This window comes from Patagioenas fasciata, chromosome 8 (assembly GCF_037038585.1).
Source record: "Patagioenas fasciata isolate bPatFas1 chromosome 8, bPatFas1.hap1, whole genome shotgun sequence".
Lineage (NCBI taxonomy): Eukaryota > Metazoa > Chordata > Aves > Columbiformes > Columbidae > Patagioenas > Patagioenas fasciata.
In genome coordinates this window covers 21,150,155-21,263,949 of record NC_092527.1, presented here as the reverse complement: position 1 = coordinate 21,263,949, position 113,795 = coordinate 21,150,155, and the positions used below count along the sequence as shown (strand labels likewise).

The 113,795-nt window shown below is 39.8% G+C and overlaps 3 protein-coding genes across 15 annotated transcripts; 2 read left to right on the top strand and 1 right to left on the bottom strand.

Moving 5' to 3' along the window:
- The first annotated feature begins 38,582 nt into the window (after nucleotides 1–38,582).
- EIF3F (eukaryotic translation initiation factor 3 subunit F) lies at nucleotides 38,583–43,369 on the top strand. Its single transcript, XM_065843684.1, has 8 exons — nucleotides 38,583–38,894; nucleotides 38,988–39,058; nucleotides 39,229–39,308; nucleotides 40,406–40,543; nucleotides 41,577–41,668; nucleotides 41,846–41,982; nucleotides 42,120–42,233; nucleotides 42,954–43,369. The coding sequence occupies exons 1-8, from the start codon at nucleotides 38,612–38,614 to the stop codon at nucleotides 43,029–43,031; spliced, it is 993 nt and encodes a 330-aa protein (XP_065699756.1). The 5' UTR covers nucleotides 38,583–38,611; the 3' UTR covers nucleotides 43,032–43,369.
- Nucleotides 43,370–49,361: 5,992 nt separating this feature from the next.
- Nucleotides 49,362–65,373, top strand: ANXA7 (annexin A7). 3 transcript variants are annotated; one of them, XM_065843380.2, is made up of 13 exons: nucleotides 49,362–49,513; nucleotides 52,831–52,888; nucleotides 56,514–56,730; nucleotides 57,002–57,109; nucleotides 58,230–58,270; nucleotides 58,654–58,756; nucleotides 59,028–59,122; nucleotides 59,833–59,946; nucleotides 61,257–61,427; nucleotides 62,885–63,055; nucleotides 63,164–63,239; nucleotides 64,424–64,536; nucleotides 65,021–65,373. In XM_065843380.2, the coding sequence occupies exons 2-13, from the start codon at nucleotides 52,832–52,834 to the stop codon at nucleotides 65,141–65,143; spliced, it is 1,389 nt and encodes a 462-aa protein (XP_065699452.1). In that variant the 5' UTR covers nucleotides 49,362–49,513; nucleotide 52,831; the 3' UTR covers nucleotides 65,144–65,373. The 3 variants fall into 3 exon arrangements, with proteins under 3 accessions (XP_065699452.1, XP_065699451.1, XP_071667981.1); XM_065843379.2 differs by having other exon boundaries at nucleotides 58,227–58,270; XM_071811880.1 differs by lacking the exon at nucleotides 49,362–49,513 and adding an exon at nucleotides 52,088–52,154 and having other exon boundaries at nucleotides 58,227–58,270.
- Nucleotides 62,170–113,595, bottom strand: PPP3CB (protein phosphatase 3 catalytic subunit beta). 11 transcript variants are annotated; one of them, XR_011740292.1, is made up of 16 exons: nucleotides 113,107–113,595; nucleotides 99,360–99,560; nucleotides 97,050–97,174; nucleotides 93,686–93,797; nucleotides 92,727–92,872; nucleotides 87,247–87,386; nucleotides 87,075–87,152; nucleotides 86,882–86,976; nucleotides 85,247–85,372; nucleotides 83,138–83,215; nucleotides 81,623–81,649; nucleotides 78,544–78,628; nucleotides 77,613–77,710; nucleotides 68,253–68,311; nucleotides 67,604–67,676; nucleotides 62,170–62,545 (listed from the first exon to the last, which is right to left on the bottom strand). XR_011740292.1 is itself a non-coding variant. In XM_071811882.1 (15 exons), exons 1-14 carry the CDS (start codon nucleotides 113,174–113,176, stop codon nucleotides 68,301–68,303), a joined length of 1,392 nt encoding a protein of 463 aa, XP_071667983.1. In that variant the 5' UTR covers nucleotides 113,177–113,595; the 3' UTR covers nucleotides 62,170–67,676; nucleotides 68,253–68,300. The 11 variants fall into 11 exon arrangements, 9 of the variants coding, with proteins under 9 accessions (XP_071667983.1, XP_065699443.1, XP_071667984.1 ...); XM_071811882.1 differs by having other exon boundaries at nucleotides 62,170–67,676; XM_065843371.2 differs by lacking the exons at nucleotides 62,170–62,545; nucleotides 67,604–67,676; nucleotides 68,253–68,311 and adding exons at nucleotides 68,850–70,540; nucleotides 72,179–72,208.
- Between the last annotated feature and the right edge of the window lie 200 nt (nucleotides 113,596–113,795).

The window sequence follows — 113,795 nt, the reverse complement described above, 5'->3', positions numbered from 1 at the left end:
CTATTAGAGAGCAGTGTAGGGGAAAGGGACCTGGGGATCCTGGTGGACAACAGGATGATCATGAGCCAGCACTGTGCCCTTGTGGCCAGGAAGGCTAATGGCATCCTTGGGTGTATTACAAGGGGGGTGGTCAGTAGATCGAGAGAGGTCCTCCTTCCCCTCTACTCCGCCCTGGTGAGACCCCATCTAGAATATTGTGTTCAGTTCTGGGCCCCTCAGTTCAAGAAGGACAGGGAACTGCTGGAGAGGGTCCAGCGTAGGGCAACAAAGATGATTAAGGGAGTGGAGCATCTCCCTTATGAAGAAAGGCTGAGGGAGCTGGGGCTCTTTAGTTTGGAGAAGAGGAGACTGAGGGGTGACCTTATTAATGTTTATAAATATATAAAGGGTGAGTGCCATGAGGATGGAGTCAGGCTCTTCTCAGTGGCAAACAATGATAGGACAAGGGGCAATGGGATCAAGCTGGAACACAAGAGGTTCCACTTAAATTTGAGAAAGAACTTCTTCTCAGTGAGGGTAACAGAGCACTGGAACAGGCTACCCAGGGAGGTTGTGGAGTCTCCTTCCCTGGAGACATTCAAAGCCCGCCTGGACACATTCCTGTGCGACCTCACCTAGGCGTTCCTGCTCCAGCAGGGGGATTGGACTAGATGATCTTTTGAGGTCCCTTCCAATCCCAAACATACTGTGATACTGTGATACTGTGATACTGTGAAAGGTGATTCACCTCAGTCCACCCACCATCGTGTATTGTATTTCCCTGTCGTCACTGGCTTGCAGTCTGGTTTTAGGCAAGTCCCTTTGCCCCATGCACATTTCTCTTCCGTAATTCACAGGACAAAAGATGGGATGAAGATTACTGCCCTAAAGATCTTCAAGTGGACCACGCCTGGCACAGCATCTCTCAAATGAAGCCACCAGAAACATTGTGCAAAGCCAGCACAGTTTCAAGCACCTGCTAGTGCTGTTGTCAGGACTTCATCTACCATGGACTCGCTGTAGCCACATGCGCTGTCACAGCAAAAGTCTGTTTGGAAACCTCTGATCTAACACGTGTTGATCTGCATTACAAAGTATTTCATAGCAAAAGCTTATAGGAATTAAATACCAGAAAATGTGTAGGCATCACATTGCAGTTTAATAGCACAATAATTATGTGCTTGCACTGAGTTTTTTTCCAAGCAAACTATCAGGAAACATGCTTAAGTAACTACTGTTCAAGGAACAAGATGACCTCCAGCAGGAAAGGGAACTGCTGCAGTGCTGGCTGGGACAGATGCCACAGTATTGTATTTTATTAAAAGGAATTGTAATTTGTTGATAATTTTTATCCACGTGATCTGTATTCAAACATTCATTAAAATGTTAGTTGTTCAAAACACACAATAAAATTGCAACACTTAGCACATCCCATTTCTGTTGCTCTGATCAGTCTTCTAGAATCTGCAGACTTGTTAAAATGTTTTCCAACATACATAATTATTCTATTTTCATTACAGTTGTTGTTAACATACTATCAAGCCTCTGCTAAACATTTAGAAGTCCAAAGATCTGTACCCAAAGAGCAAGGATGTTGGGGTACTGCTAGAGGCTTCTCATTTCTAACAACCCAAACTGACCTCTTGAAAAGACAGCAACTGCCTCTGTGTTTAGTTTCTGCCACTAATCTCTAATTCTTTGTGAAGCAGACCCAGTCAATATTATTTATTTTTAATAAAGAAGAGATCACTGCAATTCATGGAAGGAGAGACTAAGGTGAAATACCCACGTAGCCCACATGGAATGCTACTTAGTTCACTGTTAGGAATAAGACGGTCACACAGGATGTAGCAAAGGCGATATATTAAGCTATTGAAAGAGACTGTTTACAGTTAGAATAACGGTTTCAGGAAGAGGTATAGTATCATACAGTGCTCAATACTCAGGAGGATAAATCTTTTCTGGGGAACAGTAGAGCATTACTGTCAGAGATGATACTACTTACAAGGCCTAGAAACCTCATGGTTGTGGATTAGCTGTGCTAAGTAGAGAGAACTGCAAGCCACGTATACAGTGCTTAATGGGGTGCACAAGAACTATGCACCAAAATCCATGAGAGGGGACCATCAAAAAAGGTATTCTAAGAACACTTCTCATAAATTAGCTGCTCTATATCTAGTATTATCTTTAACAGCCCCATTTATGTTACAGCTGCCTTATGCCTGACACTGCGCTGAGCAGGCTTAAAACTTAGTGAAGCCACTCAGCAGGGGATTTCTTCTGTGAGAGGGAATCCTTTTGTCACATAAGACAATTGCAGCTGTTCCTTCCTCAGCTCCTGCTATAGGAAATGCAGCTGGCAAAGTTCACAAGGCCTGGACAGCAACAATTCCTTTGCTCCCACCTTCTGGAATAACAAGGTCAGCAACCATCCATGTCACTTTAGAGCAAGGTGCAAAATTTTGCTGAGAGAAGTTTAGCACAGTTCGCCACAAAACTTGGAAACTACTGTTGCTCTCTGCACCCCTAATCTTATCCCCAACACTATTCTTCCTATTTGCATTCAGCACTTAATTACATTTGAGAAAGCAGTCTCACAGGATGCAAGTCTTTCAGGGAGCTGATGTTTCCAATTAATTCAGAACCTCACTAGATAACATCTGTTCACTGTTACAGTGGCTGGCACAGAGCTCTAAGCTCGACTACCATTTCAAATGCATATGCCAAGATCTTGGAAGACCCATTTCAAACCCTGTAGACAAGCATTTGTAGATATGCCTGTACAAAGAGGAGCCCTGTTAATTTAGGCTGGATGACATTCAAAACAAAAAGGCTTGCACATTTCTATTAATTAGTCAAAGTGATAGGCGGAGGATTTTGGTAATGCTTTTAAAGATGCATTTACAGCAATAGGGAACACACTACAGTCTTTTGTACTCCTCATATCCTACCCATCACTCCAATATGAATATTCAACATCTGCCCTTAACCAAGACAGGTTGTGGGACATTGCTCAATTTGAATTTTCTTAGTTCTCTTGACTTGCATCCAACTGCTTAGGAAGTACTGGAGTAGTCAGACACCAATTTAACTTGAGAAGAAAGTGCTTAAGTCTCATTAAAGTCAACAGATCTAAACACCTGGGCTGTTGCAGCTTTGCCTATCAGCATTCATTCAAGGAACTGTACAAGCGATGCTTTAGGCACAGCAGAGTTCCTGGTGGAACATTCTAGTCATGCTGCTGGAGCACACTGCTGGAAGTCTAGCAAAATTATACTTCTCAAACAGCTAAATTAGATTATTTTGAACTCCAAGCCTCTGCAAATTATGGTTGCTGTTATCCTTCTATCTAGCTTAGAGAGCTCTCTTAAGTAGCAATTTTGCCTCTACTTTCTTCTCTTACATTGCCTGCAATGCAGAAAAAGCCCTGTGCAGGATTCTGCCAAGAGCGCAAGCAAAACACTAAACAGGAAAATCTCCATAAGGCAAGAAAACTCAAGCATTTGAGTTTTTTAAAAGTCTTTTCAGCTAAGGTGTGGATTAGCTCTTCTTTGACTTAATCAGCCTTTCCATGGTGGCTATGACAGCCACACTCCAGCAGATTTAAAACAACACATGGAGAAAAGAGAGCAAAGTCACTTGTAAAGGAACTCCACTAGTGTCTGATATTATTCTAGGTGTGAATTAGCATAAGTAGTTTATCCGCAAGCAATTTCAATTTTCAGACTGCTGTGCCAAAGAATACTTTGCCAAAAGCAGAAAACTGATTGCCAAATCTTATCTTGTAGTTAAGCACAGTGCCGCATCTTGAAAACCCATTTTGGGAGAAAGGCTGGGCTTGGAGGTGATAAACAGGATAGGAGAGTTCAATGCTATGTGGCCGCTCCCCAGTTCCTCCCAAAAATAAACTACTACACCCCTTAAAACAAAACCTTGACCATGCAAGACATTAAAGCCCTCAGCTCAAGCACTCTTTGTACACAGCAGGAGGAGATGTTATCAGGAGAAGGGCTAGCCAACAGAAACAACTGCTAAAGCAAAATCCTTTTGTGACTGGTCCATTGTTTCTGAACACCCAGCAAGAATCAAAGGGTCTCCCTTACTGGAATGGAACAACCCTGTTTAACAGCAAGAAGCTTTGCAAATATCATTAGCTACTATTCAAAACAGCAAGACTGTGAAAAAACACAATGTGAGAGCTTACATATGCTTTATCACTTCACTGCCATTACATCTCCCTAGGCACAACCACTGTCCCAAACAATAAAAGGGAAGGAGGTTTCTGTCTAGTGAATGGAACAGGATATTCTAAGGCAGGACCTGCTGGAACCTGTGCAAGCTGCTGTAAAATGCAGAGCAGGAACCTGCAGCCTGACTGAAGTTCTGGCTGCACTGCTGTACCAGGGAGCAAGGACGCACAATGATATTTATCGTGCCTTGCACAGGAAGGCTTTTGGAATAACACTGCCTCTTTATGCATCTGGGCACAGACAGCCTCTGGCCTATGCAGGTGCATTAATACAGTGTCCAAAGCCATCCATGCCATTTGGGGATGACTATTTCCTCACTGGGGCCCCAGACACTCACAAGTGTCAGATTTGGTGACTAGTCTTTGGCACATCATCCAGAGAACAACCCTCATCCAAAGCATATGAAAAATGTCACACAGAGGACAAGCAAGAATTATGTTGTTATAGCAGATAGAGCCAGAGAAGGAAGATATATAAAACAGGAAAAGAAGCTAGTAGGAGAATGTAAGAAGATACAAGATAGAGCAGTCCCACCCAACGATGTGCTGCCAATAATTTAAAATAACAGTTCCCAGAAGCATCTCTCTGTCATGTGATGGATCCCACACAGCAGGAGTGGCTGTGCTGCACTGGGTGGGTTGAGGAATCTGTTTGCTCTTCTCTTGTTTTCCTCATTTAAACAACGTTTTCATAAATACAACCAAGGGGGGGTGGCTCCAACTGAGCAGACAGGCTTCTAAGTAAATTGTTGGAAGTGTTTGTTCTCTGCTCCTGAAAGCTGTACTGAGCCTACTCAATAGCTGTACACAGAGCTGGCAGGTACAAACCAAAGCAGTGCAGAAGGCTTTGTGCAGGGAATGAAATTGATCCTTCCCCCTTTCAAAAGACCTGCTCTTCCAAAACAAGAACATGCATTTTAAAAGTAATGTAGCTTTACTCACCCAAATTGTCCTCATGAACCTGAAACAAGGATGAATGAGTAATAACCAGAAAATGCAATTTGGCATAAGAAATCACTTTCCTCTTCAACAAGGGCTGGTTCCCTAAATTCCAGTGACTGACCTCTCAACACACAATTGTCCCAAACCTTACAGACTGACACAGATTTAGCAAGTGTGATAAGTATGCCTTAGATTCTTGCCCTATAATCCCCCTCCTTCTGGGCACTCACACGTTTCCTGACCAGTTTTTGGGTCCTCAGAAACAGAAAATATGCAAAAAGCTCAGCAGTGCAGCAAGGCTCACCCCGTTTAGGTGATGCTGTGTGGGAGGAACTTGCTCTTTCAGTCCTCTTCCCCCACACACCTATAGGTGATGCTTAATTATAACCAACACATATTCTTGTTGCAGGGATTGCTTTGTGTATTTCAGTCATCTAATTCTAAAAATGCCCAATCTTATTTTAGTCTCAGACCAGGTTCCCAAAAATCAGAGCTAGATAGCTCATTTTTTGCTTGGTAAGGAGACAAATGTATCTACCTTACATATTTCTGTCTTTTCATACTTAAAAGCCAGGTGTTAAATTGAGAGTCCTATCAGTGCTGAGAGACTGAGGTATTACAAAGCCACTTACACTGAGGCCACTCATGATTTGTGCGCCATATGATTAGCCAGAATCAGTCTCTAGGGTTAAGCTTGCAGATACTAGTTTGCCAGACAGAAATAGAAAGTGATCTAATCAAGTATTTTGCTATTTAATATATAGCCTAATTAAGACATAATATATTCAGGAAGTAACATAAGGTCCATGCCCAGTAAGAGATTTCTTGTAATATGAGAAAATCACTTCTGTATAGTTTTAGAGTGATTAATGAGAGGAAACTAGCATTAGAAAAATAAATAAGAACCAGAAACATGCGGGAATGTAGGCAAAGAAATAGAGAGGCCCATCAGCATATAAAAGCGGCACTGTGATCTGGGCTGAAAATAGTTCCCTAAGTAAATTTATCATCTTGGTACATTAATAGATCCATATGCATGGCATTTGGAAAATGGCACACAGTGCTGAAGATGCTGAAAGTACTGGCAAGGGAAACGGCCCATGTTACCATCAGGTATTTAAAAGGGCCAGAGTATTCACTCTACGTTGAAACAAAGGTAATCTTGTTTCAGAGAAGGCAAGACAAAAATGGATTTGTGCCCTGTGCAGGACTGCTATTCATTGCAGGCAAAACACAGTGACTGCAAGCAAAGTCCTTACTTCCAGTAGCTTAAATGTAATCTCCAGTTCTAACAGGATGAGCTTGTCCAAAGGGTCTGAGTTAAGGTAAGAGGCAGAATCCATTGCTTGAGAAGGCTAAAAGTCAGCTCAGCATCTTTATCAGAGCGTTCAGCCTGCTCCCACTGGAGCCAGAGAAAGGAAACCTATCTCTATAACATACCATATCCTTTCCATAATGTGTGTCTGAACCCGACTACAGTGCAGCCTGAGGCAGGCGCTGAGTTTGCCTTGCCCAGACAGCTTCCCCCATGTGAGGACTCCCAACATGCCATAACATTCCTCATTTTAGCACTCTGACCCCTTTGGTCTGTGCTTTGGTTACAAACCACTATTGACAGTTTGCAGCCAAGACTCCCAGTGTGTATGTAAGTCACAGAAGAACACTAAGCAGTCTCCAAATGTGTGCTAAGTTCCTGTACTTCAAACTGCAGAACATCTGTATCTGCAGAAGGCCACAAGCTAGGCAGCTATGGACAGACCATCAAGCTGAACGAGAAGACTAATGCACAGTTTCCCATGGCTTAGCATCAACTTAGGCAAACAAAAATTACCAGAGCCAAGCCATAATACTACTTTGGCATACTATGACCCAAGATTCAGTCTTTTAGGGATTGACCTTCCCCCACCCCCTTAATGCCAATAGTGACACTTTTTTCCAGGGGGTTGGTGTTCCATGACTGCCGCACAGAATACCATGCACTCCCTGTTAAGATGGGAGAAGACAATAAATCAACCATTCAAAAACCTTGTAGTGAGAGCCAGTCTTGATATAAGGACATCAAAATACATAAGGTCCATTGCATTCTAGGCACATGTTTGCAATTGTTTGTTTATCCACAATATTTGCAGTTTACATATAATTTCTAGCTGAAATTTGGTGACTTCCACTTGCCACAACTATCTGTCTGTGCTTTAGTCTGAGCTACCTAGATTGTTTTTCCTTTGTGAGATATTTCACTCTGCCAACTTCAGCTAAAACCATGAACCCCAAGCATATTTCATTATTCAAATTGCATCAAATTTGTGCCTAATTTAGAAAATTTCAGTGTCTTACTGAGAAAGCCATATTCAGCTCATTATATTTTTAATAGCAGTTACTAGTAACCCCAACGGATATCTGAAGAGCAATTTTTTATTATTATTTTTTTTTTTTTAATCAGGAGATAAATTCAGCTGCTTGAGCAAGATAGAATCTAAATTCTGGCCTATTTCAGAGACTCCACCTCCATAATTCCCCCTGCAGGATGTGGAATGGCTACAGATATGATAAATTCAGTGCCTGATAACAGCATTATATTAGAAAACATTACTGACTGCATATCTCCATGCACAGAGTAGTGTTATAGTTGTGCCTTTTTTTATTTAATACAGGGACCTTGCCTAGTCATCACTTGCCTTTCAAACTTTCTCCTTAAGCTTTTGCATCCTCAGTTGTGTCTTCATCAGATCAGTAATTGGTTTTCAGTTGGTTTACACTTTCAAAAAATTAAACTAGTCACCATGGACAGCTTAGAAGCTTCACCTCAAGTGTAATTTAACACAATTACGCATGACTTGCCAGGTCTCAATAACTCAGCAAAGGCAAAATGTTAAAGACAATTTTCTTCTTGAGGAATAATCATGGCTTGCTAGACAAAAGGCACCTGATGATCTAAGGTGTTTTGTATTCAGGATTTTACTCTTGAATAATTTTTCAGTGTTTCAAATGCTCAGAAACACATTTAACAGGCAAAGGAATTGCCACTTGAAACATTAAAAAAAGACAAGAATGAAGTTTTCATTCACTGCGCGAATTCGACAGGACAGCAGTGGAACATTCACATCAATAGCGCTGACTTAACATCTTTTGCAAATAGAAGGTAAAATTAAAAATGGCCATAATTTTACCCTTATCCCAGATAACAATACAATGGTTACTAGCACTGAGCCAGTCTGAGTGGCATATTTTAGATAATGAGCCCATTCTCAATGTTATCAGCATCTCAGTGTTACCTCATATTAGAAGTTCAGGAATGAGTAAGCTCATTAATGTAGTCATGTATTTTTGAAATATGCATTCTAAGTGTTCCGTGAGTCTAGTAAGCCTTAAGCAAGTAATCCTTGTAGAGAACATTCTGAGTGTTCTTTTGTGCATCAAAGTTACTAGGCAACATTCATATCATCTTACACAGTTGGCCATACTTGTGCAAGATCACTGAAAGAAGGTCAACACTGCAAAACCATAGGCAGAGCTAGATCTAGACACTTTGATGATGCCCGAGCAACGCGGTAATGTGACTGTAAAGGTGTTATGTCACCAACGGTTTGTGTGCATTAGGTAGTACTATAGGAAGCATTTGGACTTCTCAGCCTCCCACATAATTTCTTCTGGTAAATTTACACCTACCTGTACAAAAAAGACTGATTTTTCAAAGGCTGTCTCTTGTGAAATCATGTTTGCATCTGCAGTTAAGTACAATATGACCCTCTTTTTAGGCTTCTTATTCATAGCTGCAGAGAGGTTCTAGCAAATGAGATTCAGGGAATTTCAATGAAGCAGGTAAGAAAGATTTTTTTTCCCAGAACTTTTGCATCACTCTTGGGCACAGACATTTTATGACCAGGTAAAGACAGACATCTGTGCTCCTTCACATTCAGCTTTAGAGAATGTAAGGTCAATTCTTAAAGTTAGGGAGCAACATCATATGACAAAGTAGCAGCAAATATGTAATATTACTGTTAAAAGGTGCTTTATGTGAAAAGTATGGAGAGGACCAGAAGAGTTTAATTATAAATTAAAGTAAGTATAGAGGATGCAACAACCACAGCAGATCCACACCCCCTTACAGCTGCAACATTTGTCTTCAACCTCATGTTACACACTGTGTTCAGTTACAGCATTTGAAACATTTTCTTACCCAAGTCTCAGCATGAGATTATAGTTTCACTATTGCATAAATGACCCTGATGAATTCAGTGGAACCATTCCTGAAAAGTGGTTAACTGCCCTGGGAAAGATAATAGAGTATAAATCTATTTGCAAACATTGTTTTTAGATTTTTTAGTGTGCTCTTCTATGAAGTCATGGTTCTAATAAATTTTGCAAAACAGGCAAAACTTGATGTAAATAATTATTCATGACAACAGAAATCTTCAACAAACATTTACTGTACTTTTTTGTAGAAAAACATTTGACCAGACTTTGAATTTAGAAGTGTGCTCCTTTTATTGATTATTTAAACTCTTAATAGCATGAGTTGACAGTTTGATGCCAGCCAGCTTGGGGCTGTTTTATATCAATCACCAATCATGCATGTTCATTCCCCTATCCTATATGGTATTGATTTGTGACTCACTGCATGACTCAGATGACAGTGACTATACAAAATCAGGCACAAGTATGCATGCAAGTACTTTTTGCAAAGATTTTAGTTTTCCCTTTCTAGGAACATTCTTGTAAGCAAATGTTTGCATGGATAAATACTAATAGAAAAACAGTAAAGAAAGTTCAAGGGTTGTTGGGGGTGGGGTGGAGGTGGTGGTTGTTTGTTGGGGGGGCAGGATTTGCAGGTGTTTGCCAGCCTTTATTCTTGCAAACAAAAAACCAGTTGTGGCATTTTCCTATTTCTGTCATGCATGTGCTTATATCCTACATCAACAAAACTATTACAATATGCAGAAATGCAAGCTGGAAGTCAGATGGGCTGTCAGAGCCTCAGCTGGCAATCACTGTGGCTCATTTGACTCAGCTGAGGGGTAATTAACACCAACTGAGGACCCAACCCTTCACATGCTGTCAGAAGGGGAGGGCCATGGAAATGATTCCCACAGAGTCAGGTTATGTCCACATTTCCTGCCATTCTTTATCTATAGTTTTCCCTTGGTCTAGCTCATAATTTTATGAAATGTCACTCCAATTATATTTGTTTTTACAGTTATGTAATTCCCCACACCCTCCCCCACTGCTGACTCCACTACTGCTAAAAATTCAAGTATAAATAAACTCTAGAAACAATTCTCTAGCTTTTAGTCACTAGAGGAATTATATTTCTTTCTATTGCATGGTAACTAGCTGGGCTGCCAATTGAACAGTTAAAAAAGACACACACACACACACACAAAAAAGACCAACGCTGACCACCACACACCAAGAGAAACCCAACTGCAGGCAAATAAAGGGTTTATTCCTGTCCTGTTGATACAGCCGCATTGTGCCACAACAGAAACTGTTCCAGACTTGCTAACTCCAGTAGCATAAGTGCTCAATGTTATTGCTATGCATCTTATCAGATCCATGAAAATAGCAAGATGCTATATGCTAAAAGGGTATTTACCACAACAGTTTCATACACTAAGAAGTCCATGTCCCACTCCTGCAAACTGCACGTCTTGGCGCATTTCCATAAGGAATCAAAGACTCAACTGCCTCAATTGTTTATATAACAGAACCCATTTATTTTCTGGATTCATGTCCTAGGTGAAACTATGGCCTCAAAAGAGACTGATGCATCTGTCCATCATATCCATTAACTACAGTTTTTATTTTTTAAAAAAATCATTATTATTTTACAAAGTTTTTATTAAAGGCTCTTGCTATAATTGCTTTCACTTCATGAGTCTTCAGGATTTCAGCCCCTTTAAAAAGGCAAATAATTTTCCAAATCTTCTGACCTAGCCAGCTAACCTTTTTAATCCATCAACTTCAGAGAAATAAGGGAAACAAGATTACAGGATGAAGATTAGAATTCCACATGGTATTCAGAAGTGCCACAGAACTAAATTCTAGATTGAAGAAAACTGGCAGTTACTTTATGCCAAATTCATTGCTAACATAAACAGATGCAATTCCCAAACTTATGCCAAGTTGCAGCCACTTATTCTGAGAACGTGACCATTTCCATTTCGGTTATTCCTCCCTCCCTCTGCCCCCCAGTCTCTTCTTTATTTTGGCACATAGCCCAAGACTGTATGCACCAGTTCCGTTTTTATAATACTCCAGTCTCAGTTTCCAGTAAGAGGTAAGAACAGCCAAAATGCACATCACAGAGCCCTTATAAATAGTTAAAATCAAAACAATCCTAAACGAAGAACAGATTGAAAACGGCAATGAGAAGCCAGATCTTACAACTTGTAAAAATGCTGAAAATGGAGGAATCAGACTTAGTTTGACGGAGGAATTGGGGTGCACAAAACAGTACAGTACCAAATATGATTTTGCGTTGATTAATAGCAATGAGTTCCGCTATGTATAATGTTTGGTCAAGCACAAAGCACTGAGTACTTTTAAATACATGTTAAACAGCAGGCTAAAGGTTAAAGAGGGAATCAGTTAGCTGTTGCTACATAGAGACCTTGTTAATCCACAGATGCCTCATCTAGATGCCTAGGTATCTAAAGGTTTAAAGTGTAAGCAAACCAACAGCTCAACAACGTAGGCTTTTCTGCAAATCTAATAGGGACTTTAAAAGCTATCTGGATTAGCCAGGCCTAGCTGTCTAGTCATCATTTAAAGATTTTGCTCTGTCTTTTCATGCCAAGTCTCAGGTTTCTCCACAACAAAACTGCTGAAAATAGCAACTTTGAACACAGTTATGGTTAAGGATATTTGTTGCTTGTCATCAAGCCCACTGAAAGGCTGGATCAAAACTCCTGTATTATATCCCTTCACTTGCAGTTGAACAAGGATTTGACATTCTCTCTTGCAAGTCACTTCAAAGTCATTTTATTTGTGTATCTTAGCAGCTCAATAAAATCTTTATTTCAAGTGACTTTAGCACAAGAAATATTGGACTAACAGCACTGAAGGACAAAAGACCTGGCTACAGAGAGCACATGCCACAGGAGAGTGGCAGAACAGCCTTTCCTCCCCCTAACCATGATCCAGCTGGTGGATATAAATGTGGACTCTATATAAATGCGGACTTCAGCAACACATACCTCTGCATACTATAAGGGTAGTCTCTCTCAAAAGCTATAGATGTCTCATTTGCAGATGCACTGAGCTGAAAAAACCCAGCGGTGAGAGCAATGAGAAGACACCAAGACTTAAAATACTGTCCTAGAAATGTAAGGTACACATGCTGCCATCCACCATTTAAATCAGCTAATTGTTACTGCACAGAGAGAGACTCTCTTAATAGATCCCATTCAGGAACTGAGTTGTGGAAGCTGGTGAATTTAGCTATATCTAGCATTTAAAAATGAACGGTATATATAGGAGTATAAATAGGTATATGCACTTCCTTGAAGTTGGCCTGTGACTATCAAAGTCAATTGGATGCAAATACTAAATACATAAATGCAGCCTGTTATTCCCTACATAATACCTGCAACATCAGAACTAAGGAGTGATCACTTGTATGGAGTGATCCCTAGCAGCTAGAACAACCAGAGCAGCTGCGGAGTTAACCATAAACGACCCATTTCTAGTGTTAATGCAGGTTCGGAGGAGAAAAAAAAATATCACATAGCTGTTGTTACAGCTAATATTACATAAAAAGGCTGAGAGCTAACAAAATATCACGGGCTGTGTTCTTCAGCAAGTTTGAGTTCCAATTTCATAAAAAGTTTCTGTTGCAACTGAATTATTAATCAGCGTGGTTTATATTCCAATTTGTGCTACAGATCATGTTTAATAAGTCTCATAAGCTACCAATTTGTGTTTAATTGAATCCTTGTTTAGGGGTACAAAGTGCCATTTGTTGAGTTGCATGGATTACATGGAGTTTGTGTCCTCACGCGCTGCTGCTTTTAATTACAAAGATGAAACCCCAATATTTTAAACAGAACTTTAGTAATGCATTAAAGCACAATTTAAAGGAAGCAAACAGGTTCAGTATTTGTGATACTGAGTCCCCATTTTTACTTTCCCCACTTGTTTCTTCTTGCACAGGCATCAGGGGCCAGAGCTTGTCTGCACCTCACAACCACCTGCTGAAGCCCCAGCTCACTGCCCGCAGTGCCACTGGTTCCAGCAGCATGGGACAGAGGCTGGAACAGCAAAGGATGTGTCAAGGTCAGTCATCAGCAGTTGTTCTAGTATGAGCATGTTTCTCTAAATATAAAAGGTGCCTCATCTTTTTTAAGGTGTATTTTACAGCAAGTGTATTTCCTTCAAAGAATTATATTTATTTTTCTCTGTTCAAATGTCTTTACCGGCTTCCAACTGGGAAGTATTTTAAAATATTAAAGCTCACTATTTATAACATTCCAAAATATTGTAATCAATTTCATAACACTGCTTAAATTAAAAGTGAAGTTAATTTGAAGCTCAGTCTTGAAAAAACAATATTTAGCTGTTTTGAATATTTAGCACTCTTAAAATTAGAACTCGTCACATTTTTCCAATAATTAGTATTTGTAGCATAATTATAGCTTGCCTGTCATTTTAGGAATCCTTACGCAGTTCAGCTGCAACTATCCAATATACAAGAATGTTTCTAACCAGTAGAAAATGCTTAAAATCCCTTTAGCTACAGACTTTAAGAGATCCCCATAGGTGGGGGAGGGAAACAGAAGAATGAAGACAACACACACACATGATTTCCAGAGATTCAAAGCCTGCCAAATGAAGTATAATTTGAGATCACAGCCAAGTGCCTTCAGAGAGTACCAGCATTCAGAAGTTATTAAGGATATTAAGCATTTGGTACTTTCATCTTTCCAAAACTTCCACAGAACCTGCTTCTCTGAACATCCTCAAAGTCTGACTCTCAGCTCAGCTCAACTTTGGAGGAAGCAATTTCATTTTCCAGTTCTATCACTTAGCCCTGAACCTTCTCCTCAGGCCACTTGTTATCAGCATGGTACCACTAAGTCCGCCAGAGGTAAAGTTTTCCTCTGTGACCACCTCTGGACCCAGACAGGATTTTGAGAAAGCCTCCACCCAGAAACCCTGGCTCAGTCAAATGAGTTATTGCAAAACCATGCCCCCAACAAGCCCCATTGTGGACATACTGTCAGCTGAAAGATTTAAGCATATCAGTGTCTACCTGGTCATTAAAGAGCCTTTTCAGAAGTTTGTACACAATATGCCATTTGGTTGTCTGGGTCACAAGAACAAAACATTATTTTACCCTGACCTGTAATTTCAATGGCAAAGACTCAAATATATCTATGATTTATAACCCCCTCACAATTTCTATTATTTAAGTGTAGTTTTCAGACACCATAAGAGGAATACTTGAACTTAGTATAGTTAAGATCAAACATAAGGCTTTTTCAGGCAGAAATCCACACTCAGAAGAGAGTATGTTCAGAACTATATTTCTTAGTGTTTCTACTGCAGAGTTCAAGCCTCTGAACAGCTAAGTCATTCTTTTAGCATATGAATAAGAGATTTTCCCTTAAAATACGAGGCTTTTAATGCAGGCCAGCTTAAAGCTGTGGGGATCCATTGTGAAGTCTATTCAGAACAGTAGTTAAGTTTCTGAGACAGATCTATTTTCATGGAGTGGAAACTACAGTAACAAATCCAAGGTTCAGTACTTTTGTTCCTCCTTAGTCTGCCATAGCTCTCTTAGTTCAGCACCTCTCCAGTTTCAGCTACATTTTCCTTCCAAAAGCAACATTTCTGTGCTCAGATGTGCATGCAGTATCAGTCCATCAAATACCAAAACCTAAGAATTTAAGTCACACTGCAGAAATGGAAAAAATGTTCTGCAGAACTGGGGGGAAAAAAAATAATCCTCCTATAGCTTTTCAACAGGTCTATACAATTTGGAAATCAATTTTGTTGTGCCAGCCACTAATTTGTTTTTTTATACTGTGATATTATTCTGCAGTTGTCAGCAAATTTAGCAAGACAATGCTTCACCATCTGATTGACTGCATTAGCAAAATAATGGCATTTATAATTTTAAATGGACAGTAGATTACTTAGTCTTGGTATAATTTCAAACATTTAATTCACAGCAAACATTTCAGCTACATTCCCCCTTCTCTCCCCCACCCCAGTTTCTCCACATACAACTACCTATTCAGGACAAGCATTTGATCCTTGAGTGAAAAAGAAAACTGACATTTTAGGGCTCTATAGAGCCTCTCATCAATATGTGAAAAATACTTTAAAGCCTAGTAACAGTAGAAAACACTAAACAGAAGATCTTCTCTGGTATAGGGGAACCAGGCAATTTTATGCTCACCAGCAAGTTCGAATTCATGCTGCATGATGAGTTTGGAAGTAACATTTCTGAGAATAGGAGATTCTGAATATCAGTAACTAGCTGTAACTCCCAGCTACTTTTCCCTCTGAAAAGAGAGAGGCAGGGGATAAAGAAAATCCACAAGTGGTATGAGCCTTTTCTAATAGAGTTCAACAAGATTTCTGAAAGGTGTTAAATAGGAAAAAACCAAACCTGTAGGATCCCTGTACCTCGTAAGTAGAGTCATTACCAGAGTTTCCTTAAACTGCAGTACATAAATAATGTTATGTATTAATGTACAACATTATGTAAGGTGTGACATAAAAAATAAACCTATAAAGAACACAGCATCCTCCTAAATTTCAGACTATGCTATTCAGCATTCAATGCTATTCAATATTCAATGCTTAGCCTCTATTTCTATGTTTCCTTCTCATACCTTTCCAGCTCCCCTCTTGGGTTAAGGTTGATGAGGGGAAACTTAAAGGTAAAAGAAATCAGAAGGAAAAGCCAGAACAAATGACCACTTAAGTTACTTCTGTGGTATGTCTTTCACTCACATTGTGAACTTGGGCAATTCAAGATTTTTCTTAACTCACGCCACTGCCAACTACCCTAGATAACCTTCTCCTTCACACTGGGCCTGCAGAAGGGCAGTGCAGATATGTACTCCTCCCAGACTTGTTTCCAGCTTCTTTTGGGCAGTACAGGCAGATCACCGAAACAGTCTTCCAGGAACACTATAAAAAAATTCTGGTGATGACTTACTCAATGTGCTGCTCTGGGTTTGCTGCAATGCATCCTGAAGTCTTCTGTAAAGCCTTTCTCCATCCATTGCCACAAAGAAAGCTCCCTCCAACACACAAACACTACTTCATCCAAAATAAAAATCAGTTCACAAGATCTCTACATTGGCACTACCTTAAAAATACATGGAGAGACATTTCTAAATCTCTAGCTACTGCCCTTTGCCTTTTGTTATAAAAACTGCTCTTCGTATGCCCTTGGGACTACTCTGCAGTTCCAAGAATGCCCCTCTGAGCAGCCTGGCATGAGCCAGCATCCCTGATACACTAGCCAAAACCACAATATTTAGATTATGCTCTCAGCTCCCCGGAGGAACATATCTTCTTTTGGCAGAATGCAAATGAATTAACGGTTAAGAAAAGCCTGTGTAGAAAAGAAGGAATCAAACACTAGAAAGTTAACAGTATAGGCTATCAAAATCTCCAGGAAGCAGTATAGAACCCTCTGGTTTTGTGCCCTGTAACATACTGTGCTACTAGAACAAACCAATTAGCAACAGTAACAGAGACAAGGCCACATGAGGAACCCAAGTCTTCAGGTTTTGCTGAGCCTTGGCAGTTTTCTACTGCCCATTGCCTGACACAGTGGCACTGACACGAACACAAGCTCACAGAAGACATTGTCTACTGAGGTTTTACTTTGAAGGCCAGTTTATTCATATAATTCCTGACACTGGCAACAAAATTTGATACCGCTGTAGAAGCTTCCTTCTGCTACTAAGAAATATTTGCTGTAAATGGTAAAAGTGGTCCTGTAACTTCAAACTTGTTCATTTTTATTTGGTTAAGTGCCTTTTGGAAGAAAACTCTTGTTGTTAAATTAACAGAGCCTGTTTGAGGGTAATCGCTACACCCATCACTTCTCTAACAATAAGCAGTCTTGAGAGTTTATATAGCAAACATGGATCATACAAAACAAGCTGGACATTCTCCATTCACATCTGGTAGGAGTCCACGGCACAGATTGTTTTTTTTGACAAGCAGGTAAGTACCCTTACCATCGTTTCATACTCCCTACCAGCTGTCAAGAGAGAGGATTTTTTTTGTCAGCCATAGTCCCTAGTCCTGGATTAAAGCTCCCATTATACAGTGGTTAATGGACACCCGATTTACAAAAACACGTGGGGCAAAAAAGACAGGGACAAGGACTAAACACATGCAGGGAATAGTCAGAAATAGACTGAACTTGGCTAATGGGACAGTTCTCTTATATGTTGTCCTCCAATTTCATTTACTGACAACAAAGCTTTCCTGTTTTCTGAATGTCATAATGTACAACTCCCTTCAGCTAAAAGGTAGTGGATGCTTTTAAAAGGTGAATAAAAAATGAAAACCATCTTCTCTCTGCTTGTAAGTTATCTCATAGAAGTAGCCTGTGAATATGTCTTCCATGTGGTAGGAAGCATCAAACTGCTGCCTATCTGAGCACATAGTTACTTTTTCTGCAAATGCAGAATGTGAAACCTTATAACCATCACATACAGAGAGATTGCCACCAAGTGGATCTCTAGCCCCACTGGTTTTCAGTTATTTCAACTAAGTTAACTCCTAGTCCTACTGTAAGCCAGTGTACCAAGCTGCCATTCTGTAATTCTCAAACATGCAAGATGTTCCCCATTGCCACTGTGTTGCATATTTTAGTCTTAACTGGGACAGGAGAAAGAATTATTACAGAGTTTGACAGTGTAAAGTAATCAGTCATATTTAGCATTTCCAGGGTCATAGCTAGATAGGTTTAAGGCAAATAATAATTAAAATAATACCCAAATATCTGGGGGGGTATTGGGGGCATGTGGTGGGAATGAGATCATGATGGGAGAGGAACAAAAAAGACAATTTATCCAGAACTCTAAAAAAAAAAAAATATATATTTTTTTAAAAGCATTCTTTCGAGGTCATTTTAATTCACAACAAGAGAATAACACCACTCCTTACATGGAAAGAATAAGGAGTTGTATCTCAAGACAACTTAAAGCTGGATGCTTTAAATCTGAACCCTTGCTAGGAATGGATTCACAGCTCAGCGAGCTCTCAAGTTGGAACTTACTGGTTTGTGCCTATTTTGGAAAATATTCTGCACTGCCAAAAGAGAAAGGTCAGCCTCAAATACCATGAACTGCATTACAGTATGACACAATATGATCTCTCACTTGCCCATCATAAACCATCTCTATCTTCCAGGTGACCTATATTTACTGATAAAATATTCAAGTAGCTTTGACAAATTCAGGACTCATGACTTAAACTGAACTTTGCTGGTACTCACCCTAAGGGAAGATTAAATGAGGAATGAAGGGAAGGACTACATATTAGGTTTATACTCTTGTGTCTTCTACAGTGCACTTATTTAGTAGTTTTCCATTCTATGGCTGTTTGATTTTCTGAAGAATTTTGTGCTCAGCAGCACACACCTAACTGTGCAGCTCCTGTCAGCATGCCCAACCAGCTTTGCAGTGACTACTGGTATTTATCCTGAAGATATTCCACATCCCACCAAAACTGACTCTGACCTCCTTCAGGCAGGTATCATGACAGAAAACACCCACTTTCCTCTCCAGACAATTGCCTAGAAACTCACCTCTGGGAGACGCATAGGGGTCTGGTACAGAATCACTCATGTATATTCTCATTGTATAATATTTTATTAACATCAGATTATTTTCCAGAAATTGGAACTGTTTCTTATAATAATTTCTTAGAATAACTCCTATCAATAAATTCAGAACCAGTAGACACAGGGAACCTACATGCCAAATTTGCCCTTTTGATCATATGTTAAACTCAAAGAGGATCCAAAATTCCGAAGTGGTCTCCAACTTTGAAAAGTAATTTGATCCAAAATACACAAATCCAAGCTTCCCAAGGGCTATGCTGTATAATAGCTGTGGTTTTTTTTTCAGCTGGAGATTGTACTGAGCTCCTTTAATTTTATCAGTTATCTTTTAGAGAAATATATCATGCTAGATATATGCAATGTCAAAACAGAACTGTATATTCCATGTAATACTCAGTTATTTTTTGGAAGCCTGTTAATTCATGCCAGTAGAAATTGCAATTCCAGAACCGTACTTGAGCTGGAACAGACAGATCAACAGGCTTTTTTTTTTTCCCCCACTTGTTAATGTAACAGACTACTCAATGAAGCGGCAATAAAATTGGCTGGGGAAAAAAAAATGCCCACAAAACACTGAAAACCTGAAACACCTAATAGTATTTAGCTGATGTCAAGAATAACATGAATAGTGCTTTGCTTTACATCAAGAGCTCATTTAGGACATGGCCCCTTCAAGGGTTGACTCAGACCATTCTGCTTGATTTGGATAACAAGACTGTGGCTGAAGACATGGGATCACTTTATTGGTGACAGTATTGGTGTGCTGAAGGGTCGTGAGGGGTGGGGTCCTCTGAGTTTATGATCCGAAAAGTCACTATCCTAAAGAGCTTATAATTTTATATACAATGTAAAAAAAAAAGAAAGTATTTGTCGCATTTTATAGACAGGAAATAAAAACACACAGTTACAAAACGATCACAAGAAGCTGGTGGTTAAACCTAAATATTTAAACCAACACAATTGTTAAAATTATTTTGCTGGATCCTTTCCTTCTCCAGTCTAACAGTACCTGGCAACAGAGCAGACTGTCTATAGAGATAACAGAACAAACTCAGCAGTTAGGATACCACAGTTAACTAGTAACAAACATCAGAACCAGCTTCTGTGACCATGATTTGAAGAAATAGGAAGATAATTTAGCCTAACTCCAAGCTTCCAACCACATTTTCTTACAAGCATAAGATTAAAACTGGAGGAAATAAACAGCTGCTTTACAAGTCTGTAGGAAACCCAAGATAATTCTTCACAGAGCTGTAAATGCAATGCTTTCCTGAATAAAGAAATGGCTTGACAGAGGTGGAGTTTTCTAAGGAGCAACAAGAATTCTAATAGAGGATTTAGCAAATAGATAAAGCCCAAGTTTGCATTACTTAGCTACGTCAAGGATTCTCACATACCTCAGTCTTGTAGCTTTGTATGTTTCCTTCTTCACAGATGCATCTTCTTGCTGTTAAAATATTCCCAACAGCAACAGAAACTGGATCTTGCTGTTCATCCAGAATATGACACAAGTAATCTGGGTTCTTTGGTTCTTTCATCTCTTTTCCTTTTTCCTCAGCACCTGGATCTCCACTGAAACCAAGAAGGAAACTTTCTCACCAGATATATTCAGACCTTTCACAGACAAATCCTCAGAATGCCACACTGATGTCTTAGCACCAGTGCCACCACTGCTACCTCAGTTGTCTATTAGACTGAACACACACCCTTCACTTCCCAGCTTGCTCCTAGCCCCCAGCTCTCCAGGAAACACTTTTGTCCCTTCTCCATCCTAAGATGAGAAATGGCCTACTAGGAAGCAAGATCACCGTACACATCATCAAATCAGTGGCATAGTACATACGAAGTTGACAGACTGCAATATCCTACCTTCCTACTGTCATACTTGTGTTTTCTGCTGTAAATGCCCTCATGTATTGATTTTTATTAGTATAAAATACCATCTCAACAAAACTGAGATCCATCAAGCTGACTGTTGGTCTCAAACATCTGATGATGCTTTGAAAATCTGTCTAAATATTTCTAACAGTGCCTGCTATAGCTATTATAAAAACAAGCCCCACAAAACATGGGTAAACAGCTTAGCCTTACACATATAACGCACAACTTATAAAGTTCTTTATATGCCACAGATCAAACCTCTAAGCACCTCTGGCTCATTATTACATCTGCCAGCCACTGCCTGCTGCAAGTATCCCTTCTTGTGGGACCTCAACAGTGCCACACACTATGGTGTTCCACAGTGGTTTGCAGAAGAGATTAGAAGCCGCCCTCATCGCCCTCCCTGACATGTAGAGAAGGCAGCCAGAGTTCATCAAAGTGGAGGCAAAAAGTCTGGTCTCTTCAGGGAGCTGAAATCATCAAGATCACCTATGGGAAATGCTTTGAATGCCTGCGTGCTGGGGTTGCATAGCAGACTGGGGAGTGTGCTCCTGGAATTGGTTCCCTCCCTCTAAGCACAGGACAACCACCCCAAGATGTTTGGATTGAGGGTGGATCTGTCAATTCATGGAGTCAGTCCTCAAGCTGCACCCCTTAGTTTGAAAACACAACAGATGACATAGAGAGGAACTTGTTATTTCCCATTAGTTTTGGTGGTCTAGATTTTTTTTCCTAATTCTTTTGGGAAGACACCTTCATGGTGCAGAGTGTCTTCCCATCCCTTGCCAGGGCCAAGAAGGAATTGCAAGTGTGTGTTACTGGAGATGACTGCTGGCCTGTAAACCCAAACCAACCAAATGAGGGAGTTCCTATTCACTTGTTTGCTCTGCACACAGCAGTCAGATGCAAGGAATCTCAACAAAGAAGGTCACTTGCCCAAACAAAGTTCTCAAAATGAATGTAATAAAAAGTCATCAGCTTTCATCTAATTCAATCATATGGACATACAGCTAGAGAGCTGATATATAACCCTCATTATTGTCCTGCTACAACTAATGGTGACTTAAAATCCCATCACGTGAGGTTGTTTACTTGCAACATAAAAGAAGGTAAACTCCTTAGTTGATCCCTGTAGGACAGAAATATCACTGAAGTCTGTCAGCGGAACTGAAAACAGGAAATGCCAGCTAAAACAGAGGCTGAAACACAATGCCATAAAAAGCACAAGTTTTCATACAAGGGACAAGCCTTAGCTCAACCAGAAACAGCTGAAGCTCCATTAATGGTTGGACCAAGATCATCTGGTACTGCACTAAGGACTTCACTACCCTAAAACACATTGTCCTCTTCGCAGCACAATAACTGACCTTGTGTGGCTATCTACCACTTACAGCCATAAATTGCATTAAAGTAATCAGGAAAAATTCTTATAGGCACATTTGTTATTAGCTTCTCTTTAACCAAGAATAAAATCGGTTTAATTTGTGTCATACTACAACTGCTTCACTATGAGCTGCAATAACAACACAACCCTTATATTTGTTTATGCATCAGTGTTCTCACCCTCCTCACTCCCAACCCACACACCAAAACCAGAGAGCAGAACAGGATCACAGATCCCCAGTACAAGCAGGCATCCCAAATCAGGGACACTGCTGTATTTACTTCTTCTCTAGTTGCCAGTGCACTTGTTTGTGCTAAATTTCAAACCAACGTGAGGACTCGGAAACCAAGAACCTCTTTAAGTAAAAACACATATAGGACATAGAAAGCACCAGTAGCACTGGAGTATAGATCTGATTTCAGAAAGTAGCCTCAAATGGCTAAAAACTCTGGATTTGGCAGGAAAAAAAAAAAATGTTACCTTTTGGACAGCATGACACATCCTCTTATAGTTCTGTATACACACGATACTTCTGTTTTGCCAGTTACTAGAGGACCACACAACAGGTAGGACCTCAGTGGTATATCTGGTCAAAAATTTAAAAGAAATCAAATTCATTGAAGCCTTATCTACTCTGATTTCTGGTTTTGTCTGATTAGTCTAGTAATCTAGTGCATGAACCACAGACAGTAAGGACTTTAGGCTTCTTTTCCAAGGTAACCAAGAACCTAAAGAATTTGAGGCAAAACACAGACTTTTACAGGCTTCCAGGACTCCTTCTTCCAAAGCAGAAGCTCTGGGCTGGAAACCTCAAAGCTTTCAGATTCTAATCAGCTATTCTGCCTTGCTCAACACTTCATTGTGTAATAAGCAAACAGGTGATTTCAATCAGCAGCTGCCATTTCCAAGGGAGTATGTAAAAATTTCTGATTTGTAGAACACTGCAAGCAGTGTTTCTATTCTGAGTTGGGATAAACTTGGGCTAAGATTTCCTGTGAGCCAGATATACTGCAAGGTAATAATGCTCAAGAATAAACACTGCTTGTAATTTGGTTTTGTAGAGCATCAGTAAGTGTTTGGGACATTGCAAATGGCTTCTTAAGGGTAGCGCTCAAAAACCCCATCAACATACTAAAGAAGTTAACCTCAGCAATTTAGGTTTTGTTGAATTGAAGTGTTTCACAATGTCAGATGAACTGGAGAGGAAAACCATGATAAATGACCCAGGCATCATTTAAAATATGGTGTCTGGGGCTTCCAGATCACCGATTCTGATAAGAGAATGAACAATACAATCTGAGATCAAACCAGACTGAAAAAAATAATTCCTCCCATTACAGAGAATAACATGGCTGTACCATTTTTTTTTTCCGTGGCATTTTCTTTCCAATGATCAGCATGTCTTTCTTATCGTGACTTTTTACTGCCTACATTTGTAGAGAGACAGCTGGTTTCAGATGATGCTTAGTCCCTCTATGAAGATACAGTTCCTTATAATTACATTAAAGCAAGTACATCTACCTTCTTCTAGGTGGAAGCCGAATTGCTTATTTATGTCCTAGACCCCTCACTGTTAAATGCAGAGTCTTCGCCAAACTTGTAGGAGTGCTTTAAAATCAGGTGTTGGAGTTTCATTCCCGCTTTCACAGAGACTGAACAATTCTTGATACAGAGCCTGTCAACTGCTGCATCCCACAGCATGTTGCTATGGTTTCATTAACTTGAAGCTGAAGCCAATACCACAGTTCTTTAGAGCAACCCACTAAGGCTTCTTTAAATATAGGATGGAGAAAGCCACCTCTTCTACCAGACCTCACAAGGTCTGGACCAGTGAGCAAATCAAAGCCCAAGTATCTCCCAAAAGCAGCTCTAGCCAAGCCACGCAAACCAAGAAGTTTGCACTGCAGCAATTGTTCAAAATGTGGCCAAAGTGACTCCTAGGAAGTGCTAGGGAAGAGATTTTGCTGGCAGTTCTCTTTCCCAAAATGCACTCTTGGTAACACAGTGCTGCCACATATTTGGTACAAAGTCAGACTTCTAGGGAGAGTCAGATGCTCTTAGTCAAGGTTTTAAATGGATTCACCTCAATCCTAACTTCCTAAGAGCATTGCCTGCTATCACCATGCTTATTCCACCTCATTAGAGTAATATCAGGATAACCATTTACCAGGATTGTGACAAGCCCAAGTCAATGCTTTTGGAACCCCCTTTGTTCAATCAAAGATATTGACATCAATGGGAGCCAACACCTTCCAAAGGATATCTCCTGTTCATTATGTGTACTTTTGGACACTAATGTTATCTTAGTTTGTCATATATGACATCACAGCATGCTTCTGAGAAAGCACATGCTGGCTATTTTTAAGTGCAAATGACTTTTTTTTTTTTTTAAGCAATCTAATTTTCTCCCACCGCTGTTCTCCGCTGTCATCCTGAATTTCAGATTTAGGAATTACAGTTATGGAATGAGATTACCTGTGCCTTGGATTCAGCCATGCTGGAGTTTATGCAAAGGAGCATCAGTCATATTATGTTATTTCCATGGGCACAGGCTTCACAGGAGCAGTTAAGGCAAAGCTCCTTCTGAATTTTGCCTAGGGAAGAAACCCAGTGTCAAAACCAGTCTAAACAAATACAGCAATATACACAAAGAAATACCTGCTTCTTTGAATTTAGAGATTTATGAACAGGGTTGGTATCCTTGCCACTTGCTCTCCTCCGTGCCTCAAGCTCTAGAAAATTTTAATTTCACCCTGGTACCAGTTGCACCAGATAAAAGGCCTATTCCAGGCATGCATCAAAGCCAAGGAGATAAGAATCTGTCCCAGCCTCTACTGCTGCATGAAGCACAACCAGCATTTATTTAGCTTTTCCCTTGAACACTCATGCTTGGTATTTCTTAACTTGAACAAAGCTATCTAGATTGACTCACTATTTCCAGAACAGCAGCAATTAGCTGCTTATATCATGGTGGTATCTGTGATTACAGTCTGACTTAAGAACCCAGAACTTCAGTTCTGGGTATGGATCAGTCATCTCTGTACCCTAGGAAAGCTGTTCGGCTTGTTTGTCCTCACCTCGTCTTGCTGCCAGGGTCTGGAGAATGACCAAGTACTTAAGCTGCAGTTTCACAGAAACTGTCATAGAACAACATCATTGTCATTTTACAATAACCCGAACCAATCCAACTGCTGGCCACCACAGTCCTGCTCTGTCCTCGCCCCAGAGTTCTACACCACTTCTTGGCATTAACAGAAGAGATGCCTAGAAGGTTATTAACTTTCTCACCAGATCTGAGAGCAAAGACAGCATTACATGAGGACAGATAAAGGCCAGAACCAGCCTGGAAGGAAAGGAGAACAGTGTGGCCAATTAGATCAACCTCAGTCATCACAGGAGCACAGCTTTTGCAATTCTCAAAACTCACTAACATCTGAAACTTTTTTTTTTTTGCAAGCTCAAGTATTAGATGTGGTATGGAAAGTGTGGATGGAAGGCCACAGCAGAGCCCCTTCATCCAAAGAGTTTTTGCTATTCAAGCTAAACAATCCATTAGGAAAGGACAAGATTAGACTCCTCAGCTATTACAAAGAGAAGGTCTGCTGTTGACTATAGCAGCGCTCACAGCAAGAAACGGATTAAGCCCCAGAAGCTGAAGTGAGGTGGCAGACAGACGAGACAGGTCCTGTACTTGGCAGAGCACTAGGACAGAAGGGATGCAGCTTGCCCACACAGCAAGTCAGCAGCAGAACCAGTGAGCTGCCCTTCCCTTTTCCTGTCTACTCTTACAGCAGTTTCAGCCATTCCGTCTAGTGCTTTCTAGGCTGAGCATCTGTTAGAGCTTATTTTGGCTCAGCTTCAGGTCTCAGTCTTGTTCTTGGGAAGGTATTTTGCCAAATGAAATAGCAACCTTTTGGCTCCAGTGCTTGTGAGCAGATATTGAAAATATTGTTTTTGTCAAGGACAACTTCTTTTGATGGGCTGCAAAAGAGCCAAATTCAACTTGAGACATTATTACAATCCCTTACAATCCCTGGAAGCTCTGGTTTGAATTTGATTAAAGGGCAATAGAAACTGAAGACTTCATTTTAATGGAGCAGTCTTGAGCCTTTGCAAAAGTTCCACCCAAACCCCAGAACTTCTCCTGTGGTGACACAAACTGGACATACCGCTTTAAAAAATCAAGTACCATGTTCTATTTGCATAGCATGTGTCCTGTAATTTGACTTTAGCTGACAAAACAAAGGCTTTTAATGACAATTAAGATACACTAAAATCAGTACTGTTATGAACCCATGGTCAGAATTATGTCTTAGGAAAGGCTTGCTGTTACACAGAAAATAAAATTCTAGTTCCCATGTCAAACAAAGATGATAAAGACTGAACACTACTTTATGTAAGCCCTGTCACATACTGGACTATGCTACAAGTCACTATCTAGGCAGCCAGTTGTATTTGCTTTGAGCACCTCAGTTAGAAGAGAATATTGAACAACAGTTTTGAGTTGAAGGGATACTCTTCCAATGCTATTGACATGAAATATAACAGCATAGAGAGCTTCCGTGAGAAAGTAGACTGAAAAAAGGCACACAAAAATAAAAGTTTTCAAGGAAAAGGAATAAAAAGAGAAGCAAGAAGTGTTTCAGACCAAAGAAGGCTTCTGCAAAGCTCTGACTAGCATGTAGTCTCATCACCTTTGTAGAGTTCTTTTATAGGATTCACAGTCACCCAAGGGTAACAAGCACATCAAGGTGAAGCTCTGCTAACTTGCTGTAGCAACTGTGAACAGCTCTACAATTCTTAACCAGTAACTAATGTATTAATGTTTCTGTGAGCCTTCTTATACCTGTAAAAAAGTCCAAGGCTCCTACAGAAATGAGAAGTACATTCTACATACCACCTTTTTCTCCACAGCCCTCAGGCTTGCCGTAGACAGTGGCATGACTGATCATTTGACTACCATCTGTCCAACATCTGCTTTTTAGTTAAACCAACCTGCAAATATAATTAGCTGGCTCTAGGCTACCATTATTCCTAATGAACACCCTGTTGTATATAGAAGCTATCACTAACACTATAGCCTTAAAAAGATTTAGCATGCGGAGTCAGAGCCTGGGATCTCTGCTGGGGATGTTGTTTGTTCCCATGTGCTTGTCCCCCTGTGAAGTTGTATGCATGCACTGCAAACATCGCCATAGAGCGAGAGCTGTGGCACCTGAGCACATTACCTTGGTTATGGGACATAACAGAGCTGACCGAGCACAGAAATTAAGTGGCTCCAGTGTGAAGGGTGTACTAGCCCAGGGAGGCTGCTGTACTAACATGGCCTTAGGGCTTCTCATACCTAAACTATTTTGAGCGTGTCTGCACTGCAATGTGTTTGCCAAGTATTAGTCTAACAAACAGAACACAAACATGTATGTGTTTTAATTATTATCTTCTTCTTGACAGTGATGCTATATTGCCATCAGCTTTCAACATTCAAATATCCTATCTAATGACCCCTAAAGTTGTAGAAGTGGGTGAAAGTTTTTGCATATTGACAAAACAATATTTGCTTGATACAGTGTTCCTATAGACATAGTTTTATTTTGTAACAATAAGAATTAAAAACATGGAATCATAGAATTGTTTAGGTTGGAAAAGACCTTAAAGATCATCAAGACCAGTCATTAACCTAACACTGCCAAGTCCACCACTAAACCATGTCCCTAATACAAAACTCAAAAAGGTGATATTATCACTTACTTTAGGACTACAGTAGCTTAACTTAAAAAAAAAAACCAACCAAGCAAACAAACACAAAACACACACACAACCCACCACCACCAAAACAACAACAAACCCCAAACCACAAAAAAACAAACCCAAGAGCCAAACTCAGGAATTATTGCAATACTTGCAACAAAACAATGTGTTTGGCATCACACACTGGTGATAATCCAGTAGCATGGCACCTTACACAAGAGAAAGAGTTCAGGGCTCACAACAGCCATGGACAGCACTGCAGGTGCTTTGGTCATGTTAATGCCCAGAGGTTGCTACAAACTACATTGAGGATTCCTCTCCCTGTTTCCTAAAGCCATAAGTAAGCTCAGCCAAACCACTGACTATTCCTGATTTCTATCTGAACTGCAAACTCTTTGGAGTTACATATTCTTTTGTGTCTGTGTAGCTCCATCTGAACAGAAACAATAATCCGGACTGCCACAAATCCAGATCCCAGGCTCAAGAAAGCTACTGAAGCTTTAAGGTGCCATGACCCAAATTCTGCTTGCCAAGTGAGTTTCTTGCAAACTCCCTCTAGACTCATAAATATAGTTCTGTTTGCAATAATATGTTTCTATTTAACATGCTTTCTGCATTTAAAACCTTTGGTATAATTTTGGAATATTTGGAAGATATCAAAAAAATATACTTATACATAAAGAAACCCCAAAAAGCAGTTGGGCATCCCTGAAGTTGATTGTTTATATGAATAAGCCACAGAATAAATAAAAGGCCAGACTGACTATGGTAATAACTCCCAAAGCTGATTCAAAGAAATTAAAAGCAAGCCAGGAAGCTTAAATCTAAATGTGTTTTCAATTGATCTTTGTTCCTGACTGTCTTTAATGGTCAGCTGTTTGAGCAGCCCTCTGGGGTTCTACTAGGTGATTTCAAACTGAGTAACAGCAAACAGTACCACAGAGAGCGAGATGCTTTTCTTTTCAAGAAAATGAATTTAAACACTGCTAAAAGGTTGCAGGCTGCCAATCTCAGAAATGTTTTACAGAAGAAATATGAAGAAGCTTTTTTTACTCCCTCTATTTATCTACAATACTCATACATCTCCCAGGACAGAATATCTGAGGCTTCTAACAAACTAATTCTCTATAATTCTCCTGCAAAGTGAAGTGGCATTATTATCCATATCTGACTCTGGTGCAGAAAGACTCTGGGCTATATTCAGATGACCAAGTTTAGTGTTTATCTTTGAAGGTCACATCAGCCAATACAGGACTCAGTGCAGGGACTGAGGTAAAATTTGACTCAGTTCCACTGGGTGCGAGGTACATCTAACCTCTACCACTTCGAGAGCATATGTTTCTAAGTCCAACCCTCCAGACTTTCATTTTACTGGAGAGATGCTGTGCTACCCTCAAAACGAATCTTTAGCTTCTATTCTGTTTCTAATAACTTCTTCAATTCTTAATTTTGTTTGTTTGTTTGTTTAAAGTAAAAAATACAGAAACAAACAAAGCCCTTCCCCCCAGAAAAAGAAAGCCTTGGTAGACATACAAGTTTGGGGTATTTTTAAGCTATACAGACAACAGATACTTGAAGCCATTGGGCAGGCATGCTCATAATAAAAAATACTATATTAATGAACCAGAGTGTGGTGAAGAGAGCGCAGAAGCAAGAAGAGAAAAGCAAGCTGCTATCCCAGCCTCCCTTTCATGGCCAAATACTCAGAATTCAGCTACCCCACTGCCGACCAGCCCTATCAAAAGCTGATGCCGCTTCAGTTCTTTGTTTCATGCTGTCATCTTGTTCTCACAAGTTAGGGCTGTGTTCAGGTAGTTTGTGTTAAGCAGGTAAACTAGATGCTTATGTTAGACATTCAGGCTCTGTGAACTCCATAAAATCAATACTCACAGTGACAATTGGCTTAAGAAGGCAACTACGAGCATCTATAGTAGACTTGAGCAAGGTGACTTAATTGCCTTCTGGAAGTAATTCTCTTACCATTGATGACGAAGGGAATGTGCAGAGTGCAGGCTCCGAACAAGGGCAGTCATCTAAGATGGAAGACAGACTACGGAAATACTACCCACGCTTCTGTCCTTTGGCCAGAATTAGTAGCACAGTATCACCTAGTAACTTTTTGGCTCTCTATTTTTTAAAACATCAAATGAGGTATAAGAAGAATGAAAACTGAATAGTCAGGCTGCAACGCCTACATATTCATATATTTTAAAGCCATCTGGAGACTTCTTACTAGGAAGTCAAAGCAATGTCTCTTTCTGGGTAGGTTTCTCCTACCATTAAAAAATCTTTTATTTCAGAAATGAGGAAGGGATATGCTTCTCATATTTGGTGAACAAGACATAAAAATGCAAAAGATTGTGACTTCCATGGTCTTTAAGGTAAGATGTGCTTACTAAACCTGACCATTCTGTTCCTGAACTCTACAAAATATTCCAAGGCATATCCGGGTGAAGTGTAAGGTACTGGCATATTTAAAATGAGGTAACTTATCCCTTAGCCCTTGCAAATACTACAGTTTAGTCCAAGCTTTCATGATGAACATGTTTGATACAAAATGCAGTCAAATTTTGCTGCTACACCTGAGGTCTCAGCAGTGTGAACTCACTTCAGCTAATGAATTATTTCAATTTATTATTGGAAAACAGTACAGAGACTGTTACTGTTCTCCTGCGTAGGCTAGTTGAACGATTCCTCCTTCTCCAAAGTGCACAGTCTCTGGGTCAGGAAATGTACTCTTGAGCTTCCTCTCAAAGCAGTTTCCTCAAAGGGTAAGGTCTTTCCTGCCTTTCCTCAGTAGGCTGTCTGTGTGTGTCCTATATACAAACCTAGCCACTACAATATCATTAGTCATACTTCGCAGAAGTGCAAAACTGAAATCTGCATGTTAAATGACTTCCCCAAAGTCAGTGGCAGAGAAAGGAGCATAACACTATCTAGTTGTTATCAAACACTTCACATTGGAAGAGCTAAAACACTACCCAAAAAGTGTGTCTCTGTCATTACTTCAGTGATATGGATGACTTGCCTTAACATTGCCCAAGATGCCAGTAACAGAAATGCAACAGCCTCTCAGGTCTCCCAGGCTACTCCACAGAAACTGTCCCCTAGATTTTATTACCACTGTTCCTTTTCAGCTCCCATTTCTCTATGTAAATGATTATCATCTTAACTTCTCCCTCATTGCCCCCTTATTCATCCAACACGTCGTGATGCAGCTGCCTCATACTGGGAAAAAAAGTGCAAAGCTGTGGAGAGGCAACACTGTCAGACTCTGGTGATGTAAAAATCATATAATCCATGGAGTTCACAAAATAACAACATGTTTGCCATTTTATCTCTCAGTAGGCTTCCCTACACCATCAAACGAAATATGTATTTTCCAGTCTAGTTACTTCACCTCTGCAGGCAGGTTTTACCTCAAGACACCAAAGCAAATGTTTGTGCTTAGTGACACAGCTAGACAGTGCCAGTCCCAAAGGCCCTCAATGCTTCTGGGGACATAAGCGGTTTTGGTCTGGGCTCAAATGTATGCAAAGTGGAGACTCGGACCCATGCTGTAAAGGGCAGCAAGGAAAGGACAGGCTCACTCATAAGTAAAGCTGTAAAGTGACTCTATAAGAACAAGAGATTGGGAGAAGATATTATTTTCCCAATAAACAGCACAATGATACATTAGCTGTTACAAGTGTTAGAAATTTTTCATATTTGAAATCTCTCTGCACAAGAACTTTCATATTTATCTGCTATCAGTGGCGTTAAACTTCATTTTATTTGGATGTCAGTAGGTATTCAAGGACACAGCACTACTCTGTTACAAATGCTTTTAAGTCAAGCACAGTAGCAGCAAGTTACCCGACAAAGGGATGCTGTGTTAAAGGCTCCCTGCCAGAGATGACTTATTCAAGTTGATTACACAGAAAGGACATTAGTCCTGCCACACTTCTGCCCCATACTCCCTGGGGAAAAACAACAACAACAACAACAAAAAAAGCCAGGAGTCATATCTAGGTTTTCTTCAGTTCTCACTGCCTGGGGTAAGCAGGAAGAATGTAAAGAATAGACTAGACTAGACTAGACTAGAATGACACAAGGTTTGATCTTGCAAGGTAGTGCACCTAACTGCTTTGCTAGGTCAGTGCAAGTGTATTCTATCTTAGTTTTAAGTATGAGTCGTATATAAAATGCCTCTCACTTGAAAGCTGACTCTCAACGTGAGTTGAGTCAAAAGCAGGAAATAATCACCATCATAGATCACCAAGAAACAGGAACATTCTGAGAGACTGGAGAGTTTGTGCTTTCATTGAAGATCCAAAATACCTTTCATTACTGTATATTTCATTAAAATGCGGGGTCGCACAGCACATCTTAGGATTGCATCACCATAACATCCGTAAGTAAATCTCTGTGTGACATTCTTATGTGAAATGGCACAGAAGAATTAAGGTAGAATTAATTAATTCTACCTCATTGATTCTACCTTAATTTTATTAACTGAAGAAAGAAACTGGCAAATCAAATACATATAATAAATATTGGTGGAAAAAGTACTATGCACAAATTCCTACTTATGCTACCTCAAACCGGGCAGAGTGAAGTCAATAATTAATTTGTTTTAAGTGATTACAAATGATGTGGTTTGTATTCATGACTATCTAATTGCTTTAGTATCAGAGGAAAATAACATTGCATCTCTTAGCAATAATCAGCAAATCCAATTAAGCATAAAACTCATGTAAAGGCGATGATTTCAGACCACGGGACAGAGGACTGGGACTAATTACCCGGTAGGAGGCGGGTCCTGTCCGTGTGTCGCACGGCGGGTCCTGTCCGTGTGTCCCTGCCGCCCCCTCGCGGGGAGGAGCCGCAGCAGCCGCGGGGCCCAGCCCGGCCCCCCCTGCTCCCGGGGCCGCTCCCGGTACTCCCACTCGGGCCCTCGGGCAGCCCCAGGGCCGGGACCTTCTGCCAAGGAGCCCTACGGTGGTGCCGAGGAGCCCAGCACAGCCGAGCGGGCTCTGGGACTGCGAACGCAGGTGGGAATAGGGAACCAAGAGGAGACTGCCGCATCCATCCCCGGAGGGGCAGCAGGGTCAGGCCGGTCACAGAACACCTGGCCGGATTAAGTCCCTTTCCTCTGGCTGGCGGGAGGGACAGTGCCTCTTATTAGGTCAATTGGTCTTGCTGGAAAGAAAAGCAGCCTGCCTTTCAGGCACGTAAACGCTTATTCCAGGTCTGCCTTCTGGGAGCCACCACAAGCTCTCCTGGCATTCACTGGCCATAAGTCTCACACGTCAAGAAGTTTCACATGTCCCAAATAATCCTATTTCTAGTTATTCATTATCTAGTTATTGTAATCTCATCTAGGTGTTCCTGCTGCGGTGGGAGGATTGGACTAGATGATCTTTCGAGGTCCCTTCCAATCCTTCATATTCTGTGATTCTGTGATTATTTTTCTCTGTGTCCTATAGATATATCATTCTTATTTCATCCTTTTATTTCCTTTCTTCCATTTTTCTTTCATTTTCAAAAACAAAACCTAGACAACAGTACACCTCAGGTAAGATTCTATTTCTTGTGTCTTTCTATCAGTATATCTGAGGCATTCATGATCATCTGCACAGTGCAAGTGATTTCTCATTAAATGCATAAAATGACAAAAATGCCTCGTACACAATGGGTCCAAAAAGCTGGAGTCTGGTAATGTCTGGCAACATCTCCCTTTATGCAAATATTTGCAATATGTGCATGTAAGCTGGTGCATCGCTATTAAATATTTCTGATTTTCCTCAACAAATTTTGGTACGGCAGTTGCATTATGCGGCAATGTCTGCACAGAGATTATGCCTTGTAAGCCTACCCATTATTATTTGAGCAGCCTTAGTTCCTGCCATGGGTGTTTCAATATCCGACAGCCAGCACAAAGAACTAGGTAACAGTGGATACAGGACTACCTCTTTATATGCACCCTGATTTAATAATCAAAGAACTATATCATCTTAACCCAGCTCTGACAATAGCTGAAACAATTTTTTCCAAAAATAATCTATCCAAACGTATATCCTCTCAGTCTAAATTTCATAAGAGCTTTTATTAGTTCAGTCACATTTTTCTATATATAAGTGTGATATACACTGTTGCTTTTATACAGGATATTAGGGCTAGCATTTTTTGTCAGTTAAACTCATCTGGAAAATAAGGTGAACACACGATTCCGTAATACATACCTGGGGAGAGGCACGGTATGAGACAACAGAAGACTATTTTGGAATAAAATCAGCTAGCCATTGGTCCCAACTATGTGCAATGAATTTAAAAAACCAAACAGACGAACAAATGAAAAAGCCCAAATCAACAACAAAACAACAACAAACAACCCACAAACAAGACCCCAAAACCACAGACCACCAGCACCAAACCCACCCTCTCTTCAGAAAAAGCCTGTTTCAAGTTATTGCTTATACCTTCCCACTGAAGTCCGAGGGGTTATGGTACCGCAATTAAAAAAAATATGCCTTTTAGATAACGATGCCTTTCACCATGGCTTTTAAATGTAGCTCAGCTTCTCTCTTTTTTGAGACATCTCTCACTGGTCATCAGAAGCAATGGAACTGGTACATACAAGAATCATGAACAGCTAAACAAATAGTTCTGGGAATATTTCAACAATTTCAAATTTTCAACACTTGTGTGAGCCAATTAGTTTGTACCATTTGGGGTTTGCCAGGGTTTGGGAGTATTTTTTTATTTCCACAGCCATCCTTTGTTCAGTCCATGTGTCTGTTTTCCCTACATCAACGGCTGGAAAACTCTGACCATGAAGGTATCTGCTCCCCTAAATATGCCACCCTGTGACATTTCTCTCCATTACTTTTCACTACAAGTAATTCTGTGAAGTTACTTTTACTTTAGCTTGGATCTACTTCCACACAGCGATTAAAAAGCACATGGCAGTGCTTAATGTGCTGGTCTGAACAGCTAATGATAACTTCCATTGCCACTCTAACTTTGGAGAAGGCATATTCTTTTATCAGTGTGGTATGCAATTAACACTACGTCTCATTATTTTTAGGTAGTATTTGTATTTTCACTGTAAGCATTACCTCAGTAGTGCCATATGTCAATGTTATTTCTCTGATAATTCAGGTGGCCCCATAAAACATTACACAAAAACAGGGAAGGGCTTGAATCCCTCTTGCTGAAGGGATGAAGCTGAATCGGCCATTACACTGGGAACTGGCTGCTGCCAACAACTGTCTTTCATCTACTGGCAACATCAAATGCATGAGAAGCAGGTGAGTATCTAAGACATGCTATTAAGAGTAAATAAGGGAACAACTACTTTTTTAATAGGAAAAACAAAACAAAACAAACACCAAACAAAAACTGACTACATCATGTAAAAGTCATGAATAGAAGGCAGAACACATGGATCCTGAAAAACACAGATAACCAGCAGACAACAGAAGTGCCAGTAACTCCACTGTAAGAGAAGGTGAAGAAGGAGCTCTGTGAGCACAATGAAGGCTGGAGACAGGCAGACAAATGGACTTCTGTACCTTGATCCCTAAATTATTTGGAAAACGAGACCTGATATTAATTTTTTACTAGACAAGCATGATTATATAAAATAAACATTAAGTTCAGTGATGGATTTTTCTCTTGGGAGAAGTAACTGAAATACTCTACTAACTTCTTAGACAAAATGCACAATAGAAAATTATTCTTATAAATCATGGCATAAAGATGTCAGATTCAATCCCATGAAACTAACAAGATAGAACTATGTCCTGAAATAATGAATCAAACAAATTGTTAATATTTTATTTTACTTGTGATGCAATGTAAGAAATATTTTTCCTTAGAGCAAGAGATGATGTTGCTTCCAGTAATACAAGCAAAATGAGAAGATAGCTACTGATAAAGAAATTATACATAATCTGCAAAAATGCAGCTGACATGACAGCAAATGCAATAATAATGATTCAGTCACATCTAAGAACTATAAAGTGAAATCATACAAGAGCAGAGCTAGGAGGTTAACTATATTCACCTCCAAAATCAGATGTAGGAAAACCAAGCAAGGCAAAATATAAAATCAGAAAGCCCCGAGTTACCACCCTGATTCCTGTTTGTGTGCGAATGTGTCTTCTGCTTCCCCTCTAAGTAGACAGATTTTACTGTAATGAGGTAGTATCTAAACATTTTAATCAGCTTCCTAGGTAGGCACTAAGTTTTGTACAAGAGGTACAATTAATATGTGTCACTGGTAACTACCCTCCTCTAAAAGTAAACTGATACTTTGTAAAACTATATTAATTATGAAAGTCCCTATTTTTCAGCAGTTATTCAGCAAGGAAAAACAGGTTTTTGTAGCTTTGACACATCTGCTCCAAATATTATACTATCGCAACTGACTTTCTTATCATTAGATTTATACAATCTTAGTATTAAGTGGGCTTTGTGTGAGCCAACCACTGACTTTTGAGATATAGGCTATCCATTTTTACTCACTACATACACTCTCCAGCATTCTGCCCAGCATCTTTTGCCCATTTCTAAGCACAACTGTAGCTCCATACTAAGCTGACCAATTTTTAACGTGGCAACATAAAATTATAATGGGCAGGTCTTAAACAGCCTTGCTTGCATCATCTGAATCTGCTGACTATGTCAAATTAAGCTCGAAGGCTAGTTTGATGCAAACAAGAATGAGATCAAACAGCTGCTCTTTAACAAGACCAACTCACACATTAGACTTCTCAATGACACATCAGAGCTCCAGGAACAGAAACAATTTAAAGCTTTACGCAATTTGATCCAGGCACACCTACAAGAAATGAAGGCTGCACAGTGAAAGCCTAAGAATAGGAGATCAAATTTTCACTGGTACACAGACTAGGAAGTGCTTTTATGAAGAGATAAAAATCTGTTCTTGTTTCTACCTGTTAGCTCTCCTTTGTAGCTTTAACAGGTGTTCCCCACTTATGTAAAACAAGCAAATTGCTAGCACATGGGCAGAATGTTCCTTCTATACTCAGGACCCTGTCTTCAAAGACTGAGTTGAAACTGCTCATCAGCTAATGATGTTCACCACTCTGCTAATGAAGCAGAGAAAACTCCCAAAGGCACAGTCATAATGTATATTATTTTTTTAAATGTTAAAATGACTTCAGCTGGTAAGCCAGATGTGGGTAAGAGCGTGTCAGGAGCCCGAGTGGATCTGTAAAAGAGCAAGATGATTGCACCTGAGGTAGTAACCAACACTGCACTTCTCTCTCTGCTACACCTCAGAAACAAATACCTGAAAATGTTCTCAATTATTTAAACGACAACCTAATAGACAAAGTGGTGCCAGAGAACTGATGCAGTTTTTACCAGCAGTTTCACCAGAGTAAGCATTTTATCAGGAGGCGGGACGTCTGGATCTTTCAGTGTTTATGTATGTGTATGAAGACACACATATGAACAGTTTGCTTGTGGGAAAAGAACAGCCCAAGGCCAAAACAGCCAAACATTTCAATGATACCTGAAGTTTTCCCTTCAAGTTTGTAAAACTGATATTAAACTGTGATTAAAGGTTTTAAATAAGACACTTAGGGGTAAATCTGCTACAAAGTCACTACAACTATTAAGATAGTAGCTGCAAGCTTATGGCCAAGAAATGAAAAAGGAGGCTCTGAAACAATCCAGTTTCCTTACTGGTTACTGAAAGCATACATGCTTCATTTCACCACACCTGCCCCATGGAAAACAGGTTTGCTGCTTGTGAGGGAAAACGTGGGGTACTACAAGCAGTGGGCAAATTACATGCAATAATTCTAATTGTTGGGTAACCATTAAACCTTGGATAGAGGTGACTAGCACTTGTTTTCTTCGTGATACCTGGCACCTACTTCTGTGCCACATTGGCAACAAAGCCCCAGAAAACGCGCTAACAACACTTCTCTGCTTCATAGGGCCAGGACCCTCCGGGCTGCATAGCTCTCGCAGCTGGGGGCACCACAGGCCTGAGGCACGGCTGGGAACGTGCCAGGGAAACACGGCCAGCTCAGGCGGCCCGGAGAAAAGCAGCCTCCCTCGCGTGGAAGGCTGTGTGGAGCTGTGGGGAGCTGTGGGACGCCCTGTGTGCCCAGCCTACCTCCGGCAGGTCCCTCAACCCCGGGCATCACCCGCGCTCCCCGCTGCCGGACCGGCCGGCCGAACGCTCGGCACTGCACACAGTCAAAACACCCTGTTGCCGCCTAGCAACCAGCAAAATGAATGACAGCGCCACAGCCAATAAATAGGCCTTCCCGCCCTGACAGACAGCTTGTAGAGGTGAAATCAGCCAATGGAGAGAGGAGATTGCACGGAGGCGGGGAATGCGAGAACCCAATGGAAAAACTTTCCGGCCCCGAGAGGGGAGGAACAAGAGTGCGCTTCAGAGACCGTGCACTCTTTCTCCAATCAAAGCGTCTTTCCCTCATCGCTCTCCCCAGATTGGTGAGCAAAAGGCAGGAGGGCCTTAGAACACTACTTTACCCAATAGCAAGGTAGCACTGTGTGACAGGCGTTCAGATCAGCCAATTATTGCCGGCGCGCACCCCCCGCCTCTCTCTCTTGCAAAATGGCGGCGACAGCTCCAGCTCCGGCTACACCCGCGGCTGCCCCGGCGCAGAGCCCGACAACGGCGCCCGCTGCACCGACGGGAAACACTCCCCCCACTGCCGCGCCGCCCCCGCCCGCCGCGCCAGCACCGCCGCCGCAGGCCGCGCCGCTGTCGGCCGCACTCTCGGGCCCTTTTCCCGGCGGCCGCGTGGTGCGGCTGCACCCGGTCGTGCTCGCCTCCATCGTCGACAGCTTCGAGCGGCGCAACGAGGGCGCGGCGCGGGTCATCGGGACGCTGCTGGGTAAGAGCCGCCGATCCGCCCCGCCCCGCTCTCCGGGGGGCGAGCAGACCGCCGCCCCTGCGGCGCCCCCCTAACCGCGCTGCCCCCCCGCAGGGACCGTGGACAAGCACTCGGTGGAGGTCACCAACTGCTTCTCCGTCCCGCACAACGAGTCCGAGGATGAGGTACGGAGCGGGGCTGTGGTTCTAGGGCGGGCCGCGGGTCTCTCGGCGAGGCGGCGGCTGCCGGGGGGCGCGGCCCCTGTGCTGCCCTGCCCTACTTGTGCCCGTGGTGCCCTCCGCTGCGCGGTAAGCATCCCTGTCCCCAGCTGACTTGGCCCTGTCCCGTTTCTCAGGTGGCAGTCGATATGGAATTTGCCAAAAACATGTATGAGTTGCACAAGAAAGTGTCTCCTAGCGAGATCATCTTGGGCTGGTAAGTTCTCCTTTTGCAAGAATGCGAAAGCAGTTGTGTTGGTCCCTTAAACCACCTGAAATACATAATTCTCTCTGTCATGAGTTGAGAAGCAGAAGTGCTAATGCTTGTGACAGTGAGATCTTGCAACTCTTGTTATAAAGTCAGTTGTAAAGCTCCTGCAATTCCTAATAGGAAGAGACAGTACTGGAGACTTAAGGGGTTTATTTTTGTTTGTATCTAGCAAAGGTATCACAGAGGACTGATGAGTTAGAGAATACCTGCGTGGCTTTGTTAGAACTTAGCCACCAGTCATACAACCTGCAGCACAGAGATAACTGGTTAGAAAGAAGAGGGAACACAGGAGAGTAGTTTCAAGTACCGAAGGCCTCAGGAGGAGTCAGTGGTATCAGCTTGAGCATGCAGAAGTTCTCTGCTGAGAAAAGGTGGAAGTACTTGTGTGTGGGATGCAAAGCAAGATCTGGGGGGTGTTTTGGGAACAGTGTATCTGAGTGTGTGGGTAGATAGCTTTATTAGTCTTTTCATGCTTCTCTGATCCTACAGAATACCTTGGTTCTGTTCCTGTGGAACAAACTTCCTCAGCAACTTTCTAATAGCACAGCAAAGTGCAGTTCTAATGACAGTTTTCTTGGGCATGCAAAAAACTAATTGCAAAGCAGTTAAAGGAGCTAGATTAACAAGTTATACCTCCTGCAGAGAGATGTTTGATTTGTGGAAGATCTACTTGGTTGGTCCAAAGTTGTTTGGTATGTTTTGACTTCTGACAGAAATCAAGAGTTGGTCCAGAACATGTTGACAAATAACTGAATCCTGGGTGTCTGATGTCAACTGTACTGACTCTTTATGGCTGGTACTACAGCATTGGCCCTGTGTCTGTTTTGGGCATGGATGTGCTCAGCTTGTGACTTCTACAATTCTAGGACAGGTGGCCATGAAACTACAAATTCTCTAGTTAAACCACTTGTATTTAGTGTGCTTCTGCAGCTCGGTGTTTGCAAATTAGTGTTTTAGGATACCAACCTGTTAAATTCCAACAATACCAAACACTGACACTTGAATGTTGGAAGAATGGCTCCTCAACCTGTGCTCTTTTGAAGGTACGCAACAGGTCATGACATCACAGAACACTCCGTCCTGATCCATGAGTATTACAGCCGGGAAGCGCACAATCCAATCCACCTCACTGTGGACACGAGTCTCCAGAATTCACGCATGAGCATTAAAGCCTATGTCAGGTACTCTGGCATGCTGCGTTTCTGGGAGGGGAGCTATCTGAATTACTGAGAGAGACTGCATCAGGGTAACGAGAAGTGTAGTGGGCTGCAGTGTCCCATTCTGGACAGTATTGTGCAGTAGCTAAAACACAGCAAGTGAGCCACAGGTCATGGCTTGCTTCTCATTGGAAAGTCTTGACCACTGTCAGGCTGAAAGACCTGACCTTTTATAAGCTTGTACCTTCTAGGGCTTAAGTGACTTAAGTGTTCTGAACATCTTTGTGACATTTCACAGGATGCACACAGCTAGCATCGATGTCACCAGCTTCCATCGCAGTGTCTGAACACTAGCCTGTAGTCACTGGGCTCTATTGCTCAGAAGCTTATACAAATTGGAGAATTAGTGCAGTTAAAACATAATTGAAACAGCATTTTCTTGATCAGGCTTTCTTCCCCTAAACCCCTTCCATTTTAATCAATTAATAATGGAGATTAAATATTGAGAAACAAAACTATCTCATCTCACTGTACTTCCCAGTACTGGCTGAAAAAACCCTGCCTTTCTTTGTAGCAGAAGTCTACTGCTTCTTGACTGCACATCTTCAGAAAGGAACCCCTTTCATGACGTCTTACTGAAAGCATAAAGGGACTTCAAATACTTTGAATAATAGGAATAAAAAAGATGTTGAGAGTGCTTTGTGCCTGATTTTTTGTCATATTTTTGCTCCTCCTTAAATTATTTCTCAAAGCATGGAGTATTTCAGGTTAGAAAAAAAACCTGCTCTATAAGTAGAAAGGAACTGTGGCTAAGATACTACAAATGTCAGACTGGCAAGGAATATTCAGTGATGAAAATGAGCAAGTACTAGTATGCCAGGACTGATTTCCTGTCCTCAGTTATCCATTGTCTTAATATTACTGATTTTGGTGAGAATGAGTAACCTACTCATGTTCACACTTCAGTACTAACAAAGATCATTGAAATGGAAATCTATTACTTCCTTCCTTAAATACCTCAATGCTGAAAATGTTTTGTTGTTGTTCTTTTTTCTAGTGCCCCAATGGGAGTCCCTGGTAAAACTATGGGCGTGATGTTCACGCCTCTAACAGTGAAATATGTTTATTATGATACAGAGCGGATAGGAGGTATATGTTTTCTTCCTACTTTGATTATAACCATTGTTGTGACATTTTTCAAATGCATTTTTTTACCCTGGTAAAATTGCCATTTTAGCTGAAGCTAAAACTCTTCAACAAGTTAAGGATTTAAACTGGTTTGTGTGGCAGTCAGGTTTTTTTCACTGATCCTCGTTTTGCTTTCAGTGGATCTTATAATGAAGACTTGTTTTAGCCCTAATCGAGTGATTGGCTTGTCCAGTGACTTGCAGCAGGTGGGGTCAGCCTCAGCCAGGATCCAGGATACCCTGACAATGGTGCTGCAGTATGCAGAGGATGTATTGGTAAGGGCAGTTTTTTATGAGCCAGCAAATAAGTTTGATCTAAGCTTGTGCATCTTGTTTTTCTTTCTATATATTCTCTTTCTGGGCCATAAACACCGACTTTTACTCATGTTGAAGTGTATGTTTGTTATGCTTAGTCCGGCAAAGTGGCTGCTGACAACACTGTTGGGCGTTTCCTGATGGATCTCATTAACCAGGTGCCAAAGATTTCACCAGAGGACTTTGAAACAATGTTGAACAGCAATATCAATGTAAGTTCATTATCTAATTTTTTGGTGTATTGGCAGCAATTTTGTAAATTTGTCATACAGACACAAACTTGTCTGTGATCAAAACAATCTGTTCATGCAAACACATTAATAGAAAATACAGACCTTTCTTGTCAGTAATTTAATGTTTTAAGAGCTGAAGGTGGATGAAGGAGTTCACCATAATAATCTTGCAAGCAACTGCAAATGAGAGAATAAGTCAGTTCTTCTTTTAGAGTAATTGGACAATATGAATTACCTAGCTTAAAGCAGTATGGATTTCAAGGATAACTGGTGACTTGCCAGCTGCCTTTGCTTGAGCTGGAGTTCTGTCTTCTTTCATAACACTTAGGACATGAACAAGGTTTTAGTGTGCTACCTTACTTCTGTAACAGATTTTTAGAAAGTAGCTAAGTTTCTGAATGTGTTGTTCACCCACAGTCTGCAAGATCAGAACTAATTTTTAATTTTGCTTATGCCCTTTGACTTGTCTGGTTAACATGCGTGAACTCTGAGTTAAAATTTCACAAGCAGTGTTGCATATTCTGAGACTACAAAAACTTTCTTCCTGCAAGGGAAGCATTCCTCAGGGCAGGACTTCCAGAAACAATGTTTCTAGTAGCTATAAAACTGCTTTACAGTGTTAAAAATTTAACTCCCTAATAGGCTACCACCTTTGTTAATATTTCTGATCACTGTGTTTTGGTTTTTTTCCCCTCTCAGGACCTATTGATGGTAACCTACTTGGCAAACCTCACACAGTCACAGATTGCTCTCAACGAAAAACTTCTGAGTTTATAAAGAAACTTCTGCCACCCTACACTTCAAAGAGCCTGAAGAATGAGCAGATACACTTTTCTATGGTGGTGTTATAAATTTCCTTGGACCATAATTTAATTACCTAGATGACATGGTTTACATCTTTATGTCCATTGCCCTTAAAAAACCCTTACATGGTTTAGGAAGTGAATGGGAATGACTGCAGTTTAGTCGAGCCCAGTATTTTTAAATGGCATATATGAATCTTTTGTCTCCTGAGTTTATCTACTTGTATAACAAAATACAGCTTTATTGTAAGAATGTATTTGAAATAAAAGTTCCATTGCAATGGCAAGAATGCCTTCTGTCCAGAAAAGAAACCCCAACTGTTCTCATTTATTGTATAATGAATCCTCTTTTGAAAGAAAGGGGGGATAACACTACATCAGGAAGGAAAATAAGAGTGTATACAAGTCAACTCCAACTCTGCAAACTTCTTTGTGGGTTTTTTTCCAACTGTTAAAGCACACAAAACATGGCTTCTTGTGCTGCTCATAATACCCTTTTCCCTGAAGGATTACAGAATGGTTACTGGTTTATCAGTGGTGCTGTGTGTATGTCCTTCTTCAGCAGGGTACTGACATGAGTATGAGAAGGTGAATCCAGTTTACATTATGGTGTTTCTATGCATGTGTGATGATTTAGGAAAGGAAATCAAGGTCAATTTGCATTAGCCCCTCATAAAGTGAAGGTTCAGAGAATTACACTAGCAATGGGGGGATTCATTGTTAAAAGGGGCTTGAAAAGCATTTGTGGCTGAACAAGTGTAGCTACTGGAGTTGCCATCTTTGCAAAAGAAGCAAAGCGCAGCAAAACAACACTTCATGAAGTTTTGAGATAAAAATTTGGGTGTTACTAAATAGGAACTTTCTGTTTTGTGACCCTGTACTGCTGCTAAGATTATGTGAGCAGAAACTTGCCATTTTCTCCCTGAAACCAATTTCACATTGAATGAGTTCTAACTGAAAGAAAGAGCCAATACCAATCTGAGCTGTAACTTTTTACAGTCCCAGCTAATACCATGACCTTTAGAAGTCTGTTCAGCTCTACTGAGGAGTTCAAGTGTCCCTCTTCTGCAACATAACTGTTCCCACCTAATTACTAATGACCATTTCTGATGGCTCACATCTGTTTCGGTAAATGAATTTGAAATGTGAGATAAATACGCAAAGCCAGTGTTCCCCAAAATAATTTCTGTGCTAATTTGCCAGCTAAATCCAAGAAAGGGATTCTGGTTACAAATCCATAGATTCTGAACTGGTTGCTCCAAGCAAGAAATCCTCCAGTGACTCAATGCTAAATTCTAAGTTCTAATTGCAAGGACAATGTACATGAAAACTGAAGGTATAGCAAAGATTCTAATATCTGAAAATTATATTTGTGAGTGTTAAATAAGTATTAAAACTCTGCTGTTGTTTTTTATTAGTCTGAATAAAAATGTTTTGGTTTCCCTGTTCTTCTTTAAACTTAACATTCAGAAACAGCCATTTAACTATTTCACAGTTTTTTAGGTTGGGGTGTTTTTTGAAGTAAGCCTTGAAATAGGTGGAGGAAAAGAGCGAGCAGCATATAGATGTGTCTCAATTACTGCAAAAAAAAGTTGCAAGGTGCAGGAAAGCATAATATTCTTTCCCTGACCTCTGCAGTAAACTCTTACCATTCTCTGTTAGGAAAAATGATAAAATGTAAGAAGGAATACGTAAAATGCTCTACAAGTTGAATAGCTATGCTATTTAATAAGCTGCTCTGCACAAAATGTATAGCTACAGAAAAGGTATTGTGGAATTTTCCTGTCCTTACAAGTACTGGAAGACTAATGATGATATGTCATATGGGACTGAGGTTACATCTTCCTTGGTAGAAGGATCCACTGCAAAGTAAAGGTGACAGCACAGTGCCAAATGCTTGGAATTGGAGTAGGAAAAAATAAAGCCCTTGTAAAACATCTGATCCCACCCATTCTGTCCCTTTTTACTGGGTGAACAGCACATTGTGAACCTTACTTTGGCTCTGGAATTTTGAATGCCTGATTTCAAATTTCAGTGGCCACTCTTATAAAGGACAATATTGCAACCACAAATGTAATGCATCGTTTTGCTTAATTGTAAAGCCTGGGCTGTATTTTTACCTAGGAGACTGAGGCATTCCTTCTCTGGAGTTTGAAAATCTAGACAGGAATTCCTAAAGGTATTTTATTCTAATTGTTCCACTTTATGGAAAGCTTAAAACATGAAGTTCAACAGAAAATCTGGTGGAAGAAGCTTGGGAACTGAGAAACATCACCAAGGATTTCAAGCTTTAACTTGCTATTGATTTGTAAACCACAGACTTCTTGGATTTATTAGGGGACTTTTTCCTCTTTTTTTTTTTTTGGCTGTTTGGGATGCATTGCTCTAAATAACTTTGACAAAGTCTAGCTTCAAATAGTCAAGATAGTTATCTAAGTATTCTTCTATATACACTGTATATTATATTTAGTCATATTAGGGCCCTCACAAGTAATCAGCTTCTCTTCACTGTGTTGTGCTGCAGGGCTTGCAGATGAGATTCAGATGATTCTTCAAGAGATATTAACAGATGGGCAGTACGCAACAGTCAGGTTTCCTATAACTGCTCACAGGTACTTGGGTCAATGCTGCACAGAACAGGTGTGCTGGTGACCAGGATTAGAATAAGATCTAAACGGGCTCCTTGCGGACTGCATTGTGCTACTGTTACTTTCCTGGTAAGCTAAAAAGCAATTTGACATTCTAAATTCATGTAACTGAAAAAAAGGGATAATACCATGTGTTTCTCCAGGTAGGGAAAGAAGTTTATGCTGCTAATTTAGTGTGTTTAACAGACACTTGTTGCCATCTTTTCTAGTACCCTTCTCTTAGAAGGGGCTTCCTGCATCAAAAATTCAGTTCTTTCCTGTCTTGACCAACCATATCTTAAATTCTATTTTAAATATATGTAAATATAACTATTTTGTCCTTAGTAAAGTTCTTATTTTATGTTCTTCCTAGTATTTATAGATAATCTGCTATAGCTAGCCATCATACTGTAGCCTTCATTTTACTAAACACATTAAGCTTTATCTCCTTTTTTTTGGACACGCTGTCTAAGCTTCAATCACTTAGCTGTCCACTTTAAACTTAATTTCAGTCTTTCTTGAACTTGATTTGGTAAAGACAATACCTCATATCAGCCTATAGATCAATGAATATACTAATACTTTCCTGTTATAAATTCCTTGTTTGCCTCTCGGTGTCTGTCATGTAGTATGACTGAGCACCCCGATCTCTTGCTTCTCATGTAATTTGCAGTTGAACTTCAATTTACCAAAAAAAAATATTAATTTAAATGCATGACCTGGCATTATGACACTTTTAAATTGAAAAAAAATCTATTCAGATATTTCTCCTGGTTTCTATTATTCCCAGTATTGATGACACCTCAGTTTTGTCAGCAGGTAACATCAGCTTATTCCTAACTTCTGTGCCCTATTCAGTTAAGAAAAAACTTGCAGTTGATTCCAGACCAACTTAACAGAATTCTACAAATTCCCTTTTCAACACAGCCTTTGTTCTTCCTTACAAGTTCTTCATTCTTGCTTACGCTAATACCCATCTTCTGTAGTTTAACTAATTATGGGTTCTTGTCAAGCCTTCTGTGGACATCCAAGTGGTTTATACCAAATTCCTCATTTAGAATGTAAGTTGTGACAAACTGACCCAGCACATCTGGTGACTGACCTTTGATAAACCATGTGATTGGTTGTAAGCCTTGGAAAGTGGAGATAAGACAAAATGTTCTATATTGTTGAGAAAATCAAACTTTTAATTTTGACATCTACAATTTGATACTTTAAAAAAAAAAATCTTGCTGCCAGAATGACAATTTCATTTGCTGATCATTTTTGTAAATGGGGATGAAGGTCACTAAGTTTGCCTTACTAGTTAAGTCATTTAAGTTTCTTGGCAGAATACTTCAGTCTGCAAAGAGGAAGTAGTGTTTTGGGGTGTGATTTTGTGAACCTGTGGATGTATGCCTCTTGGTAACTAATCTGAAATGCATGGTTTAATCCTAAAGATTAAAAAGCCAATGGCAAAAAATGTTGGGCATGCTGCCCTTTTAAGTAGTGTTGCAGAACAACCTGCTGTTCTCTTTGGTGCTTTGAGGAAGGGTGAAGCATCTATTACTAGTGTGGTTCCACACAAAGGAACTAGAGATCTCGCTGGCAACTCAGGTTATGAGGTTCGTGTTGTCTGGAGTGCTGTGGGTGGAGCCCTTGACATGACTCACCAGGCAGTGACTCACTGGAGCAGCTAAACCAAACCCAGGACTCCTCCTGACGTGAACTGGACCTGCTCAGCTCCTTGTTCACATAGAAGGTTAACCCAACAGCTCACTTCAACTGTCTGCATGTTAATTACTGCAGTCACAAGGCAGTGTAACAGGAAAAGTATTTTTAGTACAAAATTTAGACTTGGATCACTGCAGGGTCCTGTTGTTTTACTTTGACCTATGGTTCAAAGCTGACCAGATCTTGCTGCTTATGACAAACAGTGGTGAAGCTTTTTTTTTTTTAATCTAACTATATTGGCTGAAATAGAACATCAGAAGTGTTCCTTCATATTTAACCGGGAAATAATGTTAGAGCCAGGATACACAGCACAGAGAAACAGCAAAGCTATAGTGACCTATATCGCCAACAATAAATTACTCTGAAAAAAAGTTTTGTTTCAGCTTGACTGATAGCACTCAGCACAACTATGTAGTTGAGAACCAGGTCCCTCCACACCAGAATTCTGTACAATATCATGTCTTAGCACAAGATGCAAGGATTTGCAAAAGAGACAATGAAGAGTTTGTCTCCCAACTTCATTAAAGTTGAATTTTCTAACAGTGAGAAGTTGCCTTGACTCCGCACGGGGTTTTAGAAGCTTTCTTAAATATGCTAACTCCAGCTATTACAACAAGCCAAGGGATTTCCTCAAATACAGGCAGTGAAATTCAGATGACCACAATGGTCAAATCCAAACAGTCCACTGAATGAGAGAAAGAATTGTGTATTTTCTACGTGTACTTGGTTCCTGTGAAAACAGGAATTTAAATATACACCTGTCCTGAAAGAAATGTGCTTAACAGAGGTGAAATGAAGTAGACATACACTGGGAGTGTCAGCTGAAGAACGCTGTGAGGATTAAAGTCTTCAAACCACTCCTAATTGTGCTCTGGGCAAATAAGGGAGAACAAGCAATTTATTAGATTCTTTATGTGGCTTTAGGTGCTTTTCATTTCAAGTGGGCAACCATGGTAAATTATTACCCAACTATTTTCTGCTGCCTGCACTTAATTCTGATTTACAGACGAATAGAACAGTGCCTGTTGTTTCATCTAGAGCTCAAGTGCTGCACCAGGTTCCAGGAAAAAAAAAAAAACAAACAAAAAAATTTGCATTTTAATGGTCTCTGAACTGCAAACATGTTTACCACAAAAAAGTAGGAAGTTATTTTGAATAATCTCAAGTAACTGCTGCATAATATCATAAGTGCATTCTTCACAAATTTTATCTTGCTGGTCAGAATCTCTTACAAATAGCTAACCACCAGCTAAAGGAAGCACTATGTGTATGTAGTGTCTAAGTATAACATGAATAAACATTGCTATAGACAAACAAAACACTAAGCGCACTTCCCACAATTGCAAACAACTATAATTAAGATTTCTTTCTAGAGAAAGATATATAGTAGTCAAGAGAATCTCACCCTTACATCCTCTTGGGACCTATATCCTGACTTCCAGCAACCACATAAGAAGGAGCAACTCCTCCAGCTCTACTTATGTCTTTTATATACTTTGTTACACACTCTTCTGCTGGCCTAAATGGCTTGGCTGACTACCTGCCATCTACTGAATGGTGATCTTGATCTACAGGTTCATGCGTTACTGGATAACAGACTCTGTTTAGGGCTAACTCCACTGCAGTGATGCTGTAGGGAACTGCGGAGTGGACGTCTTTCCTTTCCCAGGAGCTAAGGGCTCCCATGGGATGGCAGCTCAGACTCCAGTGGCATGGCATCGCCTGGCACATCCCTTGCTAATGCCTCCCCTGACACAGCTCCACTGGCCAAGCCGCCCTGCGTTTCTGTGGCACTGCTGTCTCCGAACTTACCTCTCAGCCGTTCTGCAGGAGCACCGGGCAAGCTGCAGCTTTCCCTCAGCACGGCGGGCCAGACCTGCACAGACAGGAAAGGGGTCCTGGGTGGGCAGGGCCGTCACCACGGGAGCCGCTGCCCGCCCGTTCGGCCCTACCGGGACCCGGGCGTGGCGCCCCTGCCCGCGGGGAGCGGGGCCCGTGGGCCGGGCCGGGGCGGGCTCGGTGCCGGGGGCGGGGCAGGCACCGCCCGGCCCCACAGCCTCCATTTTGCGGTGCAGCTGCGGGAGAGAGGCTGGAGGCTCCGCAGGTCTTCCCTCAGGTGAGGCAGTTTGTGGGGAGAGAGAGGAGTCGACCGGCCCTGACTGGTGTGTCTCGCCCCCGGCCCCGCCGGGTCTCCTCACACACCGGCCGGGGGCTGGGCCCCCACCCCGCGGTGCCCTGCGGCACAGGCGGGCTGCGGCCCGGGGCGACCCCGCCTGCGGCCGCCCGCCAGCTCGGGGCTCGGCAGGTGTCCGGCTGAGGGAGGCGCCCGCCCGGCCCAGAGCGCCGCACCCCCCTGTCCGGGGGCTGCCCTCCCGCTGCGGAGCGGGGACGGGTCCCGGTCGCCTCAGGAGGAGTGAGTGATACCTGCCTGCGCCCGCAGCCGCCCCGGTCCCGAGCTGGAGGCTGAGGGAGCGGGGAGAGGCCAACGCCATACGTGACCGCCCTTCCCGTCCCAAAACAGCGGGCCGGTGGCTCGCCCGGCGGGCAGGGCAGGCTCCGGGCGGGGCGGGGGCTGCTGGTGGCTCCACCAGGAAACTTTAAAGGCTCCAGGGGCGGGTGTGGTGCTGGCGGGGGCGTCCTCGGCCGGGGCGCAGGTGTGCGCGGGGCGGGGCCGGGCGAGCGGCGCCTCCTCGGCCCGTCGTGTGCGGGGCTGGGCCCGGGGGGGTCCCCGCGGGGGCCGCGGCAGGGGAGTGAGGGGCAGGTCACTGGTGTAGCCGCTGGACTGCCGCCCAACAGGCCGAGTCCAGCGCGTCCCGTGATGTTACAGCGTCAGAGCTGCATCCAGCCCGCCCAAAAAGAGACACTTTCCTCCCGCCCCCGTCAGATGTCGAGCTCAGCCCGCAGAGAGCTGGCGGGTTTGCCGCCGCAGCCGCCCGTGGCCGGCGCTGAGCCAGCGACAGCGGCCGAACCCGGCCCCGGGCGGGCCTCGCCCTGTGCCCCCGCGGAACAGGGCTGGAAACTGAAATCTGATGGGGAAATCTGTTGTTTTTTTCGTTATAAAAACAGTAATATCAGAGCTTGTGTTCTGTTTGAGGATGCTTGTGCTTGAGGCGAGGCCACACGCTGCGGCAGCGCAGTTCAGGGTTTACTAAGTGCTTCATAGTTTGCGACTTAAAATTTATCTCCTGGAAAACGTATCTGCATACTGAAAGAGGTTTCATTAAACAACGTTGCCTGGTTATAGTAAGTTTTGAAGAGGCTCTTCTAACTGGTGTCAGGGGCAAGTCTGAAACTCCAATTTAGCATTGTGTCCATCTGGTTATAACAGGCCTGAAGTAATTGAAGCAACTGGCCTTACTGAACCCTTTCATTACTCTATTTTTTAAATTTTCAAATAAACAAGAAAAAAATCACCTAGGTCAAGCAAATGCAAATAAAACATTTTAATTTTGTTTCTGTGATTCAGAAGAATGACAAATAGGAATCAAGGTCTTGCTAAGAGGGGGATGATTAAATGAAATATCACAGTTCCCAGTACCTGGCCCAAAAGAACTCACGTCACAAATGGAATCTCAGAAAAGGAACCAATACAACGAAAGTAAGGGAAGTGCTAAACAATTTACCAGTGCACTGTAACTCACAGGTTTACATGGATGATTAATTTGCTAATCAAAAACATGACATAGCATTGACGGCTTGCGTGCTTGAAAATGAGATGTTGGAAACTCATGCCTTAAAAAAGCTTTTTTTGCCAGAATCTGTTGGTTAGTAAATCAGAGATATAGCCAAAAACTTAAATCCATTCTAAATTGTCTTACCAATAGGTCTAAAATTGGATATAATTTAATATGGTTAAAAGATTGTTTGGTCCTATTTATTGTACAAATTAAATGTTTTACTGCTGTTTAAACAGCTGAGTTGCTGTCACCAGCTGTTGATTTTGCATCATGAAAAACAGAGTAAGTTGTACAGTGGAAATGATACAGTGCACCTCAACAGGTTTTACAGGCTTCACAATTCTGTCTTCCTAATGGTGTAACTTTAGTTGAATTACATGAAGCTGAAAAGGTGAAGAAGTTGTTGGTTGGTTGGTTGGTTTTTAATATTGAGTTTTGCTGACACAATATTTTCCTGTAAGCGGAAAGAATGCAACTGAAATTGGAAGGAAGTGTTGCTGGTCATCTTGTTCTTGAAAGCAATTACAATTAGTGGCAAAGTCAGAAATATCAAAAGAAGTGCTCTGTTGAAAGCCAAATTTAAAGTCCATTCAACCAATTGTCAATAATAAATACTGTACAGGTACCAGTTAAAGGTGTTTCTTAGGGAAATAAATAGCCATGAGCAGTGTTTATGATTAATGCATAGATTTACAAATACACCTCCTGTTGTTCTTCCCCCTTATTTATTTGGAAGTGTTAATCCAAGTTTATCAGTGTGAGGCTGCATGGCTGTGCTTCTCTGCAAGTTGTTTTGGGCTCTTATTTGAACTAACCTACGCAAAGTTTTAATGTTTTTCACATTAAGTCCCAGATGTTTAATTCTATGACCACCTATTGCCTTAATTGTCCAATGCAGCAAGAAGTCTGCTTTCAAATCCATTTGGTTTGGCCAGTGAATACCTAGAAATGTGAATAATAATTTGTTGTATTGCATTCGTTTTTGTATTTCCCATGTCCTTTGATTTGTGCAGATGAGGTGTGTACTTTCTTACAAACATGCTGTGAGTAGCTCCAGCCCCTGATGAGGGTATCTGGCAGGTGAGCATTAACATGTTGGTTTTTTTTCCTGCCATTAAATGTTTTGTCTCAAAGCTCCCTGCTTAACTGGTTGGCAGTGTGGGGGGTGATGTCTGTCCTGCTCCCCAAGCCTCTCTATTAAAAACAGGACTATTAGCAGGAAACAGAAATCTACACAAATAAATAATATTTGGGGGTCACACAGGTTTCTATCAAATAATCATTTTAGGCAGGAGAGCTAGAGTACTGCTCTTCCCACAGAACTGCCCCTGTGAGCGGAGAGTGGTGGCTGACACGGTGCAGGACCGGGACCCTGCTCTGGCCTGACCCTTCTGTTTCTCTTCTGGCAAAGTGCTGTAGCCCCCTCCTGCTGGCACCGTGTGGTGTATCCTGTATTTCAGAGTGCTTTTTGGAGGTTCAAGCCTCTTACCGTGCTTCAATATCTATCTCACCCTAAATAAGAGTGATAGTTAATTACAAAGTTGAAGATACTTCCCTTGCGAATCCTACTTGCTATGGTCATGTGCATGAAAAAAAGGAAAGGTTTTGTGGGTGTAATAGTTGACAAGTACTCCTGAGCAATTCTAAAGCTACTAAACATATTGTTCAAATTATTTAAGAGGTAATTAGCAAGGAAATAACTACTACACACTCATATATAGTGCCTTGACAGTGAATTTTTTTTTTTTCCCTCCAGAATGTCATACCCAGGTTATCCCCCTTCTGGTGGCTACCCTGCTTTCCCTGGTTATCCTGTAAGTATGGCTTTGGAATGTGTTCCCTTCCTAACCTATTTATATTCTGTAAACTATATACATTATATTCTTACTATTCTCTGCGTGTAAATAGTAACTGTCAGTTCATATACAGTATTCTCTAGATTATGGTCTTTGATTTGTCTATTGTTGTGGTTTAACCCGAGCTAGTAATACAACCACAATAGCCACTCACTCACCTCCTCCCCCACCTCCCCGATAGGGGAGAGAGTCAAAAGGGAAGGGAGAAACGTGGGTTGATATAAACACAGTTTAATAAAATAACAAAATACTAATACACTATTTGTGTGTGTGTGTATATATATATATATAAAAAAATAAAAATAAAATATATTCAAGGCAATTCCTCACAAACGCGCTGAGCAGCCAGTCCCAGGAAATGGCACCTGGTCCCACAGCTGATCCCAGAGAGAGAAAAGAGAGGGAAAAGGCAGAAAAGCCCAGGGGCCTCTGCAAAATGGCAAAAGGCCAGGCTAAACACCCCAGAGAGAGAGCACAGCGGAAGATCAAAGCCAACCAGGAGGTCCCGATTATCTTTATATCTGAAGCATGACGTTAATGGGATGGAATACTCTTATTGATCAGTCTGGATGTCAGTCAAGCTCTGCCCCATCCATGCCCCCCTTCCTCACTGCCTCACACCTGTGGGCAGAGCGCTCAGAATGTCCTTGGCTCTCAAACCGGGGTAATTAAAAACATTAACTCTGTCCCAGAGTGTTATCTCTTGTTCTTAAACTGAGCCCAAATAATGAGCATGCTAGCTATGGAAAAGAAAGGATTCTAACTGCATGAAGAACATTAACCCATTTTCAGTCAAACCAGCACATCTATATATCACTCCGGATGACTTTACAGTTGTCTCGTAAGAATTCCAAGAAGGAGGTTATTGTTTTTTAATGTTGCATATTGTTCTAGAAAGGTTTTTTTGTTTGTGTGGTCTTGTTTTAGTTTGTCTTGTGGGTTTGGGTTTTTTTGCATTTTGTTTTTGGCTTTGTTTTGGTTTTTATTATAGCTAACTATCTCACCAAATCATTTTCTTTTAAAGTATCAGTAGTTCTTACATAAATATGAGGGTCTTTACGTACAGGGTCGGAGGTAATCTCTGAACCAATCTCTACCAAATATTCCATGTACCCATATCCCAGGATTTACAGAGATACTGATAAACTTCAGTGGCCATTGCCCTCAGGAAGAGCTTGGAATGCTTTACTCCAGCAGCTCAGTTTTCATATGACACCAAGGAAATATTTTTTTGAGGATAAAGACACTGTATCTTGACTTTGACCCCCTATTCTTCAGCTGTGGGACTTCGTTCCAGGTTCAGCTTATGGCTGAATGGAGTAAAAATACCAATGAAACTTAATAGAAGGCTGGAATGTATCAAGTGTGGCTGACACTGCACATTTTGATATGCCTGCATCATTTTTTAAAGCTAGATACAACTATGTGCTTTTATTAGTATGGCACTGATTATACTCTGTGGGAATTTGATACAATCTGTGTCGTATGTAGTACAAAACTAGACAAGCATGGAGCTCAGCCTGGATCCCATTAAGATTCTGAAAAGCTATAAATACATGCAGTATATATATAAATACATGTGATAAATTCTCCAATTATTTTGCTTTACAATTTACCCTTACTCCTTCTGAAACACTAAAGTCAGTCAAACTAAAGACAAACATGTTAGAAACTAGACTTTCTTAACTCCAGGATTTCTTTTCCCCCTTAAGGTTCTTGCTGAACCATCATGATTTAAACTGTAATTTATTCTTAACTACATGTTAAAATATTTTTTTTCTTAGTTGGCATCTAAAGTATAGTCAACTTCAATGGATTAATTTAAGACCGTTTAGATTCAATATCAACAGTTCGAGATTTCCTGGTCTCATTGATGATGCCCAAAGTGCAAAAAAACAAAGCGAAATTATTTTCTTCTGAAGTATTGATGGTTGTCTGAGCAAGGCTTTTGAGGATCCTAATTTTGGATTTGTGAATCTAAATTCCATTAGAATATTTTCGTTGTCTGGCAGAGAAAAGTTAGACTGTACCGCTGGGGAAGAGAATGTTATATATATATATATATAATCTTGGGCATGGTAATCTGGGGGTAGAAATCTTGGGGCAGCTAACCCAGAGGAGAACGTTTGAGCTGGACTTTACCACTTCACAGTGTATTGCTGTTTTCTGGGCTCAAGAATGAGTGTGTACTGTATGTGTGAGTGTGTGAGCCGTATTTCTAAAGCTAGTTGGTAAAGATGATTCCCAGCAAGTGAGTAATGAGTCCATACATTATGTTTTGTTATGAAGCTGATTTTAAATACCTTTTTTCAAGTATATGGCTTTAAACTTACAGGGTTTTCCCTTGAAGATCCTGGTCATTCAAGTAAATACTTCTAATGTATGTTAATGCTAATAGCAACCTTTGTGCTATGACTGGTAAGTCATACACGTAGGAAAACACAGGCACAGAGATGCCTGACTCGTTCTTTTTATTTAAAACCTGTAATAGGTGTTCATTCTGACTCAGTGGCCCAGATTTAGTCATTGAATGTCCATGCTTTATAACCTGGATTCTAAAGGAAATGGAAAAAACAAACAAACCACCTCTTGTAAGTTCTTACCAAGTAACACTTGAAAATGCTGGTTGTGCAAGAGAGGCAGAAGTTTCAAAGATACTGTTAGGGAAGGTCTCTATTCCCTAACAATACTAAACTCTTTAAAGTCCTATAAATGGAGGAGGTGAGCTCCTAGTGATTCATAGAGAGCAAGCCTCACTGAGCTCACCTTTTCCTTATGCGGGATAGGAGTAGCAGCTTTCTAGTACAGGAGCACAGGGGTCCTGGTGGCTGAGCAGGAGAATGTGGCTGAGCAGTGTGTGCCTGCGGGGGAGCTGATGACACCCCAGGCTTCAGCTAGAGTGAAGCCAGCAGGTCAAGGGAAACTATTCCTCTGTGCTCAGTGCTCATAAGGCCACATCCTGGAATACCATGTCTAGTTGTGGCCTCCCAGTACAACAGGGACATGGACAAGCATGTCCAGGGAGGGCTGCCTGCCTGGAGAAGAGAAGGCTAAGTGGAGATCTACTCAGTCCTCTGCTATGTAAGAAAGAGTGATGGAGACACTGGAGCCAGGCTCTTGTCAGAGATACACAGTGAAAGGGCAGCTGGCAACAGCCACAGGTTATAACTCTTTAATTTGTTTTGAGGAAAACATTTTTCACCATGAGAGTAGTCCTGGAACAGGAGTCCAGAGATGCTGTGGATTCACTGTTCCTTGAAGATACTGAAAACTTGACAAAGCCTTATGTGACCTCATCCAACTCCAAAACTGGCCCTGCTTTGAAGGTGGATGAGATCAGAGGCGTCCAGAGGTGCTTTCCACCCTGCAGCGCTCTGATTCTGTGTCAACATGGGAGATGCAGCAGAAAACCCAACCAGGAGGTCCTCATCCAGGCTTTAGTAATTCTGCTGCTGCCACTTCAAGTTGCTGAATCTAATTATATAATTCACGTTGCAATACACGCAGACATTTTGGTAACTTGAGAGTTTTTACTCTAATGTCCTGTTAGCAGGCGCACAAACATCCCATTTTTGTGTTTCAGCCGACAGGACAGGAGTCTGTGTACCCACCAGCCGGTCAGTGCTCCTATCCCGCTGTTCCTGAAGGATACCCCCCGGCAGGAGGAGGGACCTACCCTGCAGCACCCCCGGGTGCTGGGTATCCAGGGGCAGCTGGATATCCCGCGCCAGGGGGCTACCCTGCCCCGGGGGGCTACCCTGCAGCTGCCCCAGCTGGAGGAATGCCACCTTATCCTGGAGGTAAGATTCTTTGTTGGAACACCCCTGGGGAGTGATTTCTGGTGTAATCGTTCCCTGTGCTTGGTGGTAGTAAAGAAAAGCAGGTTTGTTCAGCTATGGCTGCAGGCAGGCAGATTGCCAACTGGCAGTAAATACTGCGTGATGGTGGCAGGGCCCTGCTGGTTCTGGGCCACTGCACACAGACACAGCTCTGCTCACTAACCTGGCTCACACTGTGTCAGAAGTCAAGGACAAAACATTAAGCGTGCTTAAGTCTTTCTTCTTCTTGCAGCTCCTGCAGGCCCTGGGTTTGGTGTGCCTCCCACCGGCCCTGGTTTTGGTGGCTATCCACAGCCTCCTGCCCAAAACTATGCTGGAGGTGGACCAGCACAAATTCCAGGTATGTCATATATAAGCACCTTTAAGCATTCAGGGTTAAACCAAGAGATCCCAGGATAGGTAGTAACAAAAAATAGGCCTTTACCTTTGTTACTTTTAGCTGTTGAGGCTTGTATGCTGTACACCTCCTACCACCCTTCCTGACAGGACCACTTGAAGGGCTGACAAGAACAATCTCTACAGGTGTTAGATCCAAAAGGGATGGCTGTCACTGACTAGTGGCCCTGATGTAGTGCTTTAGGTTCTTATTCTTCTTCAGACTGCAAGTATCTGATGAGAACTGTCAAATCCGCAGTCCACATTCAATGAGTAGCTGTTCTGTTAATCTGAAAGAAATGGATGTGTTGCTCAGATCAGCATGTTCATGGTGATCTCTGGCACAGTGGGGGAAGTGGACAGGAGAATGCACACCATTGCTTAAAAATGGTGCAGTGTTTTTAATGCTTTGAGTGGTCAGTTACCATTGAGACGATTTTTGTCCTGGAATGTCTCAGTTGTGTTTGCAAGAAATTCAGAGCAGCAAAACTTTTTCTCAATGATTGCTTTGTTAACTCTAATAGTAACTAAGCTGCTGTTAAAATGATAACAATTGTACATATGTATTATGGATAAAAATAAAATTCCAGTACAAAAAATGTAGTTGTAGCTCTTGTATTCACAGTGCTTTTGATCACAAAAGGAGATATTTTCAATTCTTTTTGCACCAATGAATTCTTAATATTTATTGTTTATACGATGGACATTTTAAACTGTATAATATGACTTTAAAAGAAAGCACAGGACACGCATTCTGCATTTGCATGGGTTATCCTGGCTTTTGTCAAAGATAGCAGTGTTTAATAAAAAGAGAGTCTTCAGTTCCCACAGCACCAGTAAATTTCATCTTTTTAGAATTGCCTTGCTAGTGTACGTACCTAAATGCATCTATGATTGCTTCTTCCCAGCATTTCCAAGGGCAAAAGATTCAGCTACTGATCATGGTAGTTATCATTACTTAGGAAAAAGGTTTTGTGCAGGAGTAGGTCTATAAATGGTTTTATTTTCAGATTAGATAGCATTTACATATTAAGATGGGAGGTAATTAATTAATTTTATCTTGTTCTTTAATTTATTTTCAGTAGGATATCCTGGTGGACAAGCACCATCACCAATACCTGGTCCGGTATGTGCTGTATCCTCTTCTATAATCAATCTTATGTAGCTTCTGTAGTTTTAATATTTTTACAACTGGTTTCCAACAATTTACAGCGTGTTCCGTATCAAGAGTTCTCAGCTGCACTCAGAGCACAATGTGAACAAAATCATAACCCCGTACCTGTGTATACTCATTCATCAAGTAGATCTTCATCTATACAACTGGGTAAAAGCATTGTCTCGGCATCAGTGGGCCAAAGCTTTTCAACACAACTAAATGTCACCCTGATTCTGTGTTAGAGAATAAACAGGGAACTGATGGACAACTCCTTCTGAAGTACTGACTCCAAAGTTGTGATTTTAATTTGAATTTGTGCAGGCCAGCTAATTACCTGTGACTCTTATTTTCAGCCTGCAGCAATGGTTCAGTGTACCCAGGGCACAATTACAGCTGCTCCAAATTTTGATGCTGGAAGGGATGCAGAAATTCTGCGCAAAGCTATGAAGGGGTTTGGTAAGCAACAGAAGCTTCAATTTCTATTGAGCTAACTTCTTACTGCCATTTTGTCCTGTTCTTCCATATTTATTTAACCATAACATTTTTTCTCCCCAAGCTTTTCAGAAGTCACACTTTCAAAATGACTTGGGCAATTTAGTAGACAAAGTTGCACAGAAAATTTGGTAGACTTAAATGGTAGCCTATGCCCAAATGCAAGACTAAGAAATACCCCATCTCAGAGGGATTATTATGAGTTCTTACATTAAATTGCACTTCTGTTTCCAAGGAACTGATGAGCAGGCCATCATCAATGTTGTTGCTAACCGCTCCAATGATCAAAGGCAAAAAATCAAGGCAGCTTTCAAGACTATGTATGGCAAGGTATGTCCACTAGTTCTTTGAATCACTCAACAACCCCAAACCTTCAGCTGCTGCTTTAACTGCCTAATTGCACTTTAGTCCTGGGGAGTGGTTTGGGCATTTTTTTAAACGTGTTTCTTTTGGTTATATTCCATGTGTACCAGGGGCCACGTGGTATTTAATACGGTGTTGTCCTGATACCTGGCAGAAACAGGAATGGGGTAAAGTTGGGGGCTGGCTCTGTCCCTGACCAAACAAGAAGCTTCTCTGCTTTTGTCATGCTTGATAGATAGAAAATAATCAAGCTTAAACTGTCCTTGTATTAAGCATCTGAAACAGTATACTGAGTTTTTTAAGCACACAAACGAGCACTGAAATCTGTTTTTTTGTAAGAAACAGAGAAACTGCTTGAGGATTGGTTAGTCAATAAAAGGCCAAGATAATTTAATTTCTTCCCTCTGTCATTTTTGCAACTTAAACTGACATTTTATAGTTGTGGCATTTTTCAGGACCTGACTAGGTCCTAAGTAGTTATGAGATAATGGAGAGGAACTGAGCTGTCCAAGTTTCGCACAGAGGGAAGCTCTTTATAAGAAATAAAACAAAGCTTTACAGGAAAAACAGCACAAAGGTAGAAATCAGTCACAAAAGTTCTAGTTCGTTCTTTTTTCAGTACATAATCTACATGGCTAACACTCTCCAAAGCCCTTTTTGTGTTTGTAATTGAACAGGATTTAATTAAAGATCTGAAGTCTGAGTTAAGTGGAAATATAGAAGAACTGATTCTAGCACTCTTCATGCCAACCACCTACTATGATGCCTGGAGTTTACGTCATGCAATGAAGGTATGGTTTTCCTGTGAATGGAATAGTTTAAAACCATCTTAAAATGCTTACCTAAGGAACAAGAATACCTGATCCCTGTATTGTTGAAAAATCCTGTAATGGCAAACAAATTTCAGGACTGTGGGCCTTAAAATTATTTCCTGCTGTGTCCCCCAGCTCCAGCCAATTTCTGCAGGATTAGCCACTGCAGAGCAGCCATCCATCCAGCACAGGATGAAACGGTGCAGGACTGAACTTTCAAGGTCCCTTCCAATCCCTAGCATTCTATGATTCTATGATTTATTCTCTGCCACTTGGCCATAATTTTTCCTGGAACCTAGAAAGGGCCAGGGTGCCATTAACACTGTAACCGCTGTTTAAATTGAAGGTACATACCTCTCCTTCCTAAGAACAAACCATTGTTACTGAAAGATACCGTCAGGTTATCCCTTTGTTTTTTTTCTTTCCCAAATGACAACAATGAAAAAAGTATTGTCTTAAGGACAGATGATGCATGTATCTGTTCAGGTGTTAAGACTGCATCAGAGATTAGGTGAGCTAGCAGGTTTCAGCTAAACTGGTACATCCAGTTTACCAGAATTTCTTGCATGTTTGAGCTGCAGCAGGTGGCTGATACTGGAAACGAGTAACTTAATCCCTGTATGAATGTCGACCTTCTAAAGCATGTGGAGCTTTAATGACCACCTGGCTTTGGTGGAGGCAACAGCCACTCTTGACCATTTAAAAAAATTGATAATACAGCATTACCTGGAAGCCTCACATAGATCCATTCCTACCTAATCCTTGCCTGGATAGAGATGACCGTACCAGTAAGAGCTCATGGTACACAGAACTCACAGTCAATTGTTATTGTGGAGAACGGAAAGCATCCATGAAAAGTTCCTACTGATGCTCCGTCTTGAGGAAGTGGCCACATTTGGAATAGGGAACACACTTGTTCACTGACCAAAACAGAATTTATGTGTTTATCTTTGGTTTTAAGGATTATCATAAGGCTCTGCCTTCCTCCAGGATGTTTCCAGATTAAGGCTGCCAAGGAATTCCCTTCCTAAACCATTTTCCAGTTAATTTTGGCTGATGTCATGGTTGTGGATGTATGGTTTTGGCGAATTTTTTCTAACTGAATGTTGGGGGAAATCTTCATTCCATTTTAAGTATACAGAAGACTTGGTGCTTTCACACTGCAAGGATACCGTTCTTACAACGTACACTGTATTAAATTTTGAAATAACAGGTGACTGGCTAATTTCACAGCTGAAGAAAACTGAATAGATAGTGCTTTGTAGTTATGCCCTTTTCTCTGCCTACAGGGAGCAGGCACCCAGGAGCGAGTGCTGATTGAGATCCTTTGCACAAGGACAAACCAGGAAATACGAGAAATAGTGAGCTGCTACAAATCAGAATTTGGAAGGGACATTGAACAAGACATCAGAGCAGACACTTCCGGACACTTTGAACGATTACTTATATCCATGTGCCAAGTGAGCTTTACTTTTTGTAAGATAATGGTGCCTGTGTATGCTCAGCAAGAACCAGGTTTTTAAGAAATTAGCCCTGGGCCATTAATGTATTCCCTAATGACAAGACACAACACTTCAGTCCCTTCCCAAGGATGAGATGCTGCTTCTCTATAAATCTATGATGAATTGTGTGACCTAATTTAGCACCCTGTATTCATTTCAGAGAACTTATATGTGAATACTTTATTGTGGAGGTGCAATCAAGTGTTACTCTAAAGCGGTGCTTCTCACTGCAGTTCAAGCAAGATGGTTTTTATTTTTTGCATATGTTAACGAAATAATTTGGGTGAATCTGATAGGATAACCTTTATGGTACATAGAACACCTGTGAGAATCTCTGTGTGCAAGCTAGGAGGTACCACAGGGCAAAACTTTCCTCCCAAGTTACACCACAGCCTTCCTTCCCTCCTCATCACCAGAATTAGAGAAGTGCTGCTGCTGAACTCAGGTGAACACTGGAGTTTGCTTATCCCGTATCATTTACTAGGGCTTATTTTGTGTTGAAGAATAATAACTTGCAGTTATCCATGTTTAGGGAGAAATATGTACTAATGCAACTTCCTTCATTTCTCTGACCAATCTTCCTGTTTGCTGTTAGAATTTCTGTGACATTTCCCTATCTCATTTGTCTCTACCTTTCTGAGAGTTCAGCTATGCACTAGGTGTTTAGATTAAAAAGTCAAAATCCATAAGAAAGCAAACCTTGAGAAGCTCATGCTGCTAATTTTTATTTTGATAAGTCCAGTACTTTACAATAACTGACAACCACATCATTTAAATATTATATTAACCACTATAGATACAACAGTATTTAGGAGCATGTATTCATTCAGCCTACTCAGCCAGTATATTTAGCAGTATCCATCCATGCACTGAGCAGCAAAAAAAACCCCAAAGCACATAAAATGTCATACAGGCCCTACTGACATATTACAGCTATAGTAAGTGCTTTCTGGAGACATTATTACTTGAAATCAGCAAATTTCTAAATAAAATAGATGACCTGAAATATTTCAGGTGTGCATATTCAGTAAGGTAATTCACTAGTTCGTTTGGGAAGATTCTTTGCAACTTGAAGCCTAGAAACAAACAAATCAAAAGAAAGCTTACATTATTAAGTAAAATAGAGAATTAAGTACAGTGCTTAATTAGAACTATGAGATGGTATGTAGGGGTGAAATTATCTGAGTCAGTTTGAAGCATGCCCTACAGATGGGGTTCTGGGCACTTTAGTATTTGTTGCCTATAAGAAATATTAAACCAAGGAGCCATTTTAAAGCAATGTAATATATTTCAAACTGGTGTTACTCTTTCTGCTTCAGGCTTTGAAGATACATGCTTGGGGTCTACCCTGCGAGGAGCTAAAGCACAGCCTTCTCTGTGTAATTTCAGTTGACATCTGTTGTCTTTGCTTTTAGGGTAATCGGGATGAGAATCAAACTGTGGATTATCAAAAAGCTCAAGAAGATGCTCAGCGTCTGTACCAAGCAGGTGAAGGAAAACTTGGGACTGATGAATCTTGCTTTAATATGGTTCTGGCAAGCAGAAGTTTTCCCCAACTGAAAGCGACAGTTGAGGCGTACTCCAGGGTAGGAATTCTTCACTGATTTCACAAGAGCTTGGTCAGCGTATTTTAAATTAAGGTTCCAGTTGTTACTGCATTACATTATCCATGTATTAATCTCATTTATTTGTAGATTGCTAATCGTGATTTATTAAGCAGCATTGACCGAGAATTTTCTGGAAATGTGGAACGTGGATTGAAGACTATTTGTAAGTGATGAGTTCTTCCCTCCCCTTATCCCTTAGGAATTAAACCTAAACATAATTGAAGAAGAATCCAGTTCAACACTGGCCATATGGTAAATGAACACACAACCTGACTCTGCTAGCACAAAAATAACTTCAATTATTCAAATTATTCACTTTACACTTAATTGGAGAAAATAAGCATCTGCCATGAAGAGGTCAGTTTGAAGCAAGAAAAGGCTACACAGGAGCTACTTGTCAGCTCTCTGGGAAGGCAGGCAGCTACCCAGGAGCAAGGGGCACTGCTTAGTGCTTGTAGTTGTATTTTTTCAGAGCTCTGCAAAATGACACAAGTACCAGGGTACCAGAGCCATGACTCTGCTTGTGTGGCACCTCAGCAGAGGCAGCTGAACCACCCCCACACGTGATCTCAGAACCAACGTGAACCTACTTGAGGCACAGTTTCCTTCCCACTCCTCTTCCCCACCACCACCACCTGCCCCCAGAAGCTCAGCATTTGCTAAGCAAAACTTCAACAAAATACAAGACCTGTTTTGAATTCACTTTTTCCTGCTTGCTTATTGTAGTAAAGCAGTTCAAGTTAGCACAATTTGCTGATAGTGAGAATCAGTATGATTTACTAGTAAATCTGCAGACACCAGGCCACCAATGCTTACCAAAATGGCAGCATTTCTGTAGCCATAATGGATTAGCAAAAACTTCCCAACTATATTCTGCTAAGGAGTTTTATGGGAAAACTTCAACTCTGAAAATCGTGGAACAGCATAAAGGCTCATTTCCGAGAGTGAACAATCCACCTGAAACAAGATCTATTCTGTAACTAATAGAGTGACTTGACAACTGTACTTTTGTTATTAAGATTCTAGCAGTGGAACATGAGTAAAATACCTTGTATCCTAGTAGCAGCTATCCAGGGACAAGGACTGTTTTTAAATTACCTATCTGAGAATGAAGGTTTCAGCCAGCTTTGAAAAGCCCTTCCAAAGAAGTTAGCTGTTAATAACTGTAACTTCTCTTGTGAAGGATTAATTCAGTTGGTCATCTTGAAACTAAACTCAGCCCTATGAAACAGTTCCTGCCATCCACAGTAACTGGATCTTCACCAATACCTCCCTCTAGCTGTCTACAGCAAAAATCCTGAGTTGATCCTGCCAGTGGGACTAATTAAAAAATATCCTTTATTGCAGTGCAATGTGCTTTAAATCGCCCAGCCTTTTTTGCAGAACGACTTTATTATTCTATGAAAGGAGCTGGCACAGATGATTCTACACTCATCAGAATTATAGTCACGCGCAGTGAGGTAAGAAACTTTCTCCCCTGTAAATGTGACATGTAGGGGAAAGCGATCTACCCCAACCAGCTTTGCTCTTGGTCCTTCTCCCATAGCTGTGGAAATCCTGTCTTGCAGTGAAGCTTTTATGGAGTTCAGATTTAGATGAACACATTTATTTGTTTTAAAGCTCTGGCTAGATGGCAATACTGCTTGTCTTCCTTCCTAACTGTGGTTGCCTGTCCTTGTAGCTGATAAGCACCTCAAGTTCCAGAAGAGTTAGAATAGTACAGTCCTAACAAAGCAAGAACAACTGCTAGGCTCTGCTTTGGGAGCTGCTCCTCTGTCCTGACAGGGACCAGCTGGCTTCTAAGATGTTCAGGGCTTATCAGTTGCACATTTCACCCTTGGCATGTGTTCTGTGGTCCCTGAGGGAAGAGGTGTGGGGTGACTGTCTAAGAGTTTAAGTTGTGTGTCTTCTTTTTTCTTTACTTTTTTTTTTTACTTTGCATAGATTGACCTTGTGCAAATTAAACAGATGTTCACACAAATGTATCAGAAGACTTTGGCTACAATGATAGCAAGTGATACAAGCGGCGATTACCGGCGTTTGCTGCTGGCGATTGTTGGTCAATAGAAGAGGATTATCAAGTTTGTTTGTTTGTTTGTTTTTTAAACAAACTGAAGGACATGTAACGTGGTTTATGCAGACACTGACCACCCTTGTATGTAAAAGTATAATTTTAAACTTTGTGTAATCAAATATGCCTTCTTGATGATTCAATAAGCTTGTTGCACTTAAAATTGCCTTAATTTTCAGCACATAATATTCTTTATTGTATAATAAAAGATATATCATGTCTGTTAGTCCTCAGCCTTAGTCCTTTTGACCCAGACAAAACCACCTCCCCTCTGTCAGACTCCTGCATGATTAAACTGTCTCAGCTGAACCTCCAGAACTCAACAAGTTTCTTGAAATACCTAAACTTAACTGCTGACTGTGGATGACAAAAAAAGCCTGAGGCTGTGATGTAAAGCATTTTACACCCCTCATTTCATGTTTTTCTATTGTAATGTTGAAAAAATGTTGAAAAACATGCAAGTGCTCTGTTTAAGTCACACTACACAGAGATTTCATGGACCATGGCAAAATCCAACTGTACCCCCCTATTTAATTGCTTCAATTAGTTACAATTAGTGGTTAGTTACCATTATGCTTAAGGCAGCAAGGAAAAGGAGAAATAATCTCAGATCCGGTGCTGAAGCATCTTCTTGTAAAGGAATGCGTTATACAGCAAATGACTGAGCAGTGAACAAAGTCAGTATCTAAATGCTAACACAACAGAATACACATAAATCCACACTGAAAGTGTGACCTAGACAACATACACAATTATGAGGATGTTTTCAAAGGACTGAAAAAGAACAGCTTTGAGTAGCGCATTTGGGTTTTTGGAAAGCCATGCTGAATCCATCTCCAGCCATAAGTGTAACAGAAGTTTCAAGTCCAGCAGGCAGCAATGCGTTTCCTGACATTTCTAAGCAACACTTTATCAAATAACAATTGTATTATAGGACGCACACAAACAGCAAAACCCTATTATCCCTCAAACGAAAATAGCACGGGCTGGTCGTGTTGATTCCAGTATCACAAACTTGTCACTCTTACACAGCAAGTACATAAAGGTTTTTGCAAAAAAATAATAGATACCAAGTTTACCGTACCAAAAAAGTTTAAGTATTTCACTTCCATGAATGTTCCACAACCTAAATGCGACTTCAGACTATAAACTTTTTCTGACATTAAATTCAGGAACACAGAACAGTTTAAAATTCCTGGGTGAGATTAAATATGCCAAATGCGAACATTCCACTCTGCATTACTTGGGCCATCCTCAGTGCATGACAATCCACTGTGATACACACAGCTTGCCAGCAGCTGCCCAAGCTTTACAAAGGTTCTCATAAGCTTTGGTTCTTGTTTCTTTGCTCTTGAGCAAACTTCCTTCCAAGTGAAGCAGCTTAGCATTTAATAATTAAAGCATATTAGTGCATCTACATCTTTTTGTGTGACTAAATTCTCCCCACAGCTTCACTTGTCACTCAAAGCAGAATGTTGATTAAGTATGGCTTGTACATCCTACTACTGCAAGAAAATAGGGTTCTATATCCTAATAATATTCACCTGTTTTGTGCAAAAAGTTATTTTCATTACATGCTAGTAACAAACAATTGTTAAATAGGTAACAAGAATTGAATGATTGATAGTGCAATTGTAGCAAAAAGCAGGCAAGGTAAGAATGAACTGATACTGACTGTCCCGCGCCTGAAAACCCTGATTTTTCTATGTAACATAATGGTGTTTCAGGATTAAATGTTAGAAAAAAGCCATTTATGAGACCAATCCTCTCAAAAAGTGTTCAGACTCAAACCAGAAGAGCCCTACCACCTCCTAAGAGAAAACAACCCCAATCCCAACCATTTGTCTCTTTGTTCAAGAGGCCAATTTTCTTCACAACTCCATAGATACCATTATAGCAATTTTTCCATTTCACAATTCGAATTAAATAAGCTTTGAAAGGAAAGCTGTTGTTTAACACTATAAATAATTTTGGGTGGTGAAGGTGTCTGTTTGACATTAAATGTAGGTGGGCTCTGGGAACCAGGCTGGTCTTCCCCGTTTGTCTCACCAGGTGGCAGCAAGTTTCTCGACAGCACAAGTCCCGGCTTTAAAGCAAGCCCACAAAACCCTCCTCAAGCACGTTCTGTAGTTGGGCTTCAGCCAGAGCCCCCGCCCACCTCTGAGCGCTCCTCCTCGCCGCTGGAGCCCCGCGGGTGATGGTTTAATCCAGCCGTTCGGAGAAGTGGCCCATTCCCTGGGACACGCGGAGGCCACTGAGCCCCGGGCAGGGCAGCACCGCCTGCTCCAGCTCACACCAGTAACCAGCCATCCCTCTCACAGCTTTTGCTGCCCTCAGGCTGACAGAGCTATTTCCAAACATTCTCCCCTCTCTACCCAAGAGCAGACTGAGGACACACACACTTCCGCCCCTCCTTAAATGCCGAAAGCATAAAATGACCAGCACAAACTACTTACAGTTTTCCAAGAGGGAGGATATAATTTCTTCTCCCCCAACAATGCAAGAATTAGAGACAGCTCCAGACTCCACCTTTCGGAAACACAGTGGTAAAAATGAGTACCAGCTTTCCAAACAAAGAAAATCTACAGGCATAATCCTGTAACCTGACTGCTTGCTTAAAAGGAGACAGGAGACACGCAGCATGAGAAATCACATCAATAACTGCCTAAGAAATTTTCCTTTATTGCAGATATGCCTTCGTATCTGGCAAAACTATGACAGACAATGGATACTGCGGGGGAATCTCAAGGAAGCATCACCGCAGCTGGACACTTGGTGCCTCACAAGTATCATAACCAGCTCTCCCCGGCTGAATACGATTTCTCCAGGCAAAGTTTGAATCTGTATTTTCTTCACATACACAACTCCAGCTACTCACAGTACAATCATAGCTAAGACCTGAGTATCAAATAATGAAAAATACTGTCTTGTGAGGTTGAGAAATGTTCCACTAGTACTTGCAAGGAGGAAGGTACCATCAAAAATCATTGAACATTTCAGTCATTCTTAAGAATATGCGTTTGTTCTGCTCTAATACGACACCATATGCAGACTGTACAGCTCACAAGCATAGAGATAATTAATAAAAAAACCTCAGACACTTACCATTTTTAACTTGATCTTCTGCATTCAAATGTTGAGAACAATTTCCAATTAGAATGCATCTGCAATAAAGTAAAATCAAGCATTAAAACTCCATTAGCAATAGCATGTCGATTATTATTTTCATCTTAATTCTCATCCTGTTTGGCAGCTTGTCCTTACTTTAAAAGGAACACACCACAAAGACTACATCATGTATCTGTATTGACTAACAGTCCTCCCCCTGCCCTAAAAGCAGCCCCACCACACTTCACTACTCTTGCATCTTTAGGTCAACACACAAAATGCAGCTGAACTTCAGAGCCTTTCCAGAATCAACTAACGCTGCTCTTACAAGCTGGTGCAAACCAACAGTGGATTTCCAGTTTAGCAAACAGAAAATATCCATGGTTTTTTATTTATGAGAGAGAACTCAAAAGCAAAAAAAGAAGCAGGAGTAACATTTAAATTAAATAGCATTTACATCCAACTAGTTCTCTGCAAGCTAAACCTGACCTTTCAGGCTACTTCTTCAATAGCTCATATTTTGAAGACTATCTCTGAAGAATTGTCAAGGTCAGATTAGACCTACATATGCCAAATAAAACCAGTACACAATGATAGGAGCCGCAGCCCATGCACAAAATTTATTGTGTGCTACTGTTTATAAAATACTTGAATAGTTCAGAACATGCATAAAATTTCCAACTGAGGGGTATGTACAGATTGTACTTTATGGCAAACGAAAAAAAAGGGAGATGAACTCTAGTGACATAAGCTTCAAGTTGTGTTCCAGGGGATGAGGAGGACATGTAGCAAATGTCAAAATATGTAACAAAGTACAGTGGCAATCAGTACAGTCCATTATTTGTGAACAAATTAGCACAGGGCTTCAATTTTTATTGTAACCAAGCAGTCCTGTAGATACCAAAACACATGCAGTCTCAAGTTTACACTTTCACTAATGCCTTAGCAGTTGAACAGAGCAATTTCTTACGCGCTGCTTTGCCTAAACAAGAAGTATGTCCGATACAGTTTCAGCTTCCTTTACAGATTTAAAAAGAATAAAAAGCTTGCAGTTATTCAGCCCAGTGATTATTAGCTATTTATGCAACCGTAATACTCACAATAAACTAAAAGTAAGCGTAACATCTAGGTAACCTACAGATGTACATCATAGGTCTATATATTAAATATTTGCAAAATGAAAACATGCATACACAAAATACAATGCCAAGCTTTACAGACTTGATATGAATCAAAATTTACTTAAACAATGTACAAAGTTCAATTAAAAGTACCTTAAAATTAACACTTCCATATTGTTCTTACTTTTAAAATTAGTATATATATATTTTTTTATTTTTAAATTCAAGGTGGGGAAGAGTCTTGAAAAAGCTGGGCAAAAAAGTTTCTCATTTAAATATTTTTTTAAATCTGTGTTCAAGTAATAAACATTCCTACATAGAAATCTTCTGATAAGCTGTAACTAAAAAATACAGTGAATACAGTATAGAATTAGCAACATCTAAGGAGTAAACCTGAGGTCAGCATTTTACAGAAGGACCAAGTGAGATTTTTTTGGCATTTTTTCTGTCTATTTAAAATACAGTTTTTGCAGCCTCAGATACTTTAAGACCATTCTAATCTATCATTTTAAAGACATATCATTAAACCGATGTCCATTAATAAATAGTTAGCTCTTAGGGTTGTATTTGAAAGTCTGATTTTAAAAAAACAAACAAACAACAAAAAAACCAAGAACTACCTCTACCGAGAGAAAAATCCCATTTGTAAACTTAGAAGTGTTGACAACAACAAGCGTAGGATGCTAGTCTAGACGCGCTTTAGCGATAGCAGCCCGGTCCTCTCCCCAGGTCTCTTCTGAGGCTGCAGCAGCCAGGGCTGGGCCCTGCGGCACAGGGGGGACACGGTGCCGGGAGGCCGGGGCACCACGTGGAGAGAGGGGCTGCTGTCTCCAAAGCATGACGGCCTTGCTGCAGCGGGACCAGGTCATGTTCAGTAGTCACCTCAAGCGATCCCCCTGGCTATTTCATCTGTTGTCACATCAAAAAGCAGTAATCTAGGAATTCTCAGGCAAGACAAGAGTGAGTAAACCAGAAGCTGATGTGGTCACTGTGCATTGTTGTTGCCAGTTCCATTGTTTCCATTGGCATTTGTTGTGTTTATAGTATTAATACCATCTTGTTGAAGAGCATCTTTTCTTGGTGGCATTCTCTCATTGATCCTATCCAAACCTTTTGCTTCTTCAAAACTGCAGATTTTATGTTGCGGAGAGAATCCTCGTATTGCTTAACAAAATGCAAATTTGATATGTCAGTAATGGAAAAGTAAGTTGAAAGCATATACTTTTTCTAACAAATGATGTTTAACAACAGGTAAGAAATCAGCCAAAGAAACTTATGGCTCTGCATCTGTATTAGTAAAAGCTTCTCTAACCCGCTTTCCTGAAATGTTCAAAGGCAATCGTGATTTCAGCTTCTAACAAAAAGAACTAATTATGTCAAATATTCTGCGAGTAGGCATCAAGGGGTTTAACCCCACTTGATTGCTTCTGCGTGTCCCTGGTGTGGCCCAGCTCCCAGCACCAGCTGCGCTTGCTGCCCCGGCCGCCAGGCTCATCTCAACATCCCCCTTCAGCTGGGTGGAATGTCAGTGAGGCCTAAGCAGCGCAGCAAGTGCAGCGGAGGCAAAGCAGTGAAGGGTTACAGACGTCACAGGAGCTTCACGTCCTGCATATGCATTGATGGCCTGACCCTGCAGTTTTCATGCAGGCAAAACTGCGGGATGCGGTTCACGTTCTGCGCTGATCGTGTGCGTGATGGAAACGGACACAACCACAATCACTGAGGTAAGCGCTGTGGTTAAACAATGGCGTCATTTAAATACACACGTATTTAAAATAACTAGAGAAACAGGTATTATTTTAATGAATGAGGTCTGTAGGTGAATTTACACCTCAAAATGGTTGACCACATAATAAGACTTTGGGATGACATAGATCTTTGTCTCAGGTACAGTGTTCCACTCACAACAACGGGACCTCTTGCACGTGTGTGTGAGAATAGAATATAGCACTCATTTGTATTTTTGGAGACCTGACTTTCTTAATTAAAAACAAAGAATAAAAGAATTAAATGGTGCTTTGCAACTGAATCTGAAAAACCCTGAAGGCGGTTATCTCAACTGCTCTTTCACTTCACTAAGTATTGAGCAAGAGGAAATTAAGGTTTCTCTGAAAAGACAACAATCTGAAGTTGAATGCTCTGAACACCAAATTCGATGGCATTTTGCTCAATACCACTATCAAAGGACATATATACAACTTATTCAGCACAGAAGCCCTGATAATCCATGGAATTTAGTATGCCTCATCCTGACAGGCTGGTGTATATACTGGAAATAAACTGGGTCAACAAATTATGTTCAAAATCTATACAAAAAAACATTACATTTATACATCTTGCACTTCCAGATGTGTTACGGAAAGTTTTTTTAAGAATACGTTCAAAGCCAATAGATCTTATGAGAAAAGGCATGCACAAACAACCCTCCTTCCACATACAACCCCCGCAACCAAACAAAACCTTGCAGTTGAATGCAGAAAATAAACCACTAAACACTACCATTTTTAAAGACTTCAAGACAACACCACATTATCACAACATGCTATTATACAAAAACCTACTGCATATTTTGTAAAAACAAACCAAAAAAAGACCAAAAAACCCCCAAGAATTTCCCTAAAGTATTAAAGATAATCATCATCCTGAAGCCAGAAATGAATGTTACATGTAAAAGGATGAATCAATGCAGTTGATTCATCTCTGCTTGTGCAAGTTGAAAGTAAAACACACCCACACAGAGCACTTTTGAATTCCCTCCCAGACACCACAGATCTCTGCCCATGGCAAAGACTCTGATCATACCTTTTTCAGCCTCAATTGCCTCTACAGTGGCTGTACAGAAGTGAGCAGATGCATGCAAAATGAATGAGAAAGATGAAGAGTGTAATATCGCACAGCAGAAAAGGCAATGATCAATTTAATATTGTATGCTACGCCAGATTAGACTACAAGTAGTTAAAATGATAATTAGGGTTTAGGGGGGTTGTTTTTAAGTTTAAGTGAAACTTCTCCTATGTATTAACTAATACAATTTATCAACTAGAAGTATATCAAAGCAACACTAATTAACTGATGTTATTAACTGCACATTTCTAAACGTTTTTGTTTGATTTTAAGACAGCAACAGAAAATTGCAACTGATGTTAAAGTTGTGGTATGGTTTAAAAAAAACACTAAATATCTATTTGAGACTACTGCTTCATTAAATTACCAGGAAGGACGCTATAAAAATAACACTAGCACTGTTCACATAATAAGAAATTATTTTTCTCTTCATGTTTAGTACCCTGAAGTTCAAGTAGTACTTTAGTTTCTCACCAAATTTCAAACTAAAACAGGTATCTCTGAGAACGGAACTGAAATTTAAACCATAAAAGACAAATCTAGCAAGTCATATTTATAAAGTCTCCTAAGTGGTTTAGTTGAATCAACAACGAAGTCTGTGGCAGGAAGAGGTTGGGATTTAACATAGTCTTGGTAGGTGAATTAATGTGAAATACAAACGTCTAGCTTAGTAGTTGTTTTTCAGACTAAATAACCCCAACATCTGCTGTAATTTCTTAGGTGTAAGGTCTTTCCCATAACATAAGGTTATTAGGATATCAAGATCAAAATAACTCTCTACTAGGGCAGACTGCCTAAAGAAACCACTTTGTACCTACAACCAAAACTGTAGTGAAGTTTCTATAACGGTAACAAGTTGCCTCACCTATGATGTACCATGATGCTAACACCATTGTTTCAGAAATATTAACAAAAACCAGCACACATAGTGGTAACTCTACTTGTGTAGTGCTCGATGCACACCGTAACAACAAAAATCATAACAGAGTAATCAAGCAAATGTTGGGGAAAAGAGTTATATGGGAAAATATGGCATTAGAGCAGAACAGAATTAAGTTTATGGCTTCTCATTTCCTATCCAACAAAAACCAGACACATTTCAATTGCCAACACTAGGTTGTTAGGTATCTATTGCCTATAATACGACTTAACCTTACTGCTGCATAAAATGATAACTTCCACTGAGGTACTCTAAAAATATAAATGAAATTAGGTACCTGCAGTTACCAAAATAATGTGGAATACTTTGACATACTGCACAAAAAAATTCTTTCCTGCACTTAAACCTACAGAGACAAGGGGCAATCCCAGAATTAATCAAAACACTTGAACGGATGGTTATTTACGTTTACATTAGGGAAAGAAACTTTCTCAAATTGTAAAAATAAATTGGATTAAGAATTATTTTAGAAAGTCACCAAATCAATACTTTCATACTATAACCGATTTGCCATACAAATGCAATACTATGTAAAAAAACCACCTCTTTCCACCATTTCCTGTTACCTGTGAAGTCTTTGTTTTCAATCTTTTCCTGAAAAGATCATGAATACTGATTTATCTCTGTAAATTATGTAGCTTGGTCATAAATACAAATTTCAAACTTTATTCCTAGTTCATTCTACTTGTAGTACTACTGCTTGAAAAAAGATCTTGGAATATATACATGGTTAAGAAAAGGATAATTTTCAACTTGACATAAAAGAACAAACTGACTGGAAAATATCAGCACTTTAAAAAAACCCCACACTGTAAAGACAATTTGGCAAATAATTTTGTTGGATTCTCTTTTGCAGGTTCATCTAATCAAAACTATATTCTTTGTAAACCCTGACAAACCTCAAGTAAGTACCATCTCATAGTAACGTCACAGGTAATCCTGACATCTTTGGTCAGAAAATTCTTGTCTTCAGAGCAAGTTTTAAGAGGGCTGAATGGCTTTTCCATCCTCAATTCCAGCTCTCCTCCTGCTTTACTTAGGGGACAGATCTGATACAAAATTGTTGCCAACCTTCAACATAAACTGTTTTACTGCCCCCTGACTAACTGCAAGGGCAGCAATGAAGGGTAAGAAGTATTTGGCTTTTTAATTTAGGCTCATGTTTAGTATGTTGCTGAAAAAGGCCTTATGTTTTGTTTTGTTTTGTTTTCCCAGATGTTGACTCAATTTGAAAATAATTTTGTTGGATTCAGTTTGCAGAATATTCAGGTAACAAAAAAGTCACTAGCAAATGCTACATGAAGGAATAGTACTTAATATGGCCTTGAATATTTCAGCTACTACAGTGAAAGCAAAATAAATACTAAACCCCATAAATCTACTTTTTAAAAAATTTAGAAACATACAAAGACCACGATTTCCCAAGGTCTGTTTTTCTCCTAGTGCATTAAAGCTATCTAAAATAACCTATATTCAGTTTTAAAAATATATATCTATATATTTCCGGAAAAATAATAGTCATATATTGACTTCTTCCATAGGATGTAGTTTTGCACTTTTTTCCAAAATGATATTTTTTACATGACTTGTTTTTGTTTAACCCTTTCACTGCAGCTACAATTTGCATTTCGCCCTCAGACGGTTTTGCAGCAGGAATGTGCTCAGGCACTGCCTGTGTTGTATCACACCGAGGGATGCACTTGCTGCCCTGCTCTGCTTTGGGCCAACACCACCAAGCTCCTCAGCTCTGAGCACGGCCAGGACCTGACCAAAGAGAGTGGGTGTAGCTCAACACATTCCTGACACAGCACTGGGATCTGCAGAGATTTGGTACAGAATGTGTTACTAACATTAAGAACCATAATAGGCATACACGCTAAAATTGCATATGCATTGCCTTAATGGTGACTTACATATATATGTCCATATATATGTTTGCCCTGATAAAAAATTTCAGCCCAGCTCTCCAGAGAAATGTAGGTACATGCTCCAATTTCTTACAGCTTTCAAAGCTTCTTATAAGTTTAATAGCAAGCAGCACAACCAGGCCTTTTCTCAGTGTGCCACTGACAAACAAGCACCTGTAAGACTGAAACCTGGAAAACCGATGACATATTGGTCAATTTTTTGAATTTTCAAGTAAAAAACTGAATAGAATTAAAAAATACTATAATATTATGTTATTTTCTCACATCTAGACTAGTTTAAATTATTGATACTATACTGAGCCACACAGTACAATATACTTCAAAAAGCAATTAAATACTTGTAAGAAATCTTACTATACTATCAGTGACGATATTCTTTTCCAAAAGTATGAACTCACTGATATTACAATGGTTTTGAAAAGTGTCAATTAGTGAAGTTTCCTTTTATTTTTGGTTTACTTCTAGCCTTGCAATCGAGCGTAATTATTTGAAAACTTCTACTTTTTAAAGACCAAAACAATAACATTCTAATCCGTAAAAAATAGTGCAATTTTAAGGAGAACTAACAGTCGGCATGAGTTGTTTTGAACAACCAACATGACTAGAAGAAATGAGGTATATTAATGCAGTGCATCAAGGAATATCGCCATCAGAAGTTCTAGTCAAGACAAAAACACACCCACAAAAATCCAAAATGCATTTTGCATACTTTCCAAATGTCCCACATTTTCAGGCATGGTAAAAAGTCATATGTTTCATGTTTAAAAGAAATTTTCTAGTCAGTTTGATCCTCTCTGGTACTTGTAATGCAACATGGATAAAAATCTGTTAAATGAGTGAGAGGAATGCAGACTCATTTTTTTTTAAACATAATAAAGTATCTTACTAATGATGAAAATTAAAACTAGAACATATGCTTTGGGAATAGTTGCATGGATTAGGAAACATACACCATTTCTTGTTATAGACATTCACAAAACAATCACATACAAACACTGGACATATAAACTTACTTGTAGACATTATATGTCCACTGAAAAATGACTTAGAATGTGACATTCATGTTTCAAAGCTATTGAAAACCAGCTTTGATAGTTTAATAGAAAATGTAGTGAAAAGTTTTTAAAAAAACTACATAGTAAATTCAAAAAAATAAAATGAACAGCCTAAATCACAAAATGAGAAAAGCAGCTGCTCCTGGAAAATAGGCTGTATAAAAAGTGGTATTCACATGTCACAATCTTTCAACAGTTATAAAATTCAGTGGTCCCATACAACAGTTTTATACTTCTAGTAAAGCATGAAGATGGCCAAGAAAAAGCCTTTGAATAATTTACGTTAAGAGCGCTGCTGATATGAAGTCCAGTTTCAGACTGACATATTTTACTTATTCACCATTGTGAAGAGAAACCTGGACTTCATCCTTTTTGGTTCACTCTCAAAGCTTTTTCTCTAAGCCTAGTTTATCACTTATGGGCCTTGTGAAAAATACGATCCAATGATACAACAAACTAAAAAAAAGAAGAAAAACCTTTTACAAAATATTCAATGAGCCAGATTACAGGTAATTTTTGTATAGAGTTCTTTTTATTTTCATGCAAAAAAATATATGCACACTTCATAACACCCTTTTATTTTGATTTATTTACAAGTTTTAAATTCAATCCCTTTATTCTCAACTGATTTTATAACAATTACTGAGTATGTTTCAAGTACAGCATTGTTCAAAATGCACAGACAACGTGCAGCAGCAAATGCAGCAAACCTCAAAAACAAGGTGCTACAACATTGCTTCTACATCAAGAGACAGACAAGTGTCTGGGATAGTGGTTTAATTTTAACACTTATACAGACATACATCTATACCTAGAGAGAGACAGACAGATCTAAGAAAGCAGCTACATCTGCAGAGGAAGGAAACAGCATGTTACAAGGACAATTCAGGGAGGTCAATTATACATAGAACATTTGACAAACAACATAGAGAACAAACTTTGGCATTAATTACCAGGGTACAAAACGTAGCACATTTCAGTCTATCAATGGAGTGCAATATGGAACTCTGCAGCCTGTAGCCGTTTGTTAATACCAACAAGTATTTGACATCGTCAATGGAAGTACTAACACATCTATAATAAAACCATTTTAATGGAAAGCAGACGAGTAATGATGCAAAATTACATTGCCATTTTTGTATCTGCCATGATCAAATGCCTCAGTACCAGACCTGTCAAGTCACCCCACTTCAGGCATCTGTGCCACCTGAAAAATTGTGAACTAGGGAAGCTAAAGTCTGAAAAATGTGGCCTGACACCGCTGAACTCGTTTGCTTTTAGTTTTATACCCTGGTTAAGTATCCATTTCACATTGCCTGATTAACACATAACACTATGCTTGTATCAGCCGCTAAGACAAGAACTGAAAAGCATAAGAAATTCCCTGCATGCATTATGTGTAGTGTTAGCAAAAGAGTGAGATGTGCCCCAGTCCATCTGAGGCACAGCAAGTTGCATAACATCATTACCACTTTGCAGGGTCTGGCGTCCTCCAGCCAACACTCCACTAGGTAACATTCCAGTGGGAGTCAAACCCTTGAGTGTCAGCACACTTTCACTCTCCTCCCTAGGGGGAGAAAAAACAATAACAAAACCTTAAATATCCTCCCATGAAAACATGTAATAATGTAAAATCAGGGATGGGGAGAAGGAGAGCCTATTTTTCCTGTGCTTTCTACATGCAAAGACTGAATACATTCAAATCCAAACAACAAATATTTCTATTCCATACCAGTCTCTCCCCTGCCTAGGCGTTATAAACACTGATTATGTGTGAACCAATTCTGAGTAATTATTCACCTGCAGGCTCATTAGCCTTGAAATTAGCACTGAATGCCTCATGAGGTACTGCACATATCTCAGTGCCCTAAAACAATCCACAATTCTGTTCAAAGTGTCTATGCTTCACGAAACACCAACTTAAAAAAATACCCCTATTTGAACAATTATGGTCTGTGAAAAACTATACATTTTGGGTAAATGTGATCATGAAATCTCTAGATCTAGACAGGTACAAGAAATGGTATTTTTTAAAACCTGAAACAAAAATAACCATAATCCTCAACTTTCTGCAGTGGCAGAAATTTTCCAAGTCCTGACCTTCTCCATTACACCCTTGATTTCAACATCTTCTATTGTCTTTCCAACACTTCTTGTTAATGGCTGGACAAATAACTTGTAAACTAAAGATCATGTCCTCTAATTCCCTGAAACATGCCTCAAAAATAATTTAAGAAATATTCTTTACCCAAAAATACCAACATCAATGGGGTGCATCAAGATTCTGATGCACAGTTATCTCACTGAAAGTGTCTGGCATCCATTTTCCTGAAACAGAGATATGTTTTCATAATATACACAATAAGAAGGGTTTTAGGAATGCCAAGGTCATGCAAGTACCTGAGAACAGAGAAGACTCTCGCCATCTTTCCAATTGCTCGAATTTTGTTTCTGATTATTTCTTTCCGTGCGGCAGCTGTACCTACTTTCAATGGAATAAGAGAGAGTCTCAAGCTCATGAGTATTTACAGGACCACTGTTTTAAAAATGCATCGAATCCAACACAACTGTTTAAGTTCAGTACTCTTCACAGGAGGCCAGTACCCAAACACTTAAGGGCACAAAGTTATAAAATTATGGCTTCAGCATGCCAAGACCATCAGCGCCTCTGTGTCCACAAAACACAAATAAGTTTAGGATGTTCACACTGATTTGCTAGAGCTAGCAAGCACCTAAATTACCACCCACTACCGTGTGGTAACTATCATAACCCATTTGCCAAAATTTTACACTTGAAATTCTTCACTGACATATCTGTGTATATCAAGATGTAGGCATGCAGCTCAATACAAGAGCCAAAAAGACATTAAAGCCACAAAAAAATAAAGATTTGTTGCTAGTTCTTACACAGCTGTCCAAGAGAAAACAGTCATTTGTTTACTTGTTTTTATGTCAACTCTCCAAAACATAACCCACAAAAAAGCTTATAAAATAAAATGCCAAAGAACTGCAGTGTTACACCCCTTATCACCTAATTGTTATGTTTTATATCATCTTAGGTAATTCTGCATCATCTGCAGAAATTACAAATACCAAAGATCTGGAGTAAATACTGCATATTCCACAGAGCAGAGAAATACCATTTGTGACAGATAAAAGTGAAGACAAAACTCTGACAAGAGGCTTGTGATTGGGAAAGAGAGCCACCTTTGCCTGCCTTGACATTATAGAAGCAGAAGCCCCTTTCTCCAACACCAGCTGTTGCTGGTTTGTTGCAATGTCTGAAAGTCATCCTTCCCCTCATCCTCTTCCATTTTGCTGGCTCCTCAGTTCCACTAAAACAGTGCAGGTAGATCAGGAGATACCAAAACTGAAATCCTTACTTCTCCTCAGCCAGCGGGGAAGGAGAGTATCAACCACACCAAGAAAAGAGTAACCCAGTCACACTTTGAATTCAGCCACAGAGGACCAGAAGTGAGCAAACTCAGACAGCTCTGTTAGGTATTCCAGATCCTCCATTTAGCATTGTTCCTCAACCCCATGAGAAAGGTGCTCACGAAAAAGTTGCCAAACCAATTCACAGGAATGTAGAAGGGAGGATCACAGAAGTGGGCAGAGGAAAGCTGCATACCCACAAAGTTCTCTACTTGCACTCCAAAGAGGCAGCCGTGCAAGAAGCCCTTCCTCCTCCCTGCTCACCACTGCTCAGCTTCCAAGTGAGCGTGTGCACTGGCACACCAGTCACCCTGCTCACACCACAGCTGCGGGAACACAGGGCCTTCTGTGGCACAGGAGACTTCCCACCAAACAGATCAAACCAGAAAGACAAAGCATATGGGGCAAACAATAATAACAAAGTCACACAAGAAGGAAAATGCATAGCAGCAGCAAAGAAAAAAGGGAGCAAGAGACAACCTTTGTATGAACACAATGGAAGAATCTCAGAGCACAACAAACACCTGCCAATCCACTTAAACAAAAAAAGCCAGGAACAAAAGAGTAAAGCTTTTTTAGACAAAGGAAACACTCGAATGAACTGCAGACACCAAAAAAAAGTAAAATTAAAATTAAAAAAAAAAAAAAAACAACCCAGAAGACTCAGGAAGAACTTTGAACAGGACAGGCTAAACCGTTCTATTTTTACTGAAAGTGATTTTAAATTTTATGTTTTCATTTTTAAAGTTCTAGAAGTTTTTACTTTCTCTCTTTGAACACTACTAAATAACAGCTTGAGGATCTAGAATGAGAAGGGGACTCCCTCAGAATTTTTGAAAAGGCTATGACTAAATGAGGCACGATCAATCATTCTCCACAAGCCCCTCAGTTTTACTCCTACCTACATGTCTGTGAGGGCTACACTGGTGCAGAGCTGTAACATGCAGGTGGAAAAGATTTCAGGCAGTGCTTGTGACTGTATCCCAACCCTGCTAGGTCCCTCTGCCTTACATGGAGAGAGGCTGGTTTTGGGAAGTTTTGGTGTTTGGTTTCATTTTTTAACATGATCTTTCATTGCTCCAGCCCTCCAGAAGCAAGGCGGCCAAGCCAAAAGGCCACATATACTCCTCCAGCACTGCACGCATGGGGCAACCAGAGCCTGGTTAGTTCAGAGATGAGACACTGAGGTGGTGCCTGCTTGCACAAGAACTTCTTGATGACACCCTAATTTAGAGGCCATACAACAAAGAACTCTCCCATTCTCTATTCTGAATGCCTGCACAAGAAACAAATTCTGAAACACTCATACTACTATATTCCAAAGAATTCACATAACCTTTGGAAACGTCTGTATAACCTAATGCATTCCCAAGTATTAAAAATACTCTCTGGAACAGACAAATTTATACAGAGAGTAAACTGATTATTAGGTAAGTAATGGTCAGAAGAATTTTTCTGCACAGAATTATCTACCCTGGCACTTCCAAAAAACAGGTGATGGACCATGAATTTAAGTTAGTAGGCTTCTTTTTATATTTTGAATCCAGCCATCTTCTAAATTGCACATAATCAGAAAGTATCTTTTTGACATCTCAGTTGGAGGAAAATAGAAATAGGTTTTGGAACACTATACAAACCAGGTTTTGGAACACCATATAAACACATTCCATGCACAATCTTAAAAAAAAAAAAAAATCTCACAAATTATTAAAGAGCAAGACAGACAACTGAACACTCCCTACACATGCAGGAACAAAGATAAAATTTTAGAAATACGTAAAAGAGTGAAATTCTACTAAAATAATAATAAAAAAAGGAATGGAAGAAAGGAGGAAAAAAATTCATGCACAGAAAGACAGATGTCTTGGAATATGACTTCTGATAACAAAATACAAAAACCTTTATAAACATCCCATTAAAATGGCTACTAATAATAAAACGCTATGTATGTCTCTCAACAGAAAGGTATTTTCTGCATTAATACTTATACTGCGGGTTTTATGAAGTCATATTTCAAAACATTCCTACTCTGTCTGGTCTGTACCTTTTTTATTGCCATATATGAGTCGCTCTTCAGATGGAGAGTCCAGAAAAAAAGGAAGTGAACGATGGAGAAAAAGGTGAGTGAGACAAATAAAATAAAGGTATTTAACTTGGAAGTGGTAATAAAGAAGGAATGGGGAAGAAATGTGAAAAAATAAAATGGAAAATTGCAACACTTAAAAATGCATTCATCGAACAAGAAGTGGAATTGTTGGGTGTATTTTAAAATTTGATGATAAACAAGTGAAAGCTTGAAAGTCAACAGTTAGAAAAAAAAATCCACTGACACAGAAAGATAAAGCGTAGACAGTACCTAGGTGGCATTAAGAGATGCAACAAGCAAAGAAATTGTTAAAGGAGACAGAAGAATAAAATAATTCAAATCACGAAACTGCAACTATCGTACTAAAGACAGAGCATCTGCAATCAACAGATGACTGCGCTTATACTGCACACCCAAAATCCTAACGCCTCGGAATACCACCAAACCTTACTCCTGCAAATGCTCGGTATAATGGCTTAATGCTCAATTTAGTAGGATTACTTGAATGAAAAACATAAATTAACTGTTTGCAGGATTGTATTTGAGACTATTTCTAATTTTTCACATTTCTGGCAACAATCTAAATGGTAGCAAAGCTGAAGTGGCTCATAACCAAAGCGTTCCCACCAAAACACACACAGCTGCTTGGCACACCACTGTTCTGCTACTGAGTGTGAACACAGTAGATAGCAAACGTTTAGAATGGAGTCTAATATCTTTACAAATTATATTAAGCGTCCATCAAAGGCTGCTGAAACTTTCCTCCCTCCTCCCCCATCATCAAACAATCCATCAAATTAGTTGTGTTATTGGATAAAATGAAGTAAGTCTGAGAAGCTTTTAGGTGAGACATTAAGCACTGCTGTAAAAAACCAACAAAAGTAACTGCGATATGCTAGGTCTTCACGTTAGTGTTGCTTCTTAATCACCATGCTACAAATATCTCCTTAGCAATCTACTTTATTGTAGTTTACAAGATTGAAAATGTTATAATTTATTATACAGACACGTATTATACAGTGTACATATAAAAGTTCTCCTAAATTTTATGCTTTAAACTCAAAAACCAAGACTTAAACTTCTATTTCATACTTTCTGTATAGTGCTTTGCCATAAGATGTATCTTTTACCTGTATCAACTCTTCATTGAAGAGCAATCATTATAAAATTTAAGATCTTACAACAAATTTATTCTAAATATTAGCAAAATAAGTTTATAGTGACAAGAAATCCTGAAAATTTTCTCACAAAAGTTTCAGTTTCAAATAGAAATCAGATAAAAATATTTACTGCTTCTTGATCACAAACACAAACCCACAGTTCCCTTCTCTGCTACTCCCTACGTGTCATTATCTAAAGAAAAAACTGAAGGCAATTTTCTTCAAATTCAAGGTAATATTACGCCAGTCTAAATAAATTGTATCACAGGTTATTACCATTAAAGAGATTTATATAATGTAAAGTAACCCCTACCGTCAAATTGATCTTCTCCCTCTGTCATCAGTTCATCATCAGAGCAAATGCTCAAAACATTCACCAACATCTCTGTTACTGTACAGGAAAAAATAAATCTTAATTTTGTAGAATTTTAAATATTTCCACACGCACAAGAAATAACTAGTCACCAGCAACTATAGTAAATGAGCATCCCACATCATAGCCATTGCTCACTAATCTGGTTTCAAAAATGTGTTTTTCTTGATGTGCACTGTCATGGAATTGAAAAAGCTTGGAAAAATAAGCAGTTAAAAATTATACCACCTAGTAATCAAAGAACACAGCAGAGCTTTCTCCATTATCTTACAGGGAGTTCCTTCAGGTAAGGATTGCCTTCTTGTGTATTAGTATTTTTACATTAGGATAAGTATTTGAACTAGATTTTATGCAAAATTTACTTAAACATGAAAACCTTTTGATTGCTGAAATTCAGGTTTAAAACAAGAAAACTATTCCATTCCTGGCATCTGCAGGCATGCAGCAGAAGCACAGAAGCAGAAAAAGATTATGATACAAATACGGTGCAAACTACATGTCTTTTCAAACACCCCTTAACAATATTAGCGTAATGGGTACACAAACTTGTCTCAAAAAGCTTATATTTTCTTTCTCCAGGAATTTCCCTATTCGGCCACTCAATCTTTCCCATGTATATGAGATTCTTTCTTTAAAAAGTCAAACTTCTCCTCCCCCTAGAGTGTTCTGAAACGTATTCCAGAAGTTCAGTCGGTTGGTGAAAAACCCCGTAAACTGCTGTCTACATTTATTCGTGACTAATTCATACAGTTCCTGTGTTATCTGCTATGGTATTCTTCTCCATTCTTGAGCAAGAGTTACTGTCTACTTTAACAACAGAAAAAATGCACAAAATTATTCTGATTTCGATTTATTCAACACAGACCAGGCAATATTAACACTGTATCCTTCATCAAAAGTGGAAGTATGTATTTGTCCAAAGGCAAGACAAACTACAAGGGCCATAATCCCAGCAGTCTCAGGCACACAGCGGGTCAAAACCCACTTAGGGAACAGTATTTGGGTGTCTCATTACCAGCACCATGAGAAAAGCAAAACAAACAGTATTAACACTTTGCTGTTGAAAATGTTATCCACTGCATCACTAGGTAAGAGAGATATAAACAAAAATCTCCTGTCAAATGTCAGGTCTCTCCATTTAAAAAAACCAAACTGTTGAGTGGGCTAACCACACTGAAAAGTGTCCAAATTATTTGTATTTAACTGCTCGCTACAGACAATACAAACAAATCTAAAATCCTCAGTTTATAGGACTGTAAATATATTATCTCAAGAACACTTTGAATAAGTCATTTAAAGACCTTTCCAGATCTCTTTCATAAAAAGACCAGTTCCTGCCATGGAAGAATTTTAAACAGACCCAAATAGCCTCTAACCTCATTGCTTTTTAACTGCAGACTACCTGCAGCCCCAGTGTCCTAGATTCAGAGATTCAGCTCTAGAGGGGAGGAAAAAAGAGCATCTGTGCTAAATTATCTTTTCTTTACAAGAAAAATTCTAACTGAAAAAGTTATCTTTAATGAAGGTCAAGCTGTTATAACTATATAGAAAAGTTAACATTTTACACTAATATCTCGACATAGTTTACAATACCTATAACCATACAAGATTAATAATGTATACAGCCCAACATTTGTAGAATATGAACAATTTTCATATTGACTTCACATGCAGCTATACACCTTCAACAGAAGTTATAATTTCTGTTTACACCTCTGCTTTACTAGATGCAGTTTTAACTATATTGACTAAAACCGGTGAAGAAAACAACCAAAACCTGTAAAATAAGCTGTATTTCAGTTTATCCTTTCTCAGAAATGGCATTTTCATTTGACAAAAAACCCCTCCAAATCAGTTTAACAATTTCACCAAACCTTCTACCTGATAAATACACATACCCATCTTCACAAAAATTATGCAATTAATCTCTCATTGGTAAATATATTAAAACCAAACACAACATGAACAAAAACAAACAAACCCAACTTTCCCAAAATCAATCTGGGAGAAAGAGGGTAGATGTTCATTAGATGCGTAACTTTTGCCTACCTTTTTCTCCAACAAATGGCAAAGACCACGTGAAAACATCCATAAAATTTGGTAGCCAGTAAGGATGAGGAGAACAATTGAACTGACGGATATTCATCACATTGTTTTCATATTTTAATACAGCAGCTAAAATAAAATTCAGACATTTTGAAAAGAACATTTCAAACTTGTAAGTACCACAAGTGTAAAGTCACAGGTTTGTTTTAGCTCTATTTTATACTATAGACAAAATAATCCCAGAGATACTCTGTTCTCTTTCACAGTACTTACAGGACGGATTTCTAATGGAGAACTTTGGATTTCTAATGCACTTGTTGCAGTTTAAGGTACTGTTACATGTCAATATAGCTCTGTACTATCCTATTACAGGTCCAAATTGAACAAAGATTTTTAAAGGTCCTGAAAAGGTATAATATCAGCAACTTTAGCAAAATCCTAACTCAGAAGAGCAGTCTATCCAGATCCAGGCTTTACTCTTCATGTGTCTTCCCACATGGTAAGCTTGGAGTAAAACTACAGAAATCTAGAAAATTGCAGAGAAGGGGAAGCGCAGAGAAACAAAACAAAAAATTCTACAGCTAAATAAGCGTTGATTGCATTTTTCTGTAGTTACGTTTGCATTACGCTGGGAACAGCTAATGCAAAAAAGGATTCTTAAATATGTGATATCCAAAGAGATGGTGAAAAAATGCAAAGAGCCAGTTGAAGCTATTTTTATTTCCCCTTTACAATTTGTGCAAGTAACAACAGCTCATCTTTTCCTCTGTACAGGTAAGCAACCTACATGAGTGGTGTGCATTGAGGGGGCTGGTTCTTTGGAGGTGGATGGGAGAAGATGCTGTGTATTTCACAGAAAAGAGGTCTTGGTTTCAAAGAACACTATCTGAATATTTGGAGACCATTCCTTCATCACATACCTGAAATGCCATACTTTAAAGTCATGCTTGAATTTCAGCAGGCTTTTTAATTATTTCTGTTGTTGAACTTTGTTCTCATCTATGAATAATATTAATTCACAGCTAAGCTCTTCTCTGCAATTCTTGTAAAACTCGTAAATCTTGCTCCACACTATTAAGCATACTTCTCCTGGGCAACTTTCTCTTAAGCAGAGGCTGGACAAAAAGGAATTCCTTCTGTTTTACACCTCCCTAATAACATTTCCATTGGTAGTCAGCATTTAAATCAGTACTTGCTCTTTCCTCATTTCCCATACACAGCCATTGTGGCCCCATACCATCACAACTGGACTCTGGGGTGCCACAACACAAACTACATTATTCACACGCTGCTGCTCAGTGCTCCCTCCCTTCCTCAGTCCACAAGCTAAACACAACCAGAAGAGTGAAAACTCATGGCACAGGAAAGCTTTGCCTGACTGGAAAACACCAGGTGATACATTCAGAAGAACTAAATAGAAACAGGTTTTACAAAGGAAATGTTTGCCCACACTTATGCTTCAAGTTATCTTACAGGAGGTTGTAATTTGTGTCATGCACTCATACTATAACTTTTACTAATAGATTTTTTTTGTCCTTTATTTTCTCACCTGGCAAAAAATTGTTCGTATTAGATGACTTATCTAGAAAGACATTTTTATTTTATTATTACATACAGTTTTTAATAACAAGCTCTTACCTTTATTGTTGTAGACATCCAGGTAATTAGGTGCTGAAAAAATTGTTATTAATGATGGGAACCCTGTAGTTTGACTTTTCCGGTACATTCTATAACTGCAAAACCAAACAGATTATTTTACACCTTACAGTAATGAGCAATTCATTTTTATTCTAGACTGTGAATAATTTCCTTAAAGACACAAAGTACTTACCCTGCATCTTGTGCTTCGTGTGCTCTAATGATTGACAATAAATTATTATTTTGCAAAAATTCACAAACTGCTGGATAACTGTGAAATGAAAAGAACTATGAGTAAAACAAATCTTAAAAGATGCAGCAAGAGTCAGCATTAAAACATCAAATAGATCATAGCATACTCTCACCTATAAAAGTATGAGCATCCTCTGACTGTATTGTGACTGAAATGCTCATGTGAATTTTCATTTCCAAAATCTTCTGAAGGATCTGACCACAATAAGTCACACATTGGTCCAAATGCTGGAGGCTCTTTGAATCTATCTAACTGTTTGAGAAAAGGCAACAGCACAAAGACTCTTTGAATATTAAATCAGTAAGTTTTATACATTTGTTACACTACATATCCATCAATACCAAGCGTTTTTAGAATAAATCCCAACCATATCAAAGAGAAGTAGTTTCTGTATATTTTTCCTCTCCTCCTCATGAAATAAGGCAGAGGCATGCCAAAAGAACCAAACCTGTTAAGAGCAATAAGATTTATTAGTTGTAAAAAGAAAGATAAATTCCAGACTGATGGATATGTGTAATACAACATCAAGTTACAGACAAGGAACAAAATGGTCCTTTTTCATGCACATGCCATATCTACCAATCTGGAGACTACCAGGAATTAGCAAAGAGAAACAGTACAGAAAACAGGAATTATAAAAGAAAAGCATTAATAATTAGCACTGACTAGAAGAGACTAAATATATCAAAAAACCCTTTAAACCCCAACCAAAACCAACCCTGAAACACCCGTCTCCATTAAAGACCATTTAACAATGTAATGAAGAAGTGACTAGCTCAGCCATCTGAGACTTCTTTCATATAGGCTTTATTTCTCAGCTACAGCCCTGGTGTAATGGGCCATATGCCTTTTGGGAGATGTCTTTGATTTCTTTTCTCTAGCTACTTCTTTACAGATTTCCACTTGGAAACACCTGCTTCAGCAGCCTGCAACTTTCCTAGTAACCACAGGGAAAAGGGCAGAGGTAAGGAGGACAGCGCATTTGTTAACGTAAAAGGAAAATACTCTGCTTAAGTAAGTGACAGTCAATAAATCTCTGATGTCCCAGAAATGAAATTAGATATCCCAGATCCAACGTAAAGTTTATTTGATCTTTATGCAGCTGGAGTTTGTTCACGAGATGATTTTATCCAAGAAATGTAGGAACAGTTCTTTGATGGACACTGCATTTATCTCACTTTACCTCCCATACCAAAGATGATGACTTTGATGGTACTAGACAACACTTAACTCTTCATGACAGGTTCGAAGGGAGGTTTGGTGAGCACCTGGTGAATTTGAGTCTAACGGTCCATAGGAATCCATTCAAATATGGAACCAGCAGTAGTGCCAAGCTCTCTCATGCCCTGGAAAATCAGAGCTCCCGAGGCTGCCACCTGTAACATAAGTGGAGAGGTCCAGATCTTTACAAATTCCTGCCAGATAATGGCAAGGCAGGTATTAACTGAAGTTGTTGTTGGAATTTATTCAGTATTAAAAATCCAGTGATTCAACATTTCCCATACTGGATGATGACCCCAGTACGGTATATTTCTTCCAGTTTGAAGAAGCCAGTCCATCAACTTCTGCAAGTACCTGTATTTCTGTAGATTAAACCATCAAGTTTCTAAACCTCCAGCAATAAATTTGGGTCCAGAAGCTAACAGAAGCATTCACACATGGAAGATTCAAGTGTTTGCTGATTGATGTTTCCTGCAATACAGAAGGCTGAAAGTCTAGAAAGCATTTCTAAGAAATTCTCTTGAATTATTCTTCAAGGATTTTCTATATGACTTTGGCCAAATGGATAGAGATGTCATAAATAAAAAGTTTCGGTTGCCGCAAGCAGTGCATCTGTCTTCGAAATTCCCTTCTCATAGCACTGGAACAATAAGGTAGCCCTTTCTTGAAGCAAGAAGGTTGGTTTGTAAAAAATAAGTATACTTAGATACACACACCAAATGAGTGTCTCTTTCACTAGATAGTCTACCAACTGGCATCGTTCTCAAGACATCTCAAAACTTCATGAAATGTCACTGCAAGCTATTCAATTCAACCCAGATTGCATATATCAAATCAGAATAATCAACTTAAGGGCTTCTCTACATTGGGACAGCAAAAAAGTTAACAAAGGACATAAGTCAATTCACAACACTTGTTACTGATTAACTATTTCTGAATAAGTCGTGACTACAACAAAAAAGAATCTCAATACAAATCAGCTTAACATATCTCTAAATACGATTAAAGTAACTGAGACAGACAGTTTTATTCAAGAATAAGAATTACTACACCTGGAGTTAAAACAGAAACAGGTAGTGTAATTTTTGATACATACCATAAATCTAAATTAATTTCTAGGTATTATGCAGTCAGGGCTACTAAAATGAAGTGCATCATACCTCCACAGGGATGTTCAAATTCAGGAGTAGCAAAACCTTGGAGGTAGATTAAGGTACAGCAAATTAACACTACTTCACTTTTGAGGCAAAGACCTTCACAGAAGTTTCACATACTTGAAGATACAGACACCAGTTTTAATTAACCTGTCCTAATTTTCCTGAGAACTATTACACAGTAAAGCCCTGAAAACAACGTGAAGCCAGTAAAGACTGGCAGTCATCTTATACATCACTAAAGAAGAGGAAATTTCAGCAGACCGTGGAAAGGAAGCAAAGTATTGTAAAGACAGATTCCCAGTAGCACCCCCATACATTTCGAGGCACTTTGCTGATCAAGCCTTAGCACCACCAAGAACTAAACAAATGTTGTAAAGGAGGAAGAAAATTCTCTCTCTTCTTCAAATTAAGAGCCCCCATAACCCTATCTGGACACAATCCCTCCTTAGAAATCACTAGGCTTAAAATCACAATTCCTAGAATTCTGTTTCAGCAGAAGTCTTGGAACTGCAAATTAAACCAACTAAACAGCACCTCTAAGTTGATGGACATGAGTCTGAAAGAGACGCTCTTTACCAACATATTCAGAACATTTGTGTAAATGAAGACGGGAAAATAAAAACCAGATTACTGCAAGTTTCACAAATTTCCTCTTTCCCAGAACTGAGAAGCACTTGCAGCAATCTTTTTGGTTAGGCTTTACTGTCATAGCTACTACAATAGCTATCCGCTACTGGAAGGAAGTTTGCGCCAGCACAGATAGTAATTTAATTTGTGTAGTTTTATCATCTTCCTGAATGTCAGTGAAACTGACAAAACTCTTCATTCAGAAGAAACTACATCTGCGCAGACTTTTTCTTTTTTTCTTAGGTGATTCCTACACTGTTTGTAGAGCTGTGATTTCCCTTTCTATGCCAGATGATTATGCCTGCATGTGTTTGCAGAGAAGACCTCTCCTTGAAGAGAACTCCTACTAATAAAACAGGCTTGTAATGTTATACAATTGTCTCAACTGTTTACAGAAGTCATTTCACACACTACACCTGTACCACAAGTATATATTTTCCTAGATGTAAAAAGAGCATTTCCCATCACCCATTTAATTCAAGTACACTTACAATATCAGCGCATGCCAAGCTCTAATGCAGCTATTGAAGCTGCTGCCAACCCATGAATAGTGTCTTTTCCAAGTTACCAGATGATTCCTTAAAAAACAAAAAAGGCCCAAAGAACAGTTCTAATAGCACTGCCTTACATTTATAAATGTGGTTTTCATCAGAAGAAATATACAATGCAGATTTTCTTATATATATATATATGCATATATATAAACATATAAGCTTGTATTTCATCCTAATGTAGCCTCAAGCATCACAGAAGCACATACGTAAGTACAGGCCAAGATACCAGAATTACCTTCTAACTAAATTTACTTGACACTTTGAAACCTGACTAGCTGCAAGACTGAGAGCAAAAGAAAAATTAATCACAATCCTATTACGACAGTTACTTTCCAAAGTGTTTTTGCAAACTATGTTTCCTTTACACTACTTTCCAAAAAGCTCTGACCATGTTTCTTTTCATCTCTAATGTGAGAAGTGTTAAGGCCTTATCAGAATGGCACTGTTTACTCACTTTTTCTGCCTTCTCTTTCTCTGCACAATGCATGCCGATTTCTGCATACATTCACATTTCCTCAATGTGCCTCAGTATATTTTCCCACTTACACCACTGAGCTTGTAAATATGCTTCCTCTCTGTTTCTACCATTTTCTTCTCCTCTCAGATCATTCTGCTTGGCAGTGTAATATCTGTAAGTGAAACAAGCTGACATTCCAGCCTCTGAAATGGTCCAGATCAGTACAAAAAGAAATCTGCCGAATTCAGAAATGAGATTCAACTGGACAGCAGCCTATAAGTGTGAGGAAAGCGAGAGGTAAAAAAGAAAAATGGAGCATAAGGAGAAAATGCTAAGAAAATGAGAAATAGAATAAATGAAGCTAAAAGACCAATCGAGCCATCAATATTTAGATACTCTAAAATAAAACTACGAACATATGTTATCCTTCTCTCTGATACTTAGATCTTTTTTGAAATAGCACCCACATACCTTCTTCCATACGTGGACAACTTTTTCTTCCATCCTTATCTATAATCCCAAAGCTTTCTTAGAACCACCTATTTATATTTTAAGCTGAAATGAACTACACCGGGGTGTCAACCTCATTTTCATTGGGGTCCACATCAGCCTCGTGGTTGCCTTCAAAGGGCCAAACGTAATTTTAGGACTGCGTACACTTTAGCTGTTACTGATCATAACATGAACGGTTCCGATTTCCCAGTGCAGCATTCAAGATGCTTGCTAAGTTAACTAAAATAAGTAAAAAATGGAGAAAGCAAAAAGGAAAGCAACTGAGTTTGAAAACTCCCATCTGATACAATCTCCGCCTGACATCAGCAGTCCATGCAAGTTGAAACCAGGTTGTTAGAAACAGAGACCTCATGTCATCACAGTTTTCTTGCCTTTAAATTATACACCACTACTTAGTGTTTCCATTGTATAATTTCTCTAACTTGTTTTCATTCTTCTTACCGTTATACTCAGCACATTTACCACAGTGATAAGCACTCCACAGCTGTTACTTAAATGCCGACCACATTTGCCATTTTAAATAGCAATCTGAATTTCTATTAAATAGTGCAATTTCACACTCTTTCAAAACGAAAATCCACGTGATCAAGAGAGTAAAAAAAAAAAAGTTGTCAAAGAAACATAAGAATAACTGAAATACGATGTTTGATATACCAAATAATTTCAAGACTACAATTAGCTTGTATGAGTTCTGTCCTGAAAGCCATGAGAATGCTAGCTCTTAAATAGAAAGAAACACAAAGTACTATCGCAACTGGATATGAAGCTCTTTACATGTAATACCCGCCTCAGAAAATGACGTGGAGTTTTTGAGGGAGTTTTATGTGTGGGTTTTGTAACAGTCCCAGCTGTCCCAATGAGACCTACTAATAGAAAATGCACTACGTGATCCAAGATTTTTTTAATTATCATACTGCTTAGCCTACATTTCAGTTCCTGGTTTACACTTCCAAAAGAGACAAGAACAGAAAACAATATACTGATAATTTCACAAACATGACATTGTATAGGATCATATAAATATTCGTATTTCCACTTATTTTCAAATACACAAAATACTCACTCTCCTAATGTCATCTAGTGTATTAATTTCTGGTGAAAGTCCACCATGAACACAAAGAAACTGTTGATTTAAAAGAGCAGCAAGAGGGAGACAATCAAAAGCTTCCATACAAGCATCGTAGACTCTTTCCGAGTACTTTATTTTACCTGCAGGAAAGAAATATAGAACATTAAGAAATCCATATTAGATGGAAGAAGTAATTCAGTGGTTCATAATTATAAGAGCAAATCTCAAAATGAATGCTTTAAAACCCCCAAACCGATGAGCATTTTGGGGTGTAAACGAGCATTTCCAAACACGACAATATCAAGCACACTTGTAAGACATATTCTCCTCTGGCAGTACAAACTCCTCATTTTTTCTTCTGCTATCTCAAGTGTGGAGAAACTTTTTTTTGTTTATAATCACAGAATTATTTTGTGTTACACAATTATCAGCAAACTTCAATGTAAAATACTGCTGACAAGTTTGTGATTTCTCATTTACAGTGAAAAACTAATAACTGCTGATAGATCATGTCACTTTTGCCTACATCAAAGAGGGCTTTACCAGGGCAGATGATCCATTTGTCACTGGATTGATACTTAACACAAGTGTTACATCACCAAAAATGTTGTCTAATATAGCTGAAATCAGTTCTTCAAATGGAAAAATTACTTGGCAATAGGGCTTCCTTCCTAGCGTCACAGTGCTGCTCAGCAAAACAGCCTTCCTCTCTCCACAATTTTAAAACCAGGATTGATACATCAACATTTACTCCATAATGTATATTTACAGACAGCAGTCTTCCACATAACTTGCACTCAATTAACTACAAGCAATTCTACAGAAGCCAAAGGGGCCTCCAAATGTTTGCAAGACCTGAACTGAACTAACACACAAGCACTTCTAGTAAAACGACAGACTGTAGAGGGGCAGGTTGGAAGTAAGCTAATTTTACATTCTTAGACAGTACTTACATTCTTGCTTAAAGGTAAAATACTCTGTTAGGTGTCTGCATTCATGGTTGCCTCTCAAAAGAAATAATGTGCTTGGGTAGAGAATTTTCAGAACCCATAAGTACAGCACACACTGTTGAAAAACAAAGATATCCAGTAAAATACACAGGTTTATAAGAACTTTAAAAATTATTGCTGAGAAACACTGAGTAAGAACATTAACAGAGCCAAAAGCAAGTACAGCCTAATATGCAATTTTAAAATACAGCACTACTTCCCCGAGTCCAGTTCTCGACATGAGTTGTGCAAATTGCTCATTAATTTTCCTTAAGAGTAGCCACACAGAATGCTGAAAAAATATTCTATGTATTGGACATTCAATAGTAAAATAAACTCAGCAGAATTATACTGCAGAACATTTTCATCTGCACAAATAACACACGTCTGTGCCTAAAACCTGATTTTATAGTATGATTCTAAACACTGGCATAAGAAGGCAGACATTTCTTAATAGAGATTGAAGAAAAGCCCACAAAACTATTTACATTAAATTCAGCTATATCATTTGCAGACCATTTTAAACTAAGAATGGAGAGAGTAAACATTTTTTTCCCAAAAAAAACCTGGGAAAGCTGGTTGGTTTTCAGTGTTCAAGCAGCAAATTCAAAGAATTATAGTAAGTTTCCATATATCATTATTGTTGCAATATCAGCAGTGAACAGAGTTGAGGACAGAGCTACAGAACATGCACAGTTATTAATGTTTAGAGTGTGTAACCACCCAGCAGTCTTGAGTGGCCAAAATGTATTTCTTACATTTCAAATCCGATTCTTGTATTTTTAACTGAGCACAGAAATTTCAAAACCCCAGAAGTTTTGAACTACATTGGAGTCACCTCCAAGTTGTTATCACTATTGTTCCCAATCAACACGAGCAGCCTGAAGCTATCACTCTGCAGTTATTTTGTACAGAATAGTACGTACGTGAAGGAAGAAAACAAAGGAATGCTTTAAAAAAACCACAGCAAACGTGAAGAAATACCTCAAATACTTTTATTGTGAAGTTTAGCTAAACTAATTTTTGAATTTTTATTTTAGCTTCTTCACAAAAATATGCAAAATAGTAATTTTTCTAATAATACCACTTGATTTCTAAAGTTACTGTAACTCTAAAATACCCTGATATATTACAAAGTCCCCAGACTCTTTAAAACTGTTTCCCAGCAGGGAGCATGAAGTTTCTTACAAAACAACTGTTTATCATCAAATTAATATGTGAATTCATTTGGCAAATTCTAGAATTGTAAACTGGTTAAGTCAGTTTGTATGAAAAATTTAGGAAAGCTGGCAATCTTAAAAACATTTAATAGAAATGTGGCAAAATAGCACCTTTCTTTCAGTGAATGGATCCTACATTTGATTCAATTACTGAGTTTACACGTTCACAAGCATGTTACCTATTAAGCACAAAAAGAATTTTTTCTTTTTCCCTCTCCTGTACTGGCACATTTATTTTTTATTATCAAATAGAGACAGACTAAGGTCAGAGTTCTGTGTGTCCTGTTACTCCCAGTACAGAAACGAAGAACGTGTATACACTTAGATGGAAGTCGCCATCTTGATCTCAGCAGGTTTTCTGATACACAATCATGGTAGCATATAATTATCTTTCCTATTAAAAGTTCTGACATTTTTTAATTGGAAATGGGTTACTACTTAGACATCAATGCAATTAAAGATGTTTCAGGACAGACTGATTAAGAATTTATTAGTGAAAAATGAATTTTCACTGTTTGTACATTTTTACGAAATCCCACCTTCACTTTTCTGTGAAAAGCAAAATATTTTACCAAATGTGTATTACATTTCCAATCACTAAGGAAGATTTTACAGTAACCATATATGAAAACTCCTAGAGGTCAACTTAAACTTCCTAAATGTTAATCAAGGCAAAAACTTAAACAGGGAAAAAAAAAAAAAAAAAATTAAAATGGAGAACAAATGGCTGATTTACATGTACTATTTTTTCTTCATTAACAAGACCACAGAGCACAACCTTTGTGCACCTGCAGCAATTCACCTTCATTCAGATAATCTGCCATGTACTTCACCAATATTCCAACAGCCACTCAAAGAGAGCAGATTATCTCAGTGAAGACAGACAAGCCTTTTAAAAGCCCTTGGAGTGGTTTTCAACAGTATATTCTGCATGCCTTTACATATTCCACAAGTATATTTAGCACAACAAATATTATGTAAAGAATTAAAAACATATGACAAAAAACCAGAGCCTGTTCTTATTGATATATTCAAGAACATCTATTGTTCAAAAGCTTTTTGTAAGTGTGATGGTTAAAAAGCTTTCATACCATGTCTTGATACATTAGCATATAGTGTTGCTATGTAAATGTCCTTTTCAAGGACAACTACATTATTTGTAATCATCAAGAACAGGCAAAGTAGTTGAATTTAATAAGGAATGTCTGTTCAAAGTTTTCCATATAAATGACTTTCAGGCTGGCACTCTTGCTGCCTCTCCTGTTTGTCTACCAGCTCTAAAGACACCAAAAGGCATCTTGTAAGCCCTTCACAGTACATACCCACACATTACTAGAACAGCATAACTTTAATACAGAAAAGAAGTACCATATACCATGGCTTGCAAAATGGTATTTCAAGTGGTATGCCACTCCATTAGATTTGGTACCTATGAAGAGATCTCAAACCAAGGCACTTCCCAAACTGGCTCCAGAAGAGTAGTTAACTTAAAAATCATAGCTCTGGAATTCAATTATATGAATAAGTGAATATATCTGGAATGTAGCATACTTAATAAACATGTTGAAAATTTAAAAAAAACTATTTGAGTTCAAAATACCTGAAAAATTAATGGGAGAAACACTGGTCATCCTTAGGAAATATCTGTAATCGCCCTCAGAATTTTAGTAAAGAAAAATATTAGTGCTTATTTTAAAAAGCTTGATTACATAAGTAAAACAAATCTACTTCGTACAGATAAACAACTATAATAAATTAAAAGACCTTGTAGTCATGACTCACCTGTTCTCCAAAAACATACAATCACACCTTTCTGCATATTACCAGAGAAGCAGGATTATGTACAAAAAATGCTACAGAATTCAACTTTTTAAAAACTAACTAAAGAAAGAGAAGGAAAAAATAGTAAATCTGGTGATTTCAACAGGACAGTCCAAACGGCTGGTCAATATCCTCCTGTAAACAGGCCTTTGTCATTGGAGAAAGTCCAGCCAGCAAGGAAGAACACACTCACATGTTAAAGCAGACCTAAAATTTCATTTGAAAACCTCTGTGAAAGAGTGCTTACAGAAAAACTTAGGACAAAACAGATTAATATATTCAGTTACCTCTATACTAAAATAACCTCTGTCTACATAGTCACCGAGGAAGAGGTATCTTGTGTTAGCAGGTGATCCTCCCACTTCAAACAGCTTCATTAGATCAAAGAACTGGCCATGAATATCACCACACACTGCAAGCAAAAATTTTGTTCCAATTAATTTAAAAAAAAATCCAACAGAAAAGTTACTAAGTTATAGTTAAGTAAACAGCCACAAAGTACTTCTATTTAAGAGGAAAGGCAAGAATAAAGCAGGAATAACAGAAGTTTTTGAAGCTTTCCCTTTGCTTTTCATTAAGATGCTGTCCTCACTACCTGTGACAACACTGATGATAACCCTATTTGAGTCTAACGGATTGTGGAATATTTATCAAACACAGTGAGTACACTGAGCATTGAGGTCCTGAAAGCTGTCAGCAGCTCTTTACTGTCCTCCCCAAGCCCTTGGGCATCTTTGCAAATTCTTCTTGGTATGCACATGTGAAAATGCCTGCTGCTTCGCTACAATTTCTGTGTCCATGTGGGATTGAAAAAGCAGGGAGTATGCTTTTGTTTCTGAGTCAGACTAACATACCTTTTAATATCATCATATCTTCTCTTTGCTCAGCTACTTTTCTCCTTCAAATAACCATGTTCACTATTGCAAGTGGATTTTTCTCGTGTTTTTAGAATCTGAGACAGGACAAGACCAGCGGTCAGCAACCTAAGGCAGAAGTGCCAAAGATAGCAGATGGGAAGACTTTGAAGAGCATGCACCAAAGCCAGGTCATCTCACAATTAAAAAAAATATTTAAAAAACATATGGAAGAGACAACTGCTCCTAACTCCTCATTCCCACAGGAGCTCCCAGCTCAAGGGAAGTCAGGAGCTGCCTTCTTGCTTCTACAGGAGGCACTGCTGATAACAATTAACAGGAATTTGAGAGCCTATGCCTTCCATCGGCGCAAAATGTCCCTGACTGACTGACTGACGAACAGCATCTTCCAGCTTCTCAGAGTTTATCAGTAGATTTTTTTTTTTTTTAGGGAAAAAAATTGTTCTAATGTTGAAAATAAATACTGGATATGGCACACCACACTTCAAAGGTTGCTACTTCCTTGGAGCAGACCATTTGTCATCATGACCTACAAAATATTAGACTAAATAGAATGTGTCCTCTTTTATATCACTTTTCTTAAGATTTCTAGTCAACCACCACAAGAACTTTCCTTCTTTTTCAGCTGCCAATACACCAGTGTCCCTGGCTAACTACCTGAATAAATGAAAATGTAAAAATTCTAAACAAATGGACAACACTGTAGTTTTGAGCTTTATCTGGAGCTTCAAAAGACTCTGAGTTCAGACAGTCACTTATTGTTTCCACCATTTCCGTCATTCATTTTCAAAAAAAGTCAATAGTAATGATGTACTGTTTCAATGTTTTCATTTACCAAATATTAATAAGTAAGCTGATGCACTAAAATATGCTCTTCAGACACTAATTTTGTATTTTATATATATACACATATATAAAAATATATATTTAGAAGAAAACACAGTCAAATGAAAGAAAATTTGTTTTGAACACAAAAATCAAATCTACTTTTATTATCATAAATAACAGTTATGCAATATATAGTATTTTCTACAGTCTAGATTGCTTATAAATAAAAGTACTGAAGGATGCCAATTCTACCTTTCACCAGGTCACACAGAAATACAACCAGTGAAACTATGAAAATACTCCAAAAAACCTTAAGAGTCAGTTTTGTATCACAGTGGGTCTAGTCCTAGTGTGTTAAAGATGATGAAACAATATTCCAACACTTTCCCGTACTACTATCCTCACAAGAACATGGGTTTACATGCAAATCAGTCTCAATTACAGAGGAACTATAAAGGTATATTTTTCACTTGAAATTCCACTTTACAGCATTTGCTTCAAACCTCAGCAATTAGCTTCTCTTCACATATTTAGATATCAGGATAATTCTGAGTTCATTTTTCTATTCCAGGTAGATATCTTAATTCCCACTTGAAACATTGCAGGAATTAGAAATCCATAAATCATCGGGATTTAATTACTTTCTATTTTGTCACTTCAATAACAATCATACTGTTTTTGTCAATGGGTTTAATGTCTTCATTTTGAAAAATAATGTGCAGCCCATTTTTGGACGTCATTTGAGTACTGTTAAGCAAATGCAGTTGTGAGGGATAATACAATGAGATTATAGAGAAATTTTATTTTAGCAATTTTTAAGATAAACTCTACTACTGAAAAAAAATCTGGCTTTTTTCAAGTTTAAATATAAGTGAAATTATCTAGAAATATTACCTGTAATTGGAGCTTCAACTTCTATCATAGTTTTTTCCCTCCGTAATATTGCAGCACCCTCATTGATGATTCTAAGTGCAATTTCTTCATCCACTCGACCTTCTTTTATCAAGTGGTTCTTCAAAATGTCTACCCTTGGTCTTCCATCTGTGTCAAACACTTCTTCAGACGTTAAGCGATGTGTTGGTGGAAAAGGGACAGCTAAAATTTAGAAAGAAGAAACAGTAGTCACTACAATGCTATTTTAAAAATATACTCCATCTAGGATTGGATCTATTGTGTAACAGCTGTAATCCCAAGTAGCAAATTTGTCCTTCAGTCAACCAACTTCACGACATCGTTAAAGGCTGGATGGAATAGGGCTATCTATATACATTTTTTTAAAATAGCATCTACAATGTACAAGTTTGGAGAAACTATAAAACAGAGTTAGAAGGTACAATAATATGTACAACATTTGGAAGAGTCAAAACTGCCTTTGCAAAGGGATATAATCTCTCTCCAATATACTGCCATTTTCTGAAGGCCTCGACAAGTATCCTGGATGCAGAAGATCCATTTAATATCCACTCAGAATTGCAAAAGGCATTTTAAAATAAGCCCGCCTTCAAAGCCTAAAAAAACCCCAAACCAACAAAAAACAATCAAACAAAACTCCCCACCAAAACAAATCCTAAGCTGGGAAGAAAAAAATACAATACTGTTTGAAGGACTAGAAATAAAAAGAGGTATTAGTACCTGGAAAGGAAAAGGCCACCAGAGGAACCCCACTAGAGTATGTGCTATTTAATAAATTCATAAATTACACTGAAAAGAAGGTGACTCATGGAGTGATGCAGCCTTCAGGTGACAAGAAATATTCCAAACAATGAAGAATAGGTCAAGCTATGAAGAGCTACAGATGTTATCCACGTTACTGAGTGGCTCATCAAAATATAACATGTTAAATATTACTAAATGCAAAGTAATGAAGGAAATAAATCTTAACTTGACATATAAAAATCACAGATTACAAAATTACTATTCAGAAGCAAGGTCTTTCCTACAGTTCTAGGAAAATACTCAATGCTGACAGTCAAAGAAATCCAGAAAACTGAATGTTAAGAACTATAAGCAAATAGAAAACAAAAGAAGATGCAATTATACCACTGATAAATCTGGCATGCAACTCTGGGTTGGCCACCTTATAAAAAAGAAAGATTAAAAAAACAATTCAAGGAACAATGATGGAAATCAAAACATTAGAATGATTTCTGCTGTAGAAATAACTAAGTAGACTGGGGTTCTTGAGCCTAAACCCATGAAAAGCTAGGGTTTTCATGTAAGGCCGGTGTATGACAGCAGTAAGGGAGGAGGCGAAGGGAGCGCAGCCCTGGTGCGCCCTCTGGCCCTCAAGGGCAGAACGGGGCGGGATGGACTCTGCCAGTTTGAAGTTCTGTCAAATCACTAACTAAGCATTAGAACAAGTTCATACTATCAGAAAAAAAACTATAATTTTGGGAGCTACAACACTGCCATTGTAGGTCGAAATTCCTTCTTTTGAGCTTGCCTTCCTTGTTTTCCTGTTGTGCTGCCTCTAAATAGATAGTTTAAACTGAGAGTAGAGGTTGTCTGTATACTAGACACAACTTTAGACATTACTGGAAGCATCAAAATTCCTTGGATCCCAGCTCACAGGTCAAAAGCAGCCATATGTGATCCATATCTCAAAGAAGTGGAACAGATGGGAGGTCTGAGGTTGGGGACCAAACCAGGGTCAGCAGCCACCCAGACAGCACGTTTGATGGCCCGCAGCTTCCATGAATTCAAAGTTACTGCACAAATGAGACATGGATGTAGGATGCTGGAGAAGAGGACACATCAAAACTGACACTAAGCAGTGCAGCAGAGTTTCATTGCACTCATGCAGGATTGTAGGAAATAAAACTATTCTAACCCCTCCCCAAAAGCATACCACAGTTGAAAGAATGAAATAAAAAAGGAGCAAACCCATCCAATTTCTCTCAATTTAAATATTATTTCAAATATGTTTAAAAAGACAAATTAGAGAGAAACAACTATTCAAAGAACAACTAATAGTATGAATAGACTTGTAGGCAGATCATATTTTCTTACTCTCCAAAGTTAAACTTCACATTCCAAACATCAGTGCTTAACTACTAAAGCATTCACTGGCTTCACTTAAATTGACTTCTAGATTACTAGCAACACATTGCTACCCTTCTGTTTTATACAATAATAAAAATATAGCAATAAAACAACTGATGCATAAATCATATACACTATTCGCTGAAATTAAATTCTACTACAAAAGAAACTGGAGAATTGTCTGCTCTACCTCTTACAAAAGTTTCTATGTAGGAAGAAGCTGAAAAATGTGCCTTCACATTACACAATGTAGAACAAATCTGGCACTTCATTTATGGATATAACATATGTTATTAACAGGACAGACATGGTATGCCTTTCCTTCCAACCTCTAGTAATGATTTGAGTTTCATTTGGAAGAGTTAAAATTTCATGTAGTCCAAATGTTAATAAACTTAACAGATTAAAGAAATCAAAAGGCAACTGCTTCTGTTCCATGCTCCATTGTTTAAAAACCATAAATCTGCCTCTGAAAAGAGAAACCCATTGTTACAAGAAGATAAATTTAACTAATTTTTAGAAGCACTTAATCATGACCTTGCAAGCATCAATTCTAGCATTCACTGTTTTTTTGAACTTGACTTTCCAAACTTCATATTCTCTTAATTCTATTTTTACATTATTTGGAAGTTTATACTAATCTGTACATAAATTAGTTTTAGGCCATTTCTTCCCCCACTTCTTTAAAACATCATTTGTGGGCCCAAAACTGCCTTCAGCAATGCAAAGTTGAGCTCATCCTTTTATCAGAGACCAGACAATGCACAAAGTAGATCTCTCCTGCTTTAATTGTTGCAAAAGCATCAGAGATCATACCTCCCCAGAACCAAACTCAATCACCTCCAAGACACAGCTTTGTAAGAATTGTTCTTCATTATTTCTAGTATTATTTCTAGATAATCATCTACTTAAGTGAAAGACGACTCTTTTCCTTTTGGAGGTTTTTTGGTAGAGGGAGGGTGTGGTAGAGAATGATCTGTTGAGATGACCAGCCTGTGCAAAGCTTTACTGCCTTGCTATGACTAGCAGTGGCTGCACAATTCAGAAATATAGTGTTGACCTCTCCCTCGTGACAGTTCAGAGATATTTCAGGGGTTCTAAGCACATGGCAAATTAAATTTTCTTCTTTTAAGAAAGTTCTTATGTTCACATAATATATTACAGATCAAATTTGCACAAAAATTAATGCTGTCTACTTTAACAAACTACTGCTCTGAGTTGGTCAAGCAAGTCAAATCTTCTGGGAGGCTACGAAAACGGATGTTTCTGTCCAGTGTCTGGAAAGAACTGTCTCAAATTATTTTAATTTCCATCTTTATAAGTATATTAATTCAAAACTCTGTATACCCAGGGGTTATCCATAATGTCCAAAAATCACAGGTGTTAGTATCAGAAGTAGTGAACCATCTGTAAAGTTGTATTTGCCTCATGAAAAAGTTAAGTCTTAAAACTAGTTCCTGAAAGTTTAACAAAACCCTTTTCACATGATAGATGTATTTTTCTAGTGCTCAAGACTGACTTTTTTCTTAGATTAATATTTAGAGAAGACAGAATAAAACACAGCTGAAGATTTTAGCTGCGCCACTCAGCTGAATAAAACAGTAATGCTTAATATTAAAAAAAAAAGTCTTTCCATGTTATATTTTAATTTTTGTCTCAACAATAGTTAATACTATATTACAGGCCATACATTTGAAAAATACTATAAATGACATTTTTTAATAGGTTAAGGATGATAATTTTTGAAGCATGTACACAATTCCTGCAAACTAATGGGTTTAATTGAACCTTTGATGAAGCAGTAATAAAATGTTATAGCCTAAGGAAAAAGAATTGCAGCATTGTTGCTTTTTCCATGCGAGAGACAGAACCTGACACAGCAATGTGATGTCCACAGAGTCCGCTTTATTGTCGGACCGGGCTAGCTTTACAGCAAAGCCGTCCTGTCCACGGGCCTTACAACGTGATTGGTTGTAACTCGTGCTATACAATAACGTGATAGGTTGCGCTCTGCACGCGTGTGTCCCGCGATTGCTCACTCATTGTTACCTTCTAACGGTGCTCCTTTAGTTTCTTTTGTCTCTGGCTTCACCTCTCAGCCAGGCTGGCGACAGCCCCATCCCCCCGGGGCGGGGGGGCCTCTGCCACTACATAGCATGATGTGTTCCAAGACAGAAATGTAATCCATGTTTCAAAGTCTTTGTGCATAACCTGCGCTCTTGGGACTGTAAGGGAATGGTAATTAAGAGGAATTACCCTAAGGAAATAACATGGTGTTGGTCATTAAAGGATTTCCTCTTCCATTCCCAAAGCTAAGCAACAGAAAAACATTTAGAGATGAATCTGTGAAGCAATAAACATTGTAGTACAAAATAACAGACTATATCCTACTAGTAAAAGTATAGATCTGAGTAACAAAGATAACACATCATGATTTACAACAACATACAGGATTTTCTACAACAAACTGTTGCCACAATTTCACTTTTAAAATATGTATGGATGATATAATTTTAACTATATTAATTCAAAATTTTAAATACCACTGCTGGGAAAAAAAACAAACAAACAAAAACAAACGAACAGTAGGTAGCTTTTGAGGTTTGTTAACAGTTAAAAACCATCAAAACCTTTTTGTTATTTGCATATGCATTTACAAAGATGGAAAAAGTTACCTTCCCTTTTTACTGCAGTGCTACTTAAAACAGAGGTATCAAAAGCAAACCTTCTAAACCTAGTTCTGCATACCCCTGGGGACATTTATATCTCACAATAAAGCCTGATACAGAGATCTAAAAGTTAGCACCAATCTGAATGGATAAATTCACGGTACATTGTAAAGAGATTCAAAAGTAGAAAAACCTACATTATCGTGACAGTTTACCCAATATAATAATCCCCGCCGAGAGGTGCAGTGTGCAACTAACAAAAGCACGTTACTTCCAGACCCAAAGCAGATCTCACATTGCCTAGTAACTGAATATAACAGTAGTTGCTAATAAAATCTTACATGTAGATACTGTAAATTTAAACTGCGCTGATACAGATGGCCATTTAAATAACCTTGGTTAAATCTGGTTTGTATCAGAGACACCTTGTTGGAACAGGTTCATGAAACAAGACGAGATCAAAGCCTCTAGATTAATGGTAGGAAAAAGTATCAGGGATCAATGATACAAGGTACTCTTCCTCCACAAGGGAAGTACTTTGTGCTCTTCAGAACTTAAAATTTATATAATTCTTTTTTTCTCTGTCAGTGAAAGAAAATCAGCCATTTTCCCTCTATCATCAGGAGCCTATGACATGGTTCCATGAATTCAGCTTTGGCTGTAAAAGCATGCTCAGTGTACCAGATTTCATTTTCTGCCTTAAGAGTGCTTTTGATTTGCCAGATAAAGTCTGAGCTCACATTACTAAGGTGACTAAATACAGATAATGTGTTTGTAAAGAACTTGTCACTTTGGTGGTAGGTAGAGATGAAACAGTATAAAACTTTTGTCTGCACTGAGTGATATCATATATCAATAAAACTGCAGTGTTCCGTGAAAAGATAGGCAAGTATCCTTCATTTTGTCACCAGGTTTATTACCAGGATAGCATAGTTGCCTGCTGTTTGTCTGTCATTTGGTCAGATTTTGTGGGCTTTTGCTTTTATAAATGCATTGCTGTCTATGTACTTTCACTCAGAAGAATCATAAAGCCTAACACCTAGCACATCTTTCAGTCTGTCCCTGTAGCTTTCACGCCTCTGCCAACAACCATACAGAAGAAAGAGCTGTAGCACCCATGACTGCTATGAGGACAGAATCGATCCAATTATCCTTCTGCATTTGGCAGAACAGATTTGAAAAGCAATAGCATAAAGACATCACAGATGGTCTATGGGCCAGCAACCTTGGAAATATTAGTTAAGCACAAATACACAGCAGCATCTACTTGAATCAGAAAGCTAGAATCAATAGTTGTCAAAGATGTGACCTACCCTATTCATCCCAAACAAAAAAGCACAGATTCAGCAAAGTCAGTTTCTTGCGAATTACAGTATTTTTCCTACATGCCACAAAAACTATCCCTTTACTCAATTTTCTTTGAATACATGCCACCTGCTATATTAAAATACATCCTAGAACCAAAGAAAAATGACCCTGTAAACCTTGAAACCCTGCAAAAGCCCTGCAGGCACTATTTATTTTATTCTTACCATGTAGTTGCTGTCTTGAAAGTTTCATGGAATTTTACATCTCAAATGAAACTATTGATATACCTAGTATGCCATGGTGCATTCATTCTTTACACTGCCTGAGTAATTTTTCAGTTAACGTGACTGACACCTTTGGAAGTTTCTCTCAGGCAAAAGATAACTATTTGTTTGAAAAGTATTTAGAGATGCTCCTCCCATTAAAATGGCCATAGCGTGTTATGTCAAAAGATTATCTAGTGCTTAATGTGCTTCTGCCAATGATGGATTCATAGTTCTTCCCCTTCCCATAGTCCCTGTTTTCCAAACAAGGGGGTTAAGGATTTCCTCTAGAGTTTCATCCAGACCATCATGTCTATGATCACTGACAGAACTATTTTTCACTATTTTGTCCAGACCCTGAATAGACACTTCTATAGTTTTTGCTTCCACTGCACCTTATTGCCATGAATTCCACAATTTTAATTAAACATTATATGAGAAAGTACTTCACCTTTCCTTTATGTTCACTTCTGGAAATTTTGTTTAGTACTGCTTTTCTCATTTCCACAAGGAGAGAAGAATTACAGTTGTTTCCTATTTAACTTTTCCTTTACATATCACTCATGATACAAGCACTATCTAACTCAGCTGCCCCTTTTCCAAGTCACAGATTTCTCATCTTTGTTGCTCCACCTTGCATGAAAGGTGCCTCTGTGCCTCTGAACAAGAAAATCAGGAAGGGTGACCAAAATTACATGCTAGTGTTCATGATACACATATAACACAAGACGGCATGATGGTACATTCTCTTTTTTCTAAACTGATCTTCTAATAACCCCTACATTCCTATAAGCTTGTTTGACTGCCACTGCACTAACATTTTCAGAATACTATCCATACACACCCTCATGTTTCTTTCCCAAGTTCACCGCCCTCTACCTTTAAGCAAGAATTGTTCTTTCCCTTGCAGAGTCTATTTGGCCTTCATCAGAACAGTGTTTCCTGCCATTTCTTTGCCCGGGCACACAGTCTAACAAGAGCTTTCCGAAACATCTCTGGAAGTTTACTATCCTGAGTAAGCATTAGTATTTGCCATTCACTCTGTTTTCTAAACAATTTATTACAGAATCACAGAATGTCAGGGATTGGAAGGGACTTCGAAAGATCATCCAGTCCAATCTCCCTGTCGGAGCAGGAACACCCAGATGAGGTTACACAGGAAGGTGTCCAGGCGGGTTTGAATGTCTCCAGAGAAGGAGACTCCACAACCTCCCTGGGCAGCCTGTTCCAGTGCTCTGTCACCCTCACTGAGAAGCTTCTTCTCAAACTTAACTGGAACCTTTTGTGTTTCAGTTTGAACCCATTACCCCTTGTCCTATCACGGGCTGTCACCGAGAAGAGCCTGGCTCCATCCTCGTGACACTCACCCTTCATATATTTGTAAACATTAATAAGGTCACCCCTCAGTCTCCTCTTCTCCAAGCTAAAGAGCCCCAGCTCCCTCAGCCTTTCCTCATAAGGGAGATGTTCCGCTCTCTTAATCATCTTTGTTGCCCTACGCTGGACCCTCTCCAGCAGTTCCCTGTCCTTCTGGAACTGAGGGGCCCAGAACTGGACACAATATTCCAGATGTGGTCTAACCAGGGCAGAGTAGAGGGGAAGGAGAACCTCTCTCAACCTACTAACCACCCCCTTCTAATACACCCCAGGATGCCATTGGCCATTGATACATTTAAAGAGCACAGATGACAGATGTTAACCTCTCTCAACCACAGAAGTTTATTACCTATTGACATCCTTTCTTCTGTAACTAATTTTGATCCTAATACGGATGTTTCTTCTTCTGCTTACTTTACAGGTTCTGATGAAGGAACCTGACGAATAGTTTTGCCTTGATCAACCAGCTCACTGGCTCCTCCAAAATATTCTAGCAATGTCTCTTCATTTCCATCCATGAAAACTGTACCAACTCCTCTTTAATAATCTATTTCCCCAGGGACATACTTAGTCCACTTTTCTTACAAATGCTACAAGTCTGCTTAAATTAAACTTACTGATCTACAGCTCTCCAGTTCAATCTAGAGCTTTTGAAAAAATGCTGCTGTGTTCTATTTCTCAGACTCGGAAGATGAGTTATGCCACAGGCTATGGAAAATAAATCCGCGACTTTGCACCCACAAACCCCAAAGAATTCTTTTAAAGCCACAAGACAAATATCTTCTGGTCCTGGGATATGTTTTTTTAACATCTGTTTTGTTGATATGTTCTGAAACCACTAACAAGAAGAACTGGCTCCTGTGAGAGAGTCCCTGGTTCCTTATGCAATTAACACATAGGTAAATCGTTGCCAGATTTTTCTGCTCTGGCCTTACCTTCCCAAGCCTCAACTGCCAGTCTGTGCTACTGAAATTAAGGCAGGCTTCCATTATTGGGAAGGGGTTGTTGGGTTTTGTTGTTGTTCTTTTTAAGATTCATTCACTCAAACCATTCTCTCTCAAAAAAAAATCAAAAAAAGTAAAATGCCAGTCAAACACGAAGTCGTCAGAATTCAGTTCCATTTCATTGTCTCTTCCAAGAAAAAAGAAAAAAGTCCTTTTCTTTTTCTAATCAAAGTATGACCTTTTAATACTCTTTTTACTCTGCTACTTTCATGGATTATTTTAGGATCATTTCTGACCAGCAGCATAAAGACATTCTAAGTGCCTTGTAATATTTTTTTAAAAGCCTTCATGCTGTCTATAAGCATTTATCCTTTTTTTTTGGTCAGACTCTGAATTTTAAAGTTAAATACTGCAATGATTTATTTTTCTCCTACATAGAAACCATTGTTGAAAAGTAGCTATTAGTGTCTTAATTTAGGACCCTGCTCAAGGCTATGAGCTACTCCTCTTTGGGATTCTCTAAGGAGTTGTTTCAATGAGCTACCATTTAATATCCAAAATAACTGTTTCCCAATCAGACTGCATCATGACTTTTATCCAAAACAAAGGAATACCAAAGCCTCCCACTTCTACAAGAACGGACATCATCTCCAAATTTAGCAAAAACTATCCACTACCTCAGCACGACAAGGTCCTGCGCATTGCTTCCCCAAGCCTCCTAACACCCATAAGCAGGTAAAGTCAGTGCCAGGGAGGATGGAGTACTATGGAGTACGTCCAAGTACAGCTTTGTGGTGTAACTAGTCCCAGGTGGGTCAGACAAGCCCTGGTGCTTTGCCCTCAAAGGAAAGTAAATTAAGACTCATCCCTGCCATTCCCAGGACCACTCTCAAACACCGAGCTTACAAGCACTTCTTCCTATAAGTGAAAACACTTTACTATGAAGTAGTGAAACAGTTGTTTCAGGTACAGCACACTGACAAATTTAAAGTATGAAACTGAAGTGCACTGAAAGGTCAAGTGCGTTGCCTGAAATCAAACCCAAAACACAGCAGTTAAATATCAACGGCAGTTTAAGAAAAAACATTCCCAGTTCCCCCCTCCCAGGACACTGACAGAACATAATAGAGGAAAATGCTGTAAGACAGTAAAACACTAAGTATCAATCTTCAAAGATGGAGAGGGTGCCTTAGAAAACAGTCAGTCAAGACAGCAGGAACATCTTCTCAACTCTATTTAAAAAAGCAGTAACAAAAGCCTCTTCACAAGACACCTTTTGGGAACCAAATGCCCAAAACTGACTTAGACACTTCAGTTCCAAAGCTAACAATTAATTTATAGGAAAGTCTGTACGTACAAATTACTTAACAATTTAACTAAGACACAAAAAGAGAAAATTCAAGCTTTTTATATGCTTCAATAAAATCAACCCATGATCTGTGATGATAAAATCCATACTTGGGAAGGCATGCCAGACCAACGCAGCTAGACTGTATAGACCACATATTTAAAGTGATTATGTTTACTATACGTATGTCTAATATGAACATTACACCTGGTAATCTTTAAGATATTTTTCTAGATCTATGTACTTCTCACTAATTACTAAACATACAGGTCAAAATACAAAAGGGGACACAGCCTAATTATTATCCTACTTTATTAGAAAATATTAGCTTCTGATAATACCATAATTTAAACATTTTTTCTTGGGTGAGCATCTCTTGCCTATTTCTGCCAACATACATTATTACTGGTAAAGGATTTAATTTCTGATGGCCCCTGAAATTTAGTGGTTTCTGTCATTTTTTCCCCTCTTCCAGTAAAACAGAGAAAGAAAATAAAGCTAAAAAAAATGCTAGAGATGAAACAATGCAAATACCAGCAAGCATTAAATCCTGAATTCATATTTCCTCCCCAAAAGACTTACTATATGGAGAACATGAAAGCTGAAATATGGATCAACACACAGATACACCAGATTACTACATATTCCTCTGTGACTGTTCTCAAGGACCTGAGATAACAGACTCATAGAATCATTTTGGTTGGAAGAGATCCTTAAGATCAAGTCCAACCATAACCTAACTCTAGCATTAAACCATGTCCCTAAAGAGCCTCATCTACAGGTCTTTTAAACACCTCCAGGGATGGTGACTCCCCCACTTTCCTGGGCAGCCTGTTCCAACACCTGACAACTCTTTCCCTGAGGACATGTTTCCTAATATTCAACCTGAACCTTCCCTGGTGCAACTTGGGGCCATTTCCTCTTGTCCTATCACTTGCTACTCAGGAGAAGAGACCAACACCCTCCTCGCTACAACCTCCTTTCAGGTAGCTGTAGACAGTGATAAGGTCTCCCCTCAGTCTCCCTTTCTCCAGGCTGAACAGCCCCAGTTCCCTCAGCTGCTCCTCATCAGACTTGTGCTCCAGGTCCTTCACCAGCTTCATTGCCCTCCTATAAATGAAATGTCTCAGCAAGGAGAGACAGAAAGGCTGCGCACCCCAAGGATGTTTCTTCTTGGGGACAGTGATGGCACACAAAAAAGTAGCATTTTCAGAACACTTTTACACTTGTTTTTCCTCTTAAAAGTGGATCGTGTTAAAGGAAGTAAACACGAAAAATTATTGCCTTAAAAAGAATCTCAAACCTTATTCCAGTAAATAAATTCACTAACGATTATGAATAAATAAGTAGATACTTATGAAAAAAAGAGATTATATCTATATTATTTTATAAGCGTTACAGAAGTTAAAAGTATAAGACATCATGAAACCATTTGAACTGTTGTCTTAACAGTTTCACCAGCATGCCTAGTCCACGCTTTTCCAGTATAAAAAATTAACACTTTAAAGTATTCTGGCATGCAGTGCTCTCTTGACAAAAGCAGGTGGCCCACCGCTAGAGAGTATCCCCATATCTGTAATCTATTCATCATAGAATAGATAAGATTATGGCGAACATTTCTTGGTATGCAAGAGGCAAGACATCCGTTTGTTCACAGGGATATGACACAGTTTTCACATTTTAACGTGGTTTCAACAAACGTATTCATATTGCATAGATACTTCCACTTAGCACTGACATAACCTGCAATCTTGTGCCCCTGGCGTTGCTGTCTAAAAAGAATATTTCCAACTGTACTGCACCTAATGAGGAGGGGGAGGGGAAGCCAAACCACCCTGTCCTGCAGATGAAGAACACAGACAGCCTGGCACAGCTGTCCAGGCTTTCTCCAGAAGCCAGTGATTCAGCATGATGGGTATGGAAGGGACAGGTCAATAGAAAGAATAGAAAAATGCCGATATATTAACATTTAACTGGTTGTAATTACATCAGATGAAGCTATCAAAACCTGATTTACAATAGTTCTGTATCCTATACACCCCCGTTCAAAGAAACACTGTAACCCCAGGGTGCAATCCCGTTAGAATGAAGTCAGTCTTAGCTATGATTTTAAACAACCAGGTGCACAGGCCACATTTAACAAGCTGAATTATTAAGTGATTGGAAATCAGCAGGTTTTCCAACGCACTCTGAAGTATCTAATCACTTAGCCTTAGGTCTCCTGCACTGTTTGAAGAACAATTTGTTACAATAAATTGCAGTAAAGGTACAAAAGTTCACCAAGTCTACACACTATACCCTAAAATACTACTAATGAGTACAAGTTTCCAATAGACCAGTTTCAACATTTTCTAGTTCTACAGTTCCCGTTTGTTCAAATCAATCAACAGGTTAAGCAATCCAAAATGAGTAAAAAATTACTGTGAGTAAAGCTTTCCAGCTTACTGGAAAACATGCTGATTTGCAAAATATACTATGGGATTACAAGGCATTAATTAAGACCTGCCGAAGACATAGACATCCTTTTCATTTCTTGAGACCCCCTATTATATAAAAAGTTAAATGAATAGATCTCCACCCCTTTGATATCAGTCAGATCCTGTGTTCCTAGGAATGTCACCTTAAAAGCAGATTGCTTTGTGTACAACCATGACCTCCAATTGCCCAGGCTTGCTATCACAAATGTCTACCCTGCTTTAGTCAAATACAATTCAATATCAAAACCTTTGAGATCAAAATAAAATTATCTGTAATTTGAGTAAACAAAACCTAGAAATTCTTTGAAGTGTTAGCTATGCCATCTTCTTAATTGTCAATTTAGATCTAATGAATATGTATTAGGTTACTTTAACTGCAAAGGGTCATTCTGCCTGCAAATGCTAAGATGACACACTTGATGTGCTCTGGAGCAAGGATCTCGACGTTTTACAGCATTTTTATCACTAAACTTTCCTAGATGTATCTACTTTAAAATGTCTTATTTCTTCTTCCGGGAAGTAAAACGTTCTACTTTTAAAGACTCCGAATGAGACTGTGCTACCTAGAAGGGCCACGAAGAAATAGATCAAGGTGAATTTTTTCCATCAGACCTGGGAATCTGAGACCAGCAGCCAATAGAAAAGGTGGCATCACCTTCCTACTGCCTCCTTCTCAGCGCCCTCAGCTCCTGCAATTCCCGGGATCTCCTCTGCGCAGCCAGAGGAAAGCCCCCGCAGGGAAGGCGGCGGAAAGGGCCAGACCCCCAGCAGGGAAGCCGGTGGCCCCGGCCAGCAGAGCACCCGCACACTGGCTCCGACACCGCCGGGGCCGCGGGCCTCAGGCAGCGGTGCCCCGCTCAGCTCCACCGGCAGCTCCGGGGCCGGGCTGCCCCCGGGCCCACCGCCGCAGGGCCAGCCCCGCACCCCGCTCGGCCTCCGCGCCTGCAAACCCAGCCAGCCCCGGCTCTTCCCGCGGCCCAGTGGGGCGCCGGGCAGCCCTCCCGCGAACACGCCACTGCCGGCTTCATCTGCGGGCAGCCCCGCAGGAGCCGGACGCCCGCACCGCTCTCCCCACGCCCCTCCGAGCCCGGCCGCCCCCGGACTGTCCGGCGGTCTCCACCCCGCAGGGGTCGCGGCCCTCACAACCCGCCGCGCCGGGCAGCCGTGTCCCCCGCACCTCGCCGGGCCGGGCCGCGGCCGAGGGGACGCTTACCCTTGACGGCGCGCTCGCTGGTGGCGTGGGGCGGCAGCAGCAGCACCTTGCTCCCCTCCTTGGCGGACATCGCTGGGCGCTGCCGGGCTCCGGCGGCGGCTGCTGGGCGCGGCAGCGCCTTCGTCCGCCTCCTCCGCCGGCGGGCTGGCGGGGCGAGGGACGCGCAGCGGCCGGCAGCGAGGCGGGGCGGGGGCGGCTAGAGGCCCCGGGCGGCGGCGGCCCAGCGGAACATGGCGGCAGGCGCGGCTCCCAGCTCCTCGCGCAGCGAAGGGACAGTCCGCCTCGGGCCCGGCATGCACCGCGCCGCCACCCCACGAGGGGACTACGGGAGCGTGGCGAAACTCCTGGCTCCGCCGCGCCGCCAGCGCGGCCGTCAGGGAGCGTGGCGAAACTCCGCTCTCCCCGGGGCGGCGCCTTCGCCGCGGGGCGGGGCGGAGGCTGCGGCCCGGCGCCTCCGGACTCTCCCCCCGCGGTCGGGCAAGGCGGGCGAGGAGCCGGGAGCGCCCCGCCGCGACGCTTCCCCGCCCCCGGACGTGCGAGCGTCATGCCCAAGCTGGCGGGCGGCACCGGGGCCGCGCGGCGGGGGGGCGGTCAGGGGCGGTGCGGCCGGCCGCCCGGCCCCCAGCGGCCCCTCGGCAGGTGAGGGCCGGCGGCCACCATGGAGAGCTCCACGGGATCGCCGTCCCCGC

Excerpts from the sequence above, each read along its gene's own strand:
- EIF3F (XM_065843684.1), top strand. The coding sequence starts at position 38,612 with ATGGCGGCGACAGCTCCAGCTCCGGCTACACCCGCGGCTGCCCCGGCG. Across the intron at positions 39,059-39,228 it reads ACAACGAGTCCGAGGATGAG|GTGGCAGTCGATATGGAATT; the intron begins GTACGGAGCGGG and ends CCCGTTTCTCAG. Across the intron at positions 39,309-40,405 it reads AGCGAGATCATCTTGGGCTG|GTACGCAACAGGTCATGACA; the intron begins GTAAGTTCTCCT and ends GCTCTTTTGAAG.
- ANXA7 (XM_071811880.1), top strand. Across the intron at positions 58,757-59,027 it reads CAAAGCTATGAAGGGGTTTG|GAACTGATGAGCAGGCCATC; the intron begins GTAAGCAACAGA and ends TCTGTTTCCAAG. Across the intron at positions 61,428-62,884 it reads TACTTATATCCATGTGCCAA|GGTAATCGGGATGAGAATCA; the intron begins GTGAGCTTTACT and ends CTTTGCTTTTAG.
- PPP3CB (XM_065843371.2), bottom strand. The coding sequence starts at position 113,176 with ATGTCCGCCAAGGAGGGGAGCAAGGTGCTGCTGCTGCCGCCCCACGCC. Across the intron at positions 93,798-97,049 it reads GAGGTTATTTTAGTATAGAG|TGTGTGCTGTACTTATGGGT; the intron begins GTAACTGAATAT and ends GTTTTTCAACAG. Across the intron at positions 85,373-86,881 it reads GGATGTCTACAACAATAAAG|CTGCTGTATTAAAATATGAA; the intron begins GTAAGAGCTTGT and ends ATTTTATTTTAG.